The following is a 103,431-nucleotide window of genomic DNA, read 5'->3' on the forward strand; positions in this document are numbered from 1 at the left end:
CCCACTACGCCCGGCATATGCTTATTTTGTCCATCCACACCAGATGCAAATCAGGACATGCTGGTTAAATTACATTTTTTATTTTACCTTTATTTAACTAGGCAAGTCAGTTAAGAACAAATTCTTATTTTCAATGACGGCCTAGGAACAGTGGGTTAACTGCCTGTTCAGGGGCAGAACGACAGATTCGTACCTTGTCAGCTCGGGGGTTTGAACTTGCAACCTTCCGATTACTAGTCCAACGCTCTAACCACTAGGCTACCCTGCCGAAATATCAAAACGCTTAACCAACTAATTTACATATTCTGGTGACAGGTCGAAATACATGAAACATTCATACAGTTTGTAGAAACTTAACCATTTTATCTGGATTATATATAGGAGTAGAGAACATGATTGTATGACCTTGTGCTTATCAGGTAAAATAACGCAATGCAACAGCAAGCTAGCTGAATGTTTCGACCTGTCCCCAAACTAATATAGTTGTGGTTCAGAGTTAGTTTTGATATTTAAACCTGCATGTCTAGATCGCGTCTGGTGTGTATGTACAAAATCAACATGCGGACAGGCGCGTGCCTAGTCTAGACAGCATGTACATTTATTTCTTAGTGGCCATCTAGTGCATCCTACAACTATGTACGTTGACATTTTGGTAGCTAACCTAATAGTTAATATAAATGTTTGTTATTGTGCTTGGCACTTGAGGGTTTAACTTACTAGGCAGCTAACGACCAAATATTTGTATACATATTCTACTAGCTACAGTATGTGTAGCTAGCATGCTAACGTTAGCTTGTTTCCTACACATCAGGGGTGGGTAAAATCTGTGGAACGTTCCAACAATAATCGGTTCCAAAAACGTCGTAAAGTACAAGGTTGCCAACAAACAACTCATACAAAGTAGCATGATCAATTCACCTAACTAGCTGCCGAATAGGAATCAACTCGACACGTATGAGTTTGTTGGCAACCTTATTTACATCGTTTTTGGTAGAGATTCCTGTTGGAACGTTTCACATACCCACCCTCAAATTAGAGCCTTGTTATCAGGTAATAAATGGGAAAAGTATAGCTACACTTCATGCTATCATTTTTTTTTTTTTTAAGTATGCTAACTTCAAAACCATGTTAGACTAGCTAACGTTTGACTTAAACATTTCAAACATAACGTCACGTTGTCTGATGGCATTGCTTGACAGGCCAAGAAAGTGAGATGCGTAGCTAGCCAAACTGCCAAGTAACACAATCATAAAAAATATAATAATCATCGGATATACTCACTTGTCATTTTGTTTATGGTTTGTAGCTGACCGTGTGGAGAAGGATGCCAATCAACCAAGCCTGGCAGCTGTGCACCGACAATATTTGATGTTCGTCACGGCAATTGAACGCGTTGATACGCGACATCGCGAGAGTAGCTGCTTCTTTGAGGTTTAACGGCGGTTGGCATCCAATAAATGTTTCATTACTGCCACCTACTAGACTGGAGTACAACTCCCTTATACTTTGCTTAAAAAAGATATATGAACAAATACCCTACCATCTAACACTACACTCACAAAAAAAATAACACCACCCTACTCCTCTATTTTAATGTATTTAGTCCTACCTTGGGTCCACATCTTGAAAGGATGGGACACCACCACTTAACACACCATGTAACTCTTCTGATGTCAAGTCTCTCACACCCAAATACCTCTCTGCAGCTGCCACCACAAACTACATTTTCTGCGACTTACTGCAGTACAGTTCATAACCATTGCTATGAATGTTAAAAATCCAATCTTACTGAAACATATATTACTTGTTGACCGATCCCTCTGTACTGGTACAGATCTACTGCACACCACTCCTCTCAGGAACCCTCCCTCTTGACCCATCTTCCTCGACTTTCTTCACTGCCTCAGCATATGACAGATTCTGCACAAACCATGGAAACCTCAACCTGCCTCTCTCACACAGGATATTTCTGATCCCCAGCCCCAGGGGCACCCCTACAATTAACATATACCACTACTTTCCCCAATGCTACACATTCCTTTGTCTCATGCTCTTCGGCAAAACTTCTCACACCAAGGAACTTCCCTCCTACACACTGCTGCCACATGCCCACACCTGTCACAAGGTAATGTATTTGGCACAAAAGCTTGTACATAACTTATATATCCTAACATCACTTTTTCGGGCAAAGAATCAACATCAAAATTCAAAAGAAAAGACAATGACTCTTCTGTTTCACCACTCATGCCACACTGTCTGTGTCGCACCAAACCGCGAGCATCACAACTATTCAGTTGGTCAACTTTTACATTTACTGCTACCCCAGTAATCACTCCTTTCAATGGCGGCCCTTTCTTGAGAGCAAAACAATTCACATTTCTTGACCCCATTAGTTTAACGTGTTGTGCCTTCTCCCTCTGACAAGCAGATAACCACAATACCACTTCTGGTTACCCCACCGATTCCACAGCACCCAACTCTGTTATAACCCACCCTGAAACCAAAAATGGATCAGCCAAAAGGCAAGGGTCCACTTTTCCCAAAAACTACTGTCACGGACTCTTTATCCTGACCCTCGGTGCAAGTTTCGGCTCCAAGAACTTCACCACACCGACCACCTTTAATACTTCTCCCTCATTCTCTTCCATTTCTCCTTCTGTCTTCAGCTCACTCTGCTTATACTTTCTACCATTCTTCTTCTCAAACTATCTCCCTTTTCCAGCCATTTTTAACCAACTTATGCTCACCCTCTTCTTCAATATTTCTTAAACCTCCTCTGCCTCTCTTTTTCCTTCCATTCCTCCTCCATATTCCAAATAAAATTTTATTGGTCACATACACTTATTTAGCAGATGTTATTGTGGGTGTAGTGAAATGCTTGTGTTTCTAGCTCCAACAGTGCAGTAATATCTAACAAGTAATATCTAACAATTTCACAACAATACACACATCTAAGTAAAGGAATATATGGACGAGCAATGTCAGAGTGGTATAGACTAAGATACAGTAGAGTAGAATACAGTATATACATATGAGATGAGTAATGCAAAATATGTGAACATTATTAAAGCGACTAGTGTTCCATTTATTAAAGTGGCCAGATATTTGAAGTATATGTACATAGGCAGCAGCCTGTAATGTGCTAGTGATGGCTATAACAGTCTGATGGTCTTGCGATAGAAGCTGTTTTTCAGTCTCTCGGTCCCAGCTTTGATGCACCTGTACTCACCTTGCCTTCTGGATGATAGCGAGGTGAACAGGCAGTGGCTCGGGTGGTTGTTGTCCTTGATGGTCTTTTTGGCCTTCCTGTGACATCGGGTGCTGTAGGTGTCCTGGAGGGCAGGTAGTTTGCTTCTGGTGATGCGTCTGGAGAGCCCTGCAGTTGTGGGCGGTGCAGTTGCCGTACCAGGTGGTGATACAGCCCGACAGGATGCTCTTAATTTTGCATCTGTAAAAGTTTGAGGGTTTTAGGTGCCAAGACAAATTTCTTCAGTGTCCTGTGTGGGTGGACCATTTCAGTTTGTCAGTGATGTGTACTCCGAGGAACTTGAAGCTTTCCACCTTCTCCACTGCGGTCCCGTCAATGTGGATAGGGGGTGCTCCCTCTGCTGTTTCCTGAAGTCCACGATCATCTCCTTTGTTTTGTTTATGTTGCGTGAGAGGTTATATTCCTGGCACCACACTCCCGGAGTACGTATACGTCTCCTTATGACAATACTGGACTTCTCCTGACATGCATCTTGTTCTTGCCTTCTCAAGGGACGCCATTTAACCGGCTGTCCCAAATTCTGTACAATCAGCACAAACCCCTCGGGGTGTAGCGCTCAACATCCCATCCCACTTTTAAAGCAGCTGCTTTGTCTTGATGTTCTTCTTTATCAAAAGCTACCGCAACGCTTTTCCATTTCAAACAAGCCCGCTCTTCCAACCACCACACACTGTCTCACTGCAAGAGCAGCTCAAAAGCCAGTTTTTGCAGCTGAATTGCGTTATTGAAAACTAAAACTATTCTCGGAACAGTCTGCTACTCCACGTCGCTGATTGGTCAGTTCACAGCGCTGCTAAACCCTCGTTTCTGATTGGCCACTTTGCGAGTTGCACTTGGCTTTCAGTGTAGAATTTATAGCTACAGCAGTGCGGGTCAGTGCCATTTAAGAAGAGTGAGGACCATTTTTTTAAATGAGTATGGCCTTATTTCTATTACAGCATATCGGATGACTGTCATCCATATTTCATTCACCCAGTTCAATGTAACAGTGATAGGTTTAGGCTACTACATGATACTCAAATTTTCCCTATACACATCATGAGGTTGCTACAACCTAGCCCATGAATGACAGTTTCTAATGTAGGTGCACACAGGTTGAGAGCAGTGGTATTCGATGATTACATTTCTCTAAAACAGGTTATAGGTTACATTTGCACCACCAAGTCAGAATAGTAGATGAAATTAAGAGATAAATATACAACATTTTTCAGGTGAGGCACATGTGATACTAACATCTTACTACACAATATACACTTAGTATTACTTTCTTAGCTACAGTATACATATCTCCCTGGCATATTACATAATTTATGCAGCGGCATACAATACATTTTGGACTCACCTTGTTGTGATGTGCTCACTTGAACAGGAAGGTGGCGCGGCAGTCCTTCGTGGGCAAATGTTGTCATCAAAATCTGGCATTCTTTGGATTCATGGGAACTCGGAAAAAAACAAGGTTGAATCATGATGACATCATTAATCTTCAGGTCGTAGTTCTAGAAATAGGCCGGATTTACAATTCCGAGGTTGACTGTTAAATGTATTTTCCCAGTCGGAGCTAATTTATTCCCAATTTACCCAGTTGACTTGAACTCACTGAAGTCAAGTTTTCGCAGTTCCGAGTTAACAGTTGTTTTGAGCGCTGCACAAGTCATGCATCATTGACAGCATGGACAATTTTTAATGTTCATCATTAACCCCTTAATCCCAGATTTGGGACCACACATCCACTCCACTGAATAGCAGAATAGTGATTGCTTTGCAATGCTTGCAGTGTTAGCCACGGTCACTGATTCCTTCCAAACTCATTGTTTTGTGATTTCCAACTTGTTGTGTAATGGCCTATGAGAACCGATACGTTTTATCTATAATTTCTCTTTATTATTTCTCCTTCATAAGTAATGACTGGAATATAGCTATTAAAGTTTGCAGTTTAACTGATGTTGTTTCTGTATCAACAGACAGTACACTTTTATTTATTAGATTTTCCATTGACATAGATACCGTTTATTGGGACACATATATCCTGTTATTACAGAAGCCCCTCATTCATTCAAGACATTGACCATGTGACTATTCCAGTCTGAGTTTTATACTAAAATGGATTCTATCACAAAGCTGTTTTGTTAAAAAAAAGACATTGCATACATTCTTCGGAAGAAGCGCCATTAGTTTACTCTGTTACACTCAAATAAACACAATCTGTGGTGCAAATGTTGGTGCTTCTACAGTATGTCAGTGAATGTTGATACAGGTTTAATCCATAGTGCAGTGTTTTATTTATTATTCACAGCAGACACACGTCACTTTACTATTCATGTGCTGGACAGTTCCTTTGCAGAAGACGTCAGTTTCTTGCAGTCAGAACCACTGACGTCACTAAACTGCCCAAGGCCACCACCAGAGCACCAAGCAGGAACTTCCATGAAATTCCCTGAAACACCAAGTGACGCAATGTCAAAAAACAGTCATGTTTTTTTCCTACTTGTGAACTGAATTCAACTGAAACATTTCACTCAGGGAAAGTTCTCAGTGGCTTACAGGTGGCTTCTTGTTAGGAGTCAGAAATGGGGCAATATTGTCTCCAAGGAGCTGGGCAGGTTTGGCTTGCCACTTCTGGGTGTTTTTGCCTCCTGATTGCCTTTTCACTAGCTTTGACAGCTCAACATGGATGGCCTGGGAAGGGAAAGAGACAGACTGTAGTCACTTACCTTTAACCTCAATGTGAAACACAATTCACAGGTGTGTACTCATAAAGGACAATCTTATACAATACAATTTAGCATTTTAGCAGTGAACTATGCTAGGTGGATTGTCATTGAGAATGAGGTTGTAGTATAGGAGTTGACCAGTAGATGGTAGCATAGATCATATTTAATGCAACAATCTCAGGCTCAAGTCATAGTTGGACTTGATCAGTTTGAATTAATCCCCTAATGTTGACGTTCTTGACACTCACATTTAGTTTCTTTCTAGCATAAAATGTAATTGTCAACTAATATTATACAACAAATATATGGCAGTTTCTTGTTAAGCCCTCACCAAAGTTGTCTTTTTAAATACATATTTTTATTATTTATTTTTCCTTGTTTCAGGTCAACATCACAAACAAATGGTATATATGTAGATATAAGGTAACATAAAACAGTGACAGTAAACAAAAACACACACACACAAAAAAAACAAGATTTAAACATTCACTTTCAGTTCTCTGCTCTCTTACAATCTTCCATTACCCTTAACAATCTTTCTTTTCATTCAACCTGGAGTCATCTTTCATTACATGCCTTTATTAATTTGACTGTTGTGTGTGGCTGTAGTATATCAAAGAGTTCAGTTGTATCAACAGAAGACCTGACTCACAGCCTTTTTTATATTAACACTTCTCAGGGTATCTGCGAGATTAGGGTGAAGAGATAGTTAAAAGGGTCACATAATATATATAGGGTGTCCTTCCTTGTTCCTAAATATAGCACACATTTTCTCCTGTGGCAGCACTTTAAAGATCTCACAGTACCACTGATTTATTGTGGGTGGCTGGTCTTTAATCCAGTTAAGGAGAATGCATCTGTGGGCCATTTTTTTTTTTTTTTACCTTTATTTAACTAGGCAAGTCAGTTAAGAACAAATTCTTATTTTCAATGACGGCCTAGTGGGTTAACTGCCTGTTCAGGGGCAGAATGACAGATTTGTCGGCTCGGGGGATTTGAACTTGCAACCTTTCGGTTACTAGTCCAACGCTCTAACCACTAGGCTACCCTGCCGCCATAAAGAGTTAAGGAGATTGAGCTGTGCTAAGGTAAGTGAGGACCTGTTTCCGACGACACCCAGTACAAATAGCCATGAGTCCATTCTTATAGGACATCTGAACATGCCATCCAGCTCCATTTCTACATTTTCCCAGAAATCTTCCCATGTGGACATGGGTGTCATTTTCATGCCTACACTTACAGCAGGTATCAGAGAATTCTGCATACCCTTTGCATATTCGTATATTGCGTCTCTTGCATCTTGTTGCAGGTGAACAGTCGGCTTGCCTTGAGCATAGCCTTTGTACAGTTTTGGATTTCTGAGCCTTTTCCCAGCTCTGTTTCTCATACCTTAGTCAGGCTACTTGAGCTACTTGCAACATTTGTGTGTATAGCAGCATAAAAGTAGGACATAAAGTGCTTAGGTCTTTCAGCTTTCTACAAGAGATTGTCAACTGGGGTTCATATTGGGTTCTGGGGGGAACACTATCTTAGATTCAATAAAATGTCTTACTTGCAGATAGCCAAAGAATTGTCTGTGTGGTACGGAAAATGTTTGTTGGATTTCCTGAACCGATAGCAATGGCTCAAAGTTGTCTTGTGTTTTGTACTGTACTTAGTTTCACATTTCTTTTTATTTAGTAGGGTCTCGGTAGCCTAATCGTCATTGTTCATTCTAGTGATACTGAAATTACAGTACTGGTTCGATTTTTTTTTATAGGACTTAAATTAATAATGAGATTTGATGACAAAGCTCTGGTCAAACAAAAGATTGATGTTCTTTCTTATCAAGATGATTGATTGACAATAATGGAATATTTCTGGAAGGCAGTGTCGATAGTGCAAAAAGGCTTTTATATGTCATTTGGATTCCGAATGTTTCTGCTTTTCAATTCCTTACCTACTCAGTTAAATGAGGTCTCTGGGGGTAAAGATTGCTTTATCCACCATCAAGGCAAGGGTGTAATTACCAAGGCAGCAGATATTTTAGTTGTGTCTAGACAACAGTGTCTCACCACCACCAGTGCACACTTCAGGTCAAGCCAAATAGGGCGATGGCCACAGAAAAGCACATTCAGAGCATGGTTTAAAAACAAAAAACAAACACACAACACTCAGAATTATTCCGACAAGGGCAAACATTTCTATATACAAAAAAGTAACACTGAGTTTTTTTGGGGGGGGCATAATGATATTATTAACTAACTGTAGGCCCTCATTGCAACTTTAATCCTAATGGAGGACTTATAGGTGTTAAATTAATGAAAATGTTGATTTGCTTTATTAGTGTGACATCAGTGTTTCCGGACAGCTCTAATCTTTGTGGCTGAGTAGAGAATTTTGCAGACAGCAATAGGAGCAAGACAGAACAGGTCTTCACTGTGGCTATAGAACTAACACTACACAATGATCTTTGCAAAGTGTCTGGGCTCTAGTACCTTTGGTTGACTTTTCTTTGCTAAACGATATTGTGCCCATGCGCAAAATCTGAGGTGAGTTTTCAGTCTGCAGTTTTTTCTGGTCATGGAAAAACATTTAATTCCACATGTTCTAGTCTAAACCAATACAGAGGCAAAATCTACCATAATTGTTTTTGAAGCACACACCCATTATACGTTTTGGGGGAATTTTCCATGACTGGGTCTGCATATTCTCAGATTCTTAGCTCTTGTCAAGTAAACATGCTGTGTGACAAAGTAGAGTGACAACTGGGAATGTAGTTTCCAATTCAAGTTCACTACTTAAAGTGCTGTAAAATACAACACAAACCGATGCCCAACAGCTTCTTTTTTGGCATTACTTTGACTTTGGCAGTATTGGGCTATAGTACATACTATAGCCCAATAACGCTGTTAACTAAGGGTGAACTGTGAGTCACACACTACTCCAGACATGATTTAAGAACTTGTTGAGTATTGTACTGTATCATTTTATTTCCATCACATCTCTTGACTAGTGTCAGCTGAGACAGTGTCTTTTTGATTGGGAAATAATTTCAGGGACCTGTAGTGGACATGGATCCTTGATCTGTTTGTGGGGGGGTTGGATTTCACTAGCAGGCTAGGGAGAGGTGGAGGTGGTGAGAACCTAGAGATGTGCTCATTTAGATAGTCTGTCTATCTCACCTTGGTGGACGGCTCCAGTTTCAGAGCCTTCTTCAGTATCTCCATGGCCTCCCCGTATTCGCTCTTGTCTGACAGAAGCTGCAAACAGATTGCAAAATCTCTGAACAGCTAAATCAACATCATCCTTCAGTAGTATACTGTACATGTTTCAGTTGTACATGTTGATTTGCAGTAAATCTTTACACTCATCTAAAATATCTGAATAGGGTTATGTAACAGAATTATTAATGCACCCAGGCACTGTAGACTAATGACAGTGGATTGAAGGTGAGGTAATGTGATGTTAGTGTGTCCCTCACCTTTCCTGTTCTGAAGAGGGCTTTGACATTTTGTGGGTCCAGGGACAAAACATCCCGGCTGGTGTGTAGTGCGTCGTCGTACTGCTCCAGTTTCAGCTGAGCCGCTGCCAGGTTGTTGAGACACTTCACCCGGTAGTCCTGCACCTCCTCCCCCTCCACCAGCACAGCATTTCCACCATCTAGGGGAAACAGGCCACACAGCCTCTCACACCTGGGCTATTGTTATGTATATGTAATGGGAGCCCCAGTCTTTCTAGGTTTCAGGGAGAATTATATACTTACAAAGGAACTGAACGGAGGAGAGACTGGGTATTTGATGTACTAAGGACATCTGTATGTTTGTTTGCCACAGTTATAAAAATCCACGGTTAAAGGCCTAGTGCAGTCAAAAACGTGATGGTCCTGTATTTTATATACACCAAGTATACCAAACAGGAATACCTTAGTATTGAGTTGCAACCCCCCTTTTTGCCCTCAGAACAGCCTCAATTCGTTGGGCATGAACTCTACAAGGTATCAAATAAAATGTCATTGGTCACATACACATATTTAGCAGATATTATTGTGGGTGTAGTGAAATGTTTGAGAAAGCGTACCACAGGGATCAAATCAATTCTAATTTAATTTGTCACATGCGACGAATACAACAACCTTACTTGAAATGCATACTTACAAGCCCTTAACCAACAATGCAGTTTTAAGAAAAATAAGAGTGAAGAAAAAATATTTACCAGATAAACTAAAGTAAAAAATAAAACAGCTACAATAAAATAACAATAACAAGGCTACAGTTTTAGTCAAAAGATTACATACACTTAGGTTGGAGTCATTAACTCATTTTTCAACCACTCCACATATTTCTTGTTAACAAACTATGGTTTGGCACGTTGGTTAGGACATTTACTTTGTGCATGACACAAGTCATTTTTCCAACAATTGTTTACAGACAGATTATTTCAAAAATAATTCACTGTATCACAATTCCAGTGGGTCAGAAGTTAACACACTAAGTTGACTGTGCCTTTAAACAGCTTGGAAAATTCCAGCTTCTGATAGGCTAATTTACTTCATTTGAGTCAATTGGAGGTGTACCTGTGGATGTATTTCAAGGCCTACCTTCAAACTCAGTGCCTCTTTGCTTGACATCATAAGAAAATCAAAAGAAATCAACCAAGACCTCAGAAAAAACAATGTAGACCTCCACAAGTCTGGTTCATCCTTGGGAGCAATTTCCAAACGCCTGAAGGTACCGCGTTCATCTGTACAATAGTACGCAAGTATAAACACCATGGGACCACGCAGCCGTCATACCGCTCAGGAAGGAGACGTGTTCTGTCTCCTAGAGATGAACGTACTTTGGTGCGAAAAGTGCAAATCAATCCCAGAACAACAGCAAAGGATCCTGTGAAGATGCTGGAGGAAACAGGTACAAAGATATCTATATCTTCATAGTAAAACGAGTCTTATGTCGACACAACCTGAAAGTCTGCTCAGCAAGGAAGAAACCACTGCTCAAAAAACTCCATAAAAACGCCACACTACGGTTTGCAACTGCACATGGGGACAAAGATTGTACTTTTTGTAGAAATGTCCTCTGGTCTGATGAAACAAAAATAGAACTGTTTGGCCATAATGACCATCGTTATGTTTGGAGGGAAAAGGGGACGCTTGCAAGCCGAAGAACACCATCCCAACCGTGAAGCACGGGGGTGGCAGCATCATGCAATGTGGGGTGCTTTGCTGCAGGAGGGACTGGTGCACTTCACAAAATAGATGGCATCATGAGGAAAGAAAATTATGTGGATACATTGAAGCAACATCTCAAGACATCAGTCAGGAAGTTAAAGCTTGGTTGCAAATGGGTCTTCCAAATGGACAATGACCCCAAGCATACTTCCAAAGTTGTGCCAAAATGGCTTAAGGACAACAAAGTAAAGGTATTGGAGTGGCCATCACAAGACCGGACCTCAATTCTATAGAAAATTTGTGGGCAGAACTGAAAACGTGTGTGCAAGCAAGAAGGCCTACAAACCTGACTCAGTTACACTAGTTTTGTCATGAGGAATGGGCAAACATTCCCCCAACTTCTTGTGGGAAGCTTGTGAAAGGCTACACGAAACATTTGACCCAAGTTAAACAATTTAAAGGCAATACTACCAAATACTAATTGAGAGTATGTAAACTTCTGAACCACTGGGAATGTGATAAAATAAATAAAAGCTTAAATAAATCATTCTCTCTACTATTATTCTGACATTTCACATTCTTAAAATAAAGTGGTGATCCTAACTGACCTAAGACAGGGAATTTTTACTAGTATTACATTTCAGGAATTGTGAAAAACTGAGTTTATAAATGTATTTGGCTAAGGTATATGTAAACTTTCGACTTCAACTCTATATACAGGGGGTAATTGAGGTAATATATCCATGTAGGTAGGGGCATGCATAGATAATAAACAGTGAGTAGCAGCAGTGTAAAAAAAGGGGGGGGGGGTGTAATGCAAATAGCCATTTGCTTAGCTGTTCAGCAGTCTTATGGCTTGCGGGTAGAGGCTGTTCAGAAGCCTTTTAGACCTAGATTTGGTGCTCCAGTACCGCCTGCCATGACGAAGCAGAGCGAACAGTCTATGACTTGGGTGGCTGTAGTCTTTGGCAATTTTCAGGGCCTTCCTCTGACACCACCTGGTATAGAGGTCCTGGATGGCAGGAAGCTTGGCCCCAGTGATGTACTGGGCTGTACGCACTACCCTCTGTAGCGCCTTGCGGTCAGAGGCGAGCAGTTGCCATACCAGGCAATGCTCTCAATGGTGCAGCTGTAGAATATTTTGAGGATCTGAGGACCCTTTTCAGTCTCCTGGGGGAGAATAGGCGTTGTCGTGCACTCTTCACAACTGTCTTGGTGTTTTTGCACCATTATAGTTTGTTGGTGATGTGGACACCAAGGAACATGAAGCGGGCAGATGTGTTGTTGTCTACCCTTTTCATCTGGGGCGGCCCGTCAGGAAGTCCCGGATCCAGTTGCAGAGGGAGGTGTTTAGTCCCAGGGTCCTTAGCTTAGTGCTGAGCTTTAAAGTCTCTATGGTGTTGAACGCTGAGCTGTAGTCAATGAACAACATTCTCACGTAGGTGTTCCTTTTGTCCAGGTGGGAAAGGGCAGTTTTTGAGTGCAATAGAGATTGCGTCATCTGTGGATCTGTTGGGGCGGTATGCAAATTGCTGGCCCATGTTGACTCCAATACCTCCCACAGTTGTGTCAAGTTGGCTGGATGTCGTTTGGGTGGTATACCATTCTTGATAGACACAGGAAACTGTTGAGTGTGAAAAACCCAGCAGCGTTGCAGTTCTTGACACAAACCGGTGCACTTGACACCTACTACCATAATCCTTCTTTAACCTGTCTCCTCCCCTTCATCTACATTGATTTGAAGTGGATTTAACAAGTGACATCAATAAGGGATCATAGCTTTCACCTGGATTCACCTGGTCAGTCTATGTCATGTTCTTCAACCTTGTGTGGTGTTCATGTTTTTGTTATTCACCCAATGTTCGTGGGTCTGATGGACCCAAGAAATTATAAGGGTTTTAAAACAATACAGCCATAACAATTAATGTAAAAATACTTAAAACGTAGATGTTGACATATCAATTACAAGCAATATAGACAGCATACATGGTTAATATTTGCCATTTACCTGCTAGATCACATTTATCAATTAAAGCGCTATTCGTTTGTTTTCATAAAATGTGATTTTTGAAAACAACATTAAATTATAATCAAGACAATGGTGGAATAAATAATGTTTATCTTGAACAAATATAAATGAAACAAGGTTTTCATCACTATTGATGTTTAATGCATTGAAGTGAACAAATTGGAAGGATACATTTAAATACAGTATTTTATGGAAATGATTAATAAACATTTTAAGGCCGGTCTACACACCACATGAGGGACAGAGGTTTACTGTGTGTTGCAAATTTATTTATTGCACTTGATGCATGTGTACTGTGTCTTCCTGTCCTTCTTGGGTCCACACACAACACAACGCTTCTTCTTGTTGCTACCAGCTGCAATCTAGAATGATGAAAACACTTAGTTCAGGAATTTACTAACATCTCACTCACTCACATATATAGTTATAGCAGGCCAAGGTAGGAGAGTCGGACACACACAGGGAAGAACATCGCTCACACTTCCGGTATTGGAGTTGTTGGTTCTGTGGGTCGGGCGGATGGGGCACTAGCATCCTCCTGAATACTCCTCACAATGGCTGCAGAAGCTGGGATCCTTGGGATATGTTGCCTCCTCTGGATTTGAGGTCTTACCAATGCCTTGCCCAGCTCCTCGAGAAAGAGCTGTCTCCTCTGGAGCGTCCCTCTTTTCTAAATTTTCCACCCCTCCTTTTGTGGCATTGTGATCCGTCATGATTTCTATTTTTTTATGTTCCTGGCCACAGATTCTCCCATCCCTATGCAGCATACTCATGAGTACCACATTTTCCCCTTCCTTTGGCATATAGGACACTAGGCATGTGTGTAGGCAGTGAACACAAACTCTGAGGAATTCATAGACCTGTTCCGTGTATTCAAGCTGAGTTGGGAGCTATAGCTTGTTTTTTAGTACTGTTCTTACCATAGTCAGCTTCCTCTTGATGAGCTCCTGTCCCAGTTTGTGCAAAGTAAAAAAGTTATTGCATGTGATGTTGTGGACACAGAGTCCCTGTGTCACATCCAGGACAACCTGCATCCCTTGGTTCTTTTCAGGCGCTCCTCCATCTGGCTTCCCCGTATACGCTTGCAAGTTCCACCTATATGATGAAACAGCATCACAGGCAGCCCAGATCTTGATTCCATATTTTAGATGGTATGTACTGCCTGAAGGGGCAGCGGCCTCTAAATGACATAAGCTGCTCATCAATAATAATGTTGGGCCAGGGTTGTAAAACTTGTCCCACACTGACCTGTTTGCAGCTAGCTTGTCTCTCTGTGGAGAATAATGGAAATTATGTGGAAGTTTTGCTGCATGGAAAAGTTATCTGCCAGTTCCTGCATCCCACAAGGATTCTATGGATTCCCCATTGGATCTGAAAACACCAGCAAGGATAAGAACCCCAAAGTATGGATATAAATGAGTTTGGTCCATTTCCTCCATCTCTCTCTAAATTAGTGCAGTCCAGAATGATTTTCTGGATGGTGTCTGGGTTGAACAGTTCAAAAGAAGACTTTATGTCCTGCACATCTGTAACCGCCATCCGCGTCAGCCCTGGTTGCATCCTTGTTATATTGGCAGCCATGTGGGTGGCTCATTCCTTGGGCAATTTCAACATTCTACCTCAGCCAGCCACCTTTCAATTTCACAATAATTATTTATTTTTTTTACCCCTTTTTCTCCCCAATTTCGTGGTATCCAATTGTTTTTTAGTAGCTACTATCTTGTCTCATTGCTACAACTCCCGTACGGGCTCGGGAGAGACGAAGGTTGAAAGTCATGCTTCCTCCAATACACAACCCAACCAAGCCGCACTGCTTCTTAACACAGCGCGCATCCAACCCGGAAGCCAGCCGCACCAATGTGTTGGAGGAAACAACGTGCACCTGGCAACCTTGGTTAGCGCGCACTGTCACAGGAGTCGCTGGTGTGCAATGAGACAAGGACATCCCTACCGGCCAAGCCCTCCCTAACCCGGACGACGCTAGGCCAATTGTACATCGCCCCACGGACCTCCCGGTCACGGCCGGTTACGACAGAGCCTGGGCGTGAACCCAGAGTCTCTGGTGGCACAGCTGGCGCTGCAGTACGCCCCCCGGGAGGCCCCAATTTTTAAAAAAATTGACATTCATATTTTCTCCTCCTGCGGGCTGCTGTTGAGCTAATTGCTGACGGGCTGGTCCTGAGGCTGGCTGATGTTCAATGTTCTCTTCTTCCAACTCACTGTCAGACTCTGAATTGACAGAGACATGATCCACATATTCGGAAAATTCTTCATCTTCCAAAGTGGAAGACGCTCCTTCCACACTAGCTTCTCTAGCTGCAAAAATTATTTCTAAGGCCCTCTGAGCATTGATTATTTCTGCCTTACTGATTGATTGTGGTAAGGAGCCACACATGCAAAGCTATTTATTTGTTGGGTCCTTCCCCCAATTTGCACCAGGCTGGGGTAGAGTGTAGGAAAATACAGCATTTTCATTTTTACAACCTATCAAAATAATGTATTGAAATAATGTATCGTAATAACATTGTGCAGGTTCCCACAAGACATTGTGTAGTTTCACACACTACAAAGGGTAAAGAGTGCGAGAAAAGCGGGAGACAGGCAGACAGGCAGGGAGACAGACCGGTTATTGGCGCTATGTTGAATCAGTAGGCCCAGGGAGGAGGAAGACAGAAGGTACACAGCAAACCTTGTTGTTTAATTTGTACTTGTTTTCACCTACACACACGATTTTCCACACTTGTATTACCCTCGGGCTCAGTGGACTCGAACAGCACATACTGTATGTAATATAAATCTGTAAGGTGGTGCACAAATGTAGGGTGGTGCACAAATGTGTTTTCATTGAGGCCAATGACGCTCCGGTTTAATAAATTATTAATTGTATCATTTTTCTTTCAGTAAACATTTGAAAATGGGTCCCACAGACCCGAACACCACACAAGGGTTAGTGTTTTGTGTACTCAGTGTATATGCCTACACTATGAGTTTGGAATAATACTGTGAACAATACTTTTAGTTTATGGGAGAGGGTAAGTTGAACAACCCATTGTTTCTAGGAAATTATACACACAATTAATTAATAATACAAAAATAATAATAATTGGACCTAATATTTAGGACGAGGTTACCCTTTCTTAGAGTCTGAGAAACCTTGGTGGTAAGCAAGGTTGGTAAGCAAATAACAAGTGGTAAGCAAATAACATTTTGACCAAGTCAAATTCATTTGTTGTGTTATGAGATTTAAGAGATTTGTGTTTCATGATGCTTGTATCTAAACCAAAGTAGATATTTTTAAGATTGTTCTATAAATAATTGGGGTTCTCTAAACTTAGCATGAAAGTGCATCCTTGTGGGCTAATATAATCAAAAATGTTGGCTTGGGGTAAGTTGAGCCAATGGCCAACTCACTGTCAGTGGCTTGCGAAAGTATTCACCCCCCTTGGCATTTTTCCTATTTTGTTGCCTTACAACCTAGAATTAAAATGGATTTTTGGGGAGTTCATATCATTTGATTTACACAACATGCCTACCACTTTGAAGATGCAAAATATATTTTTATTGTGAAACAAACAGAAAACTTGAGTGTGTATAACTATTCATCCCCCCCAAAATCAATACTTTGTAGAGCCACCTTTTGCAGCAATTACAGCTTCACGTCTCTTGGGGTATGTCTCTATAAGCTTGGCACATCTAGCCACTGTGATTTTTGCCCATTCTTCAAGGCAAAACTGCTCCAGCTCCTTCAAGTTGGATGGGTTCCGCAGGTGTACAACAATCTTTAAGTCATACCACAGATTCTCAATTGGATTGAGGTCTGGGCTTTGACTAAGCCATTCCAAGATATTTAAATTAATCCCCTTAAAACCATTAGAGTGATGCTTTAGCAGTATGTTTAGGGTCATTGTCCTGCTGGAATCTCTGGAAGGTTCTTGAGGTTTCCCCTCAAAAAAAAAACATCCCCACAGCATGATGCTGCCACCACCATGCTTCACTGTGGGGATGGTATTCTCTGGGTGATGAGAGGTGTTGGGTTTTCACCAGAAATAGTTTTTTCCTTGATGGCCAAAAAGCTCAATTTTAGTCTCATCTGACCAGAGTACCTTCTTCCATATGTTTGGGGAGTCTCCCACGTGTCTTTTGGCGAACACCAAATGTGTTTGCTTATTTTTTGTCTTTAAAGCAATTACTTTTTTCTGGACACTCTTCCATAAAGCCCAGCTTAAAGTGATCCCATGGACAGATACTTTGCAGCTCCTTCAGGGTTATCTTTGGTCTCTTTGTTACCTCTCTGATTAATTCCCTCCTTGCCTGGTCTGTGATTTTTGGTGGGCAGCCCTCTCTTTGCAGGTTTGTTGTGGTGCCATATTCTTTCCATTTTTGAGTAATGGATTTAATGGTGTTCCGTGGGATGTTCAAAAGTTTGTCCCTGACCTGTTTGGAGAGATCCTTGATCTTCATGGTGCAGCTTGCTTGGTGGCGGCCCTTGCTTAGCGGTGTTGCAGACTCTGGGGCCTTTCAGAACAGGTGTATATATACGGTCATGTGACACTTATATTGCACACAGGTGGACTTTATTTAACTGATTATGTGACCTCTGAAGGTAATTGGTTGCACCAGATCTTGTTTAGGGGCTTCATAACAAAGGGGGTGAATACATTTGCACGCACAACTTTTCTGTTTTTTTATATGTTAGAATTTTTTTAAACAAGTTATTTCTTCCATTTCACTTTACCAATTTAAACTATTTTGTGTATGTCCATTACATTAAATCCCCCCCAAAATCAAGTTAAATTACAGGTTGTAATGCAACAAAATAGTTAAAAAGCCAAGGGGGATGAATACTTTTGCAAAGCACTGTAAGTTATTTTTTTTATTTATTTTTATTTAACCTTTATTTAACTAGGCAAGTCAGTTAAGAACTAATTCTTATTTACAATGATGGCCTACACCGGCCAAACCAAGATAATGCTGGGCTAATTGTGCGCCACCCAGTGGAATTCCCAATCACAGCCGGTTGTGATACAGCCTGGATTCAAACCAGGGTGTCTGTAGTGACGCACTGAGATGCAGTTCCTTAGACCGCTGCGCCACTCGGGAGCCAATGGATGAGCCAATGGCAAGTTGATGAAATGTAAGTGTTTTCTTCCCAGGTGTAATGCAAGGCAACACCAGGGCCTGGCCTATGTTAAGTGTAAACAAAAAAGTACAAAGTATTTGTTAGGTGCTAAGTCTGTGTTAAAGTCCCTTAGAATGATAAAATGGAGTAAGTTATGCCAAGAGATCACTTTCTTTGGACAAGCTATGTTTTAAAATGCATGTTTATACGAATTCTGATTATTTCCAGGGATATACAACATCCTGAAATATAGGTAGGTATCTTTGTTAGAAATAATACTATAGTTGCCTTGACGGATTGCTCACCTCACCCCACTCTCGCTAAGAGCTGTTTGAAATTTCAACCTGTTATGGTGGGATGTAGTTTTGGCTTGCCTGGTAAATTAGTTTATAGACCAATAAGAGTTTCAAACCTCTCCGCCAATAACAGCTAGTTTTCAATGTTCCCCTCCCCACTGAGACAGACAGTTCTAGCACAATTCTTGCTAGAGAAATTGTTATTTGCAAATAAGCTATTTTTGTTTCTTTTTGACAATTTTAACATATTTTCAGTCTCCGAACAGTGGTGAATGGAAAGATATATCTGTTACACAAACACCATAAACTGTAATGAGTTTTGGCGATTGTCATTACGCCAGAATTCATGTGTCCACTGCTGTCTGCATCTTGGTGTTGGCCACTTATCTCTGCCTTGGAAAAAATTCTGTTTTCTTGTCAAACCATATCGCATTTTGGAGCATAGGCTATACCAGCATTTTCAAATCCATATGCTCATTTTTTATGCCTTTGACATTTCATTATTCTTTTTTACTTTTTATTTAACATTTATTTAACAAGGCAAGTCAATAAAGAACAAATTCTTATGTACAATGACGGCCTGCCATTAGTTTAAGATATTTGAGGGATTGTTGTTAGCAGAGCTATGTTAGGATCTAGATTAGGGGGATGGAGCAACTATTCAAGGATTTACAGGATATTCTAGAGACAGACAAGGTTGATTCATCTCGCTCAGATTCCAGGAGTGTGGTTATGCCATTGTGTATTCAAGTGTGAATGGTGACTAGAGACATAAAACAGAGTGTTTTGATGCAAGTTTTATTTATATGTTGTATTTATTTATCTGACAGAAACCATCCCAGCATTTGATCCTTTGCTTTACAAAAACACAATGCCTTATGCCAATACAGCGTAGTGCAATGACTATCTGTGGTACTCCCAAGAGAAACGTGTATATATCTGTTGGGATATGCAGTGATAATTCTAATGCAGATATTCAATGATGGAGTTATATGCCATCTATTGAATTTCTGAATATTCTTTAGCGTTATCTCATCCGGCAAATTCACAGTCTTGTTGCATGGAATATATTCATTGCTTATTAAGTGCTGAGGAAAATGTAACCATTGGCCCATCATCATTGATACATTTAGAGGCAGCCCATGCTCTTCTCCTCACTGAGTCATTTCTGTCAAATGTCTCTCTTGGGTCCACCCTGCCTTTCCAGCAATTAAAATGATTAAGGACCTTGAATAACATGAAAGTTTATTAGGTTTGATTACCATAAGAATTAACAATAACATTTCTCCTGACAGTCACCTCTGGTGGATGTGCCTCTGCATTACGATAGTATGATTAGTGCTGAGATGGACTAGCAGTAAGCCATGAGGAGACTATCATGCAATTGGGTGCTGGAAATGTGGAAGCTGTATTTTTCTGAAGTGTGCTAGTTATAAACAATCTGTTTACTGCTGTGCGTGTGTGCGCGTGTGCGTTTGTATGTAGCAGGATGCACGTGATGAAGGTAGGGATTACCTTTAGTGCGTGTGTATGTAGCAGGATGCACGTGATGAAGGTAGGGATTACCTTTAGTGCGTGTGTATGTAGCAGGATGCACGTGATGAAGGTAGGGATTACCTTTAGTGCGTGTGTATGTAGCAGGATGCACGTGATGAAGGTAGGGATTACCTTTAGTGTGTGTAGTAAGGACATCCAGAGCCATCCAGTAGGCCCTGGTAGCCATGCTGTACTCCTCCCTCTGGAAGTGGAAGTTCCCCCGCTCTCGTTTCTGGTTGCCGATGCGTATACGGTCAGACATGGGGAGAATCAGGGGGTCGGGCTTCTCTCTGATGTTCAGGAGTTGTAGCTGGTAGAGTAAGGGGGCCCAGGCTGGAATATCAGGCTCCCTGACAAAAAACAAATACACACACATAAACAAACCTTCAATCAGACTGGAGCAATGTGGAGAGCCTCAGACAATGGGCATTGTCTAAATATCTTTGATTGTCACACATCCTTGTGTGTAAATATGCTGGGTCAGTGCGTGTAATAGCTCGTATGTTGACTTGCAAACATCACAAAAACATCTGTTCTGAAGTCATTCTCCACGTGCCTTCATTTGCCAATATCACAACTAAGTTTTACATTGTTTTGGTTACATCTTAATTGATTGGACTGCGTATTGATCGGTGACTTCACCTGCAATATATATTAGTAGACACCCAATTACTGCTATCTGGTCAATAGGGAACTGGTACTGTTAAAATGTGTCTTGTCTTGTTGAAAAGTTAATAGTCATGCGCACATCCTTAAACAACTAAGGTGTTTGGCTAATAAAGGATACTTGAAAAAGAAGAGAGCGGTGCGCACACTGAATATGCTCCAGTTTGTCACCTTTAATGGACAACGTTTTGAATTAAAGTCTAATATGTAAGTCAGCATGAGTACTTGGGTTTGTGAACTTGTGAGGGTATTCCAATCCCTCAAAACAGGCAAGAAATGTAATCTGGTCCACCTATGCGTTACAACAGTGAGTTACTGATTGCTTCAGCTTACTCAAGATTCACTCAGAAGGAAGGTTAATTTGGTTCTCCAGCTGATCATATGGTCCCTTTGACCCCATAGCACACAATAGAGTATAATCATTAACTGGGTAACGGCTCTGATTCCGATGTGTGCACACATGCATGACATGGGCTCTCTTAATTTGGTGATGTTTAGCAGAGGGAGCAGTAGGTTGAACTTAGTGGAACTTGTTTTGGTGGAAAGCTCCACAATTCCCATACCATATGTGAACATCTAGAAGGTACAGTGCACATCCCTTGCTTAATTATAGTACAAGTGGTAAACCCCCTCTCATTATTGTCCAGAATCCAATCTAAATACATAAGTATCAGGTGCCATTCTGATTCATTAGCTTCCTAAGTATGTCAAGGTCATACTGTATGCCAAAATAAATGAATAAAACTCACTTCACTTTACAAAAACTGAAATAAAAAAAGTAGGGGATCATATTCGAAAATGCAGTTCTAAAAAGTATTGGTCTAAAACTAAGCCTGATACTGATAAGTCCAGTTGTCATTGTTGCAAGGGGATAGCACTGTGGTGTGTCAGATCATGAATTATTCAAACAGGTTGTGTCAATTACACAATGTATGTCTGTCTAACAGAATTAGTATAGCTCCAGTCACTGTGTGGCTGTATCAGGAGTTGGAATCGGGTTACCTTTTCACCTCTCCACCCAAGGGACATCATCCTGTGTTATGTGATGCAGGAGCATGTAGCAGATGAGCTACAGTATGGCCTTGGAAACATGAGATGGATCCCTTTGCTTGGGACTGGAGGAAGTAGGGGCTTTGGATGAGTAGACAAAAAAAGAACTAGCTGTCACGTTCTGACCTTAGTTCCTTTATTATGTCTTTGTGTTAGTTTGGTCAGGGCGTGAGTTGGGGTGGGTAGTCTATGTTCTTTTGTCTATGTTGTATTTCTGTGTTTGGCCTGGTATGGTTCTCAATCAGAGGCAGCTGTTGATCGTTGTCTCTGATTGAGAATCATACTTAGGCAGCCTGTTTTCCCCATTTTGGTTGTGGGTGATTGTTTTCTGTTTTGTGCGTATTCCTTACAGAACTGTTTTGTTTTCGTTCTCGCTCTTTATTATTTTTGTCATTACAGTGTTCAGTTTATTTTGTTTATTAAGAAGAACACTTAACACGCTGCACCTTGGTCCTCTTCTCCTTCACCAGACGAAAACCGTTACACTAGCTTTGTGTAGATTTCAGACTCCACCATTAGTGATGCTGACCCTTTTCAATGTGACTAGCTCGTAGATGGTGGAGGCTCCTCAGAGGAGGAAGTGGAGGACCATCCTCCTCATTGAATTTCATAAAAATAAAAATTGTAAAACATTAATAGATAAAACTATACTAAATATAATCACGTCACCAACTAATTGATTAAAACACACTATTTTGCAAAGAAGGTCTACTGTAGCCTCAACAGCACTCTGTAGGGTAGCACCATGGTGTAGCCGGAGGACAGCTAGTTTCCATCCTCCTCTGGGTACATTGGCTCATGTTTCTCAACCCCTTCCATAAACTTACACAGTAATTATGACAACTTCCAGAGGACGTCATCCAACCTATCAGAGCTTTTGCAGCATGAACTGACATGTTGCCACCCAATAAAAGGATCAGAGAATGAATCTAGTACTGAATGCATAAACTACAGCTAGCTAGCACTGCAGTGCCTAAAATGTGGTGAGTAGCTGACCATAAGAGAGAAAAAGAAAGAAATTTGATCAAAACTGTTCTTTCTTTCAAAATGAAGAAGCAAGAGAGAAATAGAGAGAGAGAGTGCCATTTTTTTCACTTACTTAGCTAGCAAATGCAGCTAGCTAGTTTAGCCTACTGAAACACCCTGCTCAAACAGAGGGATGCTATGCTAGCTAGCTGTCTATGATTTTCCAACACAACACTGGAACTCTTCCAAGTCAAGGTAAGCTTTTTCAGTTGACTAATTTATTGCCACCGGGGCCGCCAGTGTAACTGCTTACTGACTGCACACTGTAACCTTACTGCTTGATTGTAATGGGTTTACTAACTCATTAGTTCTATAAGTTATGCTAACTATGACGTTACTTTCGCTAATATGATGAGAATGATGTAGGTTGTGTCTAGCGGTTTGGTTTGGAAAGTTTTTTTCGCCTGGTCATATACAGCTGATGTGTTGTGTATTTAAGTCCACAAGCGAAGGGAAGAGGTGAGAGGAGGAGAGTGCATAGGCACAAGACAGAATACAACGTGGCTGCTATGAAAGTGAACTGTGTTCACGCGTGATCAGGGGTGTATTCCTTCCACCTATTCTGTTTTTTTTTATAATTCTTAAACGGAAGCAAAGGGAACAAAAACGTGGATAAATATACCTGAATTTGTCCAATAGAAACTCTCTTTTGCAACTGTTGGACTAATGATTACACCCAATATCAGCTACATGCAGGTAACAGTCCGAGGCGGTATTGAATGTCACTGTCTGTCACCTCAAAGTGGTCTCTCGACCTGTGTGCACCTACTGTACATTTTAAACGTTCATTCATATGCCAGGTTGTAGCAATCTCATGATGCGTATAGGGAAAATGTGTGTGTCATGTAGTAGCCTAAACATATCAATGTTACATTGAACTGGGTGAATGGAATATGAATGACAGTCATCCAATATGCTGTAATAGAAAATAATTGTCCTCCCTCATCTTGAACGGTACTGACCGCTACTGCTCGTAGAATATTCAGATTTAGTATATGTAGATGTATAGCTGAATTTGATCACAGCCATGCTTACTGTAGGTGAACCCACAGAGCCTAGGTCCATGCAATATTTATCGGACAGGACCCTTCGAAGAGTTAATCTCCCTTTCGGTGTCTTGGGCAAGTGTCCATAAGCACAGATGTGAGATGGAATGTATTCACAAAGTGAATGTGTTTATGTTCTGCCTGTGGTTTTGAAACATTCAAAGTTAATTGGGCTATTACTGGAAACTGTAATAAATCCCAAATGGCTTTGATAGGTTGGATATACTGTATTGTTGTTTGTCCTTTTTGTTGCGTACTACAGAGGAAGTATCCTTTCATGATCTGCCATCAATCTGTCCACCACCTTTCTTGACAAGTCCTCACAGGCATTATATTTATTTAATGCAAATGTGAATAGTTGATTTATTTTAAAAGAGCACAACAACTCATCTCATTGCATTCCACCTTCATATGGGATTTTCTTCTCATCCTGGTCACACATTCCACCTTCATATGGGATTTTCTTCTCATCCTGGTCACACATTCCACCTTCATATGGGATTTTCTTCTCATCCTGGTCACACATTCCACCTTCATATGGGATTTTCTTCTCATCCTGGTCACACATTCCACCTTCATATGGGATTGTCTTCTCATCCTGGTCACACATTCCACCTTCATATGGGATTTTCTTCTCATCCTGGTCACACATTCCATGAAAATCCATTGACCAGGATATATGACAATCACTGAGAATGTATAAATAGACAAACTCGAACAGTGATTTGATTCTATTTGCCGTGTAGTTTTCCCTTTCTGCTCTTAACTCACTCCATTTCACAATAGTCCAAAGGCTAGCCTACAGTACAAGCCGTTCAATACACCACCTTTATTGAAAAACAAACAGCTACTCAAACTGGCTGGCTGGAGGCTAAGACAAGAAGGTCACTGTGCCAAAGGGGTCCAGTTAGGGTAATTTCACTGGTTGAGACAAACTTGCTAAAGGTGGTTGTGTGTAAATTGTAATAGAGGATAGTTTACTGGGGAATTCCTCAGAGAAAAATTGGCCTGTTTAACAACATGTCCCCTTTGTTACTGTGGCCTTTGCATCTTTGTTTCAGAGAATTTCACAGCAACTGTTTCCTTTCCATTTTCATTTTGTTTCGTAGGGAAGCTAGGAACTATCTTTTGTACTGCTATCATAATTGCATCACAGGGTCTCCCAAGTGGCGCAGTGGTCTAAGACACTGCATCACAGTGCTAGAGGCGTCACTACAGGCTGTGTCGCAGCCGGCCGTGACCGGGAGACCCATGAGGCGGCTCACAATTGGCCCAGCGTCGTCCAGGTTAGGGGAGGGTTTGGCTGGCCGGGATGTCCTTGTCCCATCGCTCTCTAGCGACTCCTTGTGGCGGGCCAGGGCACATGCACTCTGACTTCAGTCACCAGCTGTACGGTGTTTCCTCCGACACATTGGTGCAGCTGGCTTCTGGGTTAAGCGAGCAGTGTGTCAAGGTCGTGGCTCTCGACCTTTGCCTCTCCCGAGTCCGTACGGGCAATGGGACAAGATTGTAACTACCAATTGGATATCACGAAATAGGGGAGAGAAATGGGGGTGAAAAGTGAACAAAAATATAAAATAAAGTGTATCATAGGCCTAAAATCAATGAGCCCTGTCAGTCATGTCAGGAGAAAGCTACATTGTTACTTTAACTTTCCAGTTACTTCTTATTACACTGGGTGTAAAGAATGTAGCTAACTAGCTACTGCAGCAGCCTGTCAGTCCTGTGTATAGATAAGTATAACACTTGGTATCTAAACTGGTAATGAAGCTTACACAGTGCATTAAGGGAGACATCTGTTTTATCTTGGTGGGATCACAAGATGAATAGCCTTTAAACAATCCAATCCAAACAATCCAATCACAACACCATGATCAGCAGGCCAGTCTCAGCCACAGCACAGCCTTGTTATTTCTCTGCTGACATTTGGAGAGGAAGTAAGCCATATCAGGTCATGGAGGGTTTTACAGGATCACACAAAGGCACAAGGAGAGTGAATTTAATTGAGTCTGAACTGTGAGTCATTGGAAATAATAAATAATACCTCCCCTGCCATAGTGATCCTGGAGTAGGTGACTGCATTTCATGGTTTCCGGAGAGGGACAGCTAATACAACCACTTTGCTGGAGGATGAGTCATGTTTTATCAATGCAGGTAGCTGCCTCTCATCAGCCTCACAATGAGGATGCAAACTCAGATGACATCCCTAACACATGTATCCAAATACAGGCATGCACTACTCACACACTGTAACCTACACACATGCATGCACACTTGCATCCGTTGTAAGGTATTTGGGTCTGAAATTGAAGCCATATGCTGTTTCAAAGAGGTTTCTCAGAAAAAGGGTTATCATCCTCGTGCAGGATTGACCTTTGGAACAAAATATAATCAAACACAGTTGCCAAAGGTTTTCCTCTTAAAGGTGTGATCACTACCATTTACTCAGTGGTGCAGAATTATAGCAGATCTGTACATTGTGCTTCTTAAACATACGTAGCTACAAGGCACTACCTATTGTGTAGCCTACAGAGAGCTAAAGTTCCATCAACCTAATTTTTTATCACCCCAAAATATGAATGGCTGTGAACTGCACCTACTATCATCAAACAAACAGGCAGTGCCAGAAACTTGTCATTTGAGATCCCAACATTGTTAAATCTCCACTGGGTTAACAGTGTCACACAGGGCACTAGTGATTTGCCCCGTAGCCGGCTCAGTGAATGATCCCCCGGGGCCTGATTAGTACAAGACAGGAAACACAGGCTGGTCAGTGGAAAAAACTCATCTGAACTAACCCAGGCTCTGGCCTCCTAATGAAATCTGAACCTGGAACCTACTGGGGTGAAGGCAACTCTACACACTCCTTTGAGGCTAGGCTTAGCAGAGCCTTGCACACAACCGATCGCTGTTGTAGCCTAAAGATGCCATTAGATCCCCCTCACACATATACTGAAATTGTTTTGAAGTCCAAAGCCCAGCAAAGTAAGCCACCCACCCACAGTTAGCCACAACAAGAGTATATGTGTAGGTGAGAGTTTGTTAGGGGTTGTTATTGGCAGAGTTCAGAGAAACTAGGGTATATAGCCTATATAACCTTTCTACAGGCTGATTGGAGTTGGCAAGCCTTGAGATGTGATGGGGTCATAAAGAGCCAAGCAGCAAAGAAGAACACAGTAACTTAAGCCCTAGAAGAGTTTAACTCGTCGGGTAGAGTTAACCTTTAGGACTGACCCTATTCTGCCGGTCAACATCTGAACCGACACTGACTGACCTGAGTGAGGGTGGGGTAGAAATTATAAGAGATGTCGGCAAAATATTTAGCTGAAGCAGCAAGTCTGCTAGTGGTGCTGAGACAGAGAAGGGTTGAGGGAGTCACATTGACAGGCTCATCTGGCCTGGGGCTGTTCAGGCATTTTCTCTCTCCATCAAAGCGTGTAAGGATAGGTAACATTTACAGTAAACACTCAGCATGTTTTCTTAAAACATGTGCAGTAGTATAAGTGACATGTACTGATAATCAAGGCAGAGTAATGTTTTCATATACAGTAGTCACGTCACTAGAATGTGTGTAACCCCTGCCATGCCATAGTGTTTGTTTGGATAATGTTCTTCACTTATGAAGGCTTTGTTTTGATTTCCTCTCTCCCCGTGTCATCTCTATGGGATGCATGCATCCATGACTGATCCGTTTGACTCACAGAGAGCTGCAATGCAAATGTAATTAATTCAATGTAATGTTTATAGCTCTTAATGTAGCTGACCCATTATGTTATCTGTCAGGCAGACACCTTATCAGTCTGAATAAAGGAAAAAGATCTGTGGGGGAAAACAGAAGTCCATTTGACGTCAGGCACTTTTAAATGACGTTTTTAAATGATGGAAATACCCAGAAATTGCCTCACCGTGGTTGCTATGTAGATAACCTACAATAGTATGCTGTTAATAAAAATAGATGTGTTCTAATAATACTCAGTGGAGGATTTATGAGGCACACTAATGTAAAAAACACCTCATTTGGATTGGTCACCAGACATTAATTTGCTTCTGTTTTGCATTTTAGAGAGACTTGTGCAGCTCTGGACATAACACCAAAACAACCACACAAAGGTGCTTATCTCTAATCCTGCCCTCAGTGAAACGTCACAGCTGTTTTTCTGCCTCAGCGGTTCATTTACTGCAAAACAGTCCTCTGCTACTGTCTACGATACAAGGACTAGCCAACGTTTATTCTGTCAACTATGTACCCCTAACTGGGCTGCTGCCTCTGTGTGTTTTTACTATATTGTGTAATTTTATTCCCACTTCCACAAAATCCAATGAGGGAGGAAACAGCAGGGATCAAGGGTAGGTCCTGCCCACCGCCTGGGGGTGAGCTCTTCAAAAGTCCTCATATAATCTGCAGCAGGCCTCCTCAGCCTGTTAAAATGAATCCAATCTCAGGCCTGGGGCTAGCTGCAGTGCTTACAGTAGCTTTTTATAGGCATTTTTGTGTGCCGGGGCATCTGAGAAGAGCTGGTGGAGGCAGATTGCTAAAACCACAGCGATATTATGACTCCTCTGTCTGGGGTTTAGAGAGACATGGGTCAACACTGTGACTAAAGGGGACTATTTTGAGACAAGACTGATTTGAGGGTGCGTTTCAAACCGCAGAATTAAATGAAGTTGTGTGATGCAATGTGATGATCACCCTTTTTATATGTGGAGGTCGGGTCCCGCAGATGGCATATTTACACGTCATAAGCCACAGACCCGGCGCCAGGATGAAGTGACTAAGCTGGGTGTACACACCACGATTCTGGCCACAATTTAGCTGTCCCAGACAAGTTATTGAGATCGGAGACAAAATCCCCATGTCGTTGCCTACTCGGGGCACATGGCCATCACCGATGCTCGTTTAATGTGACAGAGCCAAAGGCAAAATCTGAGGGCTACCGATCCTGTCTTTGAGCAGTCCCAGACGCCCCAATATTTTCAAACATGTTTGATTCTATCGGCACAAAATCTGCAATGCTCTTGTAGTGTGAGATGTGTTACGACAAGTTTTGGAGAATGGTGATCAGCAATAGCCAATGAGAGCTCGCCAGAGAAGAAGCCAGTGAGATGATGATGTTGTTTCGCTTGACCCAGAATGAGTAGACTCTCGAGTAAGAGCGATGACTACTAGTATGCGTCTGTACTTGCCTTTAACCAAAGCCAAAGTGTCAAATCATTACAGCTCTGAAGTTCACGAGTAATGTTTTTCAATTCAAAATGTTGGCTAGAAATTTCAACTCTGTATGGCACGATTGAATGTCTGACTGAACTTGTATGAGGCTGCTTTGAGCCACAGGTCATTTTAGCTATGTTAACAATCTAATCACATCATCACATCAGAATCTTGTAGTGTGTGACACCCCGTCTGTGCCAGATCATTTCGTGTGCGCAGCACTACATTGGCAAGACAAAAAAACTACATGAAAGACGGTCATTAAATGTGAGAGGATCAGCGATGTTAGGATTTTGAAAGTCGTGTAGTGTACTCCAGGTATAAGGGGGCAGTTAAAATCAGCACAATTTATTGGGGTTCTTGCATTGGAACTATATTGATATCACAATATACCATAATAAACATTAAGTTCATGCCGAGACTCCGAGATCATTAAATGCTTTAGAAGTGACAGGTTGGCGAGAAATCTGCAGCCTTTCTCCGCTGGGCTGTATCAGAAGAATGAAGAGTTCCCTACCCAGTAAAGTCCGTTTCAGTAATGAATATAGGCTACAAGATTGATAGGGTAATTCACCTATTTTAAACAGCCTATGTGAATACAGCCATACTGCTCGGTTTACACATCGGTTTTACCAAAATAATGCAAACTAAATGCTGAAAGCCTAGTAGCCTAGTTACAGTATTCATGCATGCAAACAAAAATACTGAATAGCAGTTTGGCTTAGAATACCGACACAACTGCAAATGCAAACAAATGAACGAGAACAGAAAAAACAGCGGTACCAAAATATCAGATCGATAAAGGCATGACACCATCTATATTTAGGCTAGTTACATTAATAGTAAAGAAAAGATTAATAGAGATCTAAATAAACAAAACATAGCCTACAAACTATTACAGCTGTCTTGCCAAAAAAAATAGGTCTATAGGCCCGCTTCAAACATGGCAAACCATGCCACTGAAGAGTTCAGCAGTACGTTGTGATATGGAATAATACACTTCCGTGAATCAAATTTGACCCACATAATCAATCAAGAAATGCCAACCTACCATAAACACGTTTTGAATACGTACAGTTCAATTTACAACCACGAAAACCAACAGGCTACCAGGAAAAAAACAGCCAACAGGCTACCAGGAAAACCACAGCTTGGGACCACGTGAACAGAACCTTGGGAGAGGTGAGTGCAGACGGGGGAAGCCAGGGTGCTGTAACCCTGGATAAAGTGGATATAAAAGTTGACAAATCCCAGGAAACATTGCAGTTGCACTCTGGACGTAGACTGGGGCCAATCCACCATCGGTCTCACCTTCCCTGGATCTGTACACTCCCTTTAGCGATGATGTAACCCAGGAAGGGGATGGCGGAGCAATGAAATTCGCACTTCTCTGCTTTCACAAAAAGCTGGTTCTCCAGGAGGCGTTGGAGAACCTGTCGGACGTGGAGCACGTGTTCTTGGGTGGAGTGGGAGAAAACGAGGATGTTGTCGAGGTAGTCGAATACAAACCAGTTCAACATGTCACATGTTCAACAGCACTCTAACGTCCATGGGAATGGAGAGGGGCTGAGTGGTGATGCCCAGCTAGGACACCAGGGTAGCGTCCATAAAGCTCTCATCGGCCCCAGAGTCAATGAGTACCCGGAGAGATTTGGACTGGTTCCCCCATAGCAAGAGGGCATGAAAAGGGGTGCAGGTAAGGGTAGAGGAAAAGTTATCCGCATGGCCCACCAGAGTACTTGCTCCTACCGGTGAGCCTGGTCTTTTAGTGGACAGGCAGACAACAAATGACCAGAAGTCCCGCAATACAGGCAACTCTTAGTGTGAAGCCTGTATAGCCATTCGTCTGGGGACAGCCTAGCTCTGCCTAGTTGCATCGGCTTGGCAAGAGGTGAATCGGCAGACTTTGGAGACTCTCTGGGGAACTCGGGTAGCCTTGGGTTCTCTCAGCAACAGAGCCATCGGGGACTTCCGGGATGCCTAGGAGGCGAGGTGGAAGCCTTGGGTGGGCGAGTGAAATCGAACCTCCTCTCATTCTTTCGCTCCCGTAATCGCCCATTGATCAGAATGGTCAGGGCGATGAGATCCATCAGTAGTTCTCGGGCTGCAAGCTCATCCTTTACTTCCTCCGATACTCCGTGCAGGAACATGACGAAAAGTGCTTCCGGGTTCCAGGCACTCTCAGCTGCCAGCGTGCGGAAATCCACCACATAGTCTGCCACACTGTGGGAGTTTTGCCAAAGCTGGAGTAACTTCCAGGCAGCCTCGGAGGACCAATGCGCAGCGTGGTACATGTTCATATTGCTTACTTTTGATAGAACATTGAAAAGTACAAAATAACAACGTGAATAAATTAAACAAACGAAACAGTCTCGTGTGGAACACGGAAAATAATCACCCACAACTCAATAGTGAAACCAGGCTACCTAAGTATGGTTCTCAATCAGGGACAACGATTGACAGCTGCCTCTGATTGAGAACCATACCAGGCCAAACACAGAAATCCCAAATTATAGAAAAAAGAACATAGACAACCCACCCAACTCACTGACCATACTAAAACAACGACATAACAAAAAGAACTAAGGTCAGAACGTGACAATTTGGGGATTTTTAAATGAATAATTTTCCATATTTTACAAATGTTTGTATTGAACTTTTATTTTTAGAAAATAAAAAATATGTCTGTTTTGAGTATCTGTTGTGTGTCAACTCCACCAGTGGCTTGTTAATACTGTCAAAAATTATTTGAATCACTGTTCTGCAACATATGCTTAAACAATTTAAATATTTGCTGTGCTAGACCCAAGGGATAATGTTAATGTTGTAAATCTAGAAAAACATGCCAAAATGCTAATTAAATTAGCCCTGGAGGATTTAATAGTGCTGTAAAACAAAAATATATTTGAATAATCTACTGTTAGAATTAAAAAATCAAGGACTTTAAACACTTGTTGAACAATAATTGTTCAAATGAAATGCCTTTTATGTTGCCTGATGGAGTTGACAGATCCAGTTAGTTGCATTGTATGAAGAAAAACTGAAATGAGAACAGCCTTTGGCCGTGGTAGTTTGGCAATACACAACACCTCGTCGGGCTTTATTGCTTAATTATAAGATCTCAAATACATCTCAGCTCCTTTCTATGGTGTGATGGCTGATACTTTGGTCTATCAAAATATATGCACTGCTCAAAAAAATAAAGGGAACACTTAAACAACACAATGTAACTCCAAGTCAATCACACTTCTGTGAAATCGAACTGTCCACTTAGGAAGCAACACTGATTGACAATACATTTCACATGCTGTTGTGCAAATGGAATAGACAACAGGTGGAAATTATAGGCAATTAGCAAGACACCCCCAATAAAGGAGTGGTTCTGCAGGTGGTGACCACAGACCACTTCCACGTTCCTATGCTTCCTGGCTGATGTTTTGGTCACTTTTGAATGCTGGCAGTGCTTTCACTCTAGTGGTAGCATGAGACGGAGTCTACAACCCACACAAGTGGCTCAGGTAGTGCAGCTCATCCAGGATGGCACATCAATGCGAGCTGTGGAAAGAAGGTTTGCTGTGTCTGTCAGAGTAGTGTCCAGAGCATGGAGGCGCTACCAGGAGACAGGCCAGTACATCAGGAGACGTTGAGGAGGCCGTAGGAGGGCAACAACCCAGCAGCAGGACCGCTACCTCCGCCTTTGTGCAAGGAGGAGCAGGAGGAGCACTGCCAGAGCCCTGCAAAATTACCTCCAGCAGGCCACAAATGTGCATGTGTCTGCTCAAATGGTCAGAAACAGACTCCATGAGGGTGGTATGAGGGCCCGACGTCCACAGGTGGGGGTTGTGCTTACAGCCCAACACCGTGCAGGACGTTTGGCATTTGCCAGAGAACACCAAGATTGGCAAGTTCTTCAATGGCGCCCTGTGCTCTTCACAGATGAAAGCAGGTTGACACTGAGCACGTGACAGACGTGACAGAGTCTAGAGACGCCGTGGAGAACGTTCTGCGGCCTGCAACATCCTCCAGCATGACCGGTTTAGCGGTGGGTCAGTCATGGTGTTGGGTGGCATTTCTTTGGGGGGCCGCACAGCCCTCCATGTGCTCGCCAGAGGTAGCCTGACTGCCATTAGGTATCGAGATGAGATCCTCAGACCCCTTGTGAGACCATATGCTGGTGCGGTTGGCCCTGGGTTCCTCCTAATGCAAGACAATGCTAGACCTCATGTGGCTGTAGTTTGTCAGCAGTTCCTGCAAGAGGAAGGCATTGATGCTATGGCATTGATGCCCGCCCATTCCCCAGACCTGAATCGAATTGAGCACATCTGGGACATCATGTCTCGCTCCATCCACCACAGACTGTCCAGGAGTTGGCGGATGCTTTAGTCCAGGTCTGGGAGGAGATCCCTCAGGAGACCATCCGCCACCTCATCAGAGCATGCCCAGGCGTTGTAGGGAGGTCATACAGGCACGTGGAGGCCACACACACTACTGAGCCTCATTTTGACTTGTTTTAAGGACATTACATCAAAGTTGGATTAGCCTGTAGTGTGGTTTTCCACTTTAATTTTGAGTGTCACTCCAAATCCAGTCCTCCATGGGTTGATAAAATTGATTTCCATTGATGATTTTTGTGTGATTTTGTTATCAGCACATTCAACTATGTAAAGAAAAAAGTATTTAATAAGAATATTTCATTCATTCAGATCTAGGATGTGTTATTTTAGTGTTCCCTTTATTTTTTGAGCAGTGTATTTAAAATGTTCATGTTAAGACAAATATTTGTGAAAGAAAGTTCATATTGTCCCATCTATCAAGAATCCCTGAGATCTAAAACAACTCATTTTTTTCTCAGCCTTATGTCACAATGTGTAAAATAGCATGAGATGAACTGTAATATTGCATATTTTTCTCTCTGTCCCATAAATGGGGCCTTGCTCGAAACTTACGGTGGGGCCCAGCGAATCTGTGCTACGCCACTGTGAAGCAGACTCATATCAGTTGTTTTCAACTCATGATTATCACCCACACTATGAAGTTGTGATATTGTTGTTGACATGTTTATCACTGAACAATTTATGGCTTTTTTTAGGCTGCATGTTCTACATGAAATATGAGCCAATGATACATAAAACATTTTAAAGTTGATCCACAAGTACAAGTGTAACAACTGCTCCATAACAGAATAAACATTTCAACACATTTGGCATCGACCATATAATATATAATCACTGGACTGTCACTGATATGTCGTGAAGGAAGGTGTGACTACAGGTTAACAGCACTTCCTGTTATTTCACTGTTATTTATACTGATGGGAACACACAAATGTAAACCTTGTTATGGGCTGTTCAGTGAAGGTAGTGTGGAAAGTATACCTAGTATTCTGGAGGGGAATTCAGTCTATTATCCAATTTCAGGGATATTAAATTGTCATTTTTGGTTGATACTTTTTTCAATAGATTTGGCTACATGATTAGGACTAGATTTGATGACTTTCGGAGAGGCAGATATGTTAGTTTGTGTGCAGAAAGGGAGGAATTATTCTATCAGCCCAAGGGAACCTTTGGCTCTGTGGATTCCTTAGTGAAGTAAATGGCTAAGCCACAGTTAAAAGCAATGACAGATCTGCTCTCTTTTTGCACAGACACTGTGTCTAACTTCACATGTATAGACCATTTTAGTGCAAATTTGAATTTGAAAACTTCAAAGTGTTTTTGGTCATTGCACAACACCAGAGTCACACAACTGAAACAACATCTTTGAAACTCAATAATTACCTTTCCATTGTTATTTCGGTTCAAATGTGCTATTTTAAACAGATTGAGTTAGGCCTACTCGCAACTCTCAAGATTGCAGGATTCAAGGAAGTACTGAACATGTGATGGGTGTTTTAAAAAAATGGTCAAACAGCTATCTATTCACAGGAAGTGTAGGTTAGTTCAACTACGTACTTAGGTTTTCCTCTTAGACTGGCACCAGAGTAAATTTAACTCTAATTGAAGAAAATGTAACTGCCAACATTTGGTCCCAGTCTAAAAAGAGTAAAACATACTCAGGCAGTTATTTTTTCAGAGTTGCATAAGCTAAATGTAGTGTTAATATTTAACTTTGCGTCATTTTGTTTCACTCTGTACAGTATTAATTGAAAATTACTCTGTTACTTTTTTTTTATCTCTCTGCAGTGTTGTTCAGTATTCTAGAGCTAATTATTTCAAGTAATGTTTACTCTCCTATGGGGTTAAGCTCAACACTATTTTCAGGTCGGCTCAGGGATTCGAACAGCAACAGAGCATGCTGGGAAATATGACAATCACGCCCCTCCCAAATCTGTGGATACACCAAAGTTTTAACTCCCTGTCTCTGGTTACTCTTAATGGAGTTAAAAGTACTCGTTCCCAATCAACTCCAGTTATCAACACTAACTCCAGGCAGCGTATCACCATGTTGAGGGCTTAAATAACTCCAGGAGAATCAATTTAACTCTAAAATGTTTTACTCTATAATTTCAACTCTCCTTGATTTACTGTGTATGTATCTGAGAGAGTGTAGTGAGTGAAAAAGGAACTGCAGAACATTATATTAATGAATTAAATAAATCATCCTCATCCAACAAGGTTTCAGATTGCCTCCCTCACACTACTGCCACACCTTTTAGCTATGCCTGGGAGACAGACATACACTTAATATTCCATCCCCTCCTAATAGATTTCTGTAAATGCTGATGACAGAAATGTTTTTGACCACGTGCAGCTTAGTCATTTATGTGTGACATTCTGAGAATGAAATAAATGTCATGAAAATAGATATTCATCAAAAAATTAATTTCCTTTCTGTCAAAGTCTGAGTCGCTACTGGTGCATGTATTGAAAACAAGATAAGGACCGGAGAAAAAATGGTGATCAAAGAAATGTCACCATGTCTAGAATATCACCCAGTGGATTGTACACATCACATAGCAAGTGGTCATCACGCATCTCACACCAGGGTGCTTACCTGCCGTGACGGACTGATTTACAGTTGAAATGGTTGATATTAGAAAAGGTATCATGCCTTTGTTGATCTTTTGCTTTGTAAATCAAGCCATAGTAGATGAAATAGCATTACAAACAGTGGCAGAAACATTTATTTGGATAAACTGATATAACTTGTCATTGAACTCCAGAGTTCAGAATGCTAGTTAAGTGTGCATGAGCTCATCTTAAACCATGATGATGCTCCCTCTGTCTTTCTCCCCCCACCAGGCCCAGTCTCTCTGCGGATACGGGGCCCAGTTCAGCACACTTTCTTACTAATTAGGCAGTTGTGTCTCAGGTTGTCATGGCAGAGCTCTACACATCTGGGGGGGGGGGGCTTAATATAGCGGTGCTATTAGCATGACCCTTCACACTCTCTCCCTCAAATCATCGCCATGAGGAAGGATGAGACCCAGAGCCCCACTCATTAGACACAGAACCACGTCTGAGGAGGAAGGACTTTACTTGACTTGACCAGAGCTGACGGCAATGGCCTTGGGTTACACTCATCAGATGCAGACAGCCACAGGCAATTAGGAGGAATGTGTAGCCATTTATCTGAGCATACAAAAGAGGGTAATTATATGCTTTACCATATTCACTCAGGTATTTCACAAAATACAAACACATATTTTTTTTAAATATGAATTTTATTAATCACTGAACTAATCGCAAAACGCTAATACCCCTGGGTTTAGTGTTATAATAAGACTTGTTCAAGTTAATTCAGTCTGAGGGAGCCTGTTGGTGATTAATTAAGCCCTTTGAAGACATATTGTTAGTATGAGCACAGAGCTTCAGTGATGGACTGCTGTGCTGATGCAGACAGCTGATGACGAAGCGCTGACGTCTCAAATGATGAGTCACCCCCACTCCACGTCCTCACTGACGGAGGGGGCCCCCCATTGTACTGCCTGCTCTGCCACGAGTCTGCCTCCCTGGCTCCCTGCCTCTGGGCCTCCCGCTCCACACTGTAGCACCATACTGCCAGAGAAACACAGACAGCTCACATCACCGGGTCATTCCCTGCATATAGACTCTAGTGTGTGATGCAGTCAACACGCCAAACCTCCTAAACACAAACCAGAGGGCCAGGACTCGACCAGAGCTCCTACTACGTCTGTCTCTTTGTGTGTTTGCATGTTTTTCTGTGTTGCTCTTTCATGCTAACAACTGCTGGTCACACACTTTCCCATCTGCTTTCATTATAATGGTGCTACAATCAGAAAATTCATGTAGTGGTTGTGTTTGAGTTGCCCAGCAACTACGTGTCTGTTAACATAAAAGGGTCTGACTTAGGTCAGATTATGAGAAGGGAGTGTTCTGGAGGGGTTGATGGCCGTGCCTTAAATTATTAGTATAATAGGAGTTGACCTGTGTGGACCCCAAATTAGGAGAGAAGCAGGGTGGCCCTGGAGTGAATGAGTCCCAGTAACCAAGTCTGTTAAACACTTTCTGTGTATGAAGAATAACAAGGTGGATGGAAACCAGCTATGAACACAGAGGAACGGGAGAGCATACATGTACTCTTGTTACACGCTTGAGGTGTCTTGGCCTTAATCAAAACAGACAAATATCTCAATGACTTTTCAAGTAGCACTTCAGGGCTAGCTAGTCTGTGTGTATCGCACTCTGACTTATTCATCTTACTTCACATTTGTGCAAGAGTATTTTTTGCTATTGAGCAAACAGTTCATGAGTAACCAGGGAAGGGAATAGATGAAGCTACAATAACGCCCTCATGTTTCAAATCATACGTGTACACCCCAGAGCCCAGAGCTGTATCTGGGGTCCTGACACATATTCATCTGTGCCTGGAGAAGACATCAGCTTCCTGTGGATGTGGCAGATTTCATCCTGGAGCCTCATGGGCTCCTCTATTCTCTGCCATACACCAGTAATCTCCTTCCCGTATTGGCTATGCGCTGTGCACAGCAGGCATGGAGGATGTGGTGGGGAGAGAATGGTACACAGCGGCGAGGAGGAGCATGTAGCTAGGCCTGATTAGAGCTGGAGTGCTACCTCACGTGGGGTCCTCTGAGGGTATGCATGTCACGTTCTCAATGATGCGCCTCGACATGGCTGTGTCAAGCCAATGTGCTGGGGTGAGTTTTACAATGGTCGATTGTCTTTTCTTCTCTTTATGCCCCAGTTCAAACATCTCATTTTGATATCGTGGACTACCTTCCTGACTGGCTTTTAGACTGTGAAGATATAAGGGTGTTGAACAGAGAGTCTGTCAGCAGGAGAGCATAATGTCTATCTCTTTGATCTGGCACCCATCCACACATAATAAATATCTTCTTTGGAACAAACTGTATACTTTCACAATGTAAAACAGCTTAATAGCAGATTATGTTTGCATTACAATGGAACAAGCAATTCTTTTAAAGAGATTCTCAGCTACTTTTGTATACTTTTAAGCCAGTAGTTCTGAAAGTAGCACTCACAAGCCGAAAGTGGTCCCCGGAAATTGAGTACTATTTCATATATGTACAGATATGTGCACCACGTCATTGCTCTCTTTGTTGCTCTCTCTCTCTCTCTGCTGTGTCCACATGAGCTGTTGGGCCTGCCCTGCAACCTCATTGGATAACGCCTGGCATGTCTCTTGCTAGCTGTCACTGAAATGCGAGGGGCTGAATCTCATTGGCTAGAACACTAATTACTAGGGGGCTGGCCCACATGGGAGGAAATGAAGGTCAAAATTGCACGGCACAGCTTCAAGAAAAGTCGCTTTCAAATTAAGGATTTTGTGGCTAATTGAGGTAAGACAGTAATTCTGCTAATAGATTATGCATGTAGGAACAACACATTGACACATCCAGCCCAAAGCGGGAGGTTTAAAAAATACTTTCTTAGTCGCCAAAGTACCGGAGCATGTCTTTAGTGGTACTGTGAATGATTCATGTGACATACTATCAAAACATTTGTGGCTGAAAATGCATGGTCTAAAGAAATCATCAAAACATCAAGGTGCAATTATAGGAGTAGCAATTAAATTGTGTTTATGCAGGCAAAATTGAATAATTATTGGTCAGTAGATTACAAATAGCTAAACTTAGAACCCTCGCTAACTACATTCAACTCTTCTCACAGAACCTTAACTACATTGAGGGAGTCCACCCCCCAGTAAATATCCTCTCACCACAGATACAAAAAAATTAAAAGCAGAAGTAGAGCAGTTCCAAGGCAGTATCATATTACAATGAGGGGTGTGTCGATGGGAGAGATAAGTGTGGGGTTTGCTGCTAGCAAGAAGTCCAAAAGATAAACATTCAGTGAGCGGCTGCTGTTGAGGCCAGGCTGGATGAGCACAAGCACACGTCACACACATCCTGAGAGAAGACAGTTGTTGTTTCAATACATACAGGCCAACCAAACTACTAGTCTTGAATAAAACTAAAGAATTACAAGCACACCTTCAAACTGTATAGTTTATTCATTCTAATAGTCATCTCCCTAAACCTGTTTATATTTTACTCTTGCTGCTGACCTGAAAATCAGCAGATCTAACCTTGTGTGTGCTGTAGTTGTCAGTGCTAGACGGACTGCTCCTGCTGGGTGAGAGCTGGGTGTGGCCTCTTGTCAGCCTGCTACTAGCGTGCCAGGAAAGCTACAAACACAGTCCAAAAATTCTAACTTCTCAATCACGTGACTACACACACACACACACACACACACACACACACAAAAGAGTTAAATTGAAGGAAACACAATATTTCCAAACTGTCAATGAATGACAACACCTCATACAAGGAATTTTTCAGCAGAAAATGATGAATCCTTACTCCTTATCTTTTTGCCCCCACTGACCATGGTTTAGCCTGCTAAACCCTTCGGAGCATGTTTGATTCTGTTGTAAAACTGGTTTATGAGACATTATTTTTAGTCATCCACGATGGCTCAGGAAGAGTCAAACCTTGATTTTGACCCTGGTAAGGTAGTTGTTGATGTCACGATGGGGAGGGAGTCACACTCTACCTTGGGTTCAGAGAGCCACACCTCGATCACATGTTCCCCTCAGTGTTCAGTCCTGCTTACACATATCTGGGATGATGCGTCACAGCAGCTTATTTCATCTGGTGGGCCTTTCAGCCAGACACCAACACACACACACACATGCACATGAACACGCACGCATGCAGGAACTTTCACAAGCAAACTCTTTCTGTGAAAGATTTCCAATAAATATCCTCTTACCAGTGTTCCAAACATAAAGCAGAAGTACATTTTCTGGACTGTATCATTTTACAATGAGACTGGGTTGATAAGAGATAAGCATAAGATACCAACACATGCGCACACACTCACGCACGCACGCACACACACACACACATACTGTACATGAAAAAACACAAGCACTCAGAGTATTGTTTTTCGAATGAAAGGTTACTATTGGGCAATTTCACAGTGACAGAATGACACTGAGAGACTTGAATTTATCACTTTAAATACAGTACCAGTCAAAAGTTTGGACACACCTACTCATTCAAGGGTTTTTCTTTATTTTTACTATTTTCTACATTGTAGAATAATAGTGAAGACATCAAAATTATGAAATAACACATATGGAATCATGTAGTAACCAAAAAAGTGTTAAACAAATTAAAATATATTTTACATTTGAGATTATGCAAAGTAGCCACCCTTTGCCTTGATAACAGCTTTGCACATTTCTTGGCATTCTCTCAACCAGCTTCACCTGGAATGCTTTTCCAACAGTCTTGAAGAAGATCCCACAAATGCCTAGCACTTGTTGGTGGATTTTCCTTCACTCTGCAGTCCAACTCATCCCAAACCATCTCAATTGGGTGTAGGTTGGGTGATTGTGGAGGCCAGGTCATCTGATGCAGCACTCCATCACTCTCCTTCTTGGCCAAATAGCCCTTACACCGCCTGGAGGTGTGTATTGGGTCATTGTCTTGTTGAAAAACAAACAATTGTCTCACTAAGCGCAAACCAGATGGGATGGCGTATCGCTGCAGAATGCTGTGTTAAGTGTACCTTGAATTCTAAATAATCAGACAGTGTAACCAGCAAAGCACCCTCACACCATCACACCCCCTCTCCATGCTTCACGGTGGGAACTACACATGCAGACATCATCCGTTCACCTACTCTGTGTCTCAAAAAGACACGGAGGTTGGAACCAAAAATCTCACATTTTGACACATCAGACCAAAGGACAGATTTCCACCGGTCTAATGTCCATTACTCGTGTTTCTTGGTCCAAGCAAGTCTCTTCTTCTGATTGGTGTCCTTTAGTTGTGTTTTTTTTTGTTGCAGCAATTCGACCATGAATGCCTGATTCACTCAGTCTCCTCTGAACAGTTGATTTTGAGATGGGTCTGTTACTTGAACTCTGTGAAGCATTTATTTGGGCTGCAATTTCTGAGGCTGGTAACTCTCTAATGAACTTATCCTCTGCAGCAGAAGTAACTCTGGGTCTTCCTTTCCTTTGGCGGTCCTAATGAAAGACAGTTCCATCATAGCACTTGATGGTTTTTGTGACTGCACTTGAAGAAACTTTCAAAGTTCTTGACGTTTTCCAGATTGACTTAACTTCATGTCTTAAAGTAGTGATGTACTGTCATTTCTATTTAATTATTTGATCTGTTCTTGCCATAATATGGACTTTGTATTTTACCTAATAGGGCTATCTTTTTTTATACCACCCCTACCTTGTCACAACACAACTGATTGGCTCAAACACATTAAGAAGGAAAGAAATTCCACAAATTAACTTTTAATTAGGCAAACCTGTTAATTTTAATGCATTCCAGGTGACTACCTCATGAAGCTGGTTGAGAGAATGCCAAGAGTGTGCAAAGCTGTCATCAAGGCAAAAGGTGGCTACTTCGCAGATTCTCAAATATAAAATATATGTTGATTTGTTTAACACTTTTTTGCTTACTATATGATTCCATATGTGTTATTTCACAGTTTCGATGTCTTCACTATTATTCTACAATGTAGAAAATAGTAAAAATTAAGAAAAACCCTTGAATGAGTAGGTGTGTCCAAACTTTTGACTGGTACTGTATGTGCCAAACAAACACAATTGATTGCAAAGTTACACAAACCATTCATCTCTATGCACAAGGACTACCTTGAACAATTTCCACTGAAAATGTAACATAAACACATTTACTCAAAGAACAGTGCAGATGTAAAGTTTTGGAAATGACGGTAAAATCTCCCTCACTTTTTTTATGTGATCCTGTTTTGCAAAAACTCTGTTAAATATCTTAACCCGAATGAAGATTCAAAGAAGTCTGAAGGAAGACACCTTGAGTTTGAAAAAATCTGTTTTGGTTATTAAACTACAGTAATTGAAGTGGATTATCACCCGGTAACAGAACGATGTAAACAAAAAAAATGTAATATCCTCCTTTGCATGTTTTGGTATTATTCTACAAACTAACCACGTTTCCATCCACAGTTTTTAAAGTCATCATATAAAAAGAAAAATCATGACAGCTGTGATGGGAACAACTGTGATGCTGTGATGGGATGATATGGTGTGTGGTCCAAATCCCACTACAATTCGGGAAACCATGTAGTTTATTACAGGGTGGTGAAAGTGCACTGATCTTTATGCTCCTTTATGCAATAAATATTCTGGTGACATGATTATCGATGATGATCGATGCTTGACTGCCGTTTGACAAATACATATATTCTCACTCTTATCATAATCTTATCATGTAGACTAGCCAATATGCACAGACTACCCTCACTGTATCTGCGAGCTGTTGGCTAGAGCTCACGTGGCAAGACCAGAGTAGGCACATTTGTTATTTAACCAACAGTTTTTGTGACAAAACTATCAGTACCAGTAGTTGAAAATGTGATGGAAACAGATTTTTATTTGGTATATGAAAACTTGAGTGAAAAAGTACATTTTGTGTGCACTACGTCATCACACACTGGCTTTTATCTGCAACAAGTCCGTTTGGTGGGAACACATCAAATGGTGGGAAAATGTGCATGTTTTCTTTATGCATATTTTTTTAAATATATGTTTTAATCTGTTGCCAATTGGATGGAAACCTAGCTACTGACTACACAGAGGAACTCTGGAGCTCTGTCAGAGTGACCATCGGGTTCTTGGTCACCTCCCTGACCAAGGCCCTTCTCCACCGATTGCTTAGTTTGGTCTGGCGGCCAGCTCTAGGGAGTGTCTTGGTGGTTCCAAACTTCTTCCATTTAAGAATGATGGAGGCCACTGTGTTCTTGGGGACCTTCAATGTTGCAGAATTTTATCTGTGCTTCGACACAATCCTGTCTCGGCTCACTACTGACAATTCCTTTGACCTCATGGCTGGGTTTTTGCTCTGACATGCACTGTCAACTGCGGGACCTTAGGTGTGTGCCTTTCCAAATAATGCCAATTAATTGAATTTACCACAGGTGGACTCCAATCAAGTTGTGGAAACATCAAGGATGATCGATTTAAACAGGATGCACCTGAGCTCAATTTCGAGTCTCATAGCTAAGGGTCTGAATACTTATGTAAATAAGGTATTTGGGTTTTTTGGTTTTAATAAAATTGCTAGAATTTCTAAACTGTTTTTGCTTTGTCATTGTGGGGTATTGTGTGGAGATTCATTCATTTAATCCATTTTAGAATAAGGCCGTAACATAACAACATTTGGAAAAAGTCAAGGGGTCTGAATACTTTCCCAATGCACTGTATGCCTTAATTTAAAAAAATGTATAGACTCTTAGCTCATTTGACATCAAATTTGATGTACTCATAATATGATCATCACATGTTAGTGTTCATGGGTCTTTCTACGTGGAAATGCCCTATTACAGTGTAAGTACCAGATGTAAGAAGTAGTTTCGTAGGTGGTTCATGTTTTACCAAAACAAGAGTTTCACTTTCCAAAGTGACTATTACTGACTGTACGTACTGGTGGCTATGGATTTAAAATACTACTACCATTCATATCTTTGGACCAAACACAATTGGATGGCTGAGTCTCTTGTTATTAATGCCAGAGAACAAGTTGCAGCCAGTTCTTTTCTGTTGTTGTTCTGGTCTTTCTCAAAGCTTGGAAAAGATTGGGAGTTACCAGGGCTGGATGTGTTGATTCATATCCCTGTTGCAAATAGACTTTCACACAAAGTGCATGTGTGAGTGTTCAGTGTGTGTGCGTGCGTACGTGCGTGTGTGGGGGTATATTTGTCTTATGTGTCATGTCATTGCAAATGATACATTTTCATTGAGAATAGCAAACACCCACATATACCCTCACTCATCAGACAAGTCATTTATCAGAACCCATAGTTCACAACCTATCACATGGTGGTGGTCTGGTTTGTGGCTCACTTTGTCTGCATGCTCTCTTTTCTTCTAAGAATGCCACTGTTACGTTAAGCAGCTACATTCCCCGCTGGATATGGGTGTGTCTCAGAGGAGATGGGGAAAGACTTGAGTCCTGAGAAGTGTTTACCAAGTCACTCTTAAGTACATTCCCAGGAAGGTGAAAAGGTGCTACCTGATCATCACACATTTCCTGTGTGTTCTGGGTAAATAAAGAAACTGACCAAAACTTCTAATCTGATTTAAAAACAGATTTTTTTTTGACCGTACGAGACACTATCAAACCATTGTGCTCACTATGGGAGTCACTTTAAACAGCTAATGGACCAATCAATGCTATTAACCATGCCTCAAGGTACACTCCATGACCTTATGTACAGTATGTGGACACCTGCTCGTAGAACATCTCATTCCAAAATCATGGGCTTTAACATGAAGTTGGTTTACTACTCCTTTACTGCTATAACAGCCTCCACTCTTCTGGGAAGGCTTTCCACTAGATGTTGAAACATTGCTGCAGGGACTTGCTTCCATTCAGTCTCAAGAGCATTAGTAAGGAAAGGGCACTGATGGTGTGCAAGTAGGCCTGGCTCGCAGTCAGCGTTCCAATTTCATCCCAAAGATGTTCGATGGGGTTGAGGCCAGGGTTCTGTGCAGGCCAGTCAAGTTCTTCCACTCCGATCTCAACAAACCATTTCTGTAGGACCTCTTTGTCATGCTGAAACAGGAAAGGGCTTTCCCCAAAACTGTTGCCACAAAGTCAAATCAAATCAAATCAAATTGTATTTGTCACATACACATGTTTAGCAGATGCGAGTGTAGCGAAATGCTTGTGCTTCTAGTTCCGACAATGCAGTAGTAACCAACAAGTAATCTAACTAACAATTCCAAAACTACTGTCTTATACACAGTGTAAGGGGATAAAGAATATGTGCATAAGGATATATGAATGAGTGATGGTACAGGGCAGCATAGGCAAGATACAGTAGATGATATAGAGTACAGTATATACGTATACATATGAGATGAATAATGTAGGGTATGTAACATTATATTAGGTAGCATTGTTTAAAGTGGCTAGTGATATATTTTACATCATTTCCCATCAATTCCCATTATTAAAGTGGCTGGAGTTGAGTCAGTGTGTTGCCAGCAGCCACTCAATGTTAGTGGTGGCTGTTTAACAGTCTGATGGCCTTGTACAGTATAGTATATACATATATATACATATGAGATGAGTATGTAAACAAAGTGGCATAGTTAAAGTGGCTAGTGATACATGTATTACATAAGGATGCAGTCGATGATATACAGTAGAGTACAGTATATACGTATGCATATGAGATTAATAATGTAGGGTAAGTAACATTATATAAGGTAGCATTGTTTAAAGTGGCTAGTGATATATTTACATCATTTCCCATCAATTCCCATTATTAAAGTGGCTGGAGTTGAGTCAGTGTCAATGTCAGTGTGTTGGCAGCAGCCACTCAATGTTAGTGGTGGCTGTTTAACAGTCTGATGGCCTTGAGATAGAAGCTGTTTTTCAGTCTCTCGGTCCCAGCTTTGATGCACCTGTACTGACCTCGCCTTCTGGATGATAGCGGGGTGAACAGGCAGTGGCTCGGGTGGTTGATGTCCTTGATGATCTTAATGGCCTTCCTGTAACATCGGGTGGTGTAGGTGTCCTGGAGGGCAGGTAGTTTGCCCCCGGTGATGCGTTGTGCAGACTTCACTACCCTCTGGAGAGTAGTAGTAGTCGTTTAGCTCAGTTACCTTAGCTTTCTTGGGAACAGGAACAATGGTGGCCCTCTTGAAGCATGTGGGAACAGCAGACTGGTATAGGGATTGATTGAATATGTCCGTAAACACACCGGCCAGCTGGTCTGCGCATGCTCTGAGGGCGCGGCTGGGGATGCTGTCTGGGCCTGCAGCCTTGCGAGGGTTAACACGTTTAAATGTCTTACTCACCTCGGCTGCAGTGAAGGAGAGACCGCATGTTTTCGTTGCAGGCCGTGTCAGTGGCACTGTATTGTCCTCAAAGCGGGCAAAAAAGTTATTTAGTCTGCCTGGGAGCAAGACATCCTGGTCCGTGACTGGGCTGGATTTCTTCCTGTAGTCCGTGATTTGACTGTAGACCCTGCCACATGCCTCTTGTGTCTGAGCCGTTGAATTGAGATTCTACTTTGTCTCTGTACTGACGCTTAGCTTGTTTGATAGCCTTGCGGAGGGAATAGCTGCACTGTTTGTATTCGGTCATGTTACCAGACACCTTGCCCTGATTAAAAGCAGTGGTTCGTGCTTTCAGTTTCACGCGAATGCTGCCATCAATCCAAGGTTTCTGGTTAGGGAATATTTTAATCGTTGCTATGGGAACGACATCTTCAACGCACGTTCTAATGAGCACGCACACCGAATCAGCGTATTCGTCAATATTGTTATCTGACGCAATACGAAACATCAGTCGGAAGCACAGCATCGTCTAGAATGTCATTGTATGCTGTAGCATTACGATTTCCCTTCACTGGAACTAAGGGGCCTAGCACGAACCATGAAAAACATCCCCAGACCATTATATTCCTCATACACCAAACTTTACAGTTAGCACTATGCATTTGTCCGTCGGTCTGCCAGATGGTGAAGTGTGAGTTATCACTCCAGAAAACGCGTTTCCACTGCTCCAGAGTCCAATGGCGGCAAGTTTTACACTACTTCAGCCGACGCTTGGGATTGCACATGGTGATCTTAGGCTTGTGTGCGGCTGCTCGGCCATGGAAACCCATTTCATGAAGCTCCCGACATGCAGTTCTTTTGCTGACGTTGCTTCCAGAGGCCGTTTGGAACTCGGTAGTGAGTGTTGCAAATGAGGGAAGACAATTTTTGCACGTTATGCGCTTCAGCACTCGGCAGTCCCGTTCTGTGAGCTTGTGTGGCCTACCACTTCACAGCTGAGCCATTGTTGCTCCTAGATGCTTCCACTTCACAATAACAGCACTTACAGTTGACCGGGGCAGCACTATCAGGGCAGATATTTGACGAACTGACTTGTTAGAAAGGGGGCATTCTATGACGGTGCCACAAGTAAAGTCACTGAGCTCTTCAGTAAGGCCATTCTGCTGCCAATGTTTGTCTATGGAGATGCATGGCTGTGTGCTCGATTTGTATACACCTGTCAGCAACGGGTGTGGCTTAAATAGTCAAATCCACTTATTTGAACGGGTGTCCACATACTTTTGTATATATAGTGGACCATCAAAGAGCAGAACTACAGCATGGCTTTCAAGATGTGTGTTGATGTTTGGAATTAGATTGAGAAGTGATATGATATGCCTAGTTGACTTTCAAATGCTTCAGATGTGGCTTCATTTGATATCACATTAAGCCAGAGGCTGCCTGGCTGCCACCCTATCCATATGTATGTATGTGTGTATGTGTATGTGTATGTGTGTGTGTGTGTGTGTGTGTGTGTGTGTGTGTGTGTGTGTGTGTGTGTGTGTGTGTGTGTGTGGGGGGGTAAACATTCAACCTTTAGATGAAGAGGACACCAATAAACTGAAGACAAGCTCCAGCCCCACCAGTACTGGCTGGTCATTGCAATTTTCATCCCCAGGGTCCAGTGGCCAGCAGGCCCAGTACACCTGAGATCAATGCAGGAGATATTCCTCACCTCTTTCTTTGGACAAACTTGTTTGCTTTGCTCCATGCAGAAATCTGAGCATGACTGCCATCTGATAGCCATTGTGTATCCAATTTTTCTCTGCTGGTCTCACATGTTTGGAATGTGGTAATCCTTCTGCATGAGTTAAATGGATAGTATTCCTCACCCTTTGACTATTACACAGCACATCAAATAGTGGATAGACCTTGGGTTGACTCTACAAAGCCCTGTTAGGTGTGTTCGTTAGACTGTTTGACATGTCCCCGTATCATAGTAAATAAAAACTGCTCTCTCCATCATGCATCATTAACATGGCTTTCATCTCTGCCAAGAAAACAAACCTCTGCCAAAAATGCTGTTCTGTTGAACAGAACTTTCTCATGCAACTTCCCTTTGCAATCCTGCTATAGTGTGTAGCCCTTTTTCTATTACAAAATGAATCAAAGATATGAATTCAGTGTTTTGAACAAATGTCAAATAAAAAGGGTGTCAACTGAGGACTACAACTGGAATTGATTAGCTTTCCTAATATTTGCAAAGATGATCTTTATCCTGAATAAACCTAATGCAATCACAACAGCTGTCAGTGCACATGTTTGTGTTGTTGACTTTGGGTCTGTAAGGAGCTGAGGGGGGCAGACTCCTCGTGCCCCCAGGACATTTTAACGGTGTTGGTCTTTGTCCTGAGTGCAGATCCACAGATGTTGCTCTCCATGGGTTTATGATTATGATGTGGCAAATGACAGAGTCTAGTCTGTATCTCTCCGGAAATGCTCTGACCCTGTTTCAGGATGCTTTTGACATAAGATACTTGTGTCAGAGACGGCTGTGATGATGGAGTCAATCCTTTATTGCTATGTTCCATGGCTCATTCCTGCCAGATCTGGCAGCACAAATGTCAGTGTGCTTTCCACTCGATTTACCCCATAAACCTCTCGCCAGCCTATCTGTCGTATGGAAGCAGGTAAATTGCTGCTCATGAAGACTGTTCCAGGGATTTCCTTGGCCATATCCTAACATACTGTAAAACCATCACTGTAGTAATCCATCAAGTCTTTTAGGATCAGGTGCAGCAGGCAGCAGCACCCACACAATACGCCAGGTGCATCCCTACCAGTGAATCAGGCTGTCTGATTCAGACAAATAGCTGTGAAGTGCTCTCAACAAAGACATTGCCGCTGTCTGCAACAGGCGACCGACAGGGTTCAATCAATGTATCCATCAGAGAATGGGTAGAGAGTAATGACATTCTCCCTCTTCGTCTCTGTCATTTTACGCTTTTTACACACTGGAACTGTCACATTTCTTCTGCAAATAGAATACACTGCATGGTATTATTTTTAAAGTAGCTTTTATCTTGACATTTTAGTTTCAATTATTTTACCATCCTTCAACTTTGAATCACATCATGGCAAAAAGCAATATGGCTTGTTTCATTCATTTATGTAACTCTCTGTTACATATTCTAAAAAGATCTCATTCAAGCTTCAAGCCTCTGAGACACGACTAGCTGTATTTCATTGATGGACATCACAGCAGGGAGAATTTACTCAAACAGCTTAGTCACCACCCTTTTAGGAGCTGGCACGGGGCCCAGGAGGACTACCTCAGGGGAAGGGCTAAATTTGACTCCACAGTACACAGTCCTAATCAGCTGCATCAAAACAATCATTAACAGAGCTCCAGCCTGCCTGTCTACCTGCTTCTCTATCTCTCTCTGTCTACTCACAGACCAGGGAATCGCCTCAGAAACAGACAGACCAGGGGACTCACCTCAGGGACAGACAGACCAGGGGACTCACGTCAGGAACAGACAGAACAGGGGACTCACGTCAGGAACAGACAGACCAGGGGACTCACCTCAGGGACAGACAGACCAGGGGACTCACCTCAGGGACAGACAGACCAGGGGACTCACCTCAGGGACAGACAGACCAGGGGACTCGCCTCAGGGACAGACAGACCAGGGGACTCACCTCAGGGACAGGCAGACCAGGGGACACACCTCAGGGACAGAGGGAGAGATTCACCTCAGAAACAGACAGACCAAGGGACTCACCTCAGGGGCAGGCAGACCAGGGGACGCACCTCAGGGACAGACAGACATACCAGGGGACTCACCTCAGAGACAGAGGGAGAGATTCACCTCAGAGGATCACCTTCCTCTCACCCTTATTTTTCTAAAATAGAATTGAACAACTACTCTGGACCTCTAGAGCTCCACAAACTCAATACAAACAAGACCTCACACATAGCATAGGACCACGCGTAACAGAGCGGAAGACTTGCGATGCACGCTTTACACTGCATCAGGCTCTGGCAAGAAATACAAACCACACAGAGGCATGACACAGTCTAAGGGAACCCTTGCCCATGGATCCTCAGAAACGGCTATATTCTGGAAAGTAGAGTGCAAACAACAAATCTTTACATATAGGACAGCTGTTTTATCTTTAAACTGCTTTGTCCACAAATTGTTTGTCTCATCTCAATTAGCTACATTCAGTTGTATGTAAATATCAAGAGGAAGATCCTAAACAACCTGATGATTGGGTAATCTATGTGGGAGATTACACATGTTGCGTGGCACACTGTTCATTAGCTTTATCCTATTTTGTTTACCTGTTAGAAACACGCAGTTATATGGCTGTGGATGAACAAAATTGTTTTACACTTTTTATGAAGGTAGCATGACATTTGCCAACAAATAACTGAATTTATGCCATTTCGTTCAGTTAGTTTTCTTTTACAACTCAAGCGGTAATTTGGAAAATAATGATCAGGTTACAGTGTTGAAGTAAGTATTGGATGTGAAGTATGATATGAGTTTGTTTCGGCTCCACAGGTGTCAATGTGTTACGTTCTATACATGCAATGGCTTATTAATGGGGTGTGGGTTGTAAACCCAAGCCATTGGCTGTAATTTTAGTGGTGTCATCCCATAGAGCGTGAGGGAGGGTAGAGGCCTCTGGCCGAGTGTGAAGGGTGTGTGGAGGAAGCCATCTGCTCCCGTTAATGGTTCATTAGTCAGGCTGCCCTCTGATCAGCAGGTACACTAGGACTGCCCCTTAGTGTGATAATATATGTTACATTCCTTATTAAAATGAGGGGTGATGGATGGCCAAGTCTATGTTTGAGTTTTACAACAAATGATAGTCCCACTAAGCGCAAACCAGATGGGATGATGTATCGCTGCAGAATGCTGTGTTAGCCATAATAAGTGTGCCTTGAATTATAAATAAATCACAGACAGTGTCATTAGCAAAGCACCCCCACACCATCACACCTCATCCATGCTTCACGGTGGGAACCAGACATGCAGAGATCATCCATTCACCTACTCTGCGTCTGAACAAAGACACAGCGATTGGAACCAAAAATCGCAGACCAAAGGACAGATTTCCACTGGTCTAATGTCCATTGCTCGTGTTTCTTGGCTCAAGCAAGTCTCTTCTTATTGGTGTCCTTTAGTAGTGGTTTCCTTGCAGCAATTCGACCATGAAGGCTTGATTCACTCAGTCTCCTCTGAACAGTTGATGTTGAGATGTGGAAGGTAACTCTGTGTCTTCCTTTCATGTGGCGGTCCTCATGAGTGCCAGTTTCATCATAGAGCTTGATGGTTTTTGCGACTGCACTTTGAAGAAACTTTCAAAGTTCTTGAAATGTTCCGGATTGACTGTCCTTCATGTCTTAAAGTTATGACGGACTGTCGTTTCTTTTTGCTTATTTGGGCTCCCATGTGGCGCAGTGGTCTAAGGCACTGCATCTCAGTGCATAGAGGTCCCTGGTTCAAATCCAGGGATTCAGGGACCTTTGCACAGTCCCTGGTTCAAATCCAGGCTGTATCACATCTGTCCGTGATTGGGAGTCATATAGGGCAGTGCACAATTGGCCCAGCATCATTTGAGTTTGGCTGGAGTAGGCAGTCATTGTAAATAAGAAGTTGTTCTTAACTGTCTTGCCTAGTTAAATAAAGGTTAAATACATATATTTGAGCTGTTCTTGCTGTAATATGGACTTGGTCTTTTACCATTAAGAAGGAAAGAAATTGAACAAATGAACTTTTAACAAAGCACAGCTGTTAATTGAAATTAATTCCAGGTGACTACCTCATGAAGCTGGTTGAGAGAATGCTAAGAGTGTGCAAAGCTGTCATCAAGGCAAAGGCTGGCTACTTTGAAGAATCTCAAATATAAAATATATTTTGATTTGTTTAACACTTTTTTGCTTATTACATGATTCTATATGTGTTATTTCATTGTTTTGATGTCTACACTATTATTCTACAATGTAGAAAATATAAAAGAATTAAGAAAAACCCTGGAATGAGTAGGTGTGTCCAAACTTGGACTTGAACTGTATATATTATTGTTGTGATTGTGTCTTTTCCCTAAAGTGGTGCTCTTGATCATGATACTCCCAGCGGTGTTTACCTTCCCAGAAGTCCATAGGTGTACTGTGAATCTGCCAGCAGTAATGTGATCTCGTCCTGTTGCATGGCCATAGCACACTCCTCCAGGGCCTGTGTGTCAAAAAGCATTGTGTTACCCACAGCTCCCTCACTGTTAATGGTTTATTTGCACACATATGAAGAGTTATTCATTTACCTCGCATACATTTAAACACTATAGAAATATAGAATACCAATGGACAATTTCTAGTTCTGTTGTGTTATGGCTACACTGAGACCTATAGCTATCACATGTACATTCTCTGAAGGATAAGTCCAACCCTGTGTTATGCTTAGAAAATGCAGTTGTGTGTGACAGGGTGCAGGATAGGTGTGTTGGAACCTGTCCTGTCAATCAGAATGTCTTTAGATCCCACCTGGTTGACATCTCCCTCTCCGATGACGAACACCAGTTTACGGTCTTTCTCCACCACACTCCGATCCTCCAGCACTCCCTGCATTTTGACTGTGACCTCCTGACCCCAGGCTGGGTGCTCAGCTTTCTGGGGGCCAGGCGCCAGCACCTTCTTCCTCAACAGGCGGTCATCTGGGAGAAGGAAGGATCAAGGGACGGACAGAGAGAAGGAGGAGGGTGAAAGAGGTGGCAGAGGGTTAATCTGCTTGTTGTTGATCAAAGAAGCACTTGGAGAAGAAAAAAAATAGGAAAGGGCATAATGTCATGTAATACAGTTTAAATGAAACATAATTTCATTAATTAAATTGCCATGACCACGAAGAAACATAACTCAAAAAAAATTATGTTGAATTTGTTTGCATGCAAATTACAGGCAGTGCCACAACAATTGACAAACAAATGTGTTTACAATAGAACAACAAAGTTTGCCATGAGTGCAATATTGCTTCAACAAAGCATTTCAATATTCCAACATAATTGCTTAAACGTTTTATGATGATGACTGTATTGAATGAGTACCTGTGATGTCCTCCCAGTCTTCAGCCAGGAACAGCTCCTCAAAGCTGGAGGAGATCCACTGCACCATCTCATGGTCTGGGAAGAGACTCTCCTCTGAGCTCTCCCTGTCCTCCACAGACTGTGTCTCGCAGAACCTCACTGTTTTTGCAAAACTGGGGGTCTTCTTCAGCTTCCTCTCTTCCACACAGGGGGTCTCTGTCTTCTCTGGGACAGAGAGGGTGTTTAATGTAGTGCCAGCATTACCTCCACCCTGGCATTCTGTCCTGGGGTCTCCCTCCCCATGGGGCTCCGTATCTTCCTGCTGAGGCCCATGGGACAGTTCCTTCTCTTTCTGACTGTCCTTGTCACCAGGACCTGTGTAGGCCTCCTTCAACTCTGGCTCATTGGTCTCCACAACCCGCTTCTCTTGCTCTCCAGGGCAGGGCTCTGTCTCCATCTCACTACCGGGAGCAATGGACACCATCTGTAAAGGCCTCCAAGAGAGATGATCTTCCTCCAGCCTATCTATCCCCACGATGCCTGCCTGGCCGGTTGATTCTGTAGTGTGGAAGCAGTCGTTCGGTCTAGTTACGGCTGAGAGGTGCCTTCATCCATTAGCAACGGTCTGTAGTTTTTATGAAAACCGAAATCCACATTCCTGTTAAATCCAATTTAAAAACATCCATAACCAGCCCCAAATCCCGGTTGCATCAATTGTTTTCCAGAACTTTGCTTTACCAACTAGAGCTATACACAGTCTCACCTCAACCTCCTCTCAATCTTGCTACTCCTTGTTAGCCTACATATTCCAGAGAGTTAGGAGCAACAAGAAATTATCAATGGAAAGAAATTGTACAACAAATGAAGCACATTCAGTCAGCAGGCTTGCGCGGCTGTAATCTGTAGGATTAGAAGAGTAAAATCTAATCTTCTTGAAAGTCTGTAAGCTTCTTAATGACTTCATCGTGCTGCTCCATCATGCCGTTTCCATAAATGCTTTCCACCAATAAGATCTCAGGGACTGCCGTCTTGGGTTTTGTTTTACTATGTGGCACAATATCTTATTTTCCCTTTTTAAGTAGACAAGTGTTAAGAGGGGAGACCTAGAATGGCCCTGATGACCTGTGTGAGACGATGGGTGCTTTTTTATTGAGTTGAGTGGATTTCCCTTAATATACTTATCAGCAACAATGTACGCACTTTCTTTCACTGATTTAATCGTCTAATACGTTTGAAGGGAAAATCAATCAAACAGGAACATTTGAGTGGCACAATCTAGATATTACTATAGGATCTGGGGATAGTATATTTCTACAAACAGAACAGGTTTTTCTAGGGTTGCCACATACCTTCTGTGGAAGAGGAACCAGTAAACAACACTTTCAAGACAAGACTGGGCTCGGTCCTTTAGTGACTAGAGTGTATTATCTTAATAACTCATGGCATGGCAGCCTTCAACCAATATCAGTATACACAGCCCTCAATTCAAAATGCACTCACAATTTAAATGAAAACTGTTTTTTTTTTTAAAACAATGACACAAATGTTTGTTGTGTGCATAATTTGGAGTGTCTGTTAGATATCCCCTGGCACTGTGTCAACATAATATAACATATTTGTTTTATTCATTCGGATAAAGTTACTGAGAGATTGCAGGAATTGTATAAAGTTATTAAAAGCTGCTTTTTTGAGTGTGTCATTGCTGTTTCTGGTCATGTCGCAAGAGGAAAAGTGAAACAAAAATATTCAGACTGTCATGCCTAAACTTAAGACCACTTTCCCAATTTGACTGAAGGTAAAATGAGCCATTCAGTGAATAATTTCTCATTTACAACTGCGACCTGGCCAATATAAAGCAAAGCAGTGCGACACAAACAACAACACAGAGTTACACATGGGATAAACAAATGTACAGTCAATAACACAATAGAAAAATATATATATAGTGTGTGCAAATGTAGTACAATTAGGGAGGAAAGGCAATAGGCCATAGTGGCAAAATAATTACAATTTAGCAATTAAACACTGGAGTGATAGATGTGCAGAAGGTGAACGTGCAAGTAGAGATACTGGGGTGCAAAGGAGCAAAAAATAAATATCAAAATGGGGATGGGGTGGGCTATTTACAGATGGGCTGTGTACAGGTGCAATGATCTGTAAGCTGCTCTGACAGCTGATGCTTAAAGTTAGTGAGGGAGATAAAAGACTCCAGCTTGCTATGGTTATTTACCTGAAATGGGTATTGAGATAGACAGGTTTACACTTATAGCTGGATGTCTTGTTGTACCAATTCTGTATGGACTGATTTAAAAAATATGCAAACTATCTGGATGGAAAATCTCAAAATAATGTTAGATGAATGATTTAATTGACCGCTCAATGGGGAAATTGTTATCTGAGTTAAACTAAATGCACTAAAGAATGCCAATTCCAATGCCAAGTATCTACTTTCTGCTGTATTCAAATAAATTAAAATGATAAAATAATGTGTGCATACTATGTATTTTGGTAGTTTGTGTGATTTTGGTAGTCTGAATTCAGTATTTTCTCTTACATTATTGTCAATAGACAGCATACTGCACTGTACACTATATATTTGCTGTGATAAGTGTTGTTGATATAGTCTGGTTCAGATAGTCATAGAGAACCTCAGACAGCCATATGCAATTAAAGACTCCATTTGTGACTGTGAGAGAGCTCCTTATTAATCCAAGGCCCAAGCATCTTGACTGTTAAGGATTATGCCTTTTAATTAACCCAAATTCCCTCGTTTCTCATCACTGTCCGTTTCACATCATCTGTCTGCGAGCACGGGATTGGCCCTCCAGATCAACAGAGTATATTTTTGTATTTTTAATCTAGTTCAGAATAAAATAGTTTTTTAAATATTTTTTTCTAGATTTCATATTTCCATGGTTTTCAATGTGGCGATTATTATGACTTCAGGGCTGTAAGAATAAATTGGATCCTAGGTTATAAACACATTTGTTTTTTATTACCCAATAGGGAGATTATATTATAATAATCATCACATGAAATATAGTAATAACAATGATTATGATTCATTATTATTTACAATAGAAGCATACCAAAACATAGCATTTATGTGTCACACAAGCAATCTTTCAAAAGATTTTGGTGACATAGAGCCAGTAGGCCTATACTATATATTCAGCATTTTTTCTGTGATTGGTCTACCTCAAATTGCTTTCAGTCTATTAGAGAAAGGCTCTCTAGATGGGGGTATAATTTAACAGAGAGCTTTTCCTCCTTTTCCTTCAAGTTCAGTACGAAGAAAAGATAGCCTATGCAAACATTCTTCTAAATTAACCTACAGTATGACATTGCATGTTTTTGTTTTGATATTATAATAGCAAAGACATGTTCATGAAGTGTGTGTGTGTGTGTGTGTGTGTGTGTGTGTGTGTGTGTGTGTGCGTGTGTGACGTGACCACGGCGACGCATGCAATGTTAACTCCGCCTCGGTCCAAGTGACGTTTCACAGAGAATGTCGCCAATTTACCTCAGTTGTAGACATGGCAGCGCTGAGACAGGAGCATCGGTATGGGCTCTCCTGTGCAAAAATCAACAAAAACGTTCAAAATAAAACTCTGTATCACGTCAAGCTAACTGATACCGCCATTCGAACGCTTGAAGCCTACCAAAATCTTAAGGTAAGTCCCATCCGATTTAATTTGCTCTTGCTTGGGTGTTTGTTTAATTGGATACTCCGACTATAGTCTAATCGCAATGAAAAGAGGTAGACCACTGGGTAAAAAGTTCCATCAAGTACTGAAAGTGTCAGCGACCTAGTAGCCTATCGTTTATTGTGCTTGTTGTACACTGCGAACACTAGGCTATGTATGGTTTATTCATCGATGGCATAGTTTACAGTTTTAGTAGTCTATGGTTGTTTGATTATATGGGACCATAGAAGTTATGCCACAGCACCCAATACACAATTTGAGGTTGTTTTAAAGCAATCGGAGGACATTTTCAAAGCAATTTAACTTTCATTCGTGTGGCGCATGGCCTCTGTGATCATTGATGTTTCGAAGTAACATATTTTATGTGACTTAATAGTCCAAACATCTATTCGTCATTTAGAAACACAAAGAAATAATGCTTAGAATTTGAAAATAAATAGCGCAATACCATATTTATGCTCTCATCAGCGCTTTAACCTATCTGCGAATAATGGGACTCAACATTCATTGTAAATTGTAAATCTATCCACCAATCGTGTTACTTTAAAAGTACAATAGCCTACATAAACTGTTATGGTTTCTGATAATGTTGCAGTTTATCAGTTTGAAAAATGTGTAGCCTAATAACCGTACGCCTATGTGACATGGATAATATGCAGTAAGCATTTCTAAGTAACTGTAGCCTAGCCTATGTGTTTTTTTGGAGATTAAAAATTCATTTGATGCCTGTTGTCAGTGGTAGAAAAAGTAGTCAACTGTCATACTTGAGTAAAAATAAAGATACCTTAATAGAAGTTACTCAAATAAAAGTCAAAGTATCTGGTTTTAAATGTACTTAAGTACAGTGGTGGAAAAAGTACTACATTGTCATACTTGAGTAAAAGTAAATGCTGTCAATCAAATTCCTTATATTAAGCAAACCAGATGGCACACTTTTCTTTATTTTATTGAATTTTTGGACAGCCAGGGGCACACTCCAACACCCAGACACAATTTACAAATGCAGCATTTGTGTTTAGTGAGCCTGCCAGATCAGAGGCAGTAAGGGTGACAATGTGTTATATTGATACGTGTATGAATTGGACCCTATTGCTCTCCTGCCTGAGCATTTGAAATATAATGAGTAGTTGTGGGTGTCAGGGAAAATGTATGGAGTAAAAAGTACATATTTTCTTTACAGATACCCCCCCAAAAAACTACTTAAGTAGTACTAAGTATTTTACTTAGCCTACAACAGGCAGTTGTGTAGTAACTATGAAAAGTAGGGACAACTTGGATACCTCTACAGTCAATTGCTGTAAATCTGGACAGCAGTTGGATGGGGCCCTGTCAATTTCACCCCAACCCCCGAGTCCGTTGTTGTTTGTTGGGTGGCGGGCGGCAGGGAAGTTTTGTTGCTGTGCTCTTGTGCATTGTTTTGCCCTTTAAACATTTAGAAGCCCGTCCAATTCCAGAGGTCATCGGTCCATCAGGTGCTGTTAAACTATGGGTTGCATTTCCCAATGAAAATGCATGGCAACTCTCACATCTGCTGTAGTGACATGAATGTAATCAGATACGAAGTGTATACAGGGGTCTGCTCTCTTTTCAATAGGCTTTTTTATAAGTCAAGTTTTTAACCAAATATGTATAGCTCATGTATAACTACAGTGTGGGATTTAGTTCATCATGCTTCTTCACAAGGTTGTTAAGTCAGGTCATTATCAGTTTCTGTGGGTTTCGCTCTGTATGAGTAAATGAAGTGCCAGCCCGTAATGTTCATCATGCAACTGACCCATAAAACAAATGGATTCCTAATAAGCCTCCCTTTTAAAATACAACACGAGCTGTAGGCCTATTGAGCAATGACCAGAGGGAAAGAGAGCAGCATGATGACCTCTCCCAAAACCGTCTACAATAGATAAACAGGCCTGTTGACCATGGCTGCAGCTGTACCTTTCAGATAATGGCTCTTATCTCTTGACCCTGTATCATCGCTAGGAGTACCTCAGAGATGACAGTTTTTGTTCTCTCCCATGTCACATACTAGTCATATACAGGTTCTGATCCTTCTTGACTGTTCAGGAACACTTGAAACATGCAGTGTGTTTACAGTTACATAAAGGCTTATTTGGAGGGCAGCGTTGTATTTGGAGGGCAGCGTTGTACATGGAGGACAGCGTTGTACATGGAGGACAGCGTTGTACATGGAGGGCATGTTTGTGCAGGTCACAGTACGGAGGGCTGATAAAATGTATCTCACTTGTAAACAAAGGTAGAGTCATTTTGATGAGAAATCAGCTGAGAAAATGATTAGGGATTCTACTCTAAAGGCTTTGTGATGAGGCTTTTTCCTTGATTCTCTCTATCTCCCCTCCCACTCTCTCTCTCTCTCTCACTCTCTCCCCTCTCTCTCACTCTCTTGTTCTCTCTCACTTGCTCTGTATCTTCCCTCTCTCGCTCTCCCCTCTCTTGCTATCTTTCCCCTCCCTCTCACTCCCTTGTTCTCTCTCACTTGCTCTGTATCTCCCCTCTCTCACTCTCTCCTCTTTCTCTCACTTGCTCTCTATCGCCTTTCCTCCCTCCCCAATTTCCAATTGACTATGAGAACTGGTTGAGTGAAACCAGTTTTCTGTGCTCTAGATTGATTAATCAGAGACATTCCAGTGCAGATTAGTGGTGAAGCAACATTGATCTCTGGGTTGTTTTATTATTGAATTAACATTGAAGAGGTTGTACTTCGGTCATTGGGGGCAAATAAGGGATGGGAAACTATAATTATTGTGATGGTTAGCTAATGGTATAATTTGCCCCACTGAACGAAGTAGCACTGTTTTAATACATTCTTATCTTGATGAATAAGTAATTATTGCTGTGGGAGAAATTGCCGGTATTGAGAGTGTAATCGCAGCAAATATATCTACTAGCAGAGCTTGACCAGATGTGTCATATTTATTATTAAATAACAATATTTAATTTCAATATTTAATTTTACCTGATGTATTTTAGGTTCAATCGTATTGTATTTACCTGCAATGCTTGAGTCTGTTATATTACATGATAACCACTTTCCTCTTTTTGTCTCTCCCCAGGGATCCTTACCAAATCAGCCAGCAATTTGCTTCAAGGGGAGCCAGGGGGTGAGATGAATGTGTTTTCACCTCCTTTCTAATGCTTCAGAAATGAAATGCTTGAATTAGTTCTGATTTGCTGTACAGGCAGCACATTCGTAACAGTTCCTCCACTGCATTTTTTTATGAGATTCAAAAACATGTCTTGAAACAAGAGGGCAGTTCAGTTGCATGCATCCACTGACTAAACCCTGAAGGCCTGCCTGATTAGATTGCACATGTTGTTCTATTGTTCTATTCTTCAGCTGGTGGTTATTGTTGCCTTACAGAGATATACAGTAGAATGGAGCTGTTCTCACATTTGTTGTTATAAATACAATAATAGCTTGACTGCCTTGCAAAGGGACTATCAGTATTTAATGTGACCTCCTTTGCATTTGTGGCATGTGTGAGTTTAGGGTTGTTATGCTTCAGCTTTCCATGTTCCATTTAGAACGGGATTCAATCAGACATGCTACAGCAATGTTTATACAGAGTCTTTATTTACACAACTACAGTACTGCCAGTTATTCTGAAAACTGGAAGCATATAGCTGGTATTCTCACAGTATTCCAGGACCATGTTTGTGATTTTTATCTGACTACAGGGGAAAATATGTGATAATATGCTAATGCATAAATACTGCAAACCAAGTTTGTTTAATTGTAGCTATGTGTCATGTTATCCTTGATGCTGAGTGTAGTCAGACCCAGCACATAATCTACAGAAACACTTGGCAGTGAAAGGGAGAAGACATTCCTGTGAAGCAGCAGTAAAGAAAGATGCCTGTGTCCAACCAGATTAGCCGGGGCACTAAAGCACCCTCCCCAGCGCTGCTTGCTAGCCTACTGCACATTTACTACACAATCGGTCGGCCCTGTCTAAAAGGAGCTGCTCTAATCCCTGCATTGACCAAAGTGACTTTGCTCTGTACACAAATGCTGGCCTGTGTGCTCACACAGACCCTAAGAGAGGGTACACTATACCCCCAGGCTGCTAGCCAGGTTACTGGGTCAGGCTGGCAACTGAAAAGGCTTTGTTTGGAGAGGGGGAGGAGGTTGGGGAGTTGGTGAACCCGAGGGAGCCCCATGTCTCCACGCCTGTTGTCTCTGTGTAGACATGAAAGAGCCGAGACGAGGAAAGGGGGATGCTATGGCAGCCGTGGAGTTGTTCTCCCTCTGTCTGCACTGTTCTTTATGGCGCTTCATCAGAAAATAATCAAGTACTCTGATACAGAATGTAGCTTAAGTAAACAGAAACATATGTAAGGCATATGCAAGCCAGCGAGTGTTGTAATTGAACATATGCAAAATCGAAGCGATGAATACGGATAGGCGACATCAGTCCTTCTGTTTAGCTTTTTTAAGTGTGTGCAATTAAAGTATGCTTTAATCACTGAATAGGATTTTGTGATTATATCTTTGTTGGCACATTATATATTCAAATTGCTTTGGCGGAATTCAAGCATAGGCTCCCTCCCCCTCTGACAGCGGCCCCCTGTGCTGGCCGGTTGGGCATTAATGAGCTATCTGCCGTTGGAGGGAGAGCAGATTAAGCTGTTAATGGGGGGAGGATGGTGGTGAATGTGGCAGACTGGGGTACACCAGACAGAGGGGGACCAATGGGCTCTAAGGTTCCTAACAGTACAGTCACGGTAAACAGTGTCCTTACCCATCATATCTACAGCAGCTCTTAACATTTTAAAAACAGTGTTGAGTGATATCATTTTCCTGTACTCTTGAGCTGGTGACATCACCCACAGCCCAAAAGAGATGTGGATGAGGAGTGGGTAGGTATGTGATGAGAGGGGTGATGCTTGTGACCAGTGATAGACGGCATTGTTCTCTCAGATGTGCCCTGCTGGTCCAATAGACTAGATGTAACGTAGTAAACGGAAATCCGAGTGACACTCAAATGATCAAATCAAAAATCAAATCAAATTTTATTTGTCACATGCGCCGAATACAACAGACAATGCTTAGTTACAAGCCCTTAACCAACAATGCAGTTTTTTTTAAAGACCCCCAAAAATAAGAAATAAAAGTAACAAATAATTAAAGGGCAGCAGTAAAATAACAATAGCGAGGCTTAATACAGGGGGTACTGGTACAGAGTCAATGTGGAGGCTATATACAGGGGGTACCGGTACAGAGTCAATGTGGAGGCTATATACAGGGGGTACTGGTACAGAGTCAATGTGGAGGCTATATACAGGGGGTACCGGTACAGGGGGTATCGGTACAGAGTCAATGTGGAGGCTATATACAGGGGGTACCGGTACAGAGTCAATGTGGAGGCTTTATACAGGAGGTACTGGTACAGAGTCAATGTGGAGGCTATATACAGGGGGTACTGGTACAGAGTCAATGTGGAGGCTATATACAGGGGGTACTGGTACAGAGTCAATGTGGAGGCTTTATACAGGGGGTACTGGTACAGAGTCAATGTGGAGGCTATATACAGGGGGTACCGGTACAGAGTCAATGTGGAGGCTATATACAGGGGGTACCGGTACAGAGTCAATGTGGAGGCTATATACAGGGGGTACCGGTACAGAGTCAATGTGGAGGCTATATACAGGGGGTACCGGTACAGAGTCAATGTGGAGGCTATATACAGGGGGTACCGGTACAGAGTCAATGTGGAGGCTATATACAGGGGGTATCGGTACAGAGTCAATGTGGAGGCTAAATACAGGGGGTATCAGTACAGAGTCAATGTGGAGGCTATATACAGGGGGTACTGGTACAGGGGGTACTGGTACAGAGTCAATGTGGAGGCTATATACAGGGGGTACTGGTACAGAGTCAATGTGGAGGCTATATACAGGGGGTACTGGTACAGAGTCAATGTGGAGGCTTTATACAGGGGGTACTGGTACAGAGTCAATGTGGAGGCTATATACAGGGGGTACCGGTACAGAGTCAATGTGGAGGCTATATACAGGGGGTACCGGTACAGAGTCAATGTGGAGGCTATATACAGGGGGTACCGGTACAGAGTCAATGTGGAGGCTATATACAGGGGGTACTGGTACAGAGTCAATGTGGAGGCTATATACAGGGGGTACTGGTACAGAGTCAATGTGGAGGCTATATACAGGGGGTACTGGTACAGAGTCAATGTGGAGGCTATATACAGGGGGTATCGGTACAGAGTCAATGTGGAGGCTATATACAGGGGGTACTGGTACAGAGTCAATGTGGAGGCTATATACAGGGGGTACTGGTACAGAGTCAATGTGGAGGCTTTATACAGGGGGTACTGGTACAGAGTCAATGTGGAGGCTATATACAGGGGGTACCGGTACAGAGTCAATGTGGAGGCTATATACAGGGGGTATCGGTACAATGTGGAGGCTATATACAGGGGGTACTGGTACAGAGTCAATGTGGAGGCTATACAGGGGGTACCGGTACAGAGTCAATGTGGAGGCTATATACAGGGGGTACCGGTACAGAGTCAATGTGGAGGCTATATACAGGGGGTACCGGTACAGAGTCAATGTGGAGGCTATATGCAGGGGGTACCGGTATAGAGTCAATGTGGAGGCTATATACAGGGGGTACCGGTACAGAGTCAATATGCTGGGGCACCGGTTAATTGAGGTAATATGTACATGTAGGTAGAGGTATTAAAGTGACTATGCCTATATAATAACAGAGAGTACAGCTGCGTAAAAGAGGGGAGGAGGCAATGTAAGTAGTCTGGGTAGCCATTTGATTAAATGTTCAGGGGTTTTATGGCTTGGGGGTAGAAGCTGTTTAGAAGCCTCTTTGACCTAGACTTGGCGCTCCAGTACCACTTGCCGTGCGGTAGCAAAGAGGACATGATCACTAGGGTGGCTGGAGTCTTTGGCAATTTTAAGGGCCTTCCTCTGACACCGCCTGGTATAGATGTTCTGGATGGCAGGAACTGAGGTGGTGTCTGGTTAGACTGTAAACTCTCCTTCCAGACTCACATTAAGCATCTCCAATCCAAAATTTTATCTAGAATCGGCTCCCTGTTTCGCAACAAAGCATCCTTCACTCATGCTGCCAAACATACCCTTGTAAAACTGAGTATCCTACCGATCCTTGACTTGGGCGATGTCATTTACAAAATAGACTCCAACATTCTACAAAGAAAATTGGATGTAGTCTATCACAGTGCCATCCGTTTTGTCACCAAAGCCCCATATACTACCCACCACTGCGACCTGTATGCTCTCTCGTTGGCTGGCCCTCGCTTCATATTTGTCGCCAAACCCACTGGCTCAAGGTCATCTATAAGTCTTTGCTAGGTAAAGCCCCTCCTTGTCTCAGCTCACTGGTCACCATAGCAGCACCCACCCATAGCACGCGCTCCAGAATGTATATTTCTCTCGTCATCCCCAAAGCCAACTCCTCCTTAGGCCACCTTTCCTTCCAGTTCTCTGCTGCCAATGACTGGAACAAATTGCAAAAATCACTGAATCTGGAGACTCATATCTCCCTCACTAACTTTAAGCATCAGCTGTCAGAGCTGCTTACTGATCATTGCACCTGTACACAGCCCATCTGTAAATAGCCCACCCAACTAACTCATCCCCATATTGTTATTTATTTTTTTGCTCTTTTGCACCCCAGTATCTCTACTTGCACATCCATTTTCTGCACATCTATCACTCCAGTGTTAATTGCTAAATTGTAATTACTTCGCCACTATGGCCTATTTATTGCCTTACCTCCCTAATCTTGCTGCATGTGTACACACTGTATATAGATCTTTCTATTGCGTTATTGATTGTACGTCTGTTTACTCCATGTGTAACTCTGTGTTGTTTGTGTCACTCTGCTTTGCTTTATCTTGGCCAGGTTGCAGTTGTAAATGAGAACTTGTTCTCAACTGGCCTACCTGGTTAAATAAAGGTGAAATAATAATAAAAAATACCTTTGTAAAGAGATTACACTTGACATAATATGTATGTAAACATTTCAATTTACATGCCATCCTTGCCTTACCTTTTGTTGTGGCTGGCAACGTGACATTCTTCCTTGGCAGCTCTAAATTTACCGTAAATATCACTATCACAGTAACTTAGCCAGTAGCCACTGTCTAGCCAGTAAGCTTGCAAATTATTTAACAAAACAAGCAACTTTTCCTCTAAAACAGATTAGCTACAATTTTGAATAATGCAACTAAACCATATTACACTCTTGAATAATGTGACAATTGACAAGCCAGTGCAGACAAATAAAGGGTTTATTTTCTCGTTTGTACACATATTAAATGTAGCTTTCAAGACCACGCAGCTAGATAGCTAGTAACGTTAGCATATCAAACATGAATGTTTCCTCCTCTCATACGGACAGAAAATATCCGCTTCAGCCTATTAAAGTTACCTTATAACAAACTAGGCTTCATTTGATCAATATCATGGAATTATAGGCATTATAGGAGGTAAACGCAAAATTGTGACTGAAAACGTTGATCATTTCCCTGGACATTGCTCATCCAAATGTTTATATATTCTTAATTCCATTCCTTTGCTTTAGATTTGTGTATATTGTTGTGAAATTGTTAGATATTACTTGTTAGATATTACTGCACTGTTGGAGCTAGGAAGACGAGCATTTCGCTACACCCACAATAACATCTGCTAAACACGTGTATGTGACAACTAAAATTGGTTTTGATTTGGTGAATTGATTAGCTTCTTTCTGCATTCTTCTTACCAGGAAGGTGGCTCAGAGCATTGAAGGGGGAAAAACACTGAGCTTCCCTTTTTTAAAGCTAAGGCGACAATTTCAGAAAGTAACAGGTGAAAACTTAATACAAGTCTCAAATATAATGAAAATGTCTACACATTTCAGTTGTATTTTTGCTGTATGCATGTTGGGTTGTACGAGACAATTCTGTTTACACTGCACTACTTTAGAGGGGGGAAACTGTCGGGTGAGTGTCGTGTGCGACCTCCAAAGGTAGTGTTAGAGACGTGAGAAATACAGAAGTTTACATTACAGTAATGTCTCTTGAGAATCGATACCTCCCGACAATCTCTCAAAATTCTCCTTAATCCCCCTCAATGAGAATAGATCCTAAATGCTGTCTGGTGCTGAGAGGAGAGTAGATGAGGCATTAGGGAGCATTCTTCCCAGGGATCATCTAATGACAACTGTGTGTGGCTCAGCTAGGTCCCTCCCGTCTACCTCCCTGATTATTGTGCCGTTTCACCCTCTGCCTTGGCTGAAGCCTTGGGCGACATCAGGGCCTCCATCTCACATGCGGCTGCCCCGACCCTACCCCCACCCAGAGCGCTAAGCCTCTCCATCGCACTGCAAATTAGCTTTAGCTCCGTGTCGGCGTGTGTGTGTGTCGGTGTGTGCATGCCCGTCAGGTATTTTCCCGAAAGCTAATTAGAATAACAATAAGAGGAATGCAGTCAGAGAGAGGTCCTTTCCCAGTGGCACAACTAGAAGGTGGGGGGGGAGTCGTCCTTCAGGCACACGTTGCTCTATTCATCCAGATGTGTCAAGCTAGGAAAAAGGCTCTGTGTGCCCTGCGCATCTGAGGCCCACTGTTTTGACTGGCAAAGCTGTTGGCCCCAGTATTTTGGGATCACAGTATCTGAGGGACAAGCCTAATGAGACATCTCCCAGTCCAGGGAAGCCCGGCTCTCTTTCTTTAGCAAGCAGCTCTGATATTGAGAAAGCTCGTGGAGCTCTGTAGTAGGGATTCAAGGAGGATATTATTCCAAGTTACAAGGGCTTTTTAGAAAGCACATATTTGCATGTTTTTGTATAGTAATTAAGCATGTAACTTAACACAGATATGGAACTGGAGGTACAGAGTTCTGATGTTTTGATTGTTTGGTCGTTGGACTGAGAACATGTTGATTCCCAGCAGCACTGATCTATCTGGCCCGGCACCAACTCAGAGAGTGTGTGGTCACCTCTCCAGGATGACTAATAGATCCAGGATGTTGCAGTGCTGCTCACATATTAGCTCAACCAATATGTGTTTATTTATTAGCACATGTCAAAAAACTATTAGGAATATTGATTGACATACCCAGCCCCCATTCTTTATACTTGTACAGTTGTAGTGTTCTCCTTTCATTACATCAACAGTGATAGGAACATCATGGCAGCTATTTATATCACATCACAGGAATAGGCTAAACCAAGGAGATCCTGTGGGAACTAAATCCATCTGTACACCAGTAAGCACTGACCCAGAAGCTACCTAGAGGGTAATAACATCACTTTGAAATATCATTTTTTTCTTCTTCTCTGAAAGCACCAGTGCAACAAAACAGACATCAGCGAGAGTGAAAAGCAGTATGTGATGTTAGAAAGAGCAATCCTCTGTTCCTCCGATCTTTCTGTTTGTCTGGTTGGTTGTTCGGCTATCAGCAATGGTCACTTTTCCTCAACTCTTCCCACATCCATTATTTTTCCAGCATTTTAAAAATGCAGCACAACAGGATACAAGCAACACTGCCTCTGTAAACAAAGATGGTTACGGAGGTGGAATGGTCAGAGGGGAGAGTTTCTGTCGGAAGTCTGTAGTGCTTGTGTTCTTTAGGGTTCAAATCACTAGAGTACTACAGACTGAGCTATTGTTTAACCTAAAGAAGGATAACAACCTCGTTGTTTACCAGATTTAGAGTGGGTGATATACTGTACAGGAATGGAGGGAGTGAGTTATTGAACCATATGTTTGCTGAGGTTGACAGATTAGCCCAGCCTCTCTTGGAGAAGGCACATTTTGCTTGGCATAAGAGTCGATACCTTGGGGGATGCTGTAGCCAGGCCAATTGCCCACCCCCTACTCCCCTCAACAACCCCCTTAAAACCCCCAACCCTCCTCTCTGTGGATCGCCAAGTCTTTATCAACGGTAGGGCTGACTTGAAGCACAGGAACAAAAAGACAGCCTCACTAAAAGCATGATTTAAAAGAGAGGTGATCTCATGCATTGTGTTCATCATCTATGAGTCATTGATCATACGGTAAACAGCGGGAGGATTGTGGAGAGCCGGAATTATTATGTGCCCCAGATTTCCCTGTGGCATCGTCTGCCTGTGTTGCCTTCTATCGTTGTCTGCATGTGTCATTGGAATAATGCCTTCCTTTTTAAGCACCACTTGTAAGCTTCCTTTTCCTTTTTGACCAATAGTTCTGTGTGGAACATTGTGAGTGTCTTAGCAGTGTTTCCTCATAGTACACATGGATCCAGCGTGTGTGTATTGCTGTTTGTGAGGAGATGCAGCGTGGCAGAGGGAGGGAATGCTGTTGTCCCCAGCTCTAATCCACCCCCCCCTCCTCCCAGAGTAGTTCTCTCTGTTCTGTTTGTCCTCTCTTTGGGATGCTTTGGTGATCACCACATACCAGAGAGACAGGGAAAGAGAGGACTGTGGAGTACCGTCCCTCATGCACGAGCTGAGCTGGGAGTCACGCTGTGACGGTGCTGTTGTCCTAGCCCTCTCCAGCCGCCCGCCACACGTCCCTGCTGTTCATGAATAATCCAGGCTGGCCGACGGTCCATTGCTCTCAGCTCTGTGGGGGAAGATGCAAGAACAAAAGACAGGCAGCTCACAGCAGCAGCCATGACTGTGCAGACAATGGCCAGTAGTGTCAGTACAGACAAGGGCAGGAGGCACAGACTAGAGTAAATCACGTTCATATATCTAGGCACCTGCTCCCATCACTGTGCTGCCATGCTAAATACCAGAGCTAGGATCTCTACCTGCTCGGTAATGTCTACAGACCCAAGGAGAAGAAAAGAACATCACCAAATAAATACTTATCATCTTTCCTGGCAGATGGGTGGTTAGCAGGAGGAAAGAAAGTATATATCTTTACCAGAATAATGATCTCATCCGCCACCAAATGTAAGGCAGAAGAAGAGCAACATGATCAGAGATAATGAATAGTGTTAATGCTGTCTGTGTGTCAGAGGAGGAGTTTTCCATAGACACCAATGAGGGGTGCCCTTTGTCCTGCTCTAACAGCAGAGCCCCCACCAAGTTGTTCTGTTCCAGTCCAGTTCACACCTTACAACAGCCTGAAAGTATTTGACATCTCTAAACACACGGGGCCGGCCAGCCAGCCGGGAGTAGGCTGCAGCATATGTGCCTGGGCCACAGTGGGGGTTATTGTATCTTCCCCCGCGCCCCATCGAGAAACTGTTCTGACAAGGTGCTGAGGATTGTCAATCTGATGCCATTTTGCTGGGATGACTGTCCAACTGCCAAGTTCAGCTCACAGGATGGACACTATTGGACAAAGCTGACTGACTCCCATTTGTTCTGCTGGGGCGTTTTTAGAATAATTTGCGTATGTTATCCATTCTTTCTCACAATTTGTTATAATTGTCCTGTACCTTGTCTTGAGAGTATTGTACCAGGATTTGAACAAAATAAATGTTGTGTAATGTGGCATAGCTTACTATTTTAAATGTCCCTTGGAATGATCAGATAAAATAAAGAGTACAGACAGAAGTGTGATGCCTAATTCCTGTGGTTAGCGAACGCTAAATAGTGATTTGTTTCCTATGTGGACCTAAGTAGTTAGTTGGAGGCATTGATCGCTGATGTTGATGTTTGGTTGAAGTGTGGCATACGGCCTCAGCTGCAGCGTAGCTTAGGAGATGTTTGATCTTAGTCCTTCCATGTGACCTGCGGGAGTGTGGGGCTCCCCCGCCTTAACCAGAGATGGAAAGGGAAGGCTCACACTGCCTGGGGAAGACAGGGGCCCCTGAGGCCTGGGGGCCCAGGGCAAGGACAGCTTTATGGTGCAACCTGCCTGCCCTGTGTGAGTCTGCTTTATGGAAATACACATCTCTGTTACTCACGCTGATATTAAACTTACCTGTCAATGTGGGTGGTGGTTCTGGAACAGAAAGGGTCCGAGGTAAAAGTCATGTTAGATTTCCATCAGTTTGGAAAAGGGGAACCCACAAAATATTGATTATTTTTTATTTAGTTTAAAACAAATTATCAATATTTCAAGAGTTTTGTTGTGATGAACATTTGTATCGATTTCTTTTAAATACACAAAAGCACACAAATGTAGGCCTAAGCTTTTTCGTGTACCTTTTCTATTAAGTGTTTATTCGAAACCCTCTAGCATGATTAACTGTCCTGGGAAATGTAATCTGAAGACAGGAGAAAGTGGCAGGTAGCCAGTTGATGATGGCCCCTGTGTGCTCAGACAGAGCTTTTAACGGGAGTGCCTCATGCTTTAGGGCCCTTAAACTTCACACCAGGTACTGTCGGGGCTAAAAGCTGCCAGGGGAGATGATTTCTCCCCCAGGAGTGCAGAGCTGGGAACTAATGGGTTAAATTACATATGGTTATGAAGATGGAGAAGAAAGCTGTGAATAAAATGGGGGCGCTCTCAAAATGGACTGACCTGAGTAACATTGATTAGGTGACAGGCAACTCTAACGCTTGGCTGGAGGGGGGTGCTCAATGTTTGCCTCGCACTAAGGGCATAGAAACCGAGGGAAGTGCTGGCGTTATGGGGGTTGGGGTTCTGGGGGGTGCGGGGATTGCACAGCTAAGACTGTAAACCCTGAGCTGTGCTCTCCCTAGGGGCAGGCAGGCTTTTGTTTATCAGTGTCTCCATTTGAAACAAGTCATTCTCCATTGCAATGCTGTCTGCCTTGACCTACTTCTGGAGCCTCTCTTTCTATGACTTGTTGCTTGTAATTTTGGTCAAGACCAAGTCTTGAGGTAATAGGTCCTGACGATATGGCTCTTCTGTTGCTTCTGTTTACTTTGACTCTTTTTTGGTTGATGGCAGTTAATTAGCAGAAACCTTAAGCAGCCATTAGTGGAATCGTACCCCACCACTTCACAAAGGGCTGGACAGATATAGGTCAACATAACTAATGGTCAGTTTGATATCACAAGTGTCCATGGCTTTGTGGGCTGCCTTGCGTTTTGTGTTCCGCAGTGTGGCTTGCATGTTGTGTGCTGTAAAGAGAGCTGAGGCTCGGTGATGGGGGTAGGGTGCATAGCTCGCTGTGGGGTTCGGGGGAGAGAGATGGGAGGGGGGGGGGGTTGAAAGAGGAACTGTTTATTGGCTACAAGCTACAGAAGCTTATTGCTGTACTGCATAACTAGGCATTTGTGGCAGCCAGAGTCCTGCCTGCCACATCTACCCCAGGCACTGTGCTTTCTGCCAGCCAGCCTGGAATCAATCACTTCACAAATATAACGAAACATACTGTTTCAAGGCCACTGTCTGTCCTCTGTTTGTCTTATGGCTCCTAATAAGATGAAAATATTACGTTATGTTTTGGTCCTTTGTGTTGTTAGCCGTGTCAAGCTAGTCTGACACCATTAGAGAAGTGAAAGTGACTTACTTTCAGATGATTTGCCAACCATTTCTGAATTCTGAATACTGTACGGCTGTGCACATTGTCAGTCAGTCAGTAATCATGCTGGGTCAAAAGAAGTAATCATTCTGTGGCCCATCTCTCTGCCCCTTTCAGGCGGTGTCAGAGGAAGGACCTAAAAATTGTCAAAGACTCAAGCCTCTCAAGTCATAGACTGTTCTCTCTGCTACTGCACTGCAAGCGGTACTGATGCACAAAGTCTGGAACCAACAGGACCCTGAACAGCTTCTACCCCCAAGCCATAAGTTAATTAATTAGTTAACCAAATAGCTACCTGGACTATCTGCATTAACCCTTTTTGCACAAACTTTGTTTGACTCGTAACATACACTGCTGCTACTGTTTACTTTCAATCCTGTTGCCTAGTCACTTTATTCCTAGTTATATGTACATATCTATCTCAATTACCTCATACTCCTGCACATAGACTCAGTACTGGTACCGTGTGTATATAGCCAATTTATCATTACTCACTGTGTATTTATTATCACTTTTATTATTACGTGTTTTACTTTTCTATTCCTCTTTTTTCTTTCTCTGCATTGTTGTGAAGGGCTGTAAGTAAGCATATCACTGTTAGTCTACACCTGTTGATTAAGAGCATGTGATGAATAAAATGTAATTTAATTAGATCTTGTCCTCAAATTTCCTCTGCTTATTCAGATTGACGAAAGTTGGAAGAGAGGCATCGGGACAAAAATGTCTATTTACATAATATGTACATAAACTTCTCAATTTACATTAGCAATGGAATGTCCCATGCTGAGAGAGGGGATGACGTTCTTGCTTCGCAGCTCAAATTTACCGTAATTATCACAGTACCTGCTAGCCAGCTATGCGAACAACTTTTAATCTACCATATTGCACTCTTGATTAATGCAACAAAACCATATTACACTCTTTAAATAATGCAACAATTCACAAGCATGTGCAGATGCCAAAATGGTTTATTTTCTCGTCCATCCACTCATTCATTTAGTTGCAAAACAATATCACAGCCAAAGTGGCACAGCTGCTAGCTAACGTTAGCCAACAACATCTGCTTCATCAAGTAACTTTAGAAAAGCAAAAATGTACGTTTACCCCTCTCATACAAATATAAAAGTACAGTAACATTATCATACAGGGTCATTAATATTATACAGCGATAAGTAGCTAGCAAGCTAAGCAAAATGATTGCATCCTCCTCGCATTTTACCAGGGGTGAAAGTTTAATTAATTTGTTCCCGGTACGGGACCGCCTATGTGTGTGCACACTTGTCAAACCGTCACTTCAAATGGCTCCTTTACTAGGCTACCCGTGCACGTTCATCCACATATTTCCAGCCTCCAAACAGTGGTGAATGGAATAAGACATCTGTTACACAAAACACCCTAACAAAATGTATGACATTTGACAATTGTCATTACGCCAGAATTTATGCAGCCACTGCTGTCCGTGCCCGTCTCGGTCACTTATCTCTGCCTTGGCAAAATGTCAATCATGTTCTGATTTAAATGTTCTCTTCGTACCACATCACATTTTGGAGCGTAGGCTATGACGCCCATTTATAAGTCCATTTGCAAAATTGTCATGCCTCTGACATGCAGTAATGATAAATAGTGGTGTAATAGCCTACAGTTTTCTTTACATTTTGTTTTATTTATTGAGATAGGCTCATATTTTACCTGTACGGTGTATTTTGCCAGGATGCCATACCAGACCGCCTTACTTTCACCCTTGCATATTACTAGCTAGCTAGTTAGCTTCGTTAGTTAACATTGGCTGACGTTAGCATTCAGCTATCTGAACCATAGCTAGATTGCTCACATAAAATGCAATTTTTATAAAAAACTATGGATTTTAGCACCCAAAGAAAAGCTTGCATTTACACAGGACAAACATGGGTACAAGGAAATTATTCAATAATGGACATTTTTACAAGTATCAACTGACAGCAACTCGATCTAGTCGGAGGTGCAGTACACCCACACTCGTCACCACTCAACTTTATTGTACTTGTACATCTTGGAGTTGAGAAATTCGGCTACTTGCATTCTTGTTAGCTTTTGCTTTGAAATAAATGACAGTGTTCTGAGATTCCCTCAAAGCTACGGTGTCAATTTCAGAGTAAACGAGCCTCAAATATAAGGAAAATGCAGATACATTTCAGCTGTTTAAAAAACATTGCTCTGCTATTAAGAATTTTACTGTAGAAGCATTTGACTCTAGAAGACAATTCTGCAATGCTCAGAGGAGGGGGGTGAGCAAGGCTCACCCGCAACCTCCGGAGGTGGTGTATTTAGAAGACAATTCTGCTCACCCGCAACCTCCGGAGGTGGTGTATTACAGTTAAAGGTCGACCCGAGGGTATTTTCTCGAAACCTCTGGGCAATCTCTCGTAGTGAGAAGAGACCCTAGGGCACAGGCTCAGCATCAACACAACTGTCAATTTCAACTTGAATAAATGGACAGTCAGTGCCCAATGTTTTTAAGTATATTACAATACCTCTTGGTTAATAACATTCTTTGTTGAATTGGCCATTTAGTGAAAGTAGGTTTTTAGGCCATTTAATGTAACTGATGGTGGCCCCATAGCTCTGTTGGTTGCCAGGGGAGCCCTGGACAGTACTGTATATGACACTGGCCACTATTATCCAGGTAGAGGGTCATGAGTTCCTATTGGTAATGCCAGGATATCAGCCTCCCCGGTCCAATGGCTGACATGAGGTCACCAAGTATGTCCCCACGTGGCCTGGGTTATTGTCTTAGCCAGTAGCTTATTTAGGTCAGTTTTACGGCTTGAAAACAATTTTACATTTTGCCTGTTTAAGACTGTATTTATACATCTATAATTGGTGTTTTTGTGCACTGTGCTTCCATATTATATTGGGTTGTTTGAGGATAGCAGAGAATGTTAGTTTGGAGAGAAGATGGTTTTATATGGATGTACCAAGCACACAATAACTTTTAGACAGAAGAAGGGAACGTGTTTTTTAAAGACTTGTTTAAGACTTACCATTTAATAGTATGAATAGAAAGAATCTGAAAAATGTTTTTGTAGAAACTACAGTCTACACTGTTCTCTATACCAGGATTGGGCTAGGAACAGCGATTGAAAATTGAGGAACTGAATTGTTCTGTATGGACACAGCATTCAGTTAGCAACTACAGAGGAACACTGTAATCGATAATACACTACATGTATATGGACACCTGCTCGTCAAACATCTCATTACAAAATCATGGGCATTAATATGGCTATAACAGCCTCCACTCTTCTGGGAAGGCTTTCCGCTAGCTGTTGGAACATTGCTGCGGGGACTTGCTTCCATTCAGCCATGAGAACATTAGTGAGGTCAGGCACTGATGTTGGGCGATTAGGCCTGGCTCGCAGTCGGCGTTCCAATTCATCCCAAAGGTGTTCAATGGGGTTGAGGTTCGGTTCTTCCACTCCGATCTCAACAAACCATTTATGCATGAACCTCGCTTTGTGCACCGGGGCATTGTCATGCTGAACAGGAAAGGGCCTTCCCCAAAGTTGGAAGCACAGAATCATCTAGAATGTCATTGTATGCTGTAGCATTAAGATTTCCCTTCACTGGAACTAAGGGGCCTAGCCCGAACCATGAAAAACATCCCCAGACCATTATTTTTCCTCCACCAAACTTTATAGTTGGCACTCTGCATTCCTTGGCATCCACCAAACCCAGATTTGACCGTCGGACTGCCAGATTGTGAAGCGTGATTCATCACTCCAGAGAACACATTTCCACTGCTCCAGAGTCCAATGGCGGTGAGCTTTACACCAATCCAGCCAACACTTGGCATTGCACATGGTGACCTTAGACTTGTGTGCATCTGCTCAGCCATGGAGACCCATTTAATTAAGCTCCTGACGAATAGTTAATGCTTCCAGAAGCAGATTGGAACTCAGCAGTATGTGTTGCAACAAAGGACAGACGATTTTTATACGCTTCAGAACTCGGCGGTCCCGTTCTGTGAGCTTGTGTGGCCTACCACTTCGCGGCTTAACCGTTGTTGCTCCTAGTCATTTCCAGTTCACAATAACAGCACTTTCAATTGGCTGGGACAGCTCTAGCAGGGAGAAACTTGACGAACTCACTTGTTGGAAAGGGGGCATTCTATGACGGTGCCACATTGAAAGTCACTGAGCTCTTCAGTAAGGGCATTCTACTGCCAATGTTTGTCTATAGAGATTGCACGGCAGTGTGCTCAATTTTATACACCTGTCAGCAATGGGTGTGGCTTAAATAGTCAAATCCACTTATTTGAACGGGTCAGCCACCTTTGTATATATAGTGTACCATCGAAGAGCAGAACTACAGCATGGATTTCAAGATGTGTGTTGATGTTTGGAATTAGATTGAGAAGTGATATGATATGCCTAGTTGACTTTCAAATGCTTCAGATGTGGCTTGATTTGATATCACATTAAGCCAGAGGCTGCCTGGCTGCCACCCTCAGCAGTTGAATCATATGCAATGTCAATAACCTCAGTCTTCCTATTTAGCTATCCAATTAAATGTGTAACCTAATTGATGACTAATATCCAGTTCAGTCTTTACAGTCCTGTATAAGTTAGATACCAAAACTTTTCGGATTGTATGACACAAACGCAAGGCATTTCATTTAGCATGTTTAGAATATGCAGTCCGATGGCACAGCTGAATATGCTAAACATGATAAACATTTATCATTTTACACATGGTCCCCTCAGTGCTCTAACGATCTCTCTGTGTCCCCTGACAACAGTACATCAAGATCCCCGCCCCGTCCCCAGATGCCTCGGACGCACTACGGGTCTTCTCCTTCTACCTGTCCAGTGATAGCAAGGACAAACCTCAGGCCAGCTTCGACTGCACACACCAGTATGTCTCAAGGTAAGCACACACCAGTATGTCTCAAGGTAAGCACACACCACTGTTTTCACAGTCAACCACAACCAGTTCAGTCAGATTGTGACCACAGGACTTCTGAGACACTGCTCTCTCTTACACTCTCTCCTATTGCCAACCTAAGTAACCCTTGTCACAATGTGACCGCTTCAAATTACAGCTTATCCTCAGACAATTTTTCTTACCATTGCATGTATAATACAGTTCAGTCTTATTTTAGAACTACTCATAAACTCTGTCTGTTTTGATTTAAGTACTTTCTGTTTAGCTTTTTTTTTTGTCTTTTGAGTTACTGTAAGCACCTATTTAGCATACTGTGTTGCTAAAGTTTGACAGTTGAGGTTGGTTGTCTCTAGACCTTTGACCTACACATGTCTGAGGACAGTGAGATCACAGTGTTTGGAACCATGTAGGGTTAGTTGGAGGGGTAGAGTTGTGACGCTCTGTTTGCCCTGCAGCTCAAAGTCTTGTGGCTTTACAATACTTCACTTGTTCTGCAGCTTAATGCCTTAGCATAGGATGTGAGGAACAAGCATGAGGACAGAAGTCACAGAACCAGTCATGGGAGTGAGACACATGTCATATGTAGACAGAATCACACAAAACACATTTTCAAGAAATGCTGTATTGATTTGGAAGTAGTGTGAGACTGTTTGCTGCTATGTGAGCCTGATCTTCTACTTGCCTCAGGGAGGGCAGGGAGCACCTGGAGGGCCAGGGCAGTATTCAGGACAAGATCACTGTGTGTGCCACTGATGACTCGTACCAGATGACCCGGGAGCGCATGTCTCAGGTGGAGAAGGACATCATGAGCAGGTCGGCCATCGAGATCAAGCCAGGCTCCACTCGTGGTAAGTCTGCAGTCACAGGCTGCTTTTTCCTCTGCTGGCTGAGCTACGTCCAAACCAGCTTCACACCGAGCCCTTTACCTTTGGGGATCAAGGGCAAAATAATGGAGGTGTTTTAATGTTCTCTGAAAGCTTCTAATCCATCGCCTTTTACCATCTTGTCCTGCTGATAATTGCCATATGGTGTGGAAGTTATCGCATAGTTGATCAAAGTACTGGGTTGCAATTATTCATGCGACAGGGGAGGCCTCTTTTTCTTCTTCTTCTCCCTTCATTTAGACCAGATTGCTCAGGCACACTGCCAACCTGCCTGCCAGCTCCATTCATGTGATTGAGTTTGCCAGAAGTATGCACTAACAAGTCTCATGCTGAGTGGATGAAGTTCTGCCTAAGAGTTTAATTACAGTGGCTGCGATTCAATTAGTTTTCATCAGCTGAAATACTGAATTATTGTTTGCAGATTCTCTGAAGCAAAGGCCATAATTTACCATAAGTAGTTAAGAACTGACGAAAATCTGAATCAAAAACCTGTTTGTGCCACTATGTAAAGATATTATTGTGGGAGCATACTTTTTTTATTTAACCTTTATTTAACTAGGCAAGCCAGTTAAGAACAAATTCTTATTTTACAATGAGGGCCTACCCCGGCCAAACCCTCCCTTAACCCGGATGACGCTGGGCCAATTGTGCGGCGCCCTATGGGACTCCCAATCACGGCTGGTTGTGATACAGCCCGGTATCGAACCTCTAGCACTGAGATGCAGTGTGATACAGCCCGGTATCGAACCTCTAGCACTGAGATGCAGTGTGATACAGCCCGGTATCGAACCTCTAGCACTGAGATGCAGTGTGATACAGCCCGGTATCAAACCTCTAGCACTGAGATGCAGTGTGATACAGCCCGGTATCGAACCTCTAGCACTGAGATGCAGTGCTTTAGACTGCTGCGCCACTCGAGAGCCCAGCATAGCAGTGCTGTAGATATCTTTATACAGCATGTGAACCAGTGGGACCATTGGGATGTGCATTAGTTACATGCCATGTAGGAGGATGCAGACACAGGTATACTTATGTGTCTTCTGGTGGGTTCTAAATGGACATGTTACCGATGCTGTGTATTATAACCTGAACAGACGTGTAGAACTATGCTGTCTTTATGACATAATATGCATTTGTGGATTTAAGGCACATAGAGCTCTTCTTTGCAGACACTGACAGTTTTACAGTTTTACACATATTGTCTAAAACATAAATAGAACATACTGCACAATCCATGTTCTACCGCTGTTGAAGCAAGCTGCACATTTTATCATTTTAAATTGTAGTCATTTAGCAGACGCTCTTATCCATTTCAGATACTCTTTAAAGAGGTAGGGTTTCAGATGTTTTTGGTAGATGGGCAGGGACTCTGCTGTCCTGGCTTCAAGGGAAGCTGGCTCTACCATTGGGGTGCCAGGACAGAGAAGAGCTTAGACTGGACTGGGCTGAGCTGCCTTCCCGTAGGGGTGGGAGGGCCAAGAGACCAGAGGTGGCAGAACACATGACATGCCATGCTGTTGAAATAGGCTCCTTGAGGGCTGTTGCACAATCCTGTTAAAGGTAGCTGTCATGTTGAGATTGCAGTGTAATGTCTTTGCTGAATGGGTGCAAAACAACGACTGAATTCTAATCCAAATAATGCATTTTAAATTAAAGTTAGTCAAGTGAAAAGGAGGATGTCCACTTGAATCCTCAGCCTGGGAACATTGACATTGGTTTCATGAGGTTTAAGGCACACAACTGGGCTCACTTTCCCACAGCGTGGACAGGACAGTAAGGCACCCATTCAAAGGCAACTGAAATTAAAGGGTCATAAACTATATGTCATATGTTCTACTGTGCACACAAACCTCCTGTGGCAGCCAGCAGTATTTTTGTGGTACAGTAATTCTATGGCTATCTCCTCATGTTTCTACATACAAATGATAGTTTGCAGGAAAATGCATATCATTTAGTTTTAATGTATGGCTCGAATACTTTCCCAGTGAAAAGATTGAAGAAATTCTGTAAAAAGCATGTTAAGGTCATCTCTGATCATTACTGTAACTGTACAAAACTGTCTTATAAAGGGAATGTGTTTTAGTTGAACATATTCAGTGGAGATAGATGTATAGTGAATCCCCCAACACCTGTTTGCTAGTATTGAGGGTTAGAAGGGTTAGGTCTGGTTAGTCCAGTTAGTGTTGGGTCTGGTTAGTCCAGTTAGTGTCATCTTGTTAGGAGACGGCCTGAGAACACCAGGTAGCAGTAGAACATGCTACAGAGCTCCTCCCTCTATAGGAGTCTATAGGAGTGAGGAATACCACACACTGTGTGCACTCTTTCAGTTAAGATGATAAGCCAAGATCCTAACTCTGTGATCACTGAAGATCCCATGGCACTTATTGCTAGAGTAGGACTTAACCCCACCGTCCTGGATAGACTCCCAACATGGAACCATGAAGAACTTCTCCTTAGCCTGTTATAGGCTCAGTCAATCATCATCACTTCTCTGCTGGGTCTGGTGTCAGTCTGACGTACTTTACTCATGGTTGTGATACACTACACCTTGGTGACAGATGGGATGAGGAACACCCATACAATATCAAGCTGAGCCATTATATAGTCTTTGGTGTAACCGTACATTTTGGGTGAATGCTACTGTTTTGGTTTCAATGTTATCAACATGGTTGTGTCCAAACGTGACTACTGTAATGAATACTCAGGACGAAAAAGGTGTAGATTCACACGCAGAGCGCGGCAGGTGTTTATTACACCTTTCACAGAAGGCAGGAATCGTGATCACAGGCAGGCAATGGTCATACACAGGTAGGCAAACAAGCAGGTGAATCAAAACTAAGACTGATGGCTATAACTGGATCTCACAAACAAGCTAGGAAAAGGCTTAATAGAGTCAAAACAAACAATACCTCACAAAGGCACAAACAGAATGAACTGAACTAAATCAGGAGCTGATGAGACCAGGTGAGTAACTAACACAGGTGAAAACAATGAACAAAAATTACATGTGTTCAAGAACACAAAGAAACAGGGATACGTTCAAGAACACAACCAAACAGGGATACGTTCAAGAACACAACCAAACAGGGATACGTTCAAGAACACAACCAAACAGAACACAGAACAAGTTTGACTAAGAAAATATATACAGAACCTTACAACTACTGTATCTAGTTACTGCTTTAGATTTTTTTTTAGAGCATTTTTCACACAATATTTTTCAGCAACAAAGGAACCAACCCATATCCTATTTCTAATAAGTTAAGTATGTTTTAGTCAAGCATGTTCAGTGTTTCGTGTAAAAGCTATACAGTAGACAGAATGGCGCTTTGCAAACCTTCCCATAACCAACTACATGACAAGCATATAGAATTTATTGTTGATAGCGTCTAGTCGCTGCATGTTTAAAATGTGGCAACACAGGCTATTTCACTACACTACAGGGAGATATTGGACTGTAAATTGTATGTGTCTTGAACCACAGTAGCTGTTACGACAAGCTCTGGAAACTGCATTGCATTTGGCAAAAGCAGAGATTTACCCTCAGGCCCAGAGTTGATTAAAATTACACCCTTTAATCTTACTGGGGTGCATAGTATATGTTGATGATATCCTCATTTCTCACATTATGAAAGTGTCAGGAAGTTTTGTGTAACTGTTATGCAAAGCATTTCATATGGGCGTCTTGAAGAATATACATTTTGAAGACTTGTTAACCAATATGGTTTTAAAGCTAGAATCCTTAGCTAAAACAATAACAAAGAATTTCCTCATGACAGAGCTGGTGTAACTGAGTCCGCTTTGTAGGCCTCCTTGCTCGCACACGCATTTTCAGTTCTGCCCACAAATTGTCTATAGGATTGAGGTCAGGGCTTTGTGATGGCCACTCCAATACCTTGACTTTGTTGTCCTTAAGCCATTTTGCCACAACTTTGGAAGTATGCTTGGGGTCATTTGGAAGACCCATTTGCAACCAAGCTTTAACTTCCTGACTGATGTCTTGAGATGTTGCTTCAATATATCCACATAATTTTCTTTCCTCATGATGCCATCTATTTTGTGAAGTGCACCAGTCCCTCCTGCAGCAAAGAACCCCCACAACATGCTGCTGTCACAGCCGTGCTTCACGGTTGGGATGGTGTTCTTCGGCTTGCAAGCCTCCCCCTTTTTCCTCCAAACATAACGATGGTCATTATGGTTCTATTTTTGTTTCATCAGACCAGAGGACATTTCTCCAAAAAGTATGACCTTTGTCCCCATGTGCAGTTGCAAACCATAGTCTTGCTTTTTTATGGCGGTTTTGGAGCAGTGGCTTCTTCCTTACTCAGTGGCCTTTCAGGCTATGTCGATATAGGACTCGTTTTACTGTGGCTATAGATACTTTTGTACCATTTTCCTCCAGCACAAGGTCCTTTGCTGTTGTTCTGGGATTGATTTGCACTTTTCGCACCAAGGTACGTTCATCTCTAGGAGACAGAACGCGTCTACTTCCTGAGCGGTATGATGGCTGCGTGGTCCCATGGTGTTTATACTTGCGTACTATTGTTTGTATAGATGAACATGGTACCTTCAGGCATTTGGAAATTGCTCCCAAGGATGAACCAGACTTATGGAGGTCTGCAATTATTTTTAGGAGGATTTGGATTTCTTTAGATTTTCCCAGGATGTCAAGCAAAGAGGCATTGGGTTTGAAGGTAGGCCTTGAAATACATCCACAGGTACACCTCCAATTGACTCAAATTATGTTAATTAGCCTATCAGAAGCTTCTAAAGCCATGACATGATTTTCTGGAATTTTCCAAGCTGTTTAAAGGCACAGCCAACTTAGTGTATGTACATTTCTGACCCACTGGAATTGTGATACAGTGAATTATAAGTGAAGTAATCTGTCTGTAAACAATTGTTGGAAAAATGACTTGTGTCATGCACAAAGTAAATGTCCTAACCGACTTGCCAAACTATAGTTTGTAAACTAGAAATTTGTGGAGTGGTTGATAAACGATGACTCCAACCTAAGTATATATAAACTTCCGACTTCAGCTGTACATTGTTTCCAAACATTGGAGTGAAACAAGTTTTTATTTTGAGTTCTATAACAGTTGAACTAAGCTCATAAGTCATTTATAAGTTATATTCTTCAAGAATCAATGGGTACATATTATTAATTTAGAAGTCCAAAAATTGATGTAGCAACTGCAGATTCTAGCTTTAACATTATTACATTCCAGTTGTGCAACAACTGTAAACTTTTAGAAATGTCAAATTGAGTGCATGGTGCCAGACATTATTTTACAGAGTATGTAAATCATCTAGGTCCATATGTCATAGAGTAAATCAACTCTTTCACGCACTGTACAGTGCAGCTGGGCTCCAGCTTTACTTAATATAGTAGATACCAGTTGTACCAGAACCACTCTGCTTCCATGAAGATGCTGTGCTTTCCGTCCTATAGCAACCTTCAATGCAGAGCTTAAACTTTTTTAATGAGATCAGGGTTGGGAGATATATCTATAAGCACCGCCACGTCCTGCTGGCTTGGAGCCAGGAGAATTAGTGCTGCAACAGGAAGAAAAGGCCTTTGTGTATGAGTGAGCAGTGAGGTGTTTAACTTTCCATGCTCCTCTGCTTGCACAGGAGCCGGTTAACTTCACTGGCAACTCTTTCACTGAACTCCAAGCCTGGCGCTGCGCACCAACACTTAAATGTGTATGTGTACATGAGGCTGTTTGAGTTCTGGCTAAACATGTTTGTTCAGATGCTATTTCCTGCTATGGATGCAAGGTGCTATTCCTGTGTGCAGTGTTTGCATACTGTATTTATGACAGACATCTGTCAAGACAAAGCACATCAGGTTTTGCCTCTGGCCCTTGTCTCACACATTATACCAGGCCTTTTTTGCATAACTGGCCTGAGGATTGGCCTGATGTTGAGTTGCTGGGCTCAGAGAAGTTTCAGTCTATTTGAAACCTGTCCAGAGGCAGTTAGAACATAATCCTCCCATCCCGCTTGTCCAGTGTACTGCTTGGCTTTCTATGAGCGCTTTAGATCATCCAAGTGATAATTGTGGTAATTGCTGAAAGTTTCACCGACTGACAAGAGCACAAAACCACTACTCTTTACTTGGTAACAGTAGCTTAGATGTGTAAGAAGGTAACTTATGTCTATAATATTGTTTGTATGTCACTAACATCTCTGTGTATCTACTTTTCTCTGTCAGGTAAATGTGTGAAGATCCAGAGGAAGCAGGGCCTGTCGTCAAGCATGGACAGCAGCAGCAACAAGCACTCCCCCAGCAACAAGAGGAGCGGGGCCCCCAGCCCAGTGGCCCTCCGGCCCCTAAGAGACCGCATCATCCACGTCTTGGCCTTGAAGGCCTACAGGAAGCCTGAGCTGCTGCTGTGGCTGGAGAGGGAGAGGGCCAGTCCTAAGGACAAGGCTGATCTGGGAGCAGTACTGGACGATGTGAGACCTCTAGAACACAACACGACACTAAAACTGTATTCTGGCACTAGGCTGCAGGTGCATGGTAGGCGCTGGTTTCACTGAGTAGAGATCAAACTCAATAACGCACAACTTTTGCATATTGTGGTCCAATTGTAATACATTTGAAATTAATAAACCTAATCTATTTAGGTAAATGAAACACATGTAAAACATCACAGCAACTTTAAATGTGCCTCTGGGATTCAGGTGCATTTATAAGCAATTCTAAACCCCTCTAGGGGTTCCAAATGTAGACACTGCAAAGTAGCCTCTCTCTCTCGCCGCTTTCTCGCTCTCTTTGTCACGGAGCCATTCTATTTGTGACTCTAACTGAACACAGTGCTGGTGTAAGTGCTGTGTTTACTATGAATTACTTGTTAATAGTGAACAATGTATTATTGAACTTTGACAGCCTGCCAGTTGATCCTTTTTTTAACCAGGGTCAAAACTGCAACTAATGCTTTAGAGATAGACGGTTCAAATGTGTTTGTCATTGATTTGCAGGTTGCTAAACTGAATCCCAAAGACCACAGCTTTACTCTGAAGGATGAGTTCTACAGTCATGTCCAGAAGGATTGGCCCGGTTACCTAGAGGAAGAGAAGCAGCTCATCCATAGGCTCCTGGCCAGGTGGGTGTGGCTTGTACTTCTACTCACCTGTCTTCTCTACCATCATACTCCCCTTCTCATTCTCACCAGTGAATATTTTAATGTTTCCCTCTATATCAACATGATGTTGGTGTCATGGTGGAGAGCCCCCCTTGTCTGTAGTTCATTTTAATGTAACATTGTAAGCTTCAGTACTTGGATGATTACCTCTCCTCAGTAGCGGGGGGCTCTGATGCTTTTTGACAACGTGCTGGCACTAAGACTGCAGGCCCACTGGATTACTGTGGCAGGCTGCTGTGATCATGTTGAAAGGAGAGACTCTAAATGACTATATCGCTGCACAGATAATGTCTTAATGGGGTGGGGGGGGGGAATATTCTCTGCATGGTGTTGCCAAATAGCATTAATGTAGAGGACAGCAGCCTGGCTGAGCTTTTCAGAATGAGAGAGTGGACATCATTTTGGATGGATGTCCACGTCCTGCCTGCTTATTGTGCAACTGGCTGTTGCCCTTCTGTTTACAATACTGACTCACATGTTAGAAAGAGCCTTTTGAATGTACAGGATACGGGTGCTGTTGACTTGGCTCATAACTATATCTCCGTTCTTGAATCATAATGAAGAGCCTTTTTCTATAGTTTATCTCAGAGAGAAACTTAATTTGGATGTGATGAGTATCAGAATCCAACCAGGCTGGCAGCCTAGTCTGTCAGAGGATCTCATGTCTGGAATGTCCTGAAAGCCAGTGATGCTTCCAGCAGATTCCATTGATCATCTAGTTAAAAAGGTAATGTGGTTGCTGTGGGAGGTATGATGGAACTCTGATTCCAGTGAGATTTCTGTGAGGAAGGAGCTGGAGGAAGCAGATTGCCAGTGGAGAGAGGAGTGTTTAGCCTAACATAGCCTGCATCTGGCACCATTGTTCTCCTCACTGAGATGACTGGACACTGCTCCGCCTTAGTGCCTGTCTCTTACAGATGTAATCTACAGATAGCCTAACAGTTTGAAACATGCTGGCAAACTTGTCAGTTTCACTTTGAGGTCAAGTGTAGAAAACTGGTGTGTTGTAAAATATTTTGGAGTGTAATTTCTGTCTGACAGCGTGGTTCTATTTGTTCTTTTGCAAATATTAATAGAAACAGCCACATCTAAGGCATACTTTGCTTGTAATTTATGTATCTTGATCCTGAAGTTACAGTAACCAAATGGTTCTTTCTGTTTTGTTGTGTTATGTTTTCATCTGTTAGCATGCCCCAACTCTTTCACTTCACTGGAGACCATACAATTGCAGTTGGAGTTTGAACCATTATTTACAAACTAATACGTCTGTCCAAAGTCAAGTTTAAAGCTTAAATTATCTTCCCTAATATAGACGGAATAGCAAAGTAAAAATGCCTTCCCCTTCTAATGTTGCAGGAAACTGCAGCCACTGAGCAGCAGTAGCCAGTTGAAGAGTTTCCAGTCAAACCATTCATTCCACAAAACCCCTGGGGATTCTCCGTCACAACTCAGCCCGGTCAAAACTCCCTCTGTGGTAAATACCCACCTTCCTAACTCTAAAATAATGTCTACGTCCTGCCCTTCCTCACTGTTTATTTTCTTGATATTCATTAGAAATGAAAGAGAATGCAGAGATTAATTTCAAGGCCTAAATTAGTGGATCAGTGTTATGCCTTTTGACAAGACATACTGCAGAATAAGATTGAGTACGGAAGAAATGAGAGGAACGTTTCTTGGTGTGGCAGCATCTGCTTTTTATTTATGTGAGTGCTGGAGGCAGTTCAGTCACTGCCGTTTTCAGGAGCCAGTTGGGATGTTTTAATGGTTAGTCTTTGCCAAAAAGTCTTACAGGTAAAAACCTCTTCTCTACCCCTTCACATAGAAACGCCCATTTCCCTCTGAGCTATCTGATTGTCAGACCCCCAAGAAGCAAAGACTATTAGACCACAGTTTACCCCTGCAGTCCCTTTCCAATGGACACCTTGGTCCCATTGGAGCCCGTAGCTCATCTGGTCCAGGCAACACCAGTGTACAGACCAAAACAGAGTTTGAGAGAACCAACAATCACATCCAGGGAAGCCCTAATGGTCTCTACACACGGCACAAACTGGATGGTTCCTCCAGCATTCCCAAGCTGGAGAGGACCGAGCCGGTCCCAGCAGTACCAAGCCCCAAGGCCCCACAAACAGAGCCCTCCATCTGCACTGACCAGCAGCTAGCCAACGGCCAGCACAAAAAGAAGAAGTCCAAGAAGCACAAAGACAAGGAACGGGAGCACTTAAAACAAGACTGGATAGAGAACAGTCCCGACCTGAAGCAGAACCAGGAACATTTCAATGGTAAGAAAAGCACCCTCTCATTCCCAATGTAATTTTCAACTAAATCATATAATTCTGAGACCTTGTTGACTAGAATGATAGCAGAAACAAACATGTTGATAATGATACAGTAATCATATCCAAGGGTATATTTACAGCAGAGTTTCCGATAGCCGGTAGTAGCTGATCATTTCTTTTTAAAAGCCAATAAATAAAATTGCCGCTGGTCAATTGTCCGGGAGAAAAATAAATCCTATTGCAAATAATGCTTTTAGCCTTTTCATTGATGGAAATACCAGTCAATGGAAATACATTTAACTGGACAGCATCTCAAACAACAAACCACCTTGCAATGAGCTGGAGGCAGTATGCATTTTGAAAACATACTTAATTGTTTGAAACCTGAACATTTTAAAACATATGATGAGGGATGTCTTACCTTGCTTCAAAGTAGCCTAGCCACAATCAGACCCTATCTGTGGAGGCAATTATTTTATATCAACTTTTTTTCATTCTCCAGTAGACAAAGGCACAATCTTAGTCATATTAGCAACCCATGCTAGTTGTTGCATCTCCCCTCTTTCTAAATTTCTACCCCAACCTACATGAACATATTACCTCAATTACCTAGACTAAACTGTACATTGACTCAGTACCGGTACGCCCTGTATATAGCCTTGTTATTGTTACTTTATTGTGTTAGTTTTATTTATTTTATTATCAAGTAATTATTTTCTTAATAATTTTTTCTTAAAACTGCATTGCTGGTTCATTTGATTTGATATTTTCATCACTGTCACATGAAACGGCTTGCATGTGAGGTGCCATTTTGACAACAGCTAATTGTATTATGGAGCGAACATTCGTGCGCATTGCTGCGCTTATAATGTGAAGAAATAATCAATCATCAACATTTAAAGCTAAACGTTCTGATCTACTGCAAAATAATCATTGCTTTTAAATATATATACATATTTAGCCTAGGCCATATGAATTTGGGACCTATCGTCCCACAGCTGTCCCAGAGTTTGTTTGGAATAGGCATTTTTTTCTACACAAGCTGACCAATAGAATAGGTCAACGTTTCTACTATGGGGGATAGTAGATCGACATAGACTAGTGATTTTGCTGCTCGTTACTCGTCTTGTTGTCCGAGGAAAAGTAAATGTGGACAGTTATTCTAACATCTACAAAGTGCACATCAGACTTCGATCGCACAACGTTGCATCCTTGACTTGCATGTTCTGTTAATATGAATTACTATAATCTAAAGGTGATTTCTGTCATTCTTGAACACTGTGCTTATCTAACCTCCAAACTAGCTTCAATGCCATACAACACTCCTTCTGTGGCCTCCAACTGCTCTTAAACGCTAGTAAAACCAAATGCATGCTTTTCAACCGTTCGCTGCCTGCACCCGCACGCCCGACTAGCATCACCACCCTGGATGGTTCCGACCTAGAATATGTGGACATCTATAAGTACCTAGGTGTCTGGCTAGACTGTAAACTCTCCTTCCAGACTCATATCAAACATCTCCAATCTAAAATCAAATCTAGAATCGGCTTTATATTCCGCAACAAAGCCTCCTTCACTCACGCCGCCAAACTTACCCTAGTAGAACTGACTATCCTACCGATCCTCGACTTCCGCGACGTCATCTACAAAATAGCTTCCAATACTCTACTCAGCAAACTGGATGCAGTTTATCACAGTGCCATCCGTTTTGTTACTAAAGCACCTTATACCACCCACCACTGCGACCTGTATGCTTTAGTCGGCTGGCCCTCGCTACATATTCGTCGCCAGACCCACTGGCTCCAGGTCATCTACAAGTCCATGCTAGGTAAAGCTCCGCCTTATCTCAGTTCACTGGTCACGATGGCAACACCCACCCGTAGCACGCGCTCCAGCAGGTGTATCTCACTGATCATCCCCAAAGCCAACACCTCATTTGGCCGCCTTTCGTTCCAGTTCTCTGCTGCCTGTGACTGGAACGAATTGCAAAAATCGCTGAAGTTGGAGACTTTTATCTCCCTCACCAACTTCAAACATCTGCTATCTGAGCAGCTAACCGATCGCTGCAGCTGTACATAGTCTATCGGTAAATAGCCCACCCAACTTTACCTACCTCATCCCCATACTGTTTATATTTATTTACTTTTCTGCTCTTTTGCACACCAATATCTCTACCTGTACATGACCATCTGATCATTTATCACTCCAGTGTTAATCTGCAAAATTGTAATTATTCGCCTACCTCCTCATGCCTTTTGCACACAATGTATATAGACTCTTTTTTTTTTCTACTGTGTTATTGACTTGTTAATTGTTTACTCCATGTGTAACTCTGTGTTGTCTGTTCACACTGCTATGCTTTATCTTGGCCAGGTCGCAGTTGCAAATGAGAACTTGTTCTCAACTAGCCTACCTGGTTAAATAAAGGTGAAATAAATAAATACAAAAAAAATAATAATAATTCTAAGCATTGTGGGTGGCCGCCCTAATCAGGTTACGTATGCACATGGGTCCGGTAAATCTCTCAAATGTCCGGTAAATGAAAACGCTGCCGGTCAAATATCTGGCGCCACGTTTTCCTAACGGGATCCCTGATGTACACTACTTCTGGCCTATGCACACATGGAAATCAGAGCAGTTTAATCATTAGAAGAAGCACCTACTCCGTTTATTTGAGCCAACAAGATTACAGCATAGACTGCCCGGTATTTGTATACATACGAATAAACACTTTCCATAGATACATAAATATTGTCAAACACTCTGAATATACAAAATAGCAAAGATCACAGTCAAAATGTCTGTTTTTATTACCCATATTTACTGCAGTAGTAAAACTACTACCTAATTTGGTAAAGTATTATGAAACTTCAAAGGAAGCTATCCCAAATAGGTTAAGTGACTTATCTAGAAGGCTCATGGTAAATTGCTGTAGGTTTTCAACAGAGTGACACTAAATCAGTGAGCTGAAGAACATTTCCAGTGGAAAGGGTGCTGTGTATGTAGCTTCAGCACCGAAGACGTGGATGTCGATTAAGGCAGCCCCCCCCCACCTCTCTGATTCAGACTGGTTGGGTTAAATGCGGAAGACACATTTCAGTTGAAGGCATTCAGTTGTACAACTGACTAGGTATCCCCTTTCCACGAGCAACCCCCATTCCTTTCCCTGGCTAGTGTGTACATGATTGACTGTGGAACAGCTGGGTGACCCACGGTCCATCGAGTCAGCAGGCTGCTCTGCCTCCCAATCTGGGGCGCTGCTGGCGTCACCGCCTGCCTTGGAGCAGGTCTCTTATCAGTAGCACTGATAAACGACTCCATCAGCCTTAGTATGATATGAGCTTTGTCACGTTTGCATTGGCAGATTACATTAACCTTTTTTTTCCTCTGCTTGTGTTTATCTCCAGACCATGAGGGGGCTAAAACACCTGTCACTCGTACTTCACCGGAAGAGCTGCCTGACTATTTCATGTAAGTTGAAACACACTGCTTCATTCATAAGTCCTCCAGAATCGCCCTGGGTTTCTGAGTGGTGCTGCTAGGTTAATCTGTTATTTGAAGCCCATTCAAGCTGTAAACATGGCAGAAGTGAAGCCAGTATGTGCTTTCAAAGTCTCAGGTTCTGTTACTACCATCTGTTGCTTCAATGTTTTCTTTAATGGTATGACTACTTTAACCACTTTTGTTGTGAAAGGAATGTGGTTTGTTCAAAAAGGTCTGGATTCAGATTGAAAATATTCACATAAATAGTGGAAAATGTGAACGTTTAAATGGTCTGTCACATGTTCAGTAATAACAGAGCTTCACAGAGAATGACTTAGAAAACAAATGATCTAATGTCTTACATTTCCACATCTTGAGAACACATCTCTGTGAAATCATTGCTGAGTCAAAGGCCATTCATTCTGCTAATCTGCAGTGCCACCTGCTGGAGAGATGTTTATATAGATGGGTTGGTTGATTAGTAGCCTCTGAGTCCTGGATGTTCTGGTTTTCAGGGAAAATGGAAAGAGAGCCTGTGGCACAACTTCCACGTTGGACGTTAACAAGGCGACACGCCATCTTAACTTAACCACATTTACTGGTTTGGTTGAACCTCCCCTGATAGTTTTTTATTCCTCTAATCAAGATCATTATGTAGGGATCTAGTTTAAGGTGTTTATTTTACACCTGCTACGTGGCATAAAACATGCAGGGATGGTTTAGATTATTATATGGAAACTATATTTAATCTCCAATGTTTATTGAAAACGTAAATAAATGTCAACAATGAGCAGTTGTTTTCTCTCAAATACTGTATATTCTGTATATTTCTGGCTGTACTTTGGACACTGTGTTAACAAACCTCCAGACGAGCTTCAATGCCTTACAACTCTCCTTCCGTGGCCTCCAACTGCTCTTAAATGCATGCTCTTCAACCGATCGCTGCCCGCACCCGCCTGCCCGTCTAGTATCCCTACTCGGGACGGTTCTGACTTAGAATATGTGGACAACTACAAATACCTAGGTGTCTGGTTAGACTGTAAACTCTCCTTCCAGACTCAAATTAAGCATCTCCAAAATTAAATCTAGAATCAGCTTCCTATTTCGCAACAAAGCAGCCTTCAGTCATGCTGCCAAACATACCCTCGTAAAACTGACTATCATGCCGATCCTTGACTTCGGCGATGTCATTTACAAAATAGCCTCCAACACTCTACTCAGCAAATTGGATGTAGTCTATCACAGTGCCATCCATTTTGTCACCAAAGCCCCATATACTGCCCACCACTGCGACCTGTATGCTCTCGTTGGCTGGCCCTCGCTTCATATTTGTCGCCAAACCCACTGGCTCAAGGTCATCTACAAGTCTCTGCTAGGTAAAGCCCTGCCTTATCTCAGCTCACTGGCCACCATAGCAACATCCACCCGTAGCACACGCTCCAGCAGGTATATTTCACTGGTCACCCCCAAAGCCAATTCCTTTTTGGCCACCTTTTCTTCCAGTTCTCTGTTGTCAATGACTGGAACGAATTGCAAAAATCACTGAAGCTGGAGACCCATATCTCCCTCTCTAACATTAAGCATCAGCTGTCAGAGCAGCTTACAGATCATTGCACCTGTACATAACCAATCTGTAAATAGCCCACCCAACTACCTCATCCCCATGTTGTTATTTGCTCCTTTGCACCCCAGTATCTCTACTTGCACATTCATCTTCTGTCTTTCACTCCAGTGTTTAATTGCTAAATTGTAATTATTTTTCCACTATGGCCTATTTATTGCCTTACCTCCCTAATCTTACTACATTTGCACATGCTGTATATAGATTTTTTTTATTGTGTTATTGACTGTATGTTTTGTTTATCCCATGTGTGTTGTTTGTGTCGCACTGCTTTGCTCTATCTTGGCCAGGTCGCAGTTGTAATTGAGAACTTGTTCTCAACTGGCCTACCTGGTTAAATAAAGGTGAAATTAAATGAAAATGCATCATTACAGTTGTTGGTTAGCTAGCTAGCAAATTTTAGCCATATTAGTATAGGCATGGTATCAGTCAGAACACCTCAAAACAAGACATGGTATCAATAACAAGATACAATGACCTGAAACAAGCCACCTACGCTTCCCCACATGGCAGCTTTTTGTCATTGTTGCTAACTACTGCATCTGGCCAACCAGAATCACAACAATACACAGCTTTCTGCCCCGTTGAATTGTGCACATCGTTTTCGTGACGTTGTCAGCTAACCTGTCTATTTCTACCTCCTGATGTGGCCATTCCACGTTGCCTGTCACAGCTGGCCAGACTAGACCAGACCATAGTGGATGGATGCCATGGGCCTGTGGTTGTTGAAATGACAGCTCACAAGATGTTACTGTCTCTCTTTCCAGAAAGTACAACATCATCACAGCCTCAGAGCAACGGCAACAGTACAAGGAGGATTTCTGTGCAGAGTATGATGAGTACAGGGCCCTGCATCACCGGATCGGTACAATCACAGAGATGTTTGTTCAGCTGAGCTCAAAGATCAACACTCTCTCCCCCGGTACACAGGAATACAAGGTATGAGCAAGGAACTGACGTCACTTCCATACACAAAACAAAACACTTCTGTTTAAACATTTAAAGACCTGGCTTGATGAACTTTCAAGGGCTTACTAAATGTCTTGTATTTTTCTTCCGTTACAGCTCATGGAGGACCAAATCCTGCAGAAATACAGAAAATATAAGAAAGTAAGTAATGCATGAGCATGGAGTATTATTGCATTTTTTTATAGCCTGTCTTATCTACTCTTGACTCATACCAGTGATATTAATGTTGTTATTAGGATCAACAGTGCAGGAAAAAGTACCCAACTCTCATACTTGAGTAAAACTAAAGATACCTTAATAGAAAATGACTCAAGTAAAATTGTAAGTCACCCAATAAAATACTACTTGAGTAAAAGGCTAAAAGTATTTGGTTTTAAATATGATTAATTATTCTAACATAAATATAATTGCTTAAAATATACTGAAGTATCAAATGTAAAAGTATAAATAATTTCAAATTCCTTATATTAAGCAAACCAGATGGCACTATTTTCTTATTATTATTTTATTTTACGGATAGCCAGGGGCACACTCAGACATAATTTACAAATGAAGCATGTGTGTTTAGTGAGTCTGCCAGATCAGAGGCAGTAGGGAGGACCAGGGATGTTATCTTGATAAGTGTGGCAATTGGACCATTTTCCTGTCCTGCTAAGCAAAATGTAATGAGTACTTTTGGGTGTCAGGGAAAATGTATAGAGTAAAAAGTACAGTACATTACTTTCTTTAGGAATGTATTGAAGTAAAAATAGTCCAAAATATGAATAGTAAAGTAAAGATACACCCCAAAAAACTACTGAAGTAGTACTTTAAAGTATTTTTACTTAATTCCTTACACCTCTGAGGATAATCTTTTCCCATACGCTACACGCCCCTCTACTTTGTCAATGTCACCATAATGCCAGCTCTCTGACGGCCCTCTGCCTTGTCTTTGCAGAAGTTTCCTGGTTACCGGGAAGAGAAGAAGCGATGCGAGTATCTGCATCAGAAACTGTCTCACATCAAAGGTCTGATCCTGGACTATGACCGTATCCAGGCCCCTTCATAGTGACTGGCCTGCACCCTGCTGCCACAGGGTGCTATTTTATCAACGGACCAAAAGACTGACCAGCCGAGCCTGGGTCTGGAGTGTTTAATCACATATGAATCACACATTCACTTTATTCCTCCAAGTGTTGATGGAAGAGAGGAGAGAGGTTCTCTTATATGAAGTGGGCCAAGACCAGCGACTCGTGATCAAATGAATCATTTTTTGAGGACGAGTGTTGTTGTAATGGCTGGCAATTTAAGCCAAATTCCTTTTTCTACCCATAATGTTAATGTACGTGAACTCTCCTGCCCAATGCTTTTAACGTTTGGTCTATTGCCATGACTACACAGAAAGACTTAGTTTGATGGTACAATCATAAGGACAGATGAGAATAAATGCTCTTCACACCCAGTCTTCTATCCATGCTATATTTAAGTACCCAGTACAATTTGCGGTTTGTTGTTTCACTGAATGTATAGATGTAAAATAGTGATATAAGATCTTGATTTCTATAGAGAGGGTTGTAATCACTGGATTAAGATTAGGGGACGCTGGAAGATATGCAATGTTATGTGGAAATATCTCAGACCTCTATGAACAAGAAGTGAACTGTTTGAGTTGATAATTTCTCTATTTGTTAAAGTTGATGATACAGTACATGTCATTAATCAGACATGCCAGTCAAATCGCCTCTGACCCACATTTCACGTTCAGTCTGTAGTTCCTGTTTACAGTAATTGAGCCATTCTGCTTCATCAAATATGGGCCATGGGATTGGAAACAACTGCCCCCTCAATGCTGAAGAAAATGTTTATGAATCTTGATATTTGTATGATATAGTAAAATGCCATCTTAGTCATACAGTATACTCCCATGTTTCTGTTTAAACCACTACATTACTGAAAGAACACTAATCTGAATAAGAACTGCAATCAAACGCCAAAGTAATATTTTTGGATTGTTATGGCATTCTATTACCTTCTTATCCTTCTGGATAAATTATTCTCATTGTTTGAGCCAGTATTCTCTGACCTTTTGATGATAGTAATACAGTTCATACAATATTAATGAATATTTTATTACCTTGATCAATAGTCCAATACATTTGTGAGACTGAGTGGAATGCCAGAGCATTTAACAGTACTTCCAAAAGCCATTTTTATATTACAAAGCTTGTGCCTGTGTGATGTATTCTATCAGCCCAGCAAGAAACAGGATTGCTTCCGTGCAGTGATGAAATTCAATATTTTGAAGCTTTTGGTGTCTTTGGATTTCAACCTGGTTTAGGTTCGATAGATCAGAGATGAATCATAGTTCAAAGATGAGATTTGTGTGAACTTCTTCACTCTTGCTGTTGAAACTGCTCTGTAGGAAAATGCTGTGGTAACCATTGGTAACATTGTATTTCTTAATGTTGCTGTAGCAGTCTACTAGATTTCACCTCAGCAAGATGGGACAGTTTATTTTCAGTTTGAATCAGTGAATGTTCCATTACAACATTGGGCTACTGGGTGTGTTTGTCTACAGTAGATGCATTTACACAAACTGGACCACATTAACTGAACCTCTCTGGGTGTACCTGTCGTCATCACTTGGGATTTCATACAGTTCACTTTGATTATCTGTGGCTTGAAGACATATATTTTTTCAAATACAGTGACTACTCGTAAGCAGTAATGAAATCAACGTGAGTGTCTGTGTACACTATCTTGCTACTTAATTGCTGTCTTAAATGTAAAGGGAAGATAGTTCATTTTGCCTTAACACACCATTAACACATTTTCATGTCTCTGATATTGACTTTCTGAAACGTAATGTAATCTCTCTTTTTTTAATCTGCTCAATTTAATATAATGTTTTAGGATCATGTATTTTAGTTCACATTTTTGGGGGTTGAAGGAAATGCATAATTTATGTTAATATATAATGCTTTCAATACTGCGTCTTATATGTCTGCACGTCTTTTTACATTGTTGATCTATTCCTCTACCATGTGAGTTGGGGCTCGATTCAATCAGATCTGCTTTAGCGAACATCCGCATAGCGTTTGTTTTGACGGTCTGTGAGTTGGGGCTCGATTCAATCAGATCTGCTTTAGCGAACATCCGCATAGCGTTTGTTTTGACGGTCTGTGAGTTGGGGCTCGATTCAATCAGATCTGCTTTAGCGAACATCCGCATAGCGTTTGTTTTGACGGTCTGTGAGTTGGGGCTCGATTCAATCAGATCTGCTTTAGCGAACATCCGCATAGCGTTTGTTTTGACGGTCTGTGAGTTGGGGCTCGATTCAATCAGATCTGCTTTAGCGAACATCCGCATAGCGTTTGTTTTGACGGTCTGTGAGTTGGGGCTCGATTCAATCAGATCTGCTTTAGCGAACATCCGCATATCGTTTGTTTTGACGGTCTATGAGGTGGAGCTGTTAGAGCTGTCAAATCCACAAGTGGCTCCCTGCATTATAGATAAAGCCAACATTGCATTTGACTACACGGAGTCGCATTAACAGAAATCTCATGCCGTCTTGTTTACACGATGGAACAGTGTAACGTGTAATGTAATCTGCACCTTGATTATGATGATAGAAACCCTCATTATTTAGTTTAACGATTTTTCAAGTTGAGCGTCATTATTCCTGTATAACCTACACTTTCTCCTTCTGAACATCTAACGCGAGTGGGGCGGTTGTGGCTTTGTGACAATGGTTGCAAGAGCAGCCACAACATCTGTCTGAGAGGGCCACAACATCTGTCTGCTGTCACCGCTTAACGCTTGATCCGATTGAATCTAGGCCTTAATTATTTTGTGTTTGTGATAGGTTAATTTCTGTTCGTTTCCCTCATGAGTGCTCTGTGGATAACTGTTTGATAATCATGAATGGAGTATAGAAAATGAATTGTGACTATGTTAAGGGCCTTTTTTTTCATCCATTACCATTCTTCACCACTGTTTCAGAGCTCCGTATAGAAACATGTCTGAAAGGTCTCTCAGAAGTGCTTGACTGGGCTAGATTCATCCCTGACATGTACACATAGTGGAAGTTTTCTGTCACAGTTTGGGTTCTTTTTTTATTGTTGAATTCTAAATGTAATAAATTAAATATATGCTACTGACTGTGGTATTCTGGAAAGCACATGACCAGATATGAGACTAGTACAGACCACTGTCTCTGTGTGCAGTATTGGACTGAGCCATATTCATCTGAATAAGTGCTAATTGTGATATACGCAGGAGTTAGCGAGGTGCCTTCTAATAGGAAAATCTGAGTCACATTGGCTTTAACATAATGTTATCTTTCATAATTGATTTGATTGCATGATTCAGGTGAAACAAAATATATGTACTCAAATTATTGGTCCCTAAATTTTATTTTTCATGTGTAGGACTACAGCTTTGTGGCTAAAGGTCCTTGAAAACTGTTAAGACATCCACAATGTGCTCTTGAAATGCAAAATGCCATTTAATGTGCATATTGCTTACAAATCAAACAACTCTAGAATATTTTTTTGTTTATTGTCTCGCTGTTGCTGGTGCATTTACTTTGTTGATATTGGTAAATTAAATGTCTCAATAGAAATGTGAAATAAAATCTCTTGTCTAGTATAAATCACTACAGATTGTCGACTTTTGAGAACAAATTTGTGTAACTATTCTTTTTTTTTTGCTTCCTTCTTTGCCCAATTTCCTCAATCTATTCAAGACAGACAAGAAGCCTCTACTTGACGAAAGGTAAATGTAATATATATATATATATATATATATATATATATATATATATTTGCAATTGTCTGTGAGGGATGCTTTATCACCAACTTTTCCTCTAGAAAAATACTACAAAATGTATTAATGTCTCTGAAAAAAAAAATAAAGCTCTTTTCATCAATAATTGTCTGTTTTATAAATTGCTATATATTTCCTTAAGGTGGCAGTGTTTCAGCACTTTTCGGGGAATCCTTGCACCACAAACTGATCATCATATTGAATAGCGAATGTGCATCACACAATTCCCTACAATACTTTAGATAAAATCAGTTCAGCAAAGGACAAATATTTTCTCCAAATGAAAGATTTCAACCCCAAATTAGTCATCTACATTTGAGTGTTTCTCAACATGCTTCAGTCCCAGGGGCCACATTTATCAAACTGCTTGGTAATTAACCATGTTATTTATTTTTTTACTTTTTTCAACTCAGGACTTCAAATAAGTGTACTTTTACATCAGCATTGTGAATAATTGCACAAAAGTCCATCGGATCGCTTTATTTTCTTATTGAACAGTTTAAAAAAATCCAATTCAACCTATTTTGTTACATACATTGCATTATGCATAGAAATCTACTGTATTAATAATGCTTTTCTATTATGGAATACATGATTTGCATAGACATTTGAACTTAACTATATTTTCCTCACAATGAACAGAAATGATCTATAACTAATGATAAGGCCATAAAGGATACGATGCTAACTGGTGGGCTTGGATGAGTGTGGCCATACTGGCTGGATGATGCAACTCTTGATCTGTCAAATTTCTGTAAAATAAAGCATTATGGCACCCAACTACAGTGCACTAAGTTCAATCATACACTAGTAAACAATAAAGTTTACTAAGATCCCTGTCCAGTCTCTGTCTTTGTGATTCCTAAACTACTGCAAAGTTCCCTTTATTATCTACTAATTTAAAGATGTCTAATGATACCGATGATACCAATCAATGAGCTGTTTCTGGTCCCAACAGTAATCATAAAAAAATGAGGTGATTTAAAAAATGAAAGCTACTCATAAAATACACATAAAAGTATTTGAGCTTTAAGCCCTTTAAGCTCCAAACAGTTTAACTATCTGAAGGGGTTACTATCAACAGTGAACTTCTGCCAACATGAAGCTTCACCTGTAGTGATATTCAAAGTAAGGAACCCGTGCAAAATTCTCTCTGACCAGTGACTACAAACCTTAGTACCGGCATCTGCTCATCATACTGTATATAGCTTCTCTTCATTTAATAACTCTAGCTCCATTCATTTACCGTTAACTCTAGGTTATGGTTTAATTTTCAAACTGGGGTGACATTAACCCTAACAGAGAGGAGATTAGCCCACAAAAGCCCACCACCCCTGGGTTTGACCGGTAAACGCCCAACCTGTCCAGTGAAATGGAAATATCAAATGTTTTTCAGTGTGTTGAGGGCAACCGAGGGATGTCTTTTAAGACTCTCAATAAGCAGGAGCAGAAAAGCATGATCGGGTCTGTCTTTGAGGTGCTGATCCATTTTCTGTTGAAACAGCCTATTTTTGGTTCTCTGAACCATAATCTGGGAAAACAACATAAACATCTCTGGTTAGACTCTTAACTTCTTGGCAAGAAGTAGCTACGAGAGGCATTCAAGCTCCACTGCTCCTTGTTGATATCATAGACAATGCCAACATTTCTGGCCCAGAGCAAATTGTTGCAGATAAAGCAAAGGGCCGTTGGAGGTTGGCCACAGTAAGGCAGAAACGCAGCACAGGGTCAGAGAGCTACAAAGTCTGCCTGGCTTCGTCAATGGAGTTCACAGTGTTCCCCAGTCTGAACACTGAAACAAAGAACAATGACAGAATTCAGCACATGCTCATGAATGAAAACAGTTATCAATTAGGCTACATTTGACATATTGTTGAACCAAACATTATTGGTAGACTAGAGAGCCTCTTTCCAATAATAATTAGCTTACTTCTTGTTTCAAAAACACTTGTTCAACCGGTTAGTTAGTTACAGTATGTCCCTGGAGAGTGCAGTAGTTGTTGGTGATGAAGGCTGTACAAACTCACATTTCCTTTCAGAACTCATGTTCTGGACACCAGACTCTGCAGTTTGACAACAAGCTCTTTAATTGCAGAATTGTTGCAAAGCAAATACTTTGACAGGCACATGCATATTGAGGGCGAAAAGGGCGTTTTTCAGGAAACACTAGCAGTATTTCAATCTTTTCGATGTAGTAACATTTTGAGTATAGTGCCTTATCCCATCCATGCATTAAGGTAGATTTCCGACCCATATCTTGCGCTGACTCAGCGGTGTCTTAATGTAACCATGATGGCATTCCGACCCCAGTGCAGCTCAGTGTAAACAAGCGTAAAGGTAGGGTCTGAATCTTTTGGCTATACCAAACAGTACCAATGATTTATATATACACTAGATCCGTCAATCTCAACTCTGGACCTCCGAGCCAGGTCCACTGGGTTTTTTCATTTTCCCCCTCTAATCAAGGACTGATTTCGATCTGGGATACCAAGAGGGTGCAATTAATTATCAGGCAAAACAGAAAACCAGCGGGTTCCAGACCTGGTAGGGTAAGTTGAATACCCCTGCACAAGATGATTGATAGGTGGCGCTGTGTTGAAGCCACCTTGCCTCCATCTTGGCTCTCCCCCCACCATTGTAAAACATATTTAGGAAGTTCTAGAAATGCATTTATTAATGTCTACAATTATTTTAATTTATTTTAATGTCTACAATCACATTTATTATATTAGAGACCTTAATTATATTATGTGAGCTAAACATAAAAATAACAAATACAAATATATACAACCATTTTCCTTAAAGTATCATTTTTACTGTCCCCACTACAACAACAAAAATACTTAAATACATGTAATATTGTGAAACAAACAAGAAATAAGACAAAAACATTTTTTAACTTGAGCGTGCATAACAATTCACCCCCCCCAAAGTCAATACTTTGTAGAACCACCTTTTGCAGCAATTACAGCTGCAGGTCTCTTGGGGTATGTCTCTATAAGCTTGGCACATCAAGCCACTGGGATTTTTTTCCATTCTTCAAGGCAAAACTGCTCCTGCTCCTTCAAGTTGGATGGGTTCTGCTGGCGTACAGCAATCTTTGTCTTACCACAGATTCTCAATTGGATTGAGGTCTGGGCTTTGACTAGGCCATTCCAAGACATTTAAATGTTTCCCCTTAAACCATTCGAGTGTTGCTTTAGCAGTATGCTTAGGGTCATTGTTCTGCTGGAAGGTGAACCTCCGTCCTAGTCTCAAATCTCTGGAAGACTGAAACAGGTTCCCCTCAAGAATTTCGCTGTATTTAGTGCCATCCATCATTCCTTCAATTCTGACCAGTTTTCCAGTCCCTGCTGATGAAAAACTTGATGGAATTCTCAGGGTGATGAGAGGTGTTAGGTTTGCGCCAGAAATAGCATTTTCCTTGATGGCCAAAGTGCTCAATTTTAGTCTCATCTGACCAGAGTACCTTCTTCCATATGTTTGGGGAGTCTCCCACATGCCTTTTGGCGAACACCAAACGTTTTCCTATTTTATTCTTTAAGCAGTGGCTTTTTCCTGGCCACTCTTCCGTAAAGCCCAGCTCTGTGGAGTGTACAGCTTAAAATGGTCCTATGGACAGATACTCCAATATCCGCTGTGGAGTACTGTCACGCCCTGACCGTAGATTGCTTTTAATTTTTCTATATTTTTGTTTGGTCAGGGTGTGATGTGGGTGGGTATTCTATGTTTTGTTCTAGGTTTGTATTTCTATGTGTTTGGCCTGGTATGTTTCCCAATCAGAGGCAGCTGTCAATCGTTGTCTCGAGAACCATACTTAGGTAGCCTGTTCCCACCTGGTGTTTGTGGGTAGTGGTTTTCTGTCTTTGTGTGTCTGCACCAGACAGAACTGTTTCGTTTGTTCTGCTTTGTTGTTTTTTTGTTCTAGTGTTCAGTTTCTTTATTAAATGTACCATGAACAAGTACCACGCTGCACCTTGGTCCTCTTCACCTTCTTCCACCTACGACAACCGTTACATCAGTACAGAGGGTTTTGTCATTTTTACGTCATACAGTTTCCCTGACGCCCAAAAGTACTAGTTACATTTGGACAGGAAAATAGTCCAATTCACACACTTCACACACTCAAGAAAACATGGTGATCCCTATCGCCTCTGATCTGGCGGACTCACTAAACACAAATGCTTCGTTTGTTAATTATGTCTGAGTGTTGGAGTGTGCCCCTGCTATCAGTCAATAAAAAATTAGAAAATTGTGCCGTCTGGTTAGCAGTTCCATTTACATTTGATACTTAAGTATATTTAAAACCAAATACTTTTAGACTTCTACTCAAGTAGTATTTTAATGGGTGACTTCTACTTTTACTTGTGTCACACCCTGATCTGTTTCCCCTGTCCTTATGATTGTCTCCACCCCCCTCCAGGTGTCGTGACGTGATGCACATACCTGCACATACAGTGCATTCGAAAAGTATTCAAACACCTTCCCTTTTTCCACATTTTGCTACGTTACAGCCTTATTCTAAAATGGATTAAACAAATAAAAATCTTCATCAATCTACACACAATAATGACAAAGTGAAAACAGTTTTTTTGCGAATGTATTAAATATAAACAACATAAATACCTTTTTTACCTAAGTATTCAGACCCTTTCCTATGAGACTTGAATTGAGCTCAGGTGCATCCTGTTTCCATTGATCATCCTTCAGATGTTTCTACAACTTGATTGGAGTCCACCTATGGTAAATTCAATTGATTGGACATGATTTAGAAAGACACACACCTGTCTATATAAGGTCCCACAGTTGGCAGTGCATGTCAGAGCAAAAACCAAGCCATGAGGTCGAAGGAATTGTCGGTAGAGCTCCAAGAAAGGATTGTGTTGAAGCACAGATCTGGAGAACTGTACCAAAAAAATTCTGCAGCATTGTAGGTCTTCAAGAACACAGTGGCCTCCCTCATTCTTGAATGAAAGAAGTTTGGAACTACCAGGACTCTTCCTTGAGCTGGCTGCCGGGCCAAACTGAGCAATCGGGGGAGAAGGGCCTTGGTCACGGAGGTGATGTTCACTCTGACAGAGCTCCAGAAGTCCTCTGTGGAGATGGGAGAACCTTCCAGAAGGACAACCATCTCTGTAGCACTCCACCAATCAGAAAATGAAATAAACAACACATAAAATCATCAGACAACTGGGACAAGACATGTTAAAGTTGCATGTCTTGAGGCGAAAGAAACACACACCTGTCTAGGAAAGGTGCTGGCTAGCAAAGTAGAACACTTGAAGTTGCATGTCTTTACAGTTTTTAGTTTTACAGTTTTATGGGTTTTGTCAGGAAATTATGCGTACAGCCTTGTTTGTGGAATTAATTTGGGAATGCGTTTTTAACTCGCGCCGCCAAACCAAGTAACACAGACCACCAGATGCCGACCAAAGTGAAAAAGGGATGTGGATGTTTGGTTGGCTTTTGTGGTTTCGATTACTTCTGTAGTCTGCTTTGGGTCATTGTTTCGAAGTTACTGCATTTCAGCAGCACTGGCTCTGCACAAACCCCCAAAATGTATCAGCACACTGCATTTGGGTCCGCAGGCTGGGTCACCACTCACACACACATACGCTTGGAGAGATTGACAGAACACACGTGCACTGGGTGACCCCCGCTCTCGGGAGCAGGGGGGGTCACCACATGACAGGTGGTCCTA

The 103,431-nt window shown here is 41.9% G+C and overlaps 3 protein-coding genes and 1 pseudogene across 4 annotated transcripts in view; 1 reads left to right on the top strand and 3 right to left on the bottom strand.

Moving 5' to 3' along the window:
* Positions 1-1,425, bottom strand: part of LOC110495977 (small EDRK-rich factor 2) — a 3,912-nt gene extending 2,487 nt beyond the window's left edge. Inside the window, 2 exon segments of the mRNA XM_021571550.2 lie at positions 1,282-1,330; positions 1,333-1,425. Of these exon segments, the coding sequence (XP_021427225.2) occupies positions 1,282-1,330; positions 1,333-1,407 (124 nt within the window). The 5' untranslated portion in view covers positions 1,408-1,425.
* A 4,105-nt stretch (positions 1,426-5,530) lies between these two features.
* LOC110495986 (peptidyl-prolyl cis-trans isomerase FKBP8) lies at positions 5,531-54,122 on the bottom strand. The gene is made up of 8 exons (XM_021571562.2): positions 53,496-54,122; positions 52,939-53,108; positions 52,545-52,633; positions 20,241-20,458; positions 9,443-9,621; positions 9,144-9,221; positions 5,810-5,944; positions 5,531-5,702 (listed from the first exon to the last, which is right to left on the bottom strand). Exons 1-8 carry the CDS (start codon positions 53,956-53,958, stop codon positions 5,616-5,618), a joined length of 1,419 nt encoding a protein of 472 aa, XP_021427237.2. The 5' UTR covers positions 53,959-54,122; the 3' UTR covers positions 5,531-5,615.
* A 2,853-nt stretch (positions 54,123-56,975) lies between these two features.
* On the top strand, positions 56,976-97,836 carry LOC110495989 (RNA polymerase II elongation factor ELL2). 2 transcript variants are annotated; one of them, XM_021571578.2, is made up of 12 exons: positions 56,978-57,148; positions 60,253-60,300; positions 76,395-76,522; positions 77,228-77,388; positions 83,642-83,886; positions 84,412-84,536; positions 85,932-86,049; positions 86,398-86,854; positions 90,259-90,322; positions 92,723-92,894; positions 93,021-93,065; positions 93,862-97,836. In XM_021571578.2, the coding sequence occupies exons 1-12, from the start codon at positions 57,011-57,013 to the stop codon at positions 93,970-93,972; spliced, it is 1,812 nt and encodes a 603-aa protein (XP_021427253.1). In that variant the 5' UTR covers positions 56,978-57,010; the 3' UTR covers positions 93,973-97,836. The 2 variants fall into 2 exon arrangements, with proteins under 2 accessions (XP_021427264.2, XP_021427253.1); XM_021571589.2 differs by lacking the exons at positions 92,723-92,894; positions 93,021-93,065; positions 93,862-97,836 and adding an exon at positions 90,850-91,261 and having other exon boundaries at positions 56,976-57,148.
* Positions 97,837-98,989: 1,153 nt separating this feature from the next.
* LOC110501884 lies at positions 98,990-99,859 on the bottom strand (annotated as a pseudogene).
* Positions 99,860-103,431: the final 3,572 nt, after the last annotated feature.

Source organism: Oncorhynchus mykiss, chromosome 2 (genome assembly GCF_013265735.2).
Source record: "Oncorhynchus mykiss isolate Arlee chromosome 2, USDA_OmykA_1.1, whole genome shotgun sequence".
Taxonomy (NCBI): domain Eukaryota; kingdom Metazoa; phylum Chordata; class Actinopteri; order Salmoniformes; family Salmonidae; genus Oncorhynchus; species Oncorhynchus mykiss.

Excerpts from the sequence above, each read along its gene's own strand:
- LOC110495986 (XM_021571562.2), bottom strand. The coding sequence starts at position 53,958 with ATGGTGTCCATTGCTCCCGGTAGTGAGATGGAGACAGAGCCCTGCCCT. Across the intron at positions 9,622-20,240 it reads CCTTACTACACACACTAAAG|ATGGTGGAAATGCTGTGCTG; the intron begins GTAATCCCTACC and ends TGTTTCCCCTAG. Across the intron at positions 5,703-5,809 it reads CTCCTAACAAGAAGCCACCT|GGAATTTCATGGAAGTTCCT; the intron begins GTAAGCCACTGA and ends TTGGTGTTTCAG.
- LOC110495989 (XM_021571578.2), top strand. The coding sequence starts at position 57,011 with ATGGCAGCGCTGAGACAGGAGCATCGGTATGGGCTCTCCTGTGCAAAA. Across the intron at positions 57,149-60,252 it reads AAGCCTACCAAAATCTTAAG|GGATCCTTACCAAATCAGCC; the intron begins GTAAGTCCCATC and ends GTCTCTCCCCAG. Across the intron at positions 84,537-85,931 it reads ATCCATAGGCTCCTGGCCAG|GAAACTGCAGCCACTGAGCA; the intron begins GTGGGTGTGGCT and ends CTAATGTTGCAG.